Below are 121,896 nucleotides of genomic sequence, written 5' to 3' on the forward strand. Positions count from 1 at the left end.
ATTTATAAACATTAATGAGGTCACCCCTCAGTCTCCTCTTCTCCAAGCTAAAGAGACCCAGCTCCCTCAGCCTCTCCTCATAAGGGAGATGTTCCACTCCCTTAATCATCTTCGTGGCTCTGCGCTGGACTCTCTCTAGCAGTTCCCTGTCCTTCTTGAACTGAGGGGCCCAGAACTGGACACAATACTCCAGATGCGGCCTCACCAGGGCAGAGTAGAGGGGGAGGAGAACCTCTCTCGACCTGCTGACCACACCCCTTCTAATACACCCCAGGATGCCATTGGCCTTCTTGGCCACAAGGGCACACTGCTGGCTCATGGTCATCCTGCTGTCCACTAGGACCCCCAGGTCCCTTTCCCCTACGCTGCTCTCCAACAGGTCTGTCCCCAACTTGTACTGGCACATGGGGTTGTTCTTGCCCAGATGCAGGACTCTACACTTGCCCTTGTTATATTTCATTAAATTTCTCCCCGCCCAACTCTCCAGCCTGTCCAGGTCCCTCTGAATGGCTGCGCAGCCTTCCGGTGTGTCAGCCGCTCCTCCCAGTTTTGTGTCATCAGCGAACTTGCTGACAGCGCACTCTAATCCCTCATCCAAGTCATTAATGAATATATTGACTAGAACTGGTCCCAGTACCGACCCTTGCGGGACTCCACTAGACACAGACCTCCAACTGGACTCAGTCCCATTGACCACCACTCTCTGGCTTCTTTCCTTCAGCCAGTTCACAATCCACCTCACTACCCGATCATCCAGACCACACTTCCCCACTTTAGCTGCGAGGATGCTGTGGGAGACCGTGTCATACGCTTTACTGAAATCGAGATAGACCACATCCACAGCTTTACCATCATCTATCCACCGGGTAACATCCTCATAAAAGGCTATCAAGTTGGTTGAGCATGACTTCCCCTTGGTGAAGCCATGCTGAGTGCCCCTAATGATCCCCCTATCCTTGATGTGCCTAGAGACAGCACCAAGAACAAGTTGTTCCATCACCTTTCCGGGGATGGAGGTGAGGCTGACCGGTCTATAGTTACCCGGGTCCTCCTTCTTGCCCTTTTTGAAGACTGGAGTGACATTCGCTTTCCTCCAGTCCTCAGGCACCTCTCCCGTTGCCCACGACTTAGCAAAGATGATGGAGAGTGGCCTAGCAATGACTTCCGCCAGCTCCCTCAGCACCCGCGGATGCATCCCATCAGGGCCCATGGATTTATGGACGTCCAGGTTGCTTAATTGGTCCCTGACCCAGCCCTCATTTACCAAGACAGATTCCTCCTCTATCCTGACTTCTTCTGAGGCCTCAGGGGTCCGGGGCTCCTCAGGACAGCCTCCAGCAGTATAGACCGAGGCAAAGAAGGCATTCAGTAACTCCGCCTTCTTTTTATGCTCTGTCTCCAGGGCCCCCACCTCATTCATCAGTGGGCCTACATTGCCTCTAGTGTTGGCTTTACCTGCAATGTATTTGAAGAAGCCCTTTCTGTTGTCCTTGACCTCTCTTGCAAGGTTTAATTCCAAAGAGGCCTTAGCTTTCCTAGTTGCCTCCCTACATCCTCTGACAACAGACTTATATTCCTCCCAAGTGGCCAGCCCCTCCTTCCACGATCTGTACACCCTCTTCTTCCACTTGAGTTTGCCCAGCAGTTCCCTGTTTAACCATGCAGGTCTCCTGGTACCCTTCCTTGACTTCCTACCTGCTGGGATGCTCTGATCTTGAGCTCGGAAGAAGCAGTCCTTGAATGCTAACCAACTATCTTGGGCCCCCTTACCTTCTAGTACCCTGTCCCATGGGATTTCCCCTAGCAATTGCTTGAAAAGGCCAAAGTTGGCCCTCCTGAAGTTCAGGGTTGTGATTCTGCTAGCTATTCTGTTCCTGCCACATGAGAACTCTACCATCTCATGGTCACTACAACCAAGGCTGCCCTCAACCTTCACCTCTTCAACTAGACCCTCCTTGTTAGTGAGGATAAGATCCAGCAGCGCTCCTCTCCTAGTTGGCTCATCCACCATTTGCATCAGAAAGTTATCATCAACGCACTGGAGGAACCTCCTGGACTGGGGATGGCTGGCTGAGTAGGCCTCCCAGCAAATATCAGGGTAGCTGAAATCCCCCACGACAACCAGGCCCTGTAATTGCGAGACTGCTCTCAGCTGCCTGTAGAAGGCCTCATCACCCTCCTCATCCTGATCCGGTGGCCTGTAATAGACACCCACAACAGTATCACCCCTGCCAGCCTGCCCCTTCATTCGCACCCACAAACTCTCAACTCGCTCCTGATCCGCCCCTGGACAGAACTCAATACATTCTAGCTGCTCACTCACATAAAGAGCAACTCCACCACCTCTCCTAAGCGGCCTGTCTTTCCTGAACAGGACATAGCCATCCATGACCACATTCCAGTCATGCGAGGCGTCCCACCAAGTCTCTGTAATTGCCACTAGATCATAGCCCCCCGACCGAACACGGATTTCTAACTCCTCCTGTTTATTCCCCATGCTGCGTGCATTGGTGTACAGGCATTTCAGGGAGCGAGCTGGGCACACCGATTTCACCCCAGGGGGATGGGAGGCCTCCTGGTCTACCTCAACACTAGAGCGTTGCCCCAGTGGTGCAAGCCCAGCTACTACCCCATCCCCTTTCGAATCTAGTTTAAAGCTCTCCGAATGAGCCCTGCTAATTCCTGTCCCAGAACCCTTTTGCCCCTAACTGGAGTTAGGGGCATCATGGAGCCAATTCTTCTCTCTGACTGCTGTGATGGGATAAACATCAAAGTAGGTCAAGAAGGGGAAGGAGAAACCTCCCCCATCTGCCCACATCTAATTCTACAAGTAGAAGTGGTCATACGTGGTGCTCAGAGACAGTGGAGGTATCTATGTGCCATGGGCAAAACCCCAAAGGGAGCCTGCAGCAAAGCCAAGGAATGAGCCAGCTTCCTGAAACTCCATCTCTGTTCGCAAACCACATCTGTGCCAACCATACAGCATCGCTGGTTGACCACCGGGCCAGCTGCTCCTCTCCTCACGTAGAACGAAAATCTGCCTGGGCTTGGACACAGGCATTCAGTGTTCACGGGAACACTCTGAAATATCAGAGCGCAAAAAAATGTCTTTTCCCACAGTCACCAGGTTATAGAGCAGCATGCTTAAATGGGGATCTGCATCCAGCTCTAGGGGACAGCTAAAGAGACTGAAGGAGATGCACTGGAAACTAAACTGATGTGATCTGGGTAACATTGCTGATACCTGCCTGGAGATACGGCATGCAGATGGGAAGGCATTGATTAAACATTAGGATCTGTGAAACTTGTGACCGTGAAATATGGGCGACACAAAACACACAGTTCACTTTGAATCCCACCAAACATGGGCAGCTGATTTCTCCAAGAAAAGAACCCAGAAAACTAAATCTCATAGAGCTTTCTGGCTTTACTTTTACTGCAGGTCAAAAATATACCTCTTAGACTGGGCACAAACGTAATCAAACAAGGCCCAGGGTTGGATATCGCCAACCTCACAGGGAGTTCAGCCTCCCAGGGCACACTTCAGATAATTCACCTTTCACTCTCTGGCTACCGGCTAATAAATGGCAAAGGAGCAGTTAGTCAATTTGCTGAAAGGTGCAATTAAAAGTGATAGGGACATTCTGCCTGCTGAAAGCGATGTATTCTTTACTGCTTGTTTGTGGAGGAGGGAAAAGAAAAGGAAAGGAAAAGATTTCTCCCTCCACTGTGGACCACCCATGAAACACTTTGTCTCCTAATTCTGACACCAGACAGAAAAGAGATACTTGCTGCTTACAGCGATGCCTCAAGCTCTCATGGGCATTTCTCCCTGTACAGTAAGGCTTTGGGAAGCTAATTGCATTAATGCATCCTCAGAGTACAAACAAGTGTTGCAACACCTGCATTGTCTAAAGCTGAATTTCATTAAGAAGCTGCATTTTTGGAGGATCAGAACACGTGGTTTGTGCAGAGGTGATGTTTAAGGGACTGGGGCTGCACAAAAGCACTACATTGGAAAGGTTAATAACTTGTGCCATGAAACCCTGAAAATTATTGACTACCAGAGCTAAGCCCTGGACAGTGCTGAGCTCTCTGCAGGAATTCGGCATAGGAGTGATTTTCAGAGTGGCCATGGAGTCAGTTTGTGCGTTAAGCTTTCAGCCCATGCTTCAGCCTTTGCCCGGACCCAATGACACTGCTTGGCACTCTACAGTGTGCAGCTCCTTAGATAAGGCATCTGAGCTTGCAGAACTGAAGCCAGCAGGATCTTTGCCACCATCTTCACAGAAAGGGTTATTAGGCATTGGAATGGGCTACCCAGGGAGGTGTTTAAGAAAAGACTGGATGTGGCACTTAGTGCCATGGTCTAGTTGACACAGTGGTGTTAGGTCAAAGGTTGGACTCGATGATCCCAGAGGTCTCTTCCAACCTAGTTGATTCTGTGATCTGCATTCAAAAGCCAGGTCAGAGTGAATAAGGTAGCTTTTAGTGAGTAAATATTACAGTTGCAAAGAACATGACAGCAACAACATTAAGGCTGGAAAGCCTCCCGGCACTGAGGATTTTCTAGGAACAGGGAACAGCTTACGGGCTACAAGGGCTGAAGTGGAAGATCTGCTTACTTGCATGAGTAAGGGCTACTAGCAGTAGGAAGATTGCAAGATTAAGCTCTTAAGGAATGAAGTTCTAACGGGTCTGATGGTGAAGTGGCTCTGCAGTTGCTTACATAGTTGAGGCTATGGCCCATGACATAACACACTCAGCCATGCAAGCTTCATGTGCACATGTCCATCTCATAATACCAGCCACTTGCTAAGTGCACACAATCACTGCCATCAGAGACACGAGAGTTACCTCCTTGTAAAAAAGCATGTTAAAATCCTGAGAATATACACTGCCTTGTGCCAACACTCATTCGTACACTGAATGGGAGGAGGGTGCTACATTTTGGGTGAGAAACCCTTACTTCAGCAAGAGCCCTCTCCACCACTTGTCCATGTTTGTTAGCGTACTAAAGGGTCAGAGCAGCTGGGAGACGTTTGAAAACCTCTATTAAATGCAGAAAGATGATTCCCACAGTGGAGACAGCACAAGGTGGCAGAGCATCCACCTTCCAGGGACATGTTCTGGTGCTGAGAGGGTCCAGAATAGAGACCTTAATGAGGCAAACCACTCAACATAGCTGGGTGATACCTAAGATGGCTTAGAGAGCTCATTCAAGTACAAGTGGGGGCTTTCCTCCTCATGCTACTGGTCCAGGGTTGAGAACATTCAGAAAGTATTTAAAATCAGCATTGCTACAAATGCACTGTGAGCTTTGGCGAGGTCCAGCTATGAGTACTTTTGAGTACTGTGGCCGTATTTCATGCAGTGCTTCAAATTAATAATTAATACTTAATTGTATTAGGTGGTATTATGATTATGATGATGATGATTATTATTATTACTAGCCTCATTACTCACATCCAGCCTGATCATACTCTCATGGTCTGTACATAAAGTGCTGCAGAGTTTCATTCCGGCTCACTACAGCTTTTAGCCCAATCAAACCTTTTGCTGAAACTTGCCAGCTGCCAGCGATCGCAGACAGAAGTGCTTTTTTACCACCACACCTTCCCTCCTGGGTGCAACAAGCTGCCTATCTGGAATGCAGTGCTTCCATGGGATGCATCTTGCACTGGACACATAGGCTAGAAACCCATCACAAGGGAAACAATTTAATTACTAGTATCAAACAAAACATTTAGTTCAAATGCTTTATAGCACAGAAAAGCAGTGGCAGGCTCTAAACATCTTCCCCAGAAAGCAGATTTGCCTTGTAATGATTTTGGAATAAAATTTTCCAAGGGGAAATGAGAGATGAGCGGCAGAAATGTCTGACATCCATTTCCTTCCTTCTGTTGTGGGCTATTTTCAGACATGATTGAGAACGTCTTTCCTACTCACTTCCTCTGAAGACCACTTATTTTCTAGCCAATATGCAGTTCCTTCCTCCTTTATCACTATTAGCAAGTGTACAGACCCTGAAGAGCAGCTACTTTCTGTGCATACAAAGATGACAGTGTGTTTGCACAACTATTTTTCACTGGAGCAGCCTTCCCAAAGCAGCCTGAGAAAAAGGGGACAGTCCCAGACAATCTGCTGGGGCAGAGCAGGCTCCAGCATGGTCAGCTCTTCCCAGAAGATGCTCCAGCAGCAATTTCCACATGTGCTAACAATGGTAAAACACTGCTCTTACATAGCATTCTTCTCACCAGCAGATCTCAAAGCACTTTACAATGGCAGCACCACTATCTCCTTTTCACAGGCAGAAACAATCAATCCCCTGGTCATTTAAGAGGTCATCACACAACCAAGAATGGAAGAAAAGGCACTTGAGTTCCCCAGCTATGGCTCCAGCCCCTAGGCCACACTACTCCTTCTCCCCAACAAGAACTAGGGACGGTGGTAAAGCTACTTTTATACTGTTTGCTGATGGAAAGTCAAGCCTATATCATAGCAACCTTGATATTCACATTTAGGATGCCTCTGATGAGGCATTCGAAGAGCCTCCTAGAGCACAAGTCTTATGAGGAGCAGCTGAGGGAACTGGAGCTGTTTAGTGGAGAAAAGGACGCTGAGGGGAGACCTTATCGTTCTCTACAGCTACCTGGAAGGAGGTTGTAGCGAGGTGGGGGTCAGTCTCTTCTCCCAAGTAACAAGTGATAGGACGAGAGGAAATGGCCTTGAGTTGTGCCAGGGCAGGTTTAGATTGGATATTAGGAAAAATTTCTTCATAGAAAGAGCTGGCAAGCATTGGAACAGGCTGCCCAGGGAAGTGGTGGAGACACCATCCCTGGAGACATTTAAAAGGTGTGTAGATGAGGTGCTTAGGGACATGGTTTAGTGGTGGGCTTGGCAGTGCTGGATTACCTGTTGGACTTGATGATCTTAAAGGTCCTTTCCAATCAAAATGATTCTATGAGTCTATGATTCTATGAGTTAAGTCCTTCTTTGACAGGTCTTCTCCTTCACCTTATGGAGCCCAACCTACAAAGGCAGGGCTTGTGAAACACAGGAGGCAGTGGGTATGTGGCTGCAGGATGGCTTGAGGAAAACACCGTGGCAGCACAACTTGTTGAGCCAACCTTCCCTCAGATCAGACAGGATGCTGTGACTTCTTGGAGCTGAGAGCCTGGTGCCAGGGTGCCTCAAAGCCACCTGCTTGCCTACGCATGGGCAAGGGCTAAAGGCAGCACACGCCGTTGGCCTGCCTGGTTCAGAGCTGGTGTCTGAGGAGGAGATGAAGACCGAGTCAGGCTGCAGATTGCAAGAGCTGGAGCAGTCAGGGTGAACTTCTCTTGACCTTTCCCTGATCTGTCAGTGTTTGAGCACAAAACCTCAGGCTTTCATACACCACATGTTTTCATTCATTTTTACAGATACATTCACGCTGTGATTATTCCAGGTTTTGCTGTTTCCATCCCCTGGGGAAAGGCGAGCCAGGCACGGACAAGACATCTTCTGCCAGCAGTTACGTGCTGCTCTTTGTCACCACCTCCAGCATTACACCACGAGGGAACTGCTCCTCTCAGCCTTGCTGTGCTCTTTTCATCAGCTGTGAGGTTGTTTTTTCCTGACAAAAGGAACTGGAGCCCTCTTGTGTTGAGCTTTGATGCTTGCAACAATCTCTTTAGAAATCCCTTTAGATTAAGCCACCCCAGCTTCATCGGGATGCTGCGGACGAGCTGCTATTAATAGGAACCCATCTGCACTGCTTGTCTTTGCTTCAGTAGCAACATTACATGCAATGATGCTCCAAAATAGATCTCAGCTTCAAAAGTCACAGACTTAATTATAAAAAGATAAATAAAAAAAATCTTATGATATTAAAGCCAGCCTACTCTAATCTCAGCTACTAAAAAGGGTGGGTTTTTAATCACTGGAGTTTAATAATAGGGTACAATATATGCCAACTACATAGGAAGCATATATTAGAAAGAGCAGTGATGACTATAGGATTTGCAATTTCACTTGAATTTCAAAGCTGTGTGGAATAAATCCATCTCTATTCACACCTGCTACAGAGCTGTGCAAAAGGACTGATTTCCACCGAGGGAAAACTCGGAGTGAGTCTCCCCAAACCTGAGATCTTTCAGTATGTGGCTATGGTAGAACAGCACACATGCTTTGGAAGAAGCAGCACCTTAACTGCTGAGAATTCCTAGAATTATCTCAAACTCATGTAAATTTGGTGTTTTTTTTTCATTAATTTTATTTATAAATTACACTTTTCTGCCTCTTTCAGTGATAACAGCTTGACAGTGAAAGCTGATGTTGAAAAGGCTTTAAATACAAGTACTAGTGTTTTATTTTGAGAAACTAAAATATTTTTTATGCAACTACAATCATTGAACTTTTTCAAAGTAGGGGAAAATTAGGATTATATTTGCCTTAAGTTTACATGTGGGGAGAGATTTTTATTTGTTGTAATCCCTTTCTGATGGAAGTTGCTATAAAACAAACTATTCAAAAACTTTTAAAATTTTCTATTGCAGATTCATTTAAGACATCCTAAAAAAATTCTTACCCATGCCCTTAAGTCCTATATACAAACTTCAGAAGGTCTCTAGCCAGGGATCTATATCATGCCTATTAAGGCCATTTTATTAGAGGTTATTAGTATTATTATTTGCGGCAAATTGCAGTGGTATTTTACAGACTGGTGAGCTGACAAGCTCCTTGCCCTGGAACGCTCACTCTCTAGCTCAGAGACACATGATCTATGGAATAAGATCACATAGTACCTGGCCTTATAGAGACACACTCCCTACCAAAGTCAGCCTTAAAAGGTCCCACAAAGGAAGCAGTTTCTAAAGAGGGTTTTGAAGGTGGCAAGAAGAGAGGTCACGTTATTAGTATGAGTCGAGCTCCCTCTGTCACCAGTGCAACACCTGGAAGACTGAGACCCAAGACTTGCCCAGACAACGTACTCACTAGCAAAGAAGTAGATGCAAATGTAGTGCCTTTCACTGCTTTCACTGCATGTTGCCATCTCCCCTGTCTCTAAGTCCAACCCAAGACCATGTGTTTCCTGTGTGAAAGAGAGAACCTAAGCTCTGGACCAAGATTCTCTGAGCGACTAGAGCTTTCCAGGCTCCCAGCTTGTAAGACAATACAGGGACATGCGGAGACACCCTCTCAAAATTCAGGTCTTTTAAAGATGCTTCCAGTTGTTCTCTTGGGAAAAAAAAAAGTCATTAATAAAAATGCCCAAAAGCATTAATAACTAAAAAAAATCTGTCTACATTCGGTTGGTAATGTAGGTATATTAAGCACAGGTGAAGGTCAGGTTTGATCTTTCTCCATTTTGCTTCCTGGTTCTCACCATATGTCAAAGATCACAATTATAATCTGACGCAGGAACGTCTTCAGCAGGTGATGCATTTCCTCTGCTTGCGGTTAAATACAACACCTACAGACAAAACTGTATTTTATGTTTCAAGCCTGCAGGAACAACAACTGGAAGAGATAACTTACAGGTATTTCAGCTTTTACTGCCTGGATTGCAGAGTGCGCCAGAGACTGAATAGCAGCGTGCAGTTGCAGACTTTCACCCCAGCACAGCTGAAATGGAAATAATTGATGCCGATAGTACCCTTCACTGCGAGAGAGTTCCCAATACCTCATGCAAACAGCAGCTGTGTGTCTGATAGACGCAGCCGTCTAACGAAGCGAAGGAGGAAGACTCTGACAGAAGACATTACGGTAATGTACTGTAATGGGACTTGCTGATTTGAATAAAGTAGCATGTTAAACACTCCACAGTCTCTTTGCTGTGTGCCACGGCCCTATTTACAACTCTATATTCAAGATATTTGCACTCAGTACAATTTGAGACAAGCCAACACGCCCAGATTACAGTATTTTTCCATTTATTTTAGTTTTAAAAATTTAAAAAGGATACACAGAAACTTCGTCCCTGGTGGAAACCTGACAGCTATGAACAAGCTTTGCAGCAGCATTCCCATTGTTTACCTCTTGGATGCATCCTTTGAAATGCAACGTTTGTCCCAAGCCCAAGGTCAGCACAAAGTCACTTGTCACTTGTAGTAACACTACCAGGCTCAGAAAATAGCTAACACTTGTCTTTGTAGTCATTAGAGCAATAAATATGCTTTATTACCCATTCATAATGAAAAAAAAGAAAACATTAATAAATTTACCTATTAATAGCTGTGGAGCACTGTAACCCTTGTTGTATGCTTGGTGTTGCACCTCAGCCCAGGCCCTGGCTGAGCACATGTGTTCCTCCCATCTGAGTCAAGCACATACTGTAATAAAAACAGGTGATGGATGCGATGATAATGTGTACCATTAAATGATTACAGTCTGCTACTCCCTCGACCTCTGCAGCACTTGGTTCTTCAACCATCTTTTGCAATCCATTCTCTCCTTCTACATCCAGATTAAAGCATCCATTGTTCCTTCTGCTGCTGCCCACCTTCCCCCAGAACATTTCCCTCCGCCACCTTGACCTTCTCAAACATGGCTGGCTTCATCATCTGTATGGAGTCACTCGTGGGCCAGGTTCTACCGGGATGGGCTGGGTGCCGTAGATGACTGCCCTGGGGGAAGATGATGGGGCTACTCCTGCTCAGCTCCCTGAGCTGCTGGTCTTGGCCAAGGGAAGAATGAGACCCTAAGGGCCTGATCCTCTTCCCATCCCCTCCGTCCATGAAGATCACAGCTTGCATTTATGAAAGGAGTCATGGTTTCTTTAAGCTACAAATTGCATTTGTAGTTTTAATTGAATCTTATGTTTAACTGGAAATGCAAACCTTTGTTTTCTTCAAAGTTCCTTGACATCATTTGCCTTAAAATTAAGGAAAATTAAAAAGAAAAATTCTCACAGAAATGGAAATGTTTAATTTTGTTAATGGCAAAATTGCTTTTTATGAACAGCTTAATTAAATCTATGCAATTCACAACTTTCTGAAATAGCTGAGCCACTGATTATTTGTTTATTTATTTGATATTCATCTTGGCTGAGAGATTTTGCAGCTAAATCTTTCTCCCCGTTTTACCCAGGGACTCTGCTGAGCTCTGGAGCTCAGAGCTGTGTGTCCTATGTGTTGTTCTTAAAGCATCTCTTGTATTGTCTCCCTGCTCCTCAGACACTGGTTTGCCTATGAAGGTGGCATCTGCTCCTTAGTCATTTGACTTTGTTTTGCCTGGTACTCTCCATTTAACACATCAGGAGCTCAAGAGTGCCGCTGCTGGTAGAGAGTTTCTGCATACATATTCAACATCTTTCCTATAGGTCCAGAGATTTCCTAAAATCCTCCAGTGGAGGTGTGGATTTGGTTGGTCCACAAGAATTTGATGGCTGAGGGTTGTCTCTGGTGCCTGTAAATTGGGAACTCTCAGCTTAAGATCATGCTGAAGAACATGGTGCTGAAACCTACTGACCACAGCAAACTAAGAGGAGCTTTGTGTGCAATTTTTCTGCCCCTTTTGAGGGGTGAAGATAATGACAAGCTGAAGCCATCCATCATAGCGTACCACGCCATGTGATATGAAGCTGAAGAGGAGGGCCATGCAGCCAAGAGTTGGGCAGGAACATCAGGACCACACAGGAACCTGTGGTGTAGTAGTCCCCAGCTGCTCATTGCTTTTCCACTGCACAAGGAGCCTTCTGCAATGTGCATAGTGGAATAGGATGGCCAGCAGCATCTGGCATGGGGGCTGGGGGCAGCCTTGAAGTCGGAGCAAGCTGTGACATTGCGCTGCAATGTCATGAGCTGCTACTGCTTGTAGGGCTGTGGAGAATACATGAGAATTGACAGTGAGGTCAGGGAGATAATATGAAGGAGCTAAAGTGGCTGGAAACCTGGAGAGAAAATGACAAGTTCTTTTGCACTTTTTGAAGCTGAACCTTATTTACTTCTGGGGACAGATGATCTGAATAACTGATATAAACTGGTGGGTAAGTTAGAAATTCTGGGAAACTAAGAAAAACGTGGGTAATGAGTAGCAGAGGAAAAAGAGGCAAGGATAATTTTGGATCTAAAATCAATCCTACTAGAATTTTTCATTTTATTTAAGGAAATACGCAGAAGATAACTCGTTGGTTAAAAAAACCAACCACAATACAACCAAATGTATTCATGCGTGACTAGACCTGAAGTGTAATTCTCTCAATGACACAATGGTCACCCCGGGTTTTTTTAGCGTAGATGGGGGAGGAGGGAGACAGAAGCCAGCTCCCCTGACAAGGCCAATCTTTCATCTTGCATAAATCCAACATAATTCCCTTCTTGCCACAGGAACCATGCTGCAGACACTGGATTCCTGGTTTGTAGCACTCTGTGAGCAGGAGGAACAGAGCAGGAAGCGCTTGGTGCAGGTTAGGTTCAACGGAGAGACAATTTGCCGAGTGTCCCAAGTTTTAAGTGCATCATGTTTTAAGTTCTGCAAACGCAGGAATGCAAACTGGCCGACAAATTTTTGTGAACTGGACCACGAGTCATGATTAATTTATCAAGCTGTTCTAAATACATCAACTAAAATAATGGAAATATAAACCAAAGTTATGTAATTCCTCCTTGCCTGTGCTTGGGCCCTGCCTGTGATGCTGGAAATATAAACTGAACTGGAGCGTATAAAAAGATTTCCAAGAAAAAGCCTTTGTTTAATGTTTCCTATGCATCAGATATTCCACTTGCCTCCCAGACGCATATATTCCAAATCATGCTTTTGCTGTCCACAGAAAATTCCTCCATCTATTTATACTTTCAAATCTATGATCTTATACATTAATAAATAGTAATGAAGTCCCGAAGTAAATACCAATGTTACGGTTTCACTGGAGATCTTGCTGACATTTATAAATATCTGCAGCTTTCATGGTTCAGGACACTGGCAGAGCTCACAGATTCTGTTAAACTTTATCACGTAATTGTACATATGGTCTCTCTTTTAAAAGTATAATGCATGGGGTTTATGGAATATTTCTGTTAGGCAGCACTGCATGTGTTTTTTTGCTTTATCAAAAGCCATGTTTCTGTGGGGTTGTATCTTAGCTGACCTACCAAACCCACCATTTTTCATCTCAGCTGACACCAAACAGCACACATAGTCTGGACTGTCCCAAGCTATGGAAATACTGCTATCTTGTGATTACTCACTACTCTGAATTAGTCATCCATTTATATGGCTGTCCCTTTATACGCTAGGAGATAATCCAACAAGACTAATAGCCATTTCACTTCTCGTTATGCCTTTGTCTATCAACAGGATTACAGGACTTGGTTCCCCATGGTGGAAAATTTAGCTCAGGGACCCAAGCAATACTTTCCAATTGAATGCTGTTGTTGTCCTGCTCCAAAACGTAAGAGAGAGGAATTCCACAATACAGCCTGGAACTGAGCCAGGCACGGGACAAATCTGGGCCAGGGATTTTGCTGGGATAAGGGCAAGTTGAAGAGCTGAAGAGCATCAGCAGCAATTGGTTTGGGTCCGGCTTCTCCCAGAGACATTTAAGTGACCAAGAGCAAAGGACTTGGGCTGGAAATTCATTTCAGATTCAGGGGTGGTATAGTGATCTCTGAGCCAGTTTCTTGCTGAAATCTCCTGATTATGCAATACTGCCTAACTCTGTGCAAAAAGACAAATGCCGAAACATACATTCCTTCAATAGACAGAGTCCTAAGTATCCAGTTTATCCATTTATACCAAAAGATGGGGAAGTAGGGGGGAATTCTCCACTCCAGAGAACTCTATCAAAGTATGGCTTTGCTCCTTGTACAACAGGGGAGATCCCCGCTGTCTTTGGTCTCCCAAAGGTCCTCCCATCCAAGCAGGAACCAAATAGCTGCAGACCCTGTTCTCTGCTAGAACTGTTAGGAAATAGTAACTCCCAGGAAAAATAATGGTTAAAGCTTCCTTTCTACATGGTTAAACTTTCACACTCCAAGGGATTCCCACTCTCAGTCGTCCCCCACCTAACATTAGATTTGATGTAGGCCACGGGACAGTCAGAGCAAGAGGAATTGTTCAGACAAAACTTCCTTGGTTTGTGTGCAGAAGATGTCTTGAAGATATAGATGCTCCCAGTAACTCTGCCCGGCCCAGCTGGCATGATGAAAGGAACTTCTGTCCCTTGCTAAATGGATTCTGCCAGCGCTTCTGAAGCCCTCACACGACTTGCATTTAAAGGAAGTTAAAAAGTATTATGTGTTATCTCTTTGCGTAACATTTTATAGATGAACCTCTGGAAACAGCCACCTTAATCCCCTGTCCAGTCTGTGATTGCCTTTGCTACTGCTGAGGGTGAGACCTTGAAGAGAACGGCCAAGGCAACCAGGATCGACTACTCTTGAGGCAGATACTAGATCTCAGAAACAGGTGGGATTTTGCTTGCAGGCTACAGGATGGAAGCTCTGAGCACACAGTGTAAAATCAGCTTTTTAAGAGAATGCATGAAGGACCTTTAGACTCTCTTCTCTCCAGATTTCCAGAGATGTATTTATACTGGCCTAAAATAAATGTAACATAGAGGAAGGGAGAAAGGCTTGCTGCATATGCCACAATACAGATCAAGTCAAGCGAAAAAGCCAGTGTTGGTGGCACATGAAAAATTAGCTCCCTGAAGCAAAGTAGGCAATGACTTATTTACGCTGTCTGGAAAAAATGCTTGTTCTATACACTTGCTCTTCTCCTACCTATAGCGCTCCCCAAGTAAGGCTAACTAGCCTGGTGATTTTGCATATCAGATCTTTTTATTAGACACAATAGTGTCTGCAGATGTAACACCTGTGAGTTAAAGCACTTGGCAGTGAATCATGGGTTAAGACATGTAACTCCATCCCCAATTATCCTCATTCTGATAAAGGGAGGAAAAGCAGTGATGAAATAATTGTGTACCTAAAGAAAGGTTGTAAGGTCATGTTCTGGTCCATATTTAGCAGTGCTAAATTGCAAAACAGCACAATGACGTCTGCTTACATTCAACAGAAAACTGCAGAAAAGTGTTTGCCCTAATGTCCAACCTCAGGGTCCTGAGAGGGGCTGTACAGAAGAAGATGAAGAGCTAAGTTCTTGTGTCTGTACCAATACCATGAGCTGGCCCAGCAGCGAGTTGAGACGGAGATTAAAACAACAACACTGCTTTCAGCATACACAGTGAGTCTGGTAGGATGCCTGCCACTGCCTCTGCTTTGCCTTCTCCACGGCTGAAGACTTTGTCCAACATGCAGACGTGTGTGTGACCCCACCAAACGCTTCATGGCACCACGGTGCACAAAGATCCCACTCAAGACCCAAGGGCTGTGCAGAGGCAGGCGCAGTCCTTGCTGTGAAGACCAACAGCTTGGTTTGAGACCAGCAGAAAAGCAGCGTAGGGTAACAGGAGCGGGAGGGAAGGGTGAGTGCAGTTGGATGTGCGATTTCTGTGCCCCATGAAGGGAAAGCTTTACGTGAACTCACCAAATTAGTGCACTGTTTGCCTTATTGGTTGGAACATCTCACTGCTAACCCAATCATTTCTTGAGCTATTTTCTTGCTAACATGTACAATTACTCCCAGTTCAGATAAGCCCAAAGGTAACAAAATAACAGTCTTTCCACATTTGTTTTTGATTCTCCAAAGACGAGGTCTTTTAAAGGTCATATCTTGACAGGATTCATTTTTTACCCCTCTGTTATGCTAAAATAGATCAGTATTATTGACCTCGACAACAATGCCTGAAAGGTTTAGTGACAATCTATTCTGTATCAATGAGCACATAAAACTGCTTTTATGGGCTGGGGTGCTCTCCGTGCGTGTGATAGCAGGCAGATCGGCTTTTCTTGACAACGCATCGAGTAAAAAGATTTAATGTATCCGTCTCAATGTGAATTGGATCGTACCCTCCTGACATGAGATCCCCAGCCGCAGGGAGAGCCGTGCTCAGTGCTGTGTTGCTGCATTAGTCACTCGTAATGGGTACACGAAGAAACAGAGCATGACAAGAGCTAAATAACATTGTGAGGGTGGAAATGTCCAGGTTTCACCAGCCTCTCTGCTTTCACAGACTTTTTAAGCATGAAAAGCAATAAAATGCTTTTAAAGGTGGGCTTATTTTGCTTTTGAAACCACTTGTTTTTGAAGCATGCTTTCCAAAGGTAGACGTTGCACAATGAATAAGGCAACCACGGGTTCTGTTAAGGATCAGACAAGAACTCTACGTTAGCTCTTTCAAGTGGCTTCAGATTTGCGCTGGTAAAGCAGCTCATCCGCTAACGTTTAACTGCTCTCCTCTTGCTGACTCCGGTTTCAAAGGGGCCAGTCCTCAGCCTGTGTATGCTCTTACACCTGCTCTGGGGCAATACGTCTCTCAATTGAATTTTTCTTTTCCTCCGAATTCTTTTCTTCACTGATGCCCACTCCAAAATAATCAACAAAAAGAGAGTTGAAACTGTATTTGGTGAAACTTGGGCCCAAATGAAGGCAATGCAAATGTGCCAGTGGTGTCAGTGGGGGCAGGATTTCACTTGTTCAGTTAGAAACAGGTTTTGCCAGAATCCTGACTCTTTCCCCTTGAGTTACGGTGATTACTGGGGGAGAGGGGAAGGGGGGAGGGAGAGGCAAGCACTATAAGAGATAAATAGATGAATAAAAAAATCACACAGCAGGAAAATGTACAATGACCATTGTTGTTCTGGTGTTTTATACTAGAATTTGAAAAGCAAGGCACATGAAGAAAAGAAGACAAGATGGAAATTAAGAGCTTTGTTTCAGCATTTGCATTTCTCTGGTTTAAGGGGTTATAAATAATCCTTGCTAATGGGCTGAGTTACCTCCCATCATTAGTGTTATCTCCACAATGCCTGTTCTATCATGTTGTTCATTTCAGGGTCAAAAAATTAATCTGGAAAAGGAGTAACACACAGCAGATTTCCCCGAACCCAAGCAGGGAGACTTGTTAACCAGCCCTTTCACTACTCCACCACCGGGAAGTCAACCAAAGCCTTGTGTATTTGGCCTCAGGGTGTTCTCCCATGTAGTACCTTGTCTAGAAGTGGCATGGAAGCATCATGGCAACCCTTGGTGATCTCTTCTGGAGATGAAGGATTGCAAGGCAGGTTGGGGTTGTCCATGGACCAACAGCTTGTGTATCAGTCTGAAGGCAACTGGTATAATTGAAAACAACATCTGGAGAGAAAAGGTGTAGCTCACTGCAGCACAACTCCCAGGACTGGAGAAACACTGAGTACAGGTACATCATTCTTCCCACCTGTGTGGGGATGAGGGATGGAACTGAGATGAATGTTTGCCTGTGTGCACACACGTTACCGAGTACCAGGGTTTATGCAGACCCTTAAAAATCTCACCCTCCTTTCCTTCTCAAAAGAAAGAGTACGGCATTACTCTCCCAAGAAAGGATGTTCTGTATTTCATATTTCACCCATATGAGCTTGTTTGATTCCTGCAGTGGCAGAAGGCACAGAGCATTGCCAAAAAAGAGCTTTGATCATGGTAAGCTCAGCTGCATTACACACCCCTGCTTCTCAAGGACCACAACCATCGCTTACGACATCAGTTGAGCGCAGCGCAGTTACTGCAGGTCTAAGAAATCCAGCTCAGATGGCTGGTAAAGCAAAGTCACTGGCGGTCAGATTCCTGCTTCAATCATTTAAAGGGGAGTTTGTAGAACAAAGGGGTCTTGGAAAAAATGAAGACCCAGGTTATTTGAAATACAATCTTGGTTGGAATAAGCCACCATGGGGTTCTTTTCCTAAGGCAGCCCCTACCTCCAGGTGTTGCTCTGGGAATGAGAACAAAAGGGGGAGGTAGTGGACGATGAACAAAACCCCCCAAAAGTCAAGGAAAGAATGAAGAGGAAAAGAGAAAAGATTAATCGTTCCATCACCAGCAGACTCCTGAGCAGGGCATTTGTTCTTCCCGCATGAAAAGTCCTTCCTTTGCCATCCAAAACAATCACCTGGCCTTTAGCTTCCCTTCATCCCTTTCCCCCCGTTTCAAGCATGTAATTATTTACACCAGGTGCATTGCTTCAACCCATCACTTACGACGACCCCATTCACAAGTAAAGGATTGTAATTTGCCAGCCCGCACTGAAGTTTCTTTGTACAGTTCTCCTGCCCTGGGTGTAACGTTACATTGACGAGCAGGACGGCACAATGGAAAGGGAAATAGAATTTACCCAGTGAACAAAGGGCATTAGTGCTCCCTGCCTCTAACCCCAGGTAACCATACAGAGCTGACTGCAGGGTCTCCGGTGACAGAAGGTTTGGGCCATATAAAACCTGTGAGCGTGGCAGCGGTGCCGGCAGCCGGCCACACCTGTGGCAGCCCACGGCTGCGTGCAACCTCGCTGCTTTGTGCTGTTGCTTCGGCTAAACGCTGCCGGTGCTATTTGAAGTTTAAATTAATGAACGATTTTAGCTGACGGGGTCCTCGGTGCTGCTGGAGGGCGTTCAGCTGAAGCAGAGTTCACCCCCTCCCTTCCCAGCTGCTAACAGGAGATTGTCCCATTGCTGCTGGGCCACACTGCGTGGTCCGGCCTCTTGCTGATGGCTGCCCTCAGGGTCAGGTGCGCTAATGGAAATGCTGTGAAAACTCGGGTCTCGTGGCACCCGTGACGCTGCCTCTTTGTTGCACTGAAGCTCCTGGAATTTGCCTGTTGCACCCACGCGGGGCAGGACCCGTCCCTTTGTGTGCGGCCATAACTCGCCCCGGCCAGGCCTGATCCATGACAGATGCCCTTGGGCACTGCGGTAAAACAAACGAACAGTGACAACGGTAATGAGGGGAAAGTGAGGAGCGGGGTTATTTCGGTTTGCTGCTCCTGGCCTTTGATTTGGGTTGATGTAGCAAGTCCAGGCACAGATGAAGCGGGGGATGAAGCGCATGAGTGCTCCCCCCCTTAGCCCTGGCTCTGTAGCACACGTGCCACCGCATGAGAGGCTGCTTGCAAGCACAATCCCTTTTCACCTCTCTAAATCAAAGGTGTCTCCTGTCTTTCCCTCCCAGAAAAATCCCAAGGTCACAGGCGACACAGAGATGCAAATAAAACTACTGAGACTGATGCCAGGCAAACACTGTCTCTCCCCTGACTTCTCATTGCTTCTCTTCCCTGAAAAGCGTGTGCAATAAGCTAAATGAGTCCTGGATGAGGAGGGGGAGAAATTCCTGCTTGTTCAACTTCAGCCTACACCCCTCCAGCCTCTGTTGTCTCATCCAGACTTACAGAGTGGAGGCAGTGGGAGCCCTGGTTGCTTCTTCACAGAAGCAATTCTGGTTCCCAACGAATATGTGGCGCACTCTGGCCATGCTTTCTTGTGATCCTGCCCCAAATTTTCCCTTTTAAAAATGGTAGTCCACTGCTCCTAGTCTGACCTCCAACTAGGAGGCCAGAGGCCACAGAGAGGTGCACCAGGGAAGGGTCACCACACCAGGACTCACATCTGAAAAAGTGGTGTGCCCCAGGGGGTCGATCCAAGGACTTTTACTGTTTAACCTCTTCATTACTGACCTGGGTGACGGAAAAGAGTGCACCCTCGGCAAGTTTGCAAGTGGTATAAAATTTGGAGGAGTGGTTGATACACCAGAGGGTTGTGCTGCCGTTCAGAGGGAACCTCGACAGGATGGAGAAGCAGGCCCACAGCAATCTCATGAAGTTCAACAAAGGTAAATGCAAAGCCTTGCACAGGGGAGAAATAACCCTGTGCACCAGCACAGGCTGGGGGCCAACCGGCTGGAAAGCAGCTTTGCACAGAAGTACCCATGGGACCTGTTGGACACCCAGTTGACTGTGGGCCAGGAATGTGCCCACATGGCACAGAAGGCCAAGAGCCTCCTGGGCTGCCTTAGGCAGAGCATTGCTAGCAGGTCAAGGGAAGTGCCACCCATGAAAGCCCCGTTAGAGTATGGGGGAATCTCTCCTGGACAGGTAGGCTCGCTGGGAGCTTTGAGGGGTGGTGGCCCTGCCTCAGCAGAGGGCTCTCGGCTCTGCTGCCATACACACTGTACAGACGCTTGGAGATTTCCAGTCCCACCACAAAACCTCAGCCCTGCTGACATCTGCCGTGGGAACTCCCCACTGCACAGCCATGCAACCAGAGGTTACAGGCAGTGCTGCCTGAGAGATCCCGAGCAGGGAAAGGAAAGGTCGGGTGAGCTCCTGCCATATAAAAATTCATTTTTAATAATTTTTCCATTTCTTTCACTTTCTAATCCATTGCCAAACGCACAAAGGAAATGCAGGGGAGGGCAGCAGTACAGAACATCCCTAAAGCAGTAGATTACACCAGACTTGGAGAACAGCATGCTGCCGGCTGCACCAGCAAGCAGCTTTGCTGAACTTAGCACAACCTCCTGCTAAAGCCCCTTCTGCAGCCTGACCTGCCCCTGCCAGAGCACTGCTCCTTCTCACACAAGCGTGCCTGTTGCTTGCTGCGAAATACGCTACGGAGGCACCTTTCTGCTCTTCCTGCAGATGCCTCTGACTCATGCTGATCTACCAAAGATTAGGGAATCCAGCTTTTGAAGTGCTCTGAAACATGTGCTTTAAAAGAAAATAAATTAATTGAAGCAACATTGGTCTGAGCCCTATCAAGGCAGAAATCAGACAGAGGCAGGAGGAATGTCCTTGAGCCTTTTTTCCATGGCTTCCTCTGACCCGCAGGCTGGAGGAGGAAGTGGGCAGATGTTTCAAATGGAGACATTACATCACTGTGTTTTTATATCCTCCATCTGTATGAACTGTAAGACATAAGCGGGGCCAAGCATAATTACTCCTAAAGAAATTAAGGTATGAGCAAGGCACGTGCACAGCCCCAAGGTGTAGCTTGCAATATGGGAGAAGTTTGACTTCTCCGTGGGGCAAATGAAGACCTGTCCCTCCTTTCTACCACCTTCACCTTCTCCCTATAAACCTGCAGTTACCTGCAGAGCTCCCAGGACACCTGCCCATGCCCAGGACCATCTGTGCACTCACTGAGACTGGTGTTAAGTGAGTTAACCAGGAGCACTGGGAAATAATTTTCTTGAAGGACACTTCTAGGGTATTTGAACAGTCTCAGCTTTGCTATTTGATGCAGTCAATATTTCTCCCATAGACAAGTTATTTTAAATTGGAAAGGAATAGCATCAAAAACTAATAAAACCTGCCTATCTCCAAACCGGACGTGATCCCAAGCACTGCAGGAAACAGGCCTACCAGTGGGATGAGGATCCTATTCGATATGCAAGCCCTCACCAGGGTTTTGCTTGCCTGTTTCTCCATGGTTTCCCCAGGTCACCCCACAACTACCCTTAGAGGTTTTCCTCAGCTGCTAAAGAGCACAGAAATTGGTAAGAGGCTGCACTGCAGCATTCTTGGGAGTTTTCAGGTTCACTTGGGTCCCAGACATGACAACAGCATGGCTGCTTGTCCTACCTCACCACCTCCCACTGCCTGACTCTCCCAGAAGCCGCAGCACTGTTCTACAGCAGAAGAGCAGAATTAGAGACATCCTCCCCTTGGAAAGGCTTTGACGTCCCCAGGTGAAGGCTTTTTGCTCAGCGTTGCAGACTGCACATGAAGGTCTACCGTATTGCAACTTCCTGGTTTTTGGAGCACACTGCAAATGCAAGTTTTTTATCAGAGACTACAGATTTAGCCCGTTGATAAACAGGTAACCACCAGGTGACCACCACTGGTTTTCTATTAATTTTCTGTTAATTCTATTTGATTTTCTATTAACTTTTTATGAATTCTCTTTGATTTTCCATCAACTTTCTATTAATTTTTCTAGTCTGATTTTCTATTCCATTTCCTCTGCTATTTTTTCATCATTCCGCATTATAATCAGTTGAGATGAATAGACAGTTCTGGCCTCTTCCCATTCATTACATGGGATTGTTTTGTTTTTCATTAACTTGTTTCTCGCTTTGCTGCTTTTTGTTCTGGAAAGCATACGCTGTCTGCAAAGAGAAAGAGAAGGCAAGTGCAGCGTTTTGACCCTCAAATTTTTGTCTAAATTTCTACTGCTGAGATGTCTGGACCTTGTCTTCGTACCAGCCGCATTTTCTACTGCTCAGTTCTGCAGCAGCCAGACTTAATGGCAACAGCCCAGATCCAGCATTCACCACTAACCAGGAGAAAAAGGCCACCCTATTCTAGGACGTCTCCCTGAGAACAGGCAGACGATTATTTGAAGCACAGGAGGAAAGAGGGTGAGAAAACTTCAGTAGTGACAGCCTATTTTACAAACATTTCCAAGTCTCATTTATAAAAAGATTACTGCAGGAAAATTCAGTGTTCACAGCTGGCTGGAAAAATCCCTCAAATATACTTTCCTTTGACTCTCCCTTCTGCAACAGTTGGGACTCGGTCTGAAATTCAAATTAACTTTCATACCCAGCCTACAATTCCATTTCGTGCCCCAAAGCAAAATTTCCTGCATAATTGTGTGTATTTAGGTCAGTTCTCCATTGTTCGCTTCTGCAAAGAAAACAGCTGATTTGCTAGTGGAGAAAATTCCTAATACAGTTTTCAAAAGCACTTTTGCAATTAGAGATTGTGCTCCTAAATGAGGCTGGAACATAGGCATGTATTTGCTTGAGTAATGTCTTGAGACTTTTTATGTCTGTTTTTGACAGCAGGGTGACTCCATTTAAACACAGACCATATTCGACTTTTTTATAGGAATAAGCTGGTTTGCCAAACAATATTTTAAAAAGTAGTTCTCCTATTTTCATACTTCTATCAAATATTAACAAGTATGCAATATGTGCAAATATTAATCTAATTAACATTTAATCTAGAAAAATAACACTTATCTTTTCCTGTTCTAAGGTTCTTTTCACTGCAAATTTTCCCTATCCTTAATTTGTGTGCATTTCTTTCATTTCTAAATTTCTGCTGTGAGAAGTACTCTGTTAGTATCTTGTGTTTATGTTTGACTGTAAAGCACCAACCACATGCATGGACAGAGCCACATAAACATTTTAACTCACGCAGGTATCAAATTAAAACAAAATATTCTGAGCTGCGTGTAATGAATAAGAAAGCTCTCCTGAATGCTCAGTTAATCAGCTTAGACCAGGGATCTACGCAAAGCGATGCCTTTATCTCTGTGTCTTGCAAAGAAGTAAGGAGCATGACTCAAAACGTATATTTTCTGTACATCTTAGGAGACCTATGGTCTGGTCTTGTGGCTTCATAAACATTTCTGTGCATGTGCTGCCAGAACAGGTCCAAACACTTTGAACGCATGATGCAAAGGCCCCATCAGGGCTGTAATTCAGGGCAATGACACCAAAGGTTGGGTGGTGGAAAGCCGAAAGCTGATGCTACATGTAGATCTCCAGGCACTAATTAAAAAATCAAATCAAATCTCTACCACCCCATCCCCCCAGACGCTTGCGAGGGACAACAAAGCGTGGCAGACCTACCTCAGGATGCTGGGAGAGAGGGGAAAAAAGAATCAGGTCAAAGCACACAATGCACAAATCCTTGGGACGCCGTAGGGCACAGTATGCAACGACCTCAGACTGTTTTGAAAATCGATTACAGAAGGCCTTCAGCTGAGCGGAGTCAATGACCCTATCTATGCATGGCAAAAGGAAAACAGCTACATCGGCTCTGGGCTAATATGTATGCGGGTTCCTGGCCCAAGATCTTCACGGTGGCTCGCAAAAGGGGACCTATGGAAACAGCCCCTCACAGCTATTCTTCTTCAGACCAGCAGAGGAAAACATTGGCTTTCTTTTAGTAAAGATTTCATTTCCATGAGATCAAAATAGATGAACCCCAGTTTTCCTCCTCCCCTTCAAAAAAACATCACCAGCTGTGCTAGGGGTCATGATGTAATAGACAAAGAACGTGTGTAATTCAGGAACTACAACTGCCTAATGAAATATATGTCAAAAGAGACAGCTGGCCTGAAGGCTTGGGCTGCCCAGTGTCTTTGTCTTAAGGTTTTCTCTAGCTAGAAGTACAGGAGAATTAAGAGTGGTGAAATGGGGTGAGTTTTATCTGGTGTATCCAGTTGCCAGTGTCTCCGTTTTTGCGCTTAAGCTTGCACCCTTCAGGATTTGTAACGACTGCCATAGAACCATTGAATGGTTTGGGTTGGAAGGGACCTTAAAGATCATCTAGTTCCAACCCAGTTAAAGCTGTTCTGCTTAGGCAGCATAAGCCATAACCATTGCATGAGAACGAAGGGTTTTGCTCCCGGCGAGCAGAGCATTCAAACACAGGAGAGAACCATTGGGTGTGATCTGGGTAGCAAAGAGGCAACATTAAGACCCATGATGCTCCAGCAGACATAGAAAAATGAATCTAACTGTGTTACTGCTTGGGAGAGACTCTGATTCCAATAGCTGTTTCCATCATCCTCATTAGAGCAGGAGAACTAGTAAAGTTCTTGGTTCAGTGACATGCATCCAGTCTGCACTCTCCATCAGTGCTTAAAGCACAAAAGGTATTTATGCTAACCATATAAAAACATTTTTAAACTGATAAAGATGAAGGAATTGGGAATGATGTTGGAGACCACTACTTCTGAAAAACTTGTCAATTGGAGCACAGGGATGACATTGCTTAAAGGCATACACTCTTCAAACACGGAGAACATGATACACCAGCACCAGTTCATGAGACCAAACACATTTACCAGGCAACGGTGCAAAAACCTTTTGAAATCAAGCAATACTGAAATAAAAAATTAAAAAAGGGTCAAAAGTAGTTCTGTTAATTTTCTTTGCCTTAGCTAATGTAGACCATACAATTGTGTCTTCCTTTGTTTCTCTTTCTTCTTTCAGAAAAACCCATAGCAACGGTAGAGGAAATGAATTGCGGGTTCAGTGCCACAGAAACATATGAACGAGCTTACTTTTAAGCACGCGAGAAGCTCACTGCCTTCAGCTGGGACTGAATGTTCAGCACACGCTGCAGGGCTCTCCCAACGCGGGACCTACCGAGTGGGAATGGACAAAATGTTTACGCACCGTCAGAGAAGCTGAGATAAGGTATTCACACTACAGCATGAATTAGCTGCCTGTAGAGATGGCAGAAAGAGTTTAGCTTTTTAGCAGTGCACTTAAGAGCCTCAAACCCTCTTAGACCAGGTTTTGAAAAAAGCAAGCACGCGCTATTCCTAATACGAGAAAATGTAGAAAATGCACACAGGAGACGCAAGAGGGAATATAACAACACCTAGAGGATTTGTAGACTTTTACAGAATACTTTGGCAGCTTCAGGCCAAAAAGAGATGGTTATGAAGAAAAAATCAAAGGGATTGGGTGTATGTGAGAGGTGGCAGAAGGAACGCGCTTCACTGCGTGCACAGCAAGAAACAACCCCAGAACAAGACCCAACTGATTTGTGTACATAGGGAACATAAAAATCAGGCTGAAGGCTACAGTCTACCTAGAAACAGGGTGATAAGGTGAGTACAGCCCCTTATCAAATTTTAATGCAAAAGCTTTGTATTAGCTATTAGATAATAAAAGCTGGGCTGCGGCCTGCAGCAGCTTTCTTGTAGCACTGAACTCATGCCCATGCCAAGGTTTCCAGATGCAGCTAACTTGAGACCCTCACCCTCAGCCTAACATCTGAAACTGGGACAAGATTCAGTCCTGTTAGGCTGGCCACCTATTAATGTTTCCTGAGAGAACAATAAAGTTTTGATATTGAAAGTCCTGTACGTTTTAAGAGTGTAAAAGCATTAAGCTAATATACTTCCATAACTAAATATTTGCACTATTTCAATTCATTCTGTACATTTCATTGCTATTATTTTCAGTAAAAGTCTTCTAAAATCAGCCTTCTGTTGTTTTTTTTTGGTTTTGTTTTGGTTTCTTTTTTTCCCCTGAAACTGATTCCTGATATCCTGCCCAGTTCATTACTGGGAGACAACAACCACCAACTGGACAGAGACCTCGCTTACTTTCCTATTCCAACTGTATGTAGTCTTCCAAGATCACTGAAGGTGAGCATTAAAATGCCCCAAATAAACAAAACGTTGTTACAACAGAAAAAAATAAATTCTGAAGTGCATACTTAAGGATACTTGCAATATGAAGTAAAACCTTAGGATTAAGCTTGATTTAATCGTGTCACTTCATATTCTTCAGGTAACAGACTCCCACTGTCTCCATGATAGGGGTGAGCACAACAAAACCAATAAATTACTCTTCTAAAGGGATACTTCTGAAAGGCTTCTGGCTTTGGGAAAAAGTAATTTGGGTAAGTAAGAAATGCAGAAAAATAAAAGCACAGCTATAAAAGACCTGGAGGCCAGCCATGTCCAAATATCCTATTCTTGCTGTCTAGATCTTACATCACAGGTTATTTTATAAACAAGACCCAAAAAGATTTTGTTTCCTTAAGTGCCTTTTTTTTTTTGCATGCTTGTAACATACCTTGAATTATTTTGTTGAAGTATATTATACATAGCTGGTTTATCCTGCACCTTTTTATAGTTTACGGGACAGGATTCAAGTTTCAGAGGAAGGTGACTGCTCTCACCAAGTTGTACCTGGTATCCACGAGCCAGCAGCAAACTCTCTTGGACTATTTCAGTGTAAAGGGGAAGAGCCACGATGCAGCTTTGGCAAGATGACACTTCCTAAAGAGAATCAGCAGGACACTGAACAGTGTCACAGACACTTCTACTAAGGAGTAAAGACAAGAAAACACATATAGCTAATTGTATTTACTTCATATCCGCTCTACTGTACAAATAAACTCACTGGTTTAAATGTCTATTCAGCAAACTTTTAATTCAAGACAAGTCTAAGCAGTAGGTCACAGCAAGCAAGCCTTCAGTCCTGTTTAATAGGATTAAAAACCTGGCTAGCAAATATTTTCTTGAAGTAGAGGATGAACACCAAAAAAAATTGCTAACTCGGAAAAGAAATCTTTCTCACAGCTCATAAGTAGGATCCTTGAAAGGCTGCAGATAATTTTAAGCTCTCCCACTTCCAGTAAAAACATTGGAAAGTTTGCACTAAAATCACTAAGTACAAGTTAACTTAATCAATATACGAATTCTCGTTATATTGATGAACTTCCAGTCCTGTAAGCTGACAAATGAGAGCCATACACGAAGTTCACACAACTCCCAGAGCCTCTCTTGTGTATGCGTATTTGCCGGGATAATTGTCTTCGTTATTTCTATCAGTAACTGTAAACAATTCTTCCTGCTACTCTGCCAAATCCACCTTCCTTCCTTCAGAACATCACATTAGAATAAACTCTTATATTCTTAAAAATTGCTGAAATCTAAAATTGAAATCAGTTAAATGATTTAAGTGGGCTTCAGAGTTCTACCTCTTTTAAATTAGCCCATGTAAATGCTGTCTGATTAAATTCAGCCACAATGAACACCTTAAGTTAGCTTAACTTTTCTATCTAAACAGCTCCGATGACATGCAAATTCATTATTGCATGTCAAGATTTAAAAAAACATTTAAATTAGCCAACAATGCTATTCAGAGATATATTATTTGACTTTGAGGAAAAAATACACTAAAATGTAAATTTCCAGTTAGACAGGATAAAACATTCCTTTTATAAACTTTGAGCTAGAAAACAAAGGGATACACTTTGTCTCCCATGTTTGCTCCATTCATGTGAACCAAGGCTAATAGTCAATCATATCGTAGCAATTCAGTTTTTTAACCCACAGAAAATACTCCCTCATTTCTCTAGACAACTCAGTAGTTCTGATTTTTAATCCTTAAAGGGATGGGGCTGAATGCTTAGAAAAGACAAGTTTGCTGCAGGTCACAGGTGACAGCAGAATACCCTCCTGCCCCCTCCCCTGGTCTAATTTGTACAGTCCATACCAGCTCTCTGTATATAAAAATTTCCAGGGAAGATAAATGTGAACTGATAACACATTGGTTCATTTTCCCTCCAAATCATACAGGCTAAAACCAGTGTAAAGATTTATTTTAGCCTTGAGCATCCTTAAATTCTTAGAAATAATATTGCAAAAGTCTATCCTGTATTTTACAACACTGAATCAGGGCAGAAGATACAAACATATTTTGCTCCTGTGTCACTTGGTTTTCCAAAAGTCAGGCATCCTGATCAATGCCCAGCTCTCTTGAAAACCCCAGACCAGGTGGTATCTGGGGAACACTGTGGCTGGAGCCAAGCGCACGCTGCTTTGTCTTGGAATTTCAACATGTAAGGGGAAAAGCAGTGAAAAGGCGGGGGGGTTTATTACTGCAACTAAAAATGATCAAAATAAGCACTCAACATTCCATTTTAATATAACTAGCTTGAATCAGAAACCTGAAGGAGGCCTGGTAAGCTTGTAAATTACTGACAATAAAACAGATGTGAAAGCGGTTTATAGCATACCACTCAAATACACACACGTGATGTAATTGCCTGTTTTATTTAGTGGAATCACTTTTGTAGATTAGAAATATTTCCAATTCCCATTTACTCCAATGCAAGCCTCCACCGTCGACAGGCATAACGCAGTTTGTTCAACTGATTCCAAACAAACAAAAAAAAACCCCCAAAAAAGTACAATCTCAAAAGTTAAGTTAGAAACTAAGTTCACACATTTTCTTTGGGACCAGGAATCTGTACATAGTACAAAATATACATTTATTGAACTTTCTGTAAACACACAGTTTGAATTGTGTAAAACTGTAAGTAGTGGGTGAACTACGTGGAGAATAATTTATTATATATTGTTATACATTCTACTTAAGGAAAATAGTTACGCTCTCGTATATTACTCTTAAATTTATAAATTCCATAATGAAGCTGTGTAATCTGCAAACATGCTTTCCAAGCTTAAACCTCTCCATTCGTAACACACATTTATACAGGTCATCAATGAAAAAAGTTACACTTTCCACAAAATAGATATAAAGAGGTCATGAATTTTCTAAGAAGACAGGCACAGCATGTCACTACAAACGAGACTCTTATGATACGACGTGGAGTCAATTCTGTGAGAAGACAGGTGAAAACTCTCTAATTCAGCATGTTTGTACGTGGTCTTAGTAACAAGACAGATGCTAGAAACCAAAAATCTGCTTTGAAAGATTTATAAAGCAGACGGTTCTGGAAATCAAACCTCACACTTTTCAAATACCCAGTACTCCCTGGCTAGGAGAAGCCAGGCTTTTGTCTCGTATTAACCCTGCATTGCTGGTAATTTAGTTTTCCGGGTAGTGAACTACCCAGCATGACTTGCCATGAATATTTGCATAATTCAGCACTTACTCCAAAAACTAGATTCCTGGCACCAAAGAGTTAGGTCTGGTTAATAAATACAACTTAACTCTTGGTACTCAAGGTCATTGCGAATCACACCATCAGCAACAACACGTACGCTAGGAAATCCCAACTTGCAGCATCAGACAGTTGCACGGCATTAACTGCAGAGCGCGTGGCAACAGGTACCGCAGCATCTCACATACTGGGGACTCTGTTGTCTAACGCCTAGTTTCCAATCTGAGAGAGTGGAAATATCAAACTGCAGCAGATTTGCCAGTCTAGCATTAAACACTCGGCAAGAATAAAAAGTTCCCCGAAAAACACCGACAAAGAGACTTTCAGAAGGTCCATCACTGGACATGGAAATAATGCTGCGTAAATACAGCACATTTATTCCTGGATTTTTATGGTGTCATTGTTTTTCCATTCTGGGTAACTCATTTTGGGTTTCATTCTTTATTCTTTACAGCTAAAAGCACTACATCAAAGACCGAACCTCTTAAACTGTGCCCTTCTGATGTTTTAAAAGATGCTGACTTACATGTTCAAAGAATCATGAATTTGTTATCTCCAATTAATCCAACATTTTGCTTCCCTTTGGCTTTGAAAAGCTTTTTTAAAACCAAAACTCAATACCGATTACATTTCTTTTACATTCCAAGAAAAGTGGGACAGTTAAGGCTCCAATAATACATGTGCAAACCTCACATATTGTGAGTGAAGCTCCATCAACGTTAGCAGGATATAAAGTACGGTACATGCATGATTTCCCCAAGACTATCTTAATTTAATTTTCCCCTGTAGTTTGAACAAAAATATTGTGCTTCAGCTTGAAAATCCCAACAATGAAAATGAGATCAGCTACTCAAGACTGCCATTGCTCAGTCTGGGTTGAATTCAGTAACGCAAGTGAAATTAAACTCTGAAGATCTTAGTCTGTAGGCATTGATAGAAGTAGAGGTTTGTAATATTTTATGACCTGCCAGTCTCAGTTTTCTCAATTTTCTTCTCAAAGATATTTCTCAAAAGAAACAACAATGGCACCTCCTTCAACTCTGGAGGCTTACTCACAATATGGATTGAGCGCTGCCATCTTTAGGTGTAAAAAAACCACGCTCTCATCAGCTCTTCAGAGCCATACAGTTAATGGAAGCAAAAAAGAATTTCGGTTTTGGCTCAATGTTATTGAGCGAGCTGAGAAGTACAAATGTAGTGCTCTTAAAGGAACACGTTACTGTCTGACACAGCACTCACCCTTGCAAATAAATGGCTGGTTACACAGTAGTAAGGACCATTGGCTTTATTTTTCTTTTTTTTTTTTTTTTTTAGGAAAAAAAAAAGAAAAAGAAAATAGTAGATGTCTAGTGATATTTTAAAAAGCATTTGGGCAGGAATCACTACAGGTGTAAAAATCTGGCTAGGCATAAAACAACATAATAATCTAGAAATCTGACCCGTCATCTCACCTCTAGTGAAGTTCTGACACCTTCAGAATAGAGCTATTTCATTCATTCTATAAAAGGCATTTTTAAAGTTAAGCCCACTTTCCCAAACTTTGCAGCTGCAAAGGTTAGGGGTTTTGTTGTTGTTGTCGCTGTTGCATTTAAAGCAAGCCTCCCCCAACCCCTTTCCTAAGACACCGTTATCACTCCTGTTCTCTTAGCTTGAAAGCAGAGACTTTAGAAGAGTGTCTATATGAGAGGGGAAAAAAAAAAATCTGGTTTACTGCTACTCAAAAGAAACATGAAATAAAAACAAGGAATATGCGTAGATCCTAGGTCACTATAGGCCAACAACTCTAATACAATCAGGAGATTATAGCTCCAGATATTTTTTTTCACATAATAAGTAAATAGTATAAATATTTGTAAATTTTTATAGAATCACAGAATGGTTTGGGTTGGAAGGGACCTTAAAGATCATCTAGTTCCAACCCCCCTGCCACAGGCAGGGACACCTTTCCTCTAGACCAGGTTGCTCAAAGCGTCATCCAACCTGGCCTTGAACACTGCCAGGGAGGGGGCAGCCACAACTTCTCAGAATCACAGAATCAATGAGGTTGGGAGACCTCTGGGATCATCGAGTCCAACCATTGCCCTGACACCACCATGTCACCTAGACCATGGCACTAAGTGCCATGTCCAGTCTTTTCTTAAACACATCCAGAGATGGTGACTCTACCACCTCCCTGGGTGTTCTGGGAACAAGTTTTCAGTGGGAGATAATGTAAACTCAACTTTTAGCAGGCCGTATCTTCTTTTTTTTTTTCACTTGAAAGCATCTAGTGGTCCATGAGAATGAAGAGCTGGAAGTCTTCCTACAGCTTCTTGAACTTCTGTGAACAAATGCCACGGCCCAGGTGACTGCTACCTCACTTACAAAGCAGCGTTATTAAGGAAAATAAGGCTACAGCATGCCTGGGTCTGCAGAGACCCGCAGACTGTGCAAGCACTCCAGAGACAGCTCAGAAAGAGCTCACCAAAAGATCGGATTCTCTGATCAGTATTTCACAGACAGGTCAGTCAAAAGTACTTTGCCCCAGATTGTTCCTTTTAAATTTTGCTCCATTTTTACACCTTATAGCAGGAATCACATTCATTTTATGTACTACAACATCCTAGAAATTCACGTGTGGAGCCTCTTTTTACCACCTGAAGAGTTAAAAAATCTATCCAGTCAAGTAGAGACTTTACACCTGGTACTGGTATAGAGAGGCTCAGGTTATGATCATCTCAAACACATGGAGCTGTAGGAGCTATACTAGTTATCTAGGAGACATTATTTTCACACCTCATGAAGCTCGGCACAGAGTAACAGTTCCATTTTCTACAGAAAACTGTCAGGTACAGCTCTATAGCTCTCCACAGTTCTGCTGTTTCTGAACCTATGCAAGGTACATCAGGTTTGCATTAAAATACTGTATTTGCCAAACGATGAGGAAAAGGGTAACAATTTAGGAAAGGTTAGCCCGTTACAGACACAGCCAAGTTTAAATATTAAGAAATTTAAATATACCAAGTCATTTGCACATGAAAGCAATCCAAGAAGGTGCAGGTACAGATGAAGGTGAACATCTCAGCATGATGAAATCCTGATGTACACTGAAATAAGGTAAATCGTTAACAACCGTATCTTTAACCTAATTGTGGCAGCCACGCTGTCTATCCCACAGGACACACCTACATCCATCTAGAGAAAGTGAACAGAAAATAAGTTTGTCAGCATGGAACTAATACACAAGACGACACTAAAACCAGTCTCACGATTCTAGTTTTAACAAAACAAATGTTTACCAAAGCAAAATGTTTGTCTTAAGTGTAGAGCAGAGAAAGATCTGCAAAGGCTTCGATACTCCCTACACAAAGCAATCATTTATCTGCATTTAGGGCGTGGGTTCCCAAACTGTGGCAGAAGGGGTGGTGCAACCATTCCTGTGCTCTCAGTCCCATCTCCCCGCTCTGCATCTTGCCCTATTACCAGCATCCCATAGCTGCATTATCCATTTACCCAGCCGAAAAGTAAGATTATTTTTCTCCTACCTGCACAGCCACATAAACATGACTGCTGGCACAAGGGCAGTAGGGGCAAACTTAAAGCAATAGTTCAGTCTTGCTGTAAGTTGATCATGAAACCATAACCTTAGTAATTTATGAACTAAAAAGTGAAAAGCAATAGGAAGTCTATGCTACCCCACTGTAACAAATTAAGATGTGAGTCTTATCAGGCAATTAATTGCAGTGAACAGTTCCCTAATTTTTTTTTTAAATCACCTTTTTAAGTTTCCAATTCTTGAACTGAGCAAAACAGCTCAGGTTTTTACCCGTATAGTTGACAGTACCAGCTTTGCAATAAACAATGTAATGGCTGCTGAAGTCAGTTTATGTAAATACGTTATAATGATTAGCTTTGGCACCTGCATGAATGATCAAGGGAAGTGCTACCATTACTCATCTGCTGCTTCATATTCATCAAGCACCTTGCTAGTATGACACAACCTAGGATTACCGCAACTCAGCGTAGTTTAACGACAAGCAGATGAAATTTCTCTCTCCGATTCTGACTTCTCCTGGTAGATTAACATGAGTGATGGCCACGCATCAAGGTCTTTGTGGTGCTGCTTCCTGGCGAGGTAAGAGCAAGCCAGCTAAAAGGTGCTGCCTTCCTAACTTGCATGGGACCCGCAGATTTCTGCCCCACCACGTGTATACCAGGGACTCCATTGATACAACAGATTTACAAAGCCTTGCAAAATCTAGGACCCTACTTAATGTAATTGCATTTAGTTAATCCAACACTGGTTTTAAAACACATTTTAGAAGCCTCTGTCTTGAACATATTTCAATGCTGAATTAGTGAGAATTATTTGAACGAGTTGCCTATAAAGCAGAACAGGTATTCTCCCAGAATGATCAGCGAAACGTTTAATCTGACTATAACAAAACTCACAGGAACTGAAGCCAGTGAAGCTGTCAAATGTAGAAGGAAAACAAAGTTGCACGTCACACGAAGCAAAGTAGCTTTACAAATGTAATTGCCTTTTAAAAACAAGCAAATTGGGACCATCCTATTTGAACATGTATTTAAAAATACATCTTTTAACATCACACAATTTTCATTTTTGTCACACAGGAATCTTTTTCCAAGAGGGAAATAAATAGCACACAATACTTCAAAAAAAAATTGCTGCCTTGCCCCTGAGGTGCTAATGTTTTTAGCATTTAAAAAAAAGTTTCTGGTGCAAGAAGGAGATGCACAAAGGTGCAAAAGTGCCTTTTTCTTTTCAGAGCAGTGAAAAGTACAGCTTGCCTCTTTTCTAGGATGCTTTATATACTTAATTCGTATATTTTGTAATCAAAATCTGTATCTAAAATGGCAGTGTTTAGGCATACACAATAGATTCAGTGATCTGATCTCATCAAAACGCTGAACACAGGCGGGAGAGAAAGGCCTGAAACGGGCTTTCTTCCCCTACCCTCAAACCTAGTTACATCGCCTGTAGCAACAGCAGAATTATTTTTTCTAACCTTGAGGAGACCTCCTAAGGAGAGGCTTCAAATATATAATTTGTCACTGAGACAGTTTAAGTGATTACTGTTTGAAGTATGGCTTTTCACACCACAGTTTTGCTTCTGATTTTTAAAGTTTAAAACTCAAAGGTTCCACAGTCCAGTTCAAGGTTTTGCAGTTTCCAAAACTAAACTTTAGCCTCTGTGAAAAAGGACAGAACTTTACCTGCCTCTTCCTAAATTAAGTTTAGCTTTTTGCACTAATACGCCACGTATTATTAAGTATGCTTGTTAATTAGATGCCTGTGAAGATATAACTTAACATTATTATAGTTTTGCACTCTACAACAAAATTAGACATTTTAAGCATTTATTCATAGGTAGTTAAGGAACTGGTTCTTTAAGCAAAAATTGCTATAAATTTATAAATACAAATAGTGCTTATGTTTTCTTCATTCATGCTTGAACAGATTACAAACTGAATACAATGAAGTTACGTTTAAGCACCCCACATAGACAAGAGGGATAAAAGAAAAGTTTGCTGGTATATACTATACTTAGTTCCAAGACACTATAAGTTACTTTTTCACTGTTCAGTGTTCCCTAACTCTGCATTAGTTTTAAGGCTATATATACAAATATGTATATTTCAAAGTTAGGGAAAGACAAATATAGCAAAATGCATTGTACTACATTTCCCTATGAAAAAAGTAATTATACAGCAAGTTTTTGATTCTGCTTAACTGCAGTAAATGTTACAATCTACTTGTTTTACTGATTTTCCTTTTGGGGAATCTGCCTACTAAATGAGTTAAACTACATATTAAATACAATATTCTCAACCAAAAAGACAATACAAGGTGCACAAAACAGCAGTTTTGCAAACACGACTGACTTGAAAACTTAATTTTTGTATGCTCAATGGAAGAAAGCTAAGCTTAAATCAAATTAGTTTATTATCTTATAAAATTTTAAATTAGAATTTTAAACAACGAACAGTTAAATATTGTCAACATGCTATATCTCAAATCACAATTACTGTTTAACCACTAGTCTCTCATTCTAAGTGGGTCAATTAAAAACACACACCATAAAATGTTAAAGATTGTCAGGCTTTGACAAATGTATTTTTATCAAACAGTAGGCAAATTCAAACCAATGCACATCTTCAGTGGGGAGAAAAATAAAAAACCACAAAAAGCCTGAAAAAACCCACACTCGTAAAAAATAGGGTAACAGATTAATCCCACATCATCCTCTAGCATATGGCTATGTCTTGGGCAATAATCAAAATCCTTCCCATTTTAAAAATGGGCTACCAATTAATAAAAATATTCTTCCACAAGTAAAATATCATTTACAATGGCACTGACATTTTAAAAGGCAGGAAAAAGGAATTACACATTTATGGATAAACTTCTTGTTTGTTAAATCAAGCTTTATTGATAAAATGGAATTCAAAGTATTTTACTTGGAACAGCAGCAGACCCAGCCAATCAGGATTGTAAAAATGCTGCAGACTCCTACTGTATGTAGAAAGCTGCCTGTTCGTGCTCAGTGATTAGTAGTTTCAGGTAAGGGTTAATGAAAAAAGAGGTGCAAAGAATCAAGGCATTCTAATCCCAAGGTTCGTACGCGTATGAACATTATACTATTAATAGGGCATGATTTAACTCCCACTGATGTCAAAATCAGAACTCCCTTTAACTCAATGTGAGAGCAGGAGTGCGTCCAAGAAAACGAGATACATTTGTTGAAGAATGTGCACTACTCTTAGTTATTTTTCCATTGCCAAGTAAATTCACACACTGTAATTTCTGGTAAGTTGCCCACAAGTTCAGCTTTCATATAAAACAAAAAGTTATCTTTACAGTTTTGTGCACCTCTTGAGCACCTAGCTGGCTAGGCTGCTGCTCCTTGCAATCCAAAACCACAACACGAATTTAAAGGGATATATATTGTTGTATCACACAAGCCAAACATTTCTTCTAACCTTTATAGTGATTTAAAGCAGTTCATAATTAAATATGAGCATTTTGTACAAAGACAATTGCACTTTACAAAAACAAAATCATACAACATAAATTGCTGGAGTCTGATTTACAACATGAATTATGGTTTGAAATCACGTTTACAGAAGTCTGTTTTACAAAAAAAGATCAGTTCCTGGGCTAGATGTCATACTGCTGTAGTCGCTCTCACCAACACATCATATTCCCTTCTTTAATTAAGGTTGAGGATGGATGTTAAGAAGGGTCACTGAGGTTGGGCTGCACTTTCATTCAAAGGATGAAACGTGAACTCCACAGCTAGATGAGCAGTTTTACCATATATCATCAGTTGAGGCAGAATCCTTAAAGAAAAAAGAAGGAACCCTTTAAAGTCTGGGGTGCCCATAGTTACAGCAGTTTCTGGATAATCCAGACTGAAAAGGGTAAAGACTTAGATCATTTTAGGAGTGTTTTCTCTCCCCTTTCAGAAACAGCATTTAGAAGTATCTAAAACCCACATATGGTTAATTAATGAAGCATTAGTACCAACACATTTCAAAATTTGACTGTTTTACAATAGCCTTATCAATCCTCAAAGTAATATCCTAGGAACATTATTCAAAAGCATTCTCAGAGTAGTTAGAAGTAATACAAAACGGATACACTTGCTACACAGGTGCGGTAAAAGAGCAGGATGTGCCTCATGCCATTTGTTATTATCAATACCATCTTCTGTGTTCTCAGCCCTCCCTCATTGCATAGGAAAACACACTCATCAACTGACACCTTGTTATAACTCAGATCAATTTTAACACTTATAATTTAAGGTTAGAGAAGTGCAGTTTGGGCAACTGCAGGAAACCCTAATTCTGGATGGTAATAAAATTGCAGGAAAAAAAATGTATATAAGAAAAAAATTGGAAGCAGAGACATGCTGTGCTCTAAATCATAACTGTATAGCCACAGTACATGGGATTACAACCATGTGTCCAATAGCCAAGTATCCCTTAAATTTGGTCCATTTAGGCCCACAGGCAACAGTGGCTTTTGTGTAACCACCACACCGCTGAAAAATGTTTAACTGATTCCTGGTATCAGTTAAAAAAAATCCTAGTACAAATTAAGTATTTAATTCTAGTAAATGTTTTTTAAACCATTTGCCTTTGTGTCATGTCTGTTTCCTTTTCCCTTGTTTAGACTGTTCTATATTCAGCTTTCTCCAACTGCCTCATTAGTTGGGTATGTAGGTTAACACCACGACCAAGAAGTGGGACCCCAGCTCGGTAGTTAAAGCAAGAGCTAAGTCAGGAGCACAAGCATCAGAGCAAACTGCTTCCGTACAGCAATCTTTAGTTGTTTCAGCATTACCTGATACCTTCCCCTAAGTAATCAAAGGCCACGACGGGCTTTCACAACAGTGTATGCTGGTGCTTCCACAGCTACACTCCCCTAGCATTACTAAGACTGCAGGAGGTAGAAATATTACTCCTCTTTAGATGCACTGCCTTACTGATTCCTTTGAGAGAAAAGAGGCTAATTAAGCCTCTAGCAATGCCACACATAACAATTTCTTAGCACTAAAGTTCTGCACCCTTCATTCAAACTAGCACACAGAATTCATTACAAACCATAAAGAACAGTTGGCACGGAGGTGTAGTAAAAAAAAAAAAAAATCCACATCACTAAAATTACCCTTTGCAAAAGTACCACCTCCAGTTTTTTCTTCAGCCAGAAGTAGCAAAGGAGAGCAATTATATGAAAGACCAAAATGGCTTGTGTTTGTCTCAAGTGCAAGGACGAAGAATAAAAGCAGTAGTGAGTAAAAACGCAGGAGCTGCATGCCAACTATTCAGTATGCCAACTTCTGTATCCAAGTTGCCAACATTATCACAACAAGAAGTTTGTGTACTGTACATCTGTAGAACAGTAACATACTATAGAACGTATTTTGAAGGTAAAGCATCCTCTTTCAGCCACTATTTAGGAATTTTTATGCTAAGGATATAATGACAACTGCCAAATAAACTAGCACCCAGTCGCAAAGTCAATGCACCATTCTTTATGTCTGGATGCATTTCACTTATGCCACATCTAAGCGTGTGAGTAGTTATTGCTGATAGGTAAAGGATCAATTTAACTACTTGATGAAGTACAGCACTTTCAGTAGCAGAACGGTGTTTCCAAATATCTAACTGCAACTGGGATCACTGTTCATATTTTAGAGTTCTGGGGTTTTTTTTCCCCCCACTGACAGTGGATTCATGTCACTCTGATCACTGACATACAAGAACCTAACTGTATGCTTGCTGGAAGACACCCTAGGCTTAAGAATAAAAGTGCTTACACTGTCCCTTTGGAAAATTAATATATCCTTAAAGCTGATAGTTACAAATCTGTTTAAACTACAAATATAGCCTTTTTCTTCTTGATATTTGGGGAAAAATGTCTCACATAATAGGGGAAAAAAAATACACGACTCTGCACCATTTGGCAGGAAAGCATTTAGAAAAGCAGGCAGGATTCAAATAATGAAAGTCCAGAGGACAAACAAATCAACCATACCAGAGTTTTGAGACTATGATCAGCAAAAGGCAGCAGCAAACAATTACAAAACATAATCCAAAGAGCACAACACTGCTGTTGTGTCTTTGGGGGAAGGGGTCTTTTAACAAGAACTAGCAATATGTTTCTTTACAAAACAGCTAAAATAATTGGGGTGGGGGGAAAGACAACGTAAGAGAAAGGGTACTTACAGTATCATCATTCCTGTAAGGGTTCAGTCTGTTATAAACAGCTTCAATCACACTCCGTCTAGAGCAAAAAAAAAAACCCACGAGATTTTAAGGTTGTGTCTTTTTTTTTTTTTAAAAGTCAAATTCCGCAAGTACAATTTTAATTTAAAACACAAACTTTAAAAGGTTTTAAATTCACAGAAGCAAGTTTACTGCAAGTTAGCACTTAGCGCTAAGTGTCATTAAACACGGCTACCGTATCCTTTAAAACCTTCAGGTTCAAGAAGAACAAGGCTGAATACCACCCAAAGTTCAGGAGGAGAAGAGAACAATCTGACATTCAGATGAGGCTGTGATGCAGTTTGGTGATATGTCCCTTGACTTTGAAAAAGGGTGTCAGAAAACTTGATGGACATTGAATGCCCTGGTCATTTGTGTGTCTGATGAACACTGTAGTAGTACTTCATGTATTATGGCACTTTCATAGGGGAACAGTGTTTATTTTCTGGATGCACAAAAATTGCATTCAGAAGTACACTGTTGTTTGTGTTACATTCTGAATTGTACTTTCCATGTGCAAACCTGGAAAAATTATTTCTGAAGCAATACTCTTTTACAATAAAATGTCCGATACTTTCCTGAAACTTTTCCCCAAAAAAATTGAAACTGCAAATAGCAGCTCGACTTGTCGTATCTTCAGACTGAAAAGAATGTTGTCTGGTAAAAAATATTAAAAAAATAATTCAAGCATCTCGACAATTTCTTCCTTTAAAAAAAATTTGCTTAGCATACTTAAGATAGCTTGGAATTAACTTTCATCTCTGGGATTCTTGGCTTTTCTCATATTAATAGAAATATGGATAGGAAATATATTGATAAAATATTAATAGAAAAATTGCAAACGACATGTAAATGAGCAACATGATTTTTTTTTTAAAAACACAAGGCGGTAAAGTTTTCTTGAAAACTGATACTCAAAAATACCATGTGAGGCTGAAGGAAGAGGAAGCCTTTGCATACAAGGAAGGAAAGAGGGGAGTAAAAGACAGGAATTATAGATTGGACTTTAAAAGCAACTTTCTTCCAGATCCCCTTCTGCAGAACCAAGTATGACGAAGTAGCAGACTACAACTGTGATACAAAACAAACTTTAAAGAAAAACCTTTTAACTGCTCATGAATGCATGCAGAGCAATCATAAAGGAGTGCATTAGAAGAAAAAAGCAGATGATAGGCTTTATAATCATCCTATAAGACTGAAAAGTCAGAATTACCATGCAGCAGTATAAATATCACAGTGAATCTAGTGAATGATTACAAGGCATGGAAAAAGAGGCTGTATTTAAAGCAGTAAAAAGCAGCACTTACACACAAAGTACACTGCACATATGAACTGGGAAGTTTCCCTTATCTTTCAAGAAATAGGTATCTCTGATTCTAAATAAAGGCAGGTTTTTGAAAAGCATTATTTTCCTTCCAAACTGGCAGTAGTGCTTTGAGTTATACTAACATCCAATTAAATCCATACTTCTATCAATCCCTAGCATCACTAAGACACAAAATCCACAGAAGTCAGTCACTTCAGCACTTCCTCACAACCATGACGCTACTGCTAGCCAAAGGAGATTGAGAAAAATCACTTTGTGTGCCATATTTAATGAGTAACTGACTCACTGATACTGAAGACCACAGCAACACGTCCTAAATAGATGCTGCTTCTACATATAAAATTGCCATCTCTTCTTTTCCTGTTCAAACAGTTCATATAAGGACAATTTTGTCTTGTAGAAGTCATCTTTACAGTTCAGTTATCATTTATTCAATTACATACCTAGAGTCTTCATGTTTTGGTGTAACAATACAAAAATCTTACTCTGAAGGGTTAAAAATATAGCCTGGACCGTATGTGTCCAATCCATTTTGACACAGCACAGGTTCATGCACAATCTTTTGAACCAAAAAGCACTTGGTATGATGTGCAAAGGAGCAAAGCGCATTGCTTCCTTAAAGACTGAACATCAATTTGAGAAGCCACAGAGCATCAACACTGAACTCTTCAAGGACAAAGCCAGCCCATATCAAGCTGTAAATTTAACTTCCCACTTTTCTTTTTTTGATAGACTTCTACCTAGTTTTCACATTTGTCACAAGCAGATACACAAAAGCAAACTTTTAAGCAATTACAACATTGCTTTAGCTACAGACAAGAAAAGAAAGCTGCCAAGCAAAACATCATATGCATATCCCTTCTTGTCCAAGTGTAGAACTACATATCCAAGTAACTACTAAAGTCAGTGCGTTATTTTTGCATCTGCAAATGTAACTTCCCACCCAGAAAACCCAGTTAATTACAAAAAACAGACACACTCAGGCCACCCTTAAAAAACCCTTGGTTCTTCCCAAAACTACAGTTTGGCATTTAATTTTAGTACTGATTCATATTTAACTCTGTTCTTACGCTTATCATTTTCATGCAGAACAGCTGAGTAATAGAAATTGGAAAACAGATGATCATCATCTTTTGTCTGGTAACTTCCCCCCCCCCTCCTTTTAAGAGTGGCCTTACAGTTAAGCTTTGATTTAAATCAAAAACCACATTTACACCAATGTGAACTCACTTGCTTGCCAATTCACCCCCCGGCGGGAGGTTTGGGATGTTCTCAGTTGCTAACGTACGCATCACGTGGACTAAGTCTGGGGCTCCTTCACCCTGCTTCTTTATGATCTCTGGGAATCAGAAGTACTTTTTTTGTAAGTGCAGTCCAAATTTAACTTAAAAAGATTGAAACACTCAGTTTTATAAAAAGGCATCTTAACTTCAGTTAATATAAAAAAAAAAAAGATGACAGACCATATTCAACATGGTAATTGTTAACTTTGGTTCCATAAGAAAAAGAACCTGTAACAGATTTGACAAAGATACACTGCTAACTGTTAACATGCACACTGGTTTTGGAAATACACAGCTACCTAATGAAAATGGGGAAAAATTCTTTAATGGCTTTCCTGCTATACACTAGATGTGACAGAAGATGTAATATCTTCCCAACAAAGTGCCCTGGGCATGAGGCAGATATTAACATCAGCTTTATCACTGCAACAGAAGATAAAAGATTATGGCCATCATAGAAAGCATAGTACTTTCAAGAAACAAAAGGTTAGACATATTAAAAATAACTCACATGGCTGAATGTATGTTAGCCAATACTTGTACCTCACTGCATTACAGCAACATACAAATTTTAAGAACTATTACATACAAATAAAGACCCAGGGACATCACATCTAAGAGACAGTTCCATCCTTAACTCGCTTAGGGGATATGTGAATATTGGGCAGTTATTTAAAGCTGATTCACTCCAGCTTCTGGGTGAAGAGAATCTGTACTGTAGCCAGTCATGTTTGCTAAGAAATTCATTCTTAGGCCTTTTATTTTTTTTTCAAGTCGTAAGCACACAATTTTGTTTGAACTCAAGATTTCAGACCACACCACCCCTGAAGAGTCACTCTTTAAACAGGGATTTTTATGAAATTTAAAGAACAAGCACATTTTTAAAAATGCATCTCATCGGTTTCTCTGTAAACATGAGCTCTTAGAAATTAAAAGAGAGATGAATTATCTCTTGGCGCTGTTGATCTTCCAGTGAATACTGCAGCACACATACAATAATGTGTACATACGTGCATATATATATATACACACATGCACGTATATACATGCACACTAGTTTTCATGTAATAAAGCATTTACACAGCTTGAAGAGCAGTTGGAATTCATCAGTACCACTTTTGAAATATACTCTAGCATTCAGTTTTTGCCCTAAAACATAATTCCAGAAGAGCACACTGAGTTTCCATTTTATAATTTAATTAGTGAGATAAGGCACATCAAAAGCTTTTAAAACCAACATGTATCCAGTCCTTTTTAGTTAAAAAATTAAAAACAACAATTGTGAATTATTTTTTGTGCATGTAATAGTTTTTCAGGGCTGTGTGTGTTTACAAGAAGCACCAGCTCTATTTTGCAGGCAGGCTGTGTAAATTATTTGCAAGGTACAGTGGAAACACTGTCTAGCCCTCAACCAGTGTCAAACTCTGGTATACAAAGCTTTAAGCTGTTTACTTCAAAACCTACATTTTAAATACATAACACCACACACCACAGACACCTCAAAAACTTGCCATTTCCTCAAAATCTATAGCCAAAATTCATTTTACCATCTAGTATTTAATAAATAATCTAACACTCTTAAATCTGAATAAGAAGCAAAGATCTCAGATTTGGTTTGCCAAGTTCTTTTATTGTGCAATTTTGAACATCTAATATATTCTACATTGTGCTAGTGCTAAAGTTCTGCTGTACAAAAATAAGGAATTTATAGTTTACCTATACTACACAGTTTCACAAACTGTAACTGCAGTACATTTAACATACAGTCTCCACTAAATGAATACATTTATACTTTGATAAAACTATAGATACAGACTGAATGAACACTGAAGACACAACAAATGGAGTCGGTCTGCTAGCTGTGTTTAATTTATTGGAATTATCTTCTTTCAATACATCTTACAACCCTCCCCCCAATCTTTAATTTACTTTTAAACCTTCTACACATTTTCATGGCATCAAGTACTGGAAAAATGTACTTACAACCCTAAAACAAAGGATTCAAAACATATCTGCTTTTTCATATTCTGAATGGGAATTCCACACGAAGTTTAAGAAAAAGCCAGAGCTTTGATTTTGTGAAAATATGTGAAGGAACATATAACAGCTAACTTAAAATTATTTACCTCTATATAGGTATAAATATTGCAAGGATTATCTATTACGGAATGATTTTATGTAAAAAACTGAGAACAGAAAAAAAAAAGCCTAGACACGTTTCTTTTTAGAGTCAACACATCAATAACATATTAGTGCAAATAATAGGAACACATTTTGGAATGACTGATTACTTCTATCATGAAGGAGTAACATTGATTTATTGCAAGTAATGGCACAAAGATGCTTCTCCACACTTGCTGCTTCTTCCATTATTATTTATTGTAGCTACGAACCTGGACCACAAATGCATAAAAATTAATAAAAAGAGAGTCCTAGGTGGTACTGTAAGTAGAAAACTTTCTACACTTTTTAAAATCTGCATCGCCTCTCCTTATTCAAGATGACCATCAGTACTAAGCCCTCTTCAGTCTTAAAATTTGCACTACTTCTTAGCAGTATAAAGATATATTCTGGGCTAAGGGAATAAAAGTACAACCAGAAAAAAATGCACATTAGTAAGCATCAAATCTCATTACTTGTTGCACTACACTGAGTACTGAAGTGCATAAAAATACATAATATGCATTTTCACCAAGGTTCCATTTTAATGAATTTAAACTTTAAATTGATATTACAGATTAGTAAGATCTTTCTAAAAGTACTCTTTACATTTTCTAGTTCCTTCAGCTGAAGATTAGGCTTTAAAAATTAAGCACTGCCATTCTTAAAGTATTCTAGGATAATAGCAAGATTATTCACTGTAGTGTTGAAAGTTTCAGGTGCTGTAGCAGTCCTACCTTACTGCATCACCCATTTACAACAAGAAACGATTTAGCTGCACAAGATTTATTAAGTTAAATGTAACAAAGTTAATCGACTCCTGTTCTTCAAGTTCTACTTTAGTTCAGCCTCTCAACTTCCCTCATGAGTAAGACCTGAAAGGTCAAATTCTGCACACAGCTGATACAAATCACTGCTGGGTTGAATAGTGTTTAGTACATATTCATTAATTTAAATAGTATCTTTGTGCAACAATAGACAAAAGATTGAGGACAACTCTAAAAAAGAAGCAAAGACCCTTGAGGGGAAGTACACTGTATTTCCTCAAGTTGTTCAGACATCATCCCATTAAATTAGTATTAAAGTGCTTTATAACTACACACAGAATCCTTCTGCCTCTACGTAAGTATAACACTTCGCTCATTCCTGAAATTCTGTATTTGTATAAATGCAAAGTACCAGCAGCCAAATTAATTTTATGTACCATAATCACACGCAGTTCCAGTGTTTAGGTTCTTCATTTACAAAATGAAGTGTCTGTACAAAAATGTCAGCTTTCCCCATTGTAATATTCCTGGGGTACAACGAGGCCAGCTGAAGATGCAGCCTTAACTTGAACATATTTTCGTATTCTAGGTCATGAGCTTGTCTGAACTCAGACAAAATATCTAAGATACAAAGGTAATACTTGCCCAAATAGGAGAGTTAGCATGCTGTAAATTAATGTGTGAATTTACAGCATACTTGTTTTTCATCAATTCTGTGAGTAGGCATACATAGTAAGCTCTTCAAATGCCTCGTACAAAACCGCTCACTGCTTTGAAATGGAGAAAGCCATCTGACACTTAACTCATGCAGCGTTACCATGCACTTGGATATTGCTGCTACACTGTCAAAAAGATTCACGCTATTGCTTACTGTGCACCACCTTCTCCTATTAGGCAAGTGTTAAGATTAAAACACAGAAATGTCTGTCTGGACCTTTGTTCAGGGGCAGAACAGATGTAGTTTGCCACGCCCTTGCAAACGAGGCCTTAGAAAAAGGTGATACTTTCTGAAGGAGCACCTACACAGGCAGTAAGTGCTTTAAAATTGCACATTAGTTTGTCTGAACCCAGAATTCCCATGTAGGCAAGTCCTCTGTGAAATTTCTGAAGCTGTGCTGTGTTACCTCCATGCAAGTTAAGGAGGAAAAAAAGTGCACAATATATTCCTCTAACTTACTAATCACTGATACCATACTTGTGAAGAACTCTGCATATCGTGCCCTGTGTGCTATTAAGGATTCTTGGAGTATATACACGTAACTAGACTTGTAACATATAGGTCTAGAGGAGTCCACTTCAAAAATAGACTTCACCTATGCAAATAATGCATACAGCTTGTCTTATGTTTCAGAAACAAACTCCAAGCTGTGTTCGTTTTTAAATACCAAAAGGCACTATAAATCCAGTTTTAACGAGAAATCTTTTAAATCAAATTGCTTTCAAATATCATTTTTAGTTAGGTGACCCAAAATGTCTAAGACTTGCAGTTTCAGTTTGAAGTTTAAGAACTCCCAAAATACAAATTTAAAGCAAAATTTTGAAGTACTTATCAGAGTAAGATGAGCTCCCAACTTTTTTTCATCATGAATGCTTAAAGATTAGCTTTGACAAATTTCTGACATACTTTCAAATAAGTAAATATGTTAGCAGGTGCCTTAAAGATGACAGTAATCAAGTTGTAACCCTACCATAATTGATAATAAGATATTATGGCTAACTAATTTGTATATAACTATATGGAAAAATGACACTCAAATTTCCATTTTCACAGACACTTTGCAAAACATTCTGATTATTTCATTCAATTCCATATAACAGGAACCAGGATTTACTGGTCGGAAGTTAGCGCTGTCAATGGACTCATGAAGAACACTGAGCACAAGTGAATTCTTTCTCTGCCATCCTGAATAATTTTCAGGGCTACAGCGTACTGCACTTTCATAGCAGAATTTTTTCAGGACATACAACAGGACTACATGAGTGTCTTTTTCAGAAATGTACACTAGATGGCCAATGGCACTTGAAGGTCTATAAAAAAGCCTCTATGTGTTAAGAGTTTAGTTGTTGGAAGGGGAAGGGGGCCAGGGGGTCTGTTTAGAAACAAAGTTACTTATTTTTTTTTAAATGATCCACCTTCTACTCTGCTTTCCAGGTACTTGTCCAACTCTGCCTCTCTTTTCACTGCCTCTGGCGATACCTTTGGTGCATTCGGAAAACAGATCAATATCACACTCATGTTGTCTCGACTTCCCTGGTGGAAAAGAAAAAATTATTTGAGAATGTATACACACCAGGCTAAATACACAACAAAGCATTTTACACACAAAAATTCACAAATCATATGGTATTAGAATACAACTTTTACTACTATGGATTAATATTACCATTAGCCTTAATTTCTCCCCACCCCCTTACAGAATTCCAGAAGTCTGCCCGTTCATTCAGTACAATTTTTAAGTCACTTTGTTCTTTCCTCTTTCATGGTCTGAAGACTACATGGAGCCAATTACAGACAGCCCATTGTCTTTTAAAAACTGACATTACTAACGAGCGATGTGTAATTACAAAGCTGTGTTCCATCTTGTTTTAAGTACTATCCAGTCATTTTGGGAAAACAGCTAATATGAGATTGACAAACAAAACCATTACTGCTTAAAAGCACTAAGTAGGGAGGTGCTGAATTCAGACAGCCCTTCCACCTAACATCACAGCTGTTAGGGTTTCCAACACCCCCCGCCTTTTGTTTTAAAACAAGAAAAGTTACAAGTGAGAGAATCTGTTAAAAGACCAGCTGGAAGGGGCCCAGGCCTTTACAAAAGCATTCTTTGAAATGGAAACATTTAAAACTCCAACTAAATAGAACCCTAATACTTGAATACATTAAAATACAAACACATTCTGCTTATGAAAAGTAACCGTTTCATTTACTTTCAATACCCCTGTGCTCTGGTCTACAAACATGCATCCATATGCTTAACTTTTAACACCAATTAAACCCACTGTAGTCAGCAAGATTAAGAATAAGCCAGTGTTTAAACCAAGAGTATATGGGCATATGGGGAGGTGCTGACAGTTGGCTACTGCAAAGCTTACAGCATCCACAAGCCACTGTTCCTTCCCTGGTATTTGTTTTCAGGATTACCAGACAAAAACTGTAAACAAAAATACACACATTATCAACCTGCTGAGTGTCGGAAAGCAATTACATTTTTCCAAAATGGAAACAGTGACCTTGTTAGCCACGTGGCAAGAGCGGAGATGCTGTCTCGTCTCTTTAGTATCAAAAACATTGGCTTTTTTACATTTTGACTTCTAGCTTGACTTTGGAAAATTAAATGTCAAGCTACAAAACTCAATACTTCAAACCTCTTCTGTAACTGCACCATCCTGCAACTTATTAATACAAAGTAGGAGTTACTGTAGACAAAATTACACACATTTGTTAAACAAAACAGTCCCACCTTCTTCTGCTTGAGCTAGTTTGAGCTGTATCATACAACACTGAATAAGAAATACAGTAATTAAACCTGAATAAAAACTAACTTAGGAAGTCAGATCTTCATATAGTCAAGAGTAAATTTTAAACTGCAAAATATGAAGGCAAGGTTCATTCATTCTGCATTTATCTTGATGTAATTACGACAGTAATGTTACTACTATATGCCAAAGAAAGGAGGGGAAGACTAGGAAGGGAAAGAATATTCTCCAGATTAAGTCTTAAGAGTTAAGGTTTTGTGAAGTATGTTGTGAAACAGAAAAGGGCAGTTATTGTCCTTCACTTGCCCATAAATTCCCATCAGCTTCTGGTTTCCCAGTGATCACAACATACCTGTACATGATTTTAAACTCTCTGTTAATCAAAACCACCCAGAAAGCCATACTGTTTCTGTTGTGTGTTCATTCCCCCTCTATCACATTTTTGTGGTAACCACGGTAATTACTGTCAAAGTCATGTTAACATAAACCGTTGGATACTTATAGACTGGAATCAAAACTTATTCTTAACTTGTTCATAAACTTCTAATAGTGAAAACAGATTAAACTTCTTCTCTCAAGTCTGGCTACCTTGTACAAGCAGGTGTCCACTATCTCATTGCAAACTTTCTCAAGGTCATCAGTGACTTCAAGTCTGGATCTTACAAAGTCACACAGCTCTTCATTTCCCATAACATCCCAGATACCGTCGCAAGCCAGTATGATGAACTGATCATCTTCTTCTGATCTCTCAATTTCATAAACTTCAGGCTCAGGTGAGACTAGCTGTTCTGTAGGACCTTTCCCATGGACACATTTGTAATCAAAGTCCCCAAGTGCCCTTGAAACAGCAAGAGAGCCATTCACACGCTGAATCATTACAGAGCCACCTGCATTCTGTATACGCTCTTTCTCCAGTGGATTACTTGGTTTGTGATCCTGTGTGAAGAAGTGAACCTTCCTGTTTCTACACAGTAAACCTCTCGAGTCTCCACAGTTGATGAAGTATGTGTGCTGGGGAGAAATCATGACACCCACAGCTGTTGACCCACTTCTGTCTGCGCCATGTTTCTTCTCAGAGATGACTCTCATGTGTTCATCAATTTGCAGAAAACCTGTTCTGATGCCGCTCTTTACACTTTCCACAGATGGGGGCCCATCTGGCCCTTTAAAATCCTGGTTGCTCGTGATGTGATCTAATAAATGCTCACAGCAGTACTTGGCAACCTGTGATCCAGCGTGCCCATCATATACAGCAAAAAACGACCATCCATCAAGTCCATTTGGCAAACCAATCACAGCCGTATGTGCATCCTCCATTTCCACTCGCCAGCCTTGCATACTACTCAGACCGTAACGAAGCCCATTCCCTTGCCCCTGGGCATTATGCTTCTCCATCTTTGGCTTGTCTAAAAATGCTCCCATGATGACTTTCCTTCAGTTCTAAAAAGAAAAAAAGGATGATTAAGATATTTCTTAAGCATCTCTTGTTTAAACATCCTACTGGAAACTATTAAATAACAGCCCAAATAATGTTAAGATACAAAAATACACAGACATAAAGCTGACTTTTCTGTCTCGCTCTCAAGTCAAGTTTGCATTGCTTTCAGCTATTTAAACAAGGACACTGCTACTAGCTGAACTGCACTTTTCAGATTTTTGTATGTATTTACAGCTGTTTTACTTAAAGAATTTATATTCCACTATCATTCATGGTTCTGACAAAAGCCTCTAGTATAAGTATGCACAAAATTAGCTTGAAAGAGGACTTGTTAACTGGCACACACCTGAATAGCTATGTTCCCTGTGATTACTGAGCAAATGAAAGAGTTTCCAGGGCAGTGGCATGCCCTAGATCCCTACCTGCCAGCCACAAAGTCCTGCTCACGCTCTGCTTTTCCGATGGTGATGGGGAAATGAAAGCAAACTGATTAGGTTTGCTTTTGGAGGAAGAAGTTTGGGGTTTTTTGTTTTGGTTTGGTTCTTTAAACAGATAAAGTGATCTGAACGATCAAGATGATGCCAGAGTCTGCATAAAGGAAGAGGCAACACTGGGTAACTAGGAGCAGGACTCAGAAGGAACAGAGCAGCTGTCCCGTTAGGCAGCAGTAAGTCATTAGTTTGGCTCAGCCATCTTGTGAAAGCTCATCCTTAGATTTTCAGTTACATTACACAGCAAGCTTCTCAGATGTCTGTGCCGCAGATTTACTTAAAACCTTAATGTATTCATGCTTCACTGAAAGACAACTGCCCCTGACATGTCTAAAGAAATCTGTTTGGAAATAAAATCACAAGTATTGTGAATTCATGCTTCCTTAGTCAAGCCAGACCAATATACTGCACACCCTATCCTCCTCCACCTCCCATCATTGGGATGGGATGCAGCAAACGTTCATGCCTAAGAGAATACAAATTATATTTGCAGGCAGCGTAAACTGACTGGTTTATCTTCATGGCTTTCACACCCTAACCATCCAACCCACCCTTCTAATCCACATCAGTTTATTTGTGCATTCATTATTAAAAAATCATACAAAATAGGTCACACATTTTACATACTTGCAAATTCTGCCCTGGGAAGCACCAAAGAGTGTGCAAATCACTGTTATACAATACAAGGTAATGGAACAAGACTACGAGCTGTTCTGTTTGAAGGCAGTGGACAAAAATTAACTGTGAGAAGAGATTCTGAAACAGATTTTATCTGAGGCCCCAAATAAGCAGCTGCACTAGCAGAGAAGTTAGTACACTAGGGGTTTTAGAAGGTTTTAACTTGTATGTGGAAAACATATGATTAGTTTTCTAGGTTATAACATCACTTTTTGACAAACACGCTTTTATTGCGAAATACAGCTCCAGCAATAAGTGACACTATAGATCCAACAAAGCTTTTCACATTGTCTCTTCCAGCCACTATCAACCTTTCTAAAACATCTGTATACGTTAGAATAAACAGTCAAGAAATGTTTATATTTGATCTCACCACAACAGTGATTCAAATGTGAGGCACAGGGACTGGATACACACTCTTCGGCTCACATGCTTTGTTAACAAAAACAAAAGTCGCTGCAGGGAGAGAGATGTCAGCAGCAGTACACCTCTGCTTCCTCTCACTGCTCTTAAGTTCTGTCTCTTCTCAAGTGAACACAAAATATTGATACCCACGCAAACTGTAACTAGACAACAAAATATAGCATACACTGGTCTTGTATCCTAAGCACATGCATGAGTTTCCCATTACTGCAGTTGCTAGGAAAAAAATACAACTTAGACTTTTTTATCTTCACATGCAACTCTAGTGAAGTCAGAGTGATCAAAATAATTAGAGAATGCTGCCATAAATCAAATAAGGAATTATTTTGCTCAGTAAGAGACTTTTTATTAATTCCATTAAAGCAGCAGAGCTTAAACTAATGCCTAACACTTTCTTATTGTTGAAGAGATCATGAAATAGCATGCAGATACTCAATTATTCCACCTTAATTTAGAGCTCAAAAAGCAGAAACTGCCCTGACAAATACCACATTTTTGCGAAGTATTTTACATTATTACTGTGTTTAAAACAAGAGAAAAGTCTTAAGAACAGGATACAGTTAAACTGACCACAAGCACTGGCAAATTTGGACTAAAGGCAGTTTTCCTTCTAATCTCTCACATTTCTAAGTACACAATATTCAGAGTTGTGCTCTGTAAGCTGTTCTTCCCTCTCAGTAGTTTGTCATGTAAACCACAATTAAAAATACATACAGACAGGTCGTATGCAGTTCTAGCAACTCATACAGAACTGCTAGCACACTTCAAAAATTAACAAATCCACTCTCCATTTAAAATCAAGTTGCCTTATCCCTCCCCAGAATGTAAACTGAAAGCTGTTGCTATTCTAAATTAAGCGTTGTAGGTGAGATGTTGACACATGATTCTTCAAGGGTGCGAGCTACCCACCGTAGACGCGAATACAACCAGACAGAAGGATAACCACAATGTGGTCACATAACTTCTACTTAGGAAATTATTCACATCCCATAGCGTAAAGCAGTCACCTTCCCAAAACTGCAATAACAGACTGCAGTTGCCTGCCTTGCAACACTCTCGCTAATCATACTTCCACCAGAATGCCAGTCTAAATCTGTAGAAGACTAGGTCAGGTTTTTAAAATCCTCACTGTACCTGAAGGGAAAGCACAGTTTGCTTGTGGATAGGACAAATATGCCAAGCCTTGAGTTTTTCCAGAATTTCAATTCTTGTTCAGAAAAATTTGAGTTTACTATGACCAATCTGTGAATTCCTATGAATCAGAGGCTACCTGCTACTTCTCCCTCCACACCCTTAAGTGTGGCTAAAACCTGAAGTATTTAAAGAGTTTTAGTAATTAAAAAAAATAATCTTAGTTTTAAAAGAAGGGAGGGGAGGGGGGACAACACACACATACAAAAAGGCTGACATAAGAAAGCTGTGCCTCCTTCCTCCTAAAAATACCTTTTCGACTTGTTTTTGAGTCCATATCTACGGAAACATCTTTCACACATGAGTGTCTAAACCACTAGTATGTTTTTCATTCTTTCATGAGGTGGTTTGTGCACTATACTGATTAAGTTGGAATGTCACCTTTAGTTAAGCATGTAACTCTGTATGCAAATCAGATTAACCTATAGCAGTGCAAGCGCCCAAGTTACAGCATGACTTCGTTATGTAATAACACTAAAGAGAGAAGTCAGACCCAGAACCGGCTGCATGCAGGATGTGCAATAAAGCAACACACTCCAAACATGGTTTAATTTAGCCCTCTCTTATATTTCTTTAGTCATCTTCCTAAACAGGAGTCCTCATCTTATGACACTTATTATCCAAATGATTTTACTACCCTTGCCCTTCTCAACCCAGCCAAACATTCTGCAATCATCTTAGAAAACTGCAATCTCATAGCGGGAGACAGAACCAGTCCTCTACTCTGGAAGCCTCAACTTTCAGGATGCTTGAACCATGCACATCTGTACTAAAGGAGACAGTCATTCTTCCTACTCCTATTAAAGCCAAAGTAAAAGTAAATGCACTTTAATAATGAAGTTTAGTGGCAAATGTACGCCACCCACTGTGGTTTTTTCTCAAAGAAGGCCAATTCTGAACAGTACTATAGCAGCGGTACCCTGTAAAAAGATCAGAGGTGCAACATTTTCCTCTGAAATGGTACCTCTAAAACATCATCTGGCACTGCAACTGCCACAATTAGTCAAGCAAACTTCAATTTTAACCTAAAATGATTCTTGGTTCACCATCTCCATATCTGTGACTTCCATTAGTTTCTCCTAAAAGAGAAGAGCTTTCTGCAGTCAAAGTTCCCGGGTTTTGGCTCTGGAGAACAGAGAGGCTTCTGAACAAAACTAAAAGTGAAAATGGACCCCTATGCATAAAAATGAACATGCAGGAGACGCATCTATGAGTGCATCTAAACCGTGACTTCTGAAATTCTGATTTTGTGGAGGTCAAACTGAAGGACAGCCTCTACAGCAAGTGTACGAAAAACTCAAGTTTCAGTTTGCAGACAGAAAAGCAAGTACAGGGCCTAGAAAAATCAATGCAAGTAACAAGATCTTGGATAAAACACAAGAGTGCCAAAATTCAAAGGACTGCAGCATTAGAAACAAAACTGAAATAATGAATGGAGCATGCCAGAGAGTCAGTAGCTAAACTCCTTTAAAATAGATGCAACTGGAGAACAGAGCAGCAAAGAAAAGGAGGGTAATTAGTATACCGGACCATGGACAACCAGGGACAACCACAGATACATCACTGGAATGCATGAAATCTCCTTGCCCCTTCATTTGTCCCTCAAATTGTGCTATCCAGACAGCACAACTGTATCGCCTTCTGATACACATGAAAATAAATTTTACTGTTCTGCTACTCGCTTATTCATTTGCATGAATGTTCAAATGAAGACAAGCCTTAAATTTTCACAGAAGACAGTTAATGTAACTCCATAAAACCCTGTAAAAAGACAATTATTTTTCCAAGGAATTCAGGCAAGGATTTGATCATCTTGTCCAAGAAAACCAACCACCGCCATCTGAAACTTGTACTTTAATAACATGTAATTTAATAATCCTTTTTAAACAATGTTTGCGTTGTATTTCTTCCCCTAGGATAAGCTGCTTATACGAACCACACCGAAGCCATAGGCACTTGCTCAAACTAAGCTAAGAAACTCCAATTTCCTGGAACAATTCTCCAAGTGACATTACGCCCTGTGTGTTGTAATGAGCACCATAAAGTAAGATTACAACCTTTACTTGAACTACACGACACAGAGCAAGTCACCAAACTATACAGACTGCTACTGAATAGAAAAAGGGCATTTGATCACTTCAACTCCAATCTGATCCATGGTACTTCTCCCCCTGCCTTGAGCAGGCTGGATGCAGTAGCCAGTCAGCACATAATTGTGCAAATGTGGAAACATTTTCAGAAGTTAGTGCCTGCTGGATGAAAAACTGACAGTACATACTGGATGCCCCAAGTCAACTAATGTTAACAAACAACGTGTCAGAGATCATCCCAGGGATCGGAAGAATGACTAAAATAAAACAGAACACGCAGATGAGGAGACATAATTACACCACAGTCATGGGCTGAATGAAGTCATGAAAAAGGCTCTTGCCAATGAAACTATTTAAAAGCTATTGGAGGCTATATGATTGAGTTCTGGCACTCACAGTTCAACAACCTCAATAAAGCACTGAAAATTACAGTTGATGTTTCTGAATGCGTACTTTCAGACACAGGGATACACGGCCAACTAGGAGACATGAACTGTCTATGAAAAAGTAGTAAAAAAAAAAAAACAGAAATAGGGCTATTTTAATAAACAAGGACTAACACACAATTTCCCCACCAGAATACTTGCTTCTTGGAGATGCAACTGTAGTCTGCATTATATTTCAGTATGACAACTGCAAATAGAAGAACATAAGAAGAAACTATCCATATGAGTAAGAAAGTGTGTAGTAACATTAACCATTTTTTTGTTTTAGGACAGATGTAGAAGCTATGGCATGTGCCAGACAAAGGGAACAGAAAAAGGCAGACAGATGGAAACATTAGTTTAAAGAAAATAAAGAGAAATAGCAAAGCTCAGAAACAGGCCTTCAGACAGGCAAGAACATCTATAGATGGATGCAAGTGAGAGAGAGGGCAAAAAAACCCCAAAGGTAAGCAAGTTAATGACTCTGTGTGTACAAGAGAAAGTAGGAATTGTTTCAACCTCTCCCCACTTACCCTCCCTTTCTTCCTGTAATTAATATGCAACAGTGATTACAATTACAACTTCATACCACAGCAGAAGACACTAAATCACTGCACCTCCGACATAGCCACCTAGGAGCGCTGACCTCTTGACTGCTGGTCCACAGGTACCACCATTTCACTGAGGTAGGTTGTTTTGTGAGGGGTTTTTTTGGTTGTTTTTTTTTTTTTTTAAACATAACTTCTGCTTAAAATCCTTCCTCCTTGCTAGGAGCTGACAGCCTTTCTGACTGCCTCCCCATACTAAGCAGCAAAATATTTTATCCCACTTGTTTTCCTATGTCAATTTATTTTTCATGAGTGTGTACAGCAGGGTGGGTAGTATTTAGAAGAGGATTGCTAAAGCCTCCTAAAGTCTTCTGGAACACAGAAGGCAACCATTTCTAAGTCAACACCCTCCCTCCAACAGCACGTTTCAGCTTTTTCTTAAAACCTCTTTTTCTGCTCCTACCTTCCTTTCCTGCAGACAACTAAACCTGTTCCAAGGTTAAACTAGGAGCTGCTATTCTTGATATGAGTGTATGTTGGCTGAGGTTCAAACTCCCTCCAAAGGAGATGTATGTAATCTGATTTTTGAAAAAGAAACACCTAGAAATTGTTCCTGCAGCAATTTGACAGACAGTGATGTAGTTTCAAAATTTCTTTATGGAGTTGTTTTCATTTTGCTCTATGGTCTGCTACTGAACAAAATAACCTCTTTCCAGAATCACTACGACCACTGCTGGGAATAGAAAAATCACAACACTGATTTTGAGAGGAGATACAACTTACATCCACAAGTACCAGTCACTCATTGGGATCCTAACATGACTGGCACCCTCAGAACACAATTAAGAGAGAACTTCTTGGCCCAGACAGAATTCTTGCTTCTTTTTAAATATTTGTACTACAAATTAGAGGTGGGGAAGCATAAGGAAAAAAAGCACTAGGCAGCAGTGTTATAAGTACGAGCAGGCCAATCACTATGAAAAACTGCGTAGACAACCAAAATGGCATTAACAAGTACTATGAAAATCAATGAGGTAGCTCTGCATAAATTCATATTCTGCTCTCTGAACAGTATGAGAACGAAAAAGCCAAGGTCCTTGCTTGAAAGCATTAATAAGCAGAAAACATGCCCATGCTGGTGTTTAGTTCAGCACCTTTCTGGTTATACTTCATTTTCCAAAGATTTCTTATTTAAAAGTGTTGGAAGATAAACAAAAGACACCCATTTTAGACACAGAGATTAGACAACTGCTTTGTTAATAGCACACAAACTCCTGCAGACTCCGGCCAAAATTCAAAGTCCCATTGAAGTAAGCACTGTAAAAAGGAACTGGAAGATCCAAGGAAGCTGCAGTCTATGTAGACAGAAGTCAGGAGAAAGGCAGGCCTTGCTTCATTTTATATATCAATGAGGTGCGGTAAGATTCACATTTTTTGAAAGAGCAAGGCAAACGAGTGAAAATAAGAATTCCAACCAAACTGCTCATGTCAGAAGAGTATATACAGTGCTATGCAGCTACTCCAACGGAACTATGCCCAGCAATACAGTTTCACTAGAAAGAAAATACGGGCAAAAAGGAAACAGAAAAAGACGACACCAAAGAACGGAGTTATAGTAAGTCATAAAAGTTGAATTACAGTTTTTTTCCAGTATTTGTAACACCAAGAGTGCTCTGTCACTGTCATCTACCTTCGTAACAGGGTATTACCCCACTCCTAGACATCATGGGCCTAATCAACAATTTTTGAGTACAAGCCACTTACAGTCCAAGGATTGAACAGATCTGAACATATCAAATGCTTCAAGTAATAGCCCAAAACTCCCTGTTCTTTAAACTTCATTTTTTTGATGTCTCATTTACAGCTTGAAGTCTCAGCATCTTTGTTCACTGCTAGTATTATCAACCAAACAATATCTACAATTCAAAAAAACAACGAGGTTGAAGATTCATAGAGGAATGTTTTCTTTAGTGGAAGAACCACACTATTCCACTGCTATTTCTGTGCCAGAAAGAAAAAAAACAAATAAACAAAAAGGATTTGCTTTTTTATCAAGTTTAGCTGAACCTATTCAGAAAAATCAAACAGAAGTGGAGCCCTAGCCTGTACTACCACTACCCAAAAGAGGAAAGTGAAGTTCTTGGGTAAAAAGCCTCTAGACCAGAATGACTTCTTTAAAATGACCAGGACTGTTCAGGCTGTTCGAAAGCCACTGGAGTGAAGTCAAGCTACTGCCAATTTGTCTTTGTAAGTGTTTTAGCTGAAGTGTTAAAATAAACTAGGAAAAAGATGTTACATGGAAAAAGGTCTCAATGGGATTATTTGCTGAGACTCCACAAACAAAAGGAGGCTTGAATAACAATAATTTAAAAAATAACAGAACACCAAATGCATTAATCGAACCATTCCTGAAATATGGCAAAAAAATTACACTCACACTCTCTCTCTCTCATCTGTGGTGATGAAGTTCAGGAAACTGCCACTTTTTTACAGTTAACATAATTCTGTATTGTCGCCTGTGGTAACGTGTATGAATTCTTATAAAATCCCAACATCCTTCTGTTATACTGTTTAACTGATACCCTCAGCACAAACATTTTAAAATCTAAGTTAATACAGTCCTACATACCTTAAAGAAAACTGAACATCACACTATCCCCTCTTTTAGTCTTTGTGTCTCCAGTTGCTTACCAAGGCCACTGCTCTTTTTAAAAAATATTTAAACTTCAGATCTTCCCAACTTCAATAATAAGCATCATACATCTATTTATTATTTTTCATATAAGTAATTTTTTTATCAATATGGAAGAATAAAACCTAAGTGAAAATAAAGTTTATACAGATAGCACTTGGGAGTAAAACAAAAATAAACTATTTAGGGAAAATGCAATCAGTTTGTATGTGCCCAATGATTACAAGATGATTCTTGCATGAAGGTCCCAAAATTTCCTGTTTAGCCAAGTACTCAATATTATGAAATAATTCAAAGAAAGATACATAAGCAATTTCCCAGATCCTTCAAGCAGCATACAGGAGACTTAAAACCTGACGGCTACACATGGGAATAAAATGGGAATAAAATAGGAAATGTTCTGAAGTGTACAGCTATAACCTGGCTTTGCCTGCAAGGAAATGACATCAAGACTATGCCAGAAGCACATTAGGACCTGGAAGTCAAATCCTCAAAGCTTAGGAAAAGCTGGAGTCTGTTCATTTGTACACACACAGAGCTTTTATTTACAAAGTTATTTGCCCTCGCATCCCCAGCATTCCTATGTCATTAAAAGAACAAGGACAGAAGATGACTGCTGGAATAAATCAGATTTTCCCCCCAAGACTACATAGAAATAGAAAAAAAAAAGAAACCAAAGGAAAAAACCTATTGTTTTAACTTTTTATGAAGACAACTTTCAGGACAGAGGGCTTTCCTCTGAGGGTCACACCGATTACCAAGTTCATTTCTATCACTATCAGTGCAGAGCTGACAGATTTGCCTATGATCAACAAGGCAGTAAGATGCTCTCCTGAGTCCTAACTTGAGTTCACTGCAGCTCTAAATATTCTGGTCATCGAATGAGGACATTGTTGAATTCACCTGTTCTTTAAAATACAGGCAGTGCTAATGCCAGCTTACAGGGCCTCATTCTGCAGCCTCAGAATGGTTCTTTACAGAGAAAGGCAGTACTAGATTTTTAAGAAAAGCCTGTCCAAACACTTAGTAAATTGGCTGGGGGAACCAGAAAATTATTTACTGATAGAAACTGATTGTTTCTTCATTAAATGCTCCTACAATTTAATACTAACCACCTACCTGCCCACATTTTTCTGCATTCTGCATCCCTTTCCAAAGACTGGGTTTTACTTAACTTAGCAGATAGCTGGAGAATTCCTTAAACTCATTCCAAACACAAAGAGCTTAGGCACAGTTTACACAGTTCTCATGGCTACTGCATTTTAGGGTATTCCATAAGTAAAAAATAAAACGGAATTTTATGCACAAATAGCTATGATATATGGTCAAGAAGAACAGAGACAACCATTCAAATTCCAGATCAAAAGTACAGTTGGCAGTTAAAATGAATTGTATGCATAGATACATAAAATCCTTCAGGTTCCAGATGAGACCCAAACATGAAAGCACATTTCATCCTCTAGGTCACAATCCAGCAAGGCATTTAAGCATGAGAGCAACATCATACATCTGAGTAGTCCCACATAAGTCAGTTGCACGTGGCGTATCAGTGTAAGCACATTTAAGTGCTTTGCTTTATTTAAACTGCAGCTATCAGAATACAAGTCATGTTACGCTTGAGTTTCTTGGGCTTGTAAACTATTATCTTAGAAGACTTTAGAGACCTTTTTAGCTCTTGAAATATTCTTGCCTGAACTGAGAACTAAGATGTTGGCAATAAAAAGGCTAATGTACTTTTTCCTCTGTGTAAACTCCTAGCATTTCTCTGCATTTCAATATTGAAACCTGATTAGCCAGTTTTGGTCTTTCCTTTGTATCACTCTTAGATGCTCTCTTGCTAGTAAACTGCTATAAAGTTTACACGCTGAACAGTAGAAGTGTACCTCACTGGAACTATCTGTAGATGAAGGAAGTTTTTATTCTGTTGTTTTAGTCACATACAAACACCTTTTTAGAAGAGCTGTTAAAAAAATCTGACACAATCTAAATTCACATGTTTATAAACACACTCTGTTTTGTAGACTTCAGTAGCAAGCTGAAATATCAATTTTACCAGTATGTGAAAACAAAAAATTTAAAATGAACACCAAGTAAAACAAAGGCTTGTTCAGTTCAAACACAAACAAATAATAATAATAAAAGACAGAGACTTGACAGACATCTGTAGCTTAGTATGTGGTTGAACACAGAGCAGAGTTTAGCAGAGAGAAATACAGACAAGGAGACCTTACAGCAGACAGACATATAGACAAGCAGACCTTACAGCATTGGTTTAACACCAGTAACACTCAGCTGGATACCACCTCTATCCGTGAACAAAAGTCAGTCCACTCACTCCCATGGTATCACGCTTTATTCTCCTGCCCCAATTACAATTTCCTTAGTCTAAACACTCTTCCTAGTCTAAAGATTTAAATGATTTACTCTAGCAATATCAAATCTTAATAAATCCTAAATTGTTCCTTCACAGACAGATAGCAACAGGAGCAACGTAAAGAAGATACAAAGAGATAATGCCATCTCCACTGTGATCCACACCACACCATGGCTCAAATACATGAATCCTTCTTAAACAATACTTTTATGCACTGGCTAATGGAATGTACGTAAAATACCATAAAAATCACATTTTATGTACATTCCCTGGATCTTCTAAATATCCTAAGGACACCGGCATTTTTTCAGGGATTACATATTGTTTACATGGACTTTATACTTTGCAATTTGCCATTTTTTCAATGAAGACCACTGTAGTTGAGCACATTTAAGTTTTACAGAAGTTTATTTCTTATCCTAGTATTTTTAACTGAAATTTGGATCATGTGACTAAAACTACAGTCATCAGTAAGAATTCAGCAACAAAGTATTCTCCAAAAAGAGCTTAATTTTCAAAAGAACAAATGAGACTACAAGTTGCATCATTTAAAAACAGTTACAGATGATACACCAATGTTTCAAAAAAATATAAAAGTGAGGTACAATTTATGCGAAAAGAGAGGCAGAAATTACAAAGGGCCACATGCAATGGTAAGAGGAAACATTGTTTGGCTCAGGTGTAGCTATGCTAAGCCCCTAGTGTTTCGACTTCAAACACTGTTACTATTCAAGTCTTTAAAATGAGTTGCAGGTCTGCAGAGACAAAATGAATACAATTATTTTACAGTACTTCCCATTCCAAAACTTGCTTATTTAATAGCACAACCTGCATCATTCAATCACTTAATTGCAATGCAGTGCTGCTTAGCCAATTACGTAAAAAAGTATTTTTACTTCAGAATAGACTTGAACACGTAAAAATTAAGGCAATAGTAATGTCAATATTTTAGTAAGAAATAAGTTATTGTTAAATGACTTATATTTAGGTCATCCTGTGAAAGCAGCTGCTTTATATTCCCCAGTTCCACTAAAAAGGAAAAGTGCAATAAGATCTCTTATTGACAGCTGCATTCAAAAACATACCAGTTACATAAGTTTGCAAATTATACTGTGCCAGAGTTAAATATCTAAGCATTTTACCGACAGTTCTTAAAACGCTATCTCAGCAAGAATGACTCAACTTCACTGCATAAGCTGCGCTCCAGATAAGAAGCAACTAGCTTGATTTTACAGAAAAAAACTTTTTTGTATTCTGCTTTAATTCAAATTGCACTAAGTGCGTTCTGCTTGTTTAGACCTGCAAGCTTCACCAGTCATTTGGCATCTCCATCTCTCCTCCTCGGTTTCAACAAAAGCATCTCGAGCTTACCTATGGACAGCTAAGTGAGTACTTGGAAAACAGGAGTAGTTTTCTACTGTACCTCAAGGGGAGAGATTTACCAGACAACCATCAACCAAAGGACTAAACCTATAAACCAGAGCTAGGCCTTGTCTGTATACGAGAAAAACATGGCTATACCAGAAGACCATAAGAATACAGACCAGCTCTCTCCAGTACAAACTACATTTATCACAGGGTTTTATCAGATATCTATGTCTGTGAGGAAAACACTAATAACTACCATGATGCATTATCAAGTCTTTTACTCTTAGCCTAGCCTCATATACAAAAGGCAGACCCAGGACAGCCTGGAAGAGAAAACTTCAGGAGCAGCTGTCCCTAATCCAGGGAAAAATGCTGGTACACCTATCAAAACTGCCTTCCTTCAACACCTTTCCTTTGAGTGCTATTTTGACTGGATAGGTAAAATGTGAAACTTCCCTGACTCATGTTTTTTCCCCCCATCCCCTACCTCTAACGTTATTCATAGAAAAACTATGAATAGTAACAGAAGGGAAGCTATCAGAGAAGAAATGCGGGTAGAACTCGCACAATTCTTGGTCATTTGGCAATTCACACAGGGACCTGAGTAACAGCACCCGTCTTGCTTTGATTTCACTAGTGCCTCACAAATCCTGCTTCAGCCACCTGAGCACTGAAACAGTACATGTACAGGCTCAGGGAAGTAATTTCCTAGAATCACAAGAGTAAGAACTTCTACTTTATAAAATGATTTTACTTATGCTGATGTTAAACATCACAATCTAAGGAAAACATATTACCTACCTTCAAACCTACTCCTCTCAGGATCTACAACTGCCTTCTGCTTAAAAAAATAAAAATAAAAAATGCCTTTGTATGACATACAGGACCTTAAACCTTAAGGTTACCACACAGGCCATCTGAATGACCAGGACTTTCTCATTTGACAAAAGGTACAACTCAAAAAAAAATACTTCCTCACAAGTACTACGGTAAACTTAAAATGTTAGTTTTGCAACAACAAAATTTTGCCATACACATGGCAACACTGAAATATTTTACTTGTACTAAATAAATACAAACACATATCAAACAAATGTCTACAAAATCTATTATTCTGAAACTATTAACCTGCAGCCAGTCTTAAAGGTGCACCACAATACAAGCTAACATAATAAAAAGGTTAGACGTATGCTCAGAACCTCTGGCATTTAACATGCAAGCCCAATTATCCAGTACATCACGGACAGCTTTTTAATCGAGGAGAGCGTTTTCTTCTATCTGCTTTTAACACGCACACTATGACAGATCACAGACCATCAGCGTAACCTTTGCTCACCACATTGTTTTCAAAGGCAGCGAAATCTCTCTCAAACTTTAAACCCCTGAAAGGCGTTGGCAAGGGAAAACCGCCCGCTGCATAATAATGTCACTATTTGGGGAGTGCTTGATGCTCCGACCCTCGCTAGGGTGGGGTGCTTTATAAATAGATGCGTTTATTTTTTTTCCCAGTGCCGTGCCCCAAGCGTTTGGGTGGCGATGGGAGAGGAGGCTGTTTATAGCCATTATTAAATGAACTCTGAATCGGCCAAGAAGGGGGGGGGGGGGGGAGGAAAGCTGCTGCTACCTGAGCCAGGCCCCAAACGCTCTGCTCACCCTCCTCCCTCCCTTTCTTTCCCCATGCCCAGCCCCAAGGGGCTGCGTGCCACCCCCAACCCTTCTGCGAAGCTGCCCGCAATGCAGGGGCTGCGCAGCGGAGACCCGCGGCCAGGCCACCCTCAGCCCCCGGCGGGGTGGAGGGGGGCTCCCGGCAGCAGCAGCAGCATCCCAAGCAGGCTCGCACCCGCGCCGCCCCCCTTCCCATTTCCCTCCCTCTCGCCGCCCCGACCCGGCACCAGCTGCTGCCACCGGGGATGGCGCCTCGCTCCTCACCCGGGCTCCAGGAGGGACGACCGCCCCCCCCGCCCGCCCTCCCCTCTCCCGCGGAGCCGAGAGGGAGAGCAGCCCCCGCGCAGGCCGCCCCCGCTCGGGGCACAGGCCCCGGGGCCCAGGCGGCGGCGGACGCGGCCCTCCAGCGCCCCGGCGTAGCCCGGCCCCGCCGCCACCCCCTCACCCCGCCTCAGCCCGGCCCGCCGGAGGCCCCGCACTGCGCAGAACCACTTACCCTCCCGGCCGCGGCCGACGGTGCCGGTTGTGGCGGGCAAGGCCGCGCTCCCGAAGGTGCGTGGGGGCAGGGAGGCCGGGGGCAGGCGGGGACGTCCGCGGTGGGGCCGGCGGCGGGCGGGCCGGCCGGGGGAGAAGGGGAAGGAGGGGGAGAAGGAGGAGGAGGGGGGCACCCGGCTGGCGGCCTCGCCTCAGCTCATTCACAGGCGGCGGCTGCGGAGGGCGGCTCTGTGCCCAGGGGGAGCCCAGCGCTCATCTCGCCTCCGCTCCCCTCCTCGCTCGCCGCCGCCGGCCGCCGCTGCCCCCTCCTCCCCGGCCCCCTCCCGCCCGCCCGAGCTCCGCGCCCACTCGCGCAGCGCCGCGGAGCGTCGTCCGTCCGTCCGTCCGCCCCCCGCCTCTCACGCAGACACACACACACACACGCACTGCGCCGCCGCTGCCACCGCCTCCCCTCTGCGCAGGCGCGCCGGGCGCCGCCGCGCGCCTGCCTGCGGCCGCTCCCCTCCCCCGCCGTGGCCACCGCGCGCGCGCGCGCCGCAGGGGGAGGGGAGGGGAGGCGGGAGCGCGCGCGCGCGCGCCCCCTGGCCCTTTCCCTCCGCGCCGGGGGGCGCGTGCGCGCTTCCCCCCCCCCCCCCGTTAAAACAAAACAAAAACCACCACTAAAACGCCACAAACGCCGCTTTTCAGGGCAAAAACACGCCTCTGGCGCAGCGGGCGGGATACCCGGATGCTGGGGCTGGGAGAGCTGCAAAGGGCGGGGGGGGGGGGAAACCGGAGCGAGGCCGTTCGAGGTATTACATCATCCTCCGTCCCGGGGCTGGGCCGCACTGAGCATGCGCGGAGCGCGTGGGCGAGGCACGCGCTCGGGCGGGGTGGGGGGGGCGGTGAAGACGTCATCGGCACCGCCCCTTGCGCTGAGAGGAGAAGGCGGGGCGAGCGCGCGCTGGGCCTGTGGCGCGTCCCGGCCCCGGTGCCCGGCCCCGGTGCCCGGCCCCGGTGCCCGCCCCCGCCCCGGCGGCAGCTCCTCGCGCTCGCTGCTCGCCTGAGGCCGAGGGAGCGGGGCCGAGGTGGAGGCCCCGGCGGGATCAGGCCCTTGCGTGCCTCGTCTCCCTGAGGAGGCGACCGGCGCGGGGAGCTGCGCCTCTTGCTCCTTGGCGGGGCCAGGCTGAGGAAAAGCCGCCCTGCTCGTGTCCCGTCCCCGAAGCCGCGGGCCGGCGCCCGGCCGCAGGGACACGCAGGGATATCCTCTTACCCGGCTGAACCAGAGCCCTGCAGGCTTCCCTGCTGAAAGCGCAACTGCTGGCAAAATCAGCAGCGGATTATCAGTAATGAACGCGTAATGGGTTTAATAATCCCATGATTTTCAGCTACGCTTTGATGAAGGCTGGCCTGTTGACAAACGGGACGGGAGTGTGTTCAGGGAGCGACTCCCCCTGCCTGTCTGCAAGGAGCAAATTTAGAGGACGAGCTGTTGCACAAACCTCTATTCTGTCTAATAGACAGAGGTGAATGGGTTGGGGATGCTCAAGGAGGCTGTGGTGGGAGTGGGGCCTGCCTGGGAGAGGGGTGACTGGGGAGGGGGAACGCTCCCTGCGGCTAAATCCAGGGTTAAATCACGGGGCTGGGGATTTTTGAAGGTGGAGTGGATGCGAGGAGGAACGTTTTTAAGGGGAGGATTAGGGATGCATAGTAGTTTTGAGGCTGTGAAGAAGGAATTGACTACAGAGGGAGTGATACTGTAGAGTGCTGGGGAAGGGTGAAGTGGGTACTTAGCTAGAGAATCAGGAAGGTTGCCTGCTTTAGATAGTTTCCATCTTTAACAGCAATCAGAGCAAACAGCCATATGTTAAGGTTTCCCTAAACTGAATGTTTGGAAAGCCCTCAAACTGCTGGTTATGTTCCCCTAGCCAGTGTAGATAACAATCACTGCAGCTTCAACCCGAGCGTGCCCACGACTGAAGGCTGGTAATTGAGGGCTCTTGCACACATAAGACTTACAAAAACAGCAAAGCCCTACCTGGAGATAGCTAAAAAAGCTGTAACAAATGCAACAAAACCTCATCGTTGTAGGGCTTTCCTGTAATAGATAAATTGACAGTGCTTCAGTGTGATTACAGAATCTCCAGTTGCCATTGCTGACTGACTGGTACGTTTGGAGCCGATCTCACCATGTTCATCCTACTCGTGTTCGTTAGTGTGATAATGAACAGGGGTGCTCAGTGTTGTGTTAGCTATTTCAGGCCTTTGAATTGTAGTTAAATGCCGCAAGATTCATTAGTGGAAACAAACCTTTAGGGAGATTTAAATGCAAATTATTCTAAAATATGTTGTGAGGGAGCAGAATATATGCAGCGTATTCCACAATGAAAGGGAGATTCTGCAAGGTCATGGAGTAATTCCCATAATCTTCATCAATGCAATTTTGAATTTCCTCTTGGTACCCAAAGATAATTAGTTACAATTTTGATGCAGTTCAGATTTTAAAAACTGCATTTCTTCCCCCCCCCAACTTCTACAATATACAGACAAGGGAGAGATTATGCAGAATTGTTCCTGAAGGCATATGCCATGCTGCTTTAACCTCTGCACTTAAGCATAAATTTAATTTTCACCCTCCTTTTCCACTTTAATAAATCTCTGCCAACATTTTGAATTATATACAGTTGTGGATTTAATTTAGATTCTACTTGGTGTTACCTACTGCCCAGCATTAGCTGGGTTTTTGTGTGTGTGTCTTTTTTTTTTAAATAAAAGTGAAGGAAAACATGGCCCAGCTTTTTTTGTGATGCCCTAGTTTTAAACTGCAGGAATGTAATGACAGCAGAGAGTTTGCTGCTGTCATTTTCTATTTATATGTTTTTCTTGGGAAATTGGATGGAGTCAAATTACCACAGTATTTTCTTAAAGTGTAACTTTTATTTAGTTTGCTAGTTTTTCCTGGCCTGTTGTACTGACAATGGTAATAAATATTTACAAGAAATTCAAATATCACATTTAATTAGGATAAAACAGCTGTGTGTAACCTATCACCGGACTATGCCTGTTTGTAGCTGATGAGACTACATCTCCCAGCATACAACTCTTTATTTTCCCTGCAGCTGTAGATCAAGATGGGATACAGCTCATTGGGACCTGTAGTCACTAGAGCCATTAGCACCACGGTCAAGGAGGCCATAACAAGAACCATTGCGAAAAACTCCTTCAACACTGTGTGATAAACCATGCCTGAATTATTAAGAACAATCATATTTCACTGTTTGGAACAAGAATTTTATATTAGCATAGTAAAGCATATTTAAAATGATGTGCTGTTCCCAGCATAATTTTAGAGAATATTATTTTTAGAAGATTTTTTTCTGCTTCCTGTTACAGCTTTAAAAAAGTCTTTAGATGGATGGTATTTGCCAACAGAATTTAAAAAAAAAATCTCTATATCTAAATAAACAGATATTTGCCACCTATGCACACTTGGTTATTGCAGGCAGGAGAATGATTTTGTCCAATATATTCACTGAAACTGTCAATTTAGAAAATTCCACGCTTTGCCCAATGAAGCTGTTCCCAATTACATCATTTCTCATAAAAAGAGAATACAGGACTGCAGTTGCTACTGGGATCACATGGCAATTTAACTGCATTTTGGAATCCGTTTCCACCATAATGGCCATATTCTGTAGGAGTCTGCTGTAATCTCTGCGTGTTGGTATTGCCCAAAATGCTTCTTTTAACTCTTTCAGTTTTAATACCAGTTGGTTAAACTTCTTTTATTATAAGGAATATCATGAGGTATTGGAATTTTGTCTGTATATTCTTTAAAGAGGGGACAAATATTAACTGTTGTGTTACATGATTTAGATTTCTTGATCCCCAAGTGGAAAAGCTGTCCTTCCTTCAGTGTCTCACATGGAGTTTATTCAAAAGGTCAGGAAAAGCAGAGCCTTTTGGTTTCAGCTTCCGTTCCTTATCAGCCCTCTTATTGTCTACCATGAACATTTGATGTAGATGGGAAATAATGTATTTGAAGTTACTCTGCAGCCTAAAAAGCTGATAGGCTGTGGGGTTTTGTTTGGAATAGGATTTATATCACCTAATAACGCTCATCTAAATATTAGATGTATAATCAAGCTGTTGACCAGTCTGTCTTGGTTCAGTGAGAGAGACAGGCACCTTCAGATGATCATTACTCCCATGCTCACGTTGGTGTCTAAAGCAGGTTGGGTGAGTTGCCGTCTGAAGGGGACTTTTTCTCTCCTGTAGTTTCTGTGACTACAGAAGAAGCTGAGATGACCACCTAGACTAGACCCTGAATTTTTAGGTGGCTAAAATTAATTACCTGTGGTGCTTAGAGATTATCTAATAGAAATCTTCATATTAATGATTTGTGTGGCCTGTAATAGTGTGATCATGAACTTGCCGGAGCTTTATACTTGGCTTGTGAAGTACTGATGCCCTGCCCCATCTCCTCCAAGGGGCTGTACCTATTTTTGGAATCTAAAAGCCAGCTGGATGACTATGCTGCAGGCTTTACATCATCTTGGTACTACTATCCCTGCAACACCCTGGTGTGATGACATCTGTAGGTATCTGCTCAGGCAGCTGTGCCATTGGGAACGCCACAAAATGCCAGTACTGTAGCTGTGATTAATAATCACATGATGTTTAAGTCATCAAAAGCGCACACCTAGGGTGTATCCTGTATCCAGTCTGAATTTATCTGAAAGATGTCACAAAGACTTTTGAAGAACACTGTATGCCAACGTCTCACATTCTTGAAATGCAGCAGTTCTGACACAGTTCACTTTCTGCTGGAGTCTTGAAAGTGCTACGCAAACTGCCACACTTTGGCCCCTCTGAGACGAGATTTATGGTCTCCTGATAGCTTTTTAAAACAACACGCAAACAGTTAGGACATGTTAAAAAACAAATGCTAGTACTTTTCAATCTACAAAATTAGGTACAAAATCATTAGGGCATCACAATACGGTTTTCTTATTCGAGCTGTAAGAGACAGAAAGCAATGCTCAGTCATGAGAGTTATTTTTCCGGTGAGAATTTGCTGATGGAAGTAACCTGCAATTCAGGAAAATCAGCAAAAGCAAAGTACAGTAAAGACCAAAATATCAATAGAGGGGAAAATCCTTTTAAGCTGAAAATTAATATAAAGCTTTATTCTAGAATGTTGTTATTTTTATCCTGCTATATTTCTCCTACGTTTTTGTATGGGAAATATGGGAAAAGCATGGCACCTCCCGATTTCTTCAAAAGTCCAAAGTAAGATGACAAAAATTCAGGCAGCTCAGGAAGATAAATGCCGTTTGTCAAGGTTTTCAGAGCTCATCTGCAAATCACCTGCATTTCACATGGTTCCTTCTGTCTGTAGCAAAATGTCATTGATGAGCTGGTGGGAGGAAAATTTGCTTTTCATGTGAAATGGGGAAATTAAAAAAGAATGTCAATATAGTCTGCAAGCACTTTAAGGAAAATGAAAAGTGAGGAAAAAAAAGAACGATTTATTGTTCTTATTTTTTTTTCTCCCTTTAGAATCTCATCTGCCTCAGTGGTTGAAATGGAAGAGACATCGTGATGTCTGAAGAAGCGCTGGCATGGCACGCCAGGGTATGCCCATTCATTTTGTCCCCTGTGCTACCTACCATGTTCATGATGGTACGATGTAAATGGTCTCATTGGAACCATCTGCATTACTCTTCTACTTAGAAACCATGAATCAGCTTAAACAACATTAGGAGAAAACGTAAGTTGATTTTAAGTATTCTAAAGGCTGGGTCGCATTCACACACGGCAGGACTCCAGCCCAGGTACCTTTCTATGGTTCTTTCCAACCTGAGGGGGATACACTTTATTGACCTTTCATCTGTCAGTGGTGAATGCTTACCACGTCTTTGTGTTCAATTGCTGGCAGTTTCATTTTCTCGACAAGATCTTCTTTTGCTATAAGACACGCTGTGAAGTAGAGAACAACCAGAACATTTTAACAGCTAGGCTTTAGCCTATTCCATTCATTAGATGGTTCTTCTGTTATAAAAATGTGAGGGTATATGTAAGTTGCTGTTTTCATTTGCTATTAGTAGTCCGTGCATGAAGGCCTGGATCCTCACTGCAGTCAGTGACAAAGCTTCCATTGACCTCAGTGTTGCAGGATCAAACCCTTAGTCATTAGCATGTTGTAAAAATGGCTGTTATCCCAGCCACTTTTAATGGGCTTGCCTACAATTGTCAGTTGTTTAACCTAAAAATTAGCTTAGCAATCACTGCTAAAATTACATGTCAGACTGTTGAGGCATAAGAATACTTCATACTGAGTCATCAAGAGTCTTATGATGCTCTTAGAGTTTTATAATTATTAACATTCTAGCAAGAGATTCTGAAATTTGATAAAGACTGGAATTTCCAGATGTGAAGGAGATTAGTTCTGATGAGAGGATAAGATTTATATTCTGTAAACTCCGTTTTTTTGTGTTACTAGTCCTTTTCTTCTTTAAATAGCCGCACCTAGTCGCTTTCTTTGTACAACCAAACAAAACCTACTTTTTGCTATGTTTATTCATATAAATGTGTTCAATCTTTTAACAAGCCTGTTAGCTGGGGCACAGCTGAGGACATAATTTTTTTGTGAGTCGATTAAATAGTTAAATTACACTAAAAGCAACATGTCAGAATCAAATAGCCAAGGTGTGGAGATATTTGAAATCTGAACATTGCTTAGGATTTTGCAAAATAGATTTTACATCGTACTAAGGATTCTGGAGAGCCCAGGATTTAAAGGATAATCCTGTTCTGGTGCTGGATTTTGCCACTTACCCCTTTTTTAGTTGACTGAAGTTTAAATTTAGTTTCATTACATAGGTGCTGATGTGGTATGACTGTAAGAAGTAAAGGCATTGTTTCATGTTTGCTGGCATAAAGGACACGATAAAAATGGATATGAGATCACAAGCTATATGTGATGGTTTTCTTAGGAAAGCAAAACAAGTAGTAATTTTGATTTTTAGCATTTTTGTGAGAACCCTCGCCCCTGCCCCCCCCAATGGTTTTGTGTTTCTTTGGGGATGGTGCAGAATAAAATGTTAGCAAAGCAGTGAGGGCCATTATGAAAATAAACTGCTTGTGGTGCATTTCAAGCTCAGAGTTTCAGGAGGAGGAACCTATCAGGGAAGGAAGATCTCATATTGCAGGTCACATTAGCATAAGATCTTTTGTGGAACATTTAAGTGCAAGTAGTGTGGTGCAGCTTAATATCAGAGTATTACTCAAAACATGGATGCTACTTGGAGATAATCCAAGTCTCCACCCTAAACAGAAACGTATCCTTCCTTCTCAGGAAGTTTCAGTTAATCCAATGGATTAGGAGTCCAACTACTCCTTGAGAGATTTGGGAATGTGATTTCTTTTAAGGATTTGAAATATGTTTCTTTTCTTGCTTGTTTTCATTCATTGTAGTATATCGCTCGTATTTATTAAGAGAAATCTATGTTTCCATTATATTTGTGTGTGTAAAGGCATACATTATGTTTTTACAACGACACTTTTTTGCATTTTTTAACCTTTATAGGAACAATCAAAATAATCAGCTAGTACTTGACATTTATCATATCATATTCTAATTACTCCCTTGTGTTGTTTTACTCTGTTTTACGTTCAAAATAAATAATACAATCCCTTGTAAGAGACAAGATAAGGAAGAGGATAAAAGCCTGTTTTACAAAGATGAGAAAAACGATGAGGTGAAAAAGGGAAAGCATTGGCGATGTTAATTCACAGCAGCCTGCTGCAAATGGGATTGGAATCATTAGCTCACTCTACGGAGGTCACAAGATTGCCGTTCTATGACATAAATGTCAATTAATATAGACAGTGTCTCAACACGAAAGTAGCAGTTGACCTGAGCTGAACCCAAGTTAGATGAGAGGCTCATTACCAATAACAGTTAGCAAATGGGAATTTTCCTGCAAGTGCTAACTGAAAAGCAGTGTTACATACCATCAGAGCACTGAGCAAACACTTCATTCTGCTGCTAACGCTCTGGGTAGAACTTGTGAATACTTGGAAACAGCGGTTGTGGAATGCTTCATTCTCATCTCACTGCGAAAGCAACCTGCTGAGAAACCCACAGAAAAGTCCACCACCACCCTGATGCAATTTTTAATGCTGTTTACAAAAATGAAGTTTAGGATCTTTTCTGAACACGAATCCTAAAAGCGTTGAAGTTGATCCAATGCCTTTCAAGATAAAATCAAGATTCCCGCTCACTTCAGCGAGTCTGGATTGGGTTTAAATTTCTTATTTGTTCAGGGAAGCATTAGTACTGTCAAAGGACTGTCAAAATTACTTTCATCAGTTTAAGCTGGATTAATGATACAGTAGTCATTTATCATAAAATCATAGAATAATTTTGGTTTGAAGGGACTTCTAGAGGTCATCTAGTTCAACCCCTGGCTCAAAGCAGGTCCAACAAGATGGGGTTGCTCAGGTCTTTGTCCAACTGAGTTTTGAATATCTTTGAGGATGGAAATTCCACCTCTCTGAGCACCTGTTTCTGTGTTTCCAATCAGAATTTCCTGTGTTGTGATTTGTGTTTGTTGTCTCTTGTCTTATCACTATGTACTTCTGCAAAGAGTCTGCAGTTGAAGACAGCAATAAAATCTCCCCTTATCCTTCTCTTCTTCCAGCAGAACAAAGATGGTTCTCTAAGTCTCTCTTCATCTTGGTGGCCCTCCACTGCACTTTCTCCAGAAGAATTTACCTACCCAGGAAAGGTAACAGGAGGCTGCTTACATAGCTTTGTTTTAAACACTTGTGGCTAGTATCTTGCCTGTTGCTGTATCATATAAAATGCTTTTTAACATCATTAAAAAACTCAGCCATGCAAAATAAAATGTTACTCTCTTTTGCGACTCTCCTGAACCTCTCTGGGTTTACACCTGTGCTACCACACACAGAAAGCTCATGGATCCTCAACAAAGCACCCGGTTGCTTGCACTGAGGCTTAATGTCAAGTCAAAGTTGACTTCAGAAAGTGGAATAGGTGAAATGCTCCTCAGATCACGTACGTATCTTGGATTCGTGTTCCTGCAGATTTCAAACATAACTTCTTGCAGCATACCATCCGATACACTTCGGAAGAGGAACAGGGCCAGCTTCCTGACAGACCCACATCTGCCTGATACTGGGCAGTGCAGGAAACTTCTTTAGATGTCGGTAGTAGTTAGAGCAGTCTTAGAGCTACTTTTTCTTGGTTTTGGTTACCAGAAAGGGGACTGTTGGGGTACCAGCTGCACCAAACTTACCCTCTTCCAACACCAGCATGCTCTATCCTTCAGCTGATTAAGAAAGCACTGTGCTTTAATTTACTTCTCTGGCATCCAGGGATTTTCCCAGATGAATAATTAGATCAGCTCTCTGCTTATTGTGTTGCTGGGATGGAAGCTAATATTTAGCCACTGCAGCTCCTTGCCTCTTTACCTCCTTAAAATATGTACCAGCTATGCAGGACTACTGCCTATGACTTCTGTTAACCAAGATGCACAGAAAAAAAGTCCCCAGTAGCGTGTGCTTCTAGAGCTCCTTATTTAATATCTTCATTAAAATACCAATCACAGGGTTGTGCTAAGAGCCAGGTCAGACTGTGATCAGCTTTTTAGGCCATGTTCACTTTTGGACTTTTTGCCTGAGAAATTCCACAGGTTCATATGCTTGATTATGCAATTATTTTGTTAAATTCATTAAAAAACTTCCCCCATGCTCAGTTTACAGCCCCAAAGCTGATCTTCCTCATCGTTTATGTTCTGATAATAAAAGATTTAGAAACAGAAATCTGGATTTTTCTCTTAAAAACGATGGTTGGTAATGAAAATTCTGTGCTATTTTGTGTTTTGCTGTGGGCAGACCAGCAGAGGGTGCCTGAGAGAGGGAAGAGAGTGAGCCCCGTCCCAGATTTGTGCTGGAATTGTTAATAACGAGTGTAAAAAAAGAAGTAAACTTTAATTTAGTGCTGTATTAAAACCAAAGAGGCATACATTAATGAAAATGAAGGGAAACTAACTGTCTAGGAAAACTGTACTATTAAGAGGCTGTCAAAAAAGTAGTACTAATAATTAAGAAAAAATACAATAATTTGGGGATTAGGAAAGGAATTCTAGTTACCTGATTCTGTCATTGGCTAACAGCTACTAAAGGACTGGTTCCCTCAAGTATCTTTTCATGGGTTTTGGAGACATTCCCTCCATAAACTACTCCATAAGCTACCTCTGTGTAAGGAGACGGAGGAAGAGAAAATCTTTCAGTGCAGGATTCAGAGCAGGTTCCTAATTTATGTTCCCTGGCCACCCTCACAATGGAGTTTGTTTCTGCTGACAATAGCAGGTGCACAGGGAGATGAAGCTCTGCAGAATCAGCCTTTTGGACACCACCTTCTTCTCCTCCTCTTGTCCCTCACTTAATGTCAAATGTTGCAAGAGAGAAAGTTTTCCCTAGTTCCCTGCATGAGTAATCTTTTCAGTACTAGTGCAGTGAGCGAGCCTATGCAGAAGGAAACCTTTCTAGATTCATCACAACAGATTTAAATTGAATAAATATTGTTTTATATAGCTATATATGTATTTGGAAAATTCCAAATGTGGAAAAGGGGGCACAAATCTTTCCATTGACTTTGGTGGCCTTGTAACCCAGCCCAGGATGATAGATGCAGAACAGGGATCTAAGAATCAGCACATAAATATCAATGATAATGTCTGCCTCTTCTTCACCATCAGAAGAGGTTTGTTCCATATCAAGAAAGCAAGAAAGACTTTTTTAAAGAAAAACATGAAAGTCTTGCTTTCCCTCACTTATCCAGATGTTATATATTCATGACATGGTATGTTCAGATATGTTCTAGCCTTATCTATAGCTATTCCTCTGAGGAAAAGTCCTTCATATATTTGTATCTAGGCCTCTTCTAATATTTAGTTTGAATAATCATGAAGAAATACATTGAAGTAATGTCACACAAACCAAATGGCATTATCATCAAATGGAGTTTTGTTCCAATAGCTTAATGTGTTCTGTATTTCTGTTATTTATATAAACACAGGTGATTTGGTCATACCCCTTAATGTAAACTAAAGAAAGTATGTTATGAAAAGGAAATGGATTAGGCCTAGGGGTTCCATCACTGTTCCATCATACTAAACAAATCTTACCTTCATCTCTTGCAGAAAAGGTTGGAGTTTTTCTGGATTTCTCATTTTATTATTTTTGAGTAAAAGTGCTTTTAATGTCAATAAACAGGAAGAGAAGTCAGAAGTAGTGTGGTCTAGAGGAATGAGCAGAGGTCAGGGAGGCAGCCCTGAATCAAATTCACCCTTATGTGAAGGACACATCTGGAACACTTAAGTCACATTCAAATATCCAGTTAGGTCAGTGAGGGAGACTTGATGTGCAGGAGCTCTTTGCCTGGAGGCAAACATTGTCCTTTAAAAAGTAATATGCCCCTTTTAAACAGATACAGTTAATGCAGGTGTCAGTAAAAGCACGCTGAGCACTTTGCAAACAAAAAGCGAAACCAAGCAGTTTATAGTCTAATTGAAAAGTCATGGATGTGAAATTTGGAAGAAGGGCAGGGCCCAGTGTAGCTGCAGGTGGCTGGGATCACTGCAGAGTTTTACAGCTTCAAACACAACTGTCACACCGGGTAGAGGGTAGAAAATGGCTCTTGCTTCTTATATTGTGGAAATCTGTCCCAGGTGGTGCCACAAAAAGTCGCTGACCAACAACCAGGAGTCATCCACTTCTGTGTCTGAAGATGCTTCCTATATTTGTCCTGGCTGGCTGGATGAGAATTGTCTTGCCACTTGTCAGCTGTTTTTCTAGGTATTTTTTTTTTCTGAGGGAGGAAACAGTGAAGTGTAGGGCAGGGAGAGGAGGAAACAATGATTAACTCACAGTTACACCACTTTAACTTAGGGTTTGCTTAACTAAACAGTTGCAAAGACTTGTGTAACTCTGTTTGTTATGTCTTTGCTAGTAAGTAAAACAATATGTGGACTTTCTAGTCCTGAGACCAACTGGCCTGACCTGGCTTGTGTCTGTAGCTGATGCCCCTCAGACATACCCCACATTCCTTGGGACAGTATTTGTGGGCAAGGCTATACCATGAACTACAATAACAGTTTAAAAGTATGGATCATCATATGCCAGTATATGACTCCACGCCTTGGCCCTGTTTGACTTACTGATACAGATGTAGCTTACTCTGGCAAGAAAGTGATTTTTTAAGGAAGACAGTACCAACAGTTTTATTTACTGTTTTAAAAATGGATAGAAGACGCAGTAGTTCAACTTGCCCTAATTAGAACTAGACTCCCAGGTTTTAAACTGATGGGAGCTCACACACAAAACCTTAACTAAACAGACTGAAATGAAATGGATGCCAGGAGTAAGTAAAATTAAGGAGAGATCTGCAGGAAAAAAAAATGGAAGTTATTTCCTTCATGTCTGTCTTTAAGTGGCCTGAGTAAGAAGGCAAGCAGAAGGGGCTGTCCGTGAAAAAACATGAAGACTGAACAATATGCTAAAAGCTGAAATGAGAGGAGATTATGGTAGCTAGGAATGCAGAGGCTTAAGTGCACAAAAACTCAGAGACTTGAACTCGAGAAGGTAATTCTGATGCAGAAAGCAGGCAGCTTCTGCTCTTTGTAAGCAACTGGAAAAATTTCACCGACATAGTGGCAGCAGGATTGTACCTCAAATCAGCATCAGATCAAAATGATTTAAAAGGCTCGAATGGATGTCCCTTACCTAGGGCAAATTTTTAACTTTTCCATGAATTTTATTGCAAAAGAGAGAACATTTTCTTAAATAATAATTTGCGATAAAACTAGATATAAAATAAAAACTATGGAAAGAATGTATATATCCACTGTCTGATAAAATTTATGTAAGAACTATTTTTGTCACTCCATTACATTCACAAGGGACTGTCTTTGCCTGGATGTGTGTGTGTTTGTCTCCTCTTCTAGCAACACTAAACCATATGGCATAGGTAACATTCTGAAGCAGATACCTTGGAGTCAAAACAGGCCTTGCTTCACTTGCATTCATTATATGATGGATTCTCTTTAAAATGTTGTTTTCCTAAACAAAACAAAGAGCTTTTCTCCTTAGAAGCTGTCCTGTTTTGCTCACAGTGGAAGAGGAAATACAGGAAAGGGGAATATAGTGCTGCTCTACTTACTGCTATTGACTTTAACGTTATTGTACCCGCATAAATAATTTAGTGAAGTAAGAGCATTTTTCAAATCTATGTTTTATACAGACACTGAAACAATCTTAGATAATTGCACTGGAGCTTTATTTACTCTAACACAGATCAAAGAAATTTCATGACAGTACTATGGAAAATATTCACACCCATGCTCTTGCAGTATTATTACCAGGGCTGCCACCAAGTCATCTGAGGCCCCCTTGTGAACATTCAAAGAGGAAGCACTTCACCCATAAATCTGTGAAAATGTACTCCTTTTATAGAATCATAGAATCACAGAATGGCTTGGGTTGGAAGGAACATTTAAAGGTCATCTAGTCCAACCCCCCTGCCATGGGCAGGGACATCTTTCACTAGACCAGGTTGCTCAAAGTCCCATCCAACCTGACCTTCAACACTTCCAATGATGGGGCATCCACAACTTCTTTAGGCAACCCGTTCCAGTGTCTCACCATCCTCATTGTAAATAATTTCTTCCTTATACCCAAACTAAATCTACCCACTTTCAGTTTAAAACCGTTGCCTCTTGTCCTGTAACTGCAGGACCTGGTAAAAAGTCTTTCTCCATCTTTCTTATAAGCCCCCTTTATATATTAAAAGGCCACAATAAGGTCTCCCCAGCGCCTTCTCTTCTCCAGGCTGAACAACCCCAGCTCTCTGTCTTCATAGGAGAGGTGCTCCAGCCCTTTGACCATCTTCGTGGCCCTCCTCTGGACTCGCTCCAACAAGTCCATGTCTTTCCTGTGCTGGGGACCCCAGAGCTGGATGCAGTGCTGCAGGTGGGGTCTCACCAGAGCGGAGCAGAAGGGGAGAATGTGGCCTGCAAGTGCACATTGCCTGCTCATGTCCGATTTTTCACCCACCAGTATCCCCAAGTCTTTCTCCGCAGGACAGCTCTCAATCCATTATCCCCCCGTTCCATTGTGCCATTGCACTTTTTTGTAACTCTTAAGAATAAGGCACATTATCATGTTATGCGCCAAGTTTAACTGATCAGTTATCTGCTGCCACAGAGTCAAAATGGGGAACCTCAGCAAGGTTCACAGCAGGGTGTGGAGCAAGACTGTGACCTCTCACATTGGTAACTATTTCTCATTTTGTTTACAGAGCCTTGTACTTCAGCTTTACATTGGCTCTTGCACTTCACAACTGCAGTTAAGTACTTTGTATAGGTATCAGAATATGTTTACTGAATGCCAAAGTGCTGTCTGCATCAATCACGGCACAAAGTGCAACAGAACTGTCATTCCTTCTGTTGATGTTCAGGTTGACTTTGGTTGACTTTTAAAAACTTTCAGCATTAATGGCCTCTTCAGAAAGTGAAAATTAGCTTCTTATGTGGAAACTAAGTTCAGGCATTAGAAGGAGAAATATTTTTGGTTTTCCTTGGGAATTTAGATGTTGGTCAAATCCAAGGGCTTCGTTATGATGTGATCCTTTAAGAGATTGTTTCACTTTGCTTTGGTACTTTGTCAAACAGCTCTTCTCTAAGTAGTTGCTGGCTCTGAAGCAACAAAAACAGCGTATGTTACTGTCAACACTCAAAGTTGTACTTCCAGAAGGAAAGTCAGAGCACTGCTGGCCATCAAGGTGAGACTGGAAGCTGGCAGCCCTGAACTCACATCATTTTGCCAGTTGCTTTGGGGTTGAGAAGAAATCTCACAGTCTGGCATGATTCGGATGGTTTACAGCAGCCATATGTAAAAGCTGCAGGCTGTGGTAGCTTTACTGCTTTTTAGCTGGTGGGGATCTCAAAATCTTTTTAATAGACTTGGGTGTGTATAATTAAGATAATTTCTAAGTATATTTATCTATCATTAAGATAATACTAATGAGATGACTGTATTTACTTTTTATAAGTTGGAAAATGTCAAGAAGGGACATTACCTTGTAAAGGACCTTGTAAATTTTTCCAATGCCCTCCTTCCCATGCTCAGTCTCACACCGAGCATGCCTTCATGCATGGAGCAGGCACTTCATGCCTGTCTTTGTAATCTTGGGGACAGGCAGTAAAATCCCCACTGATGGCGACTGTGCAAGTGAACAAATACGCAAGAACTGCGTAACTGAAGTTTTTGGGTTTTTTTTTTAAACAGGAGAAATCTATTTTACTCAATTTTGTTGTAAAAGAAGGGCTGAAGCACAGAGTTACAGGATAAAGTCTCACCGCTCACCAGTCAAGGATGGTGGGACCTCGGGAGCTTCTCCTATGCATCCTTCCTGCACTCAGCCTGAGCTGCTGTGTACCTGTCTCTTTGGGGATAGCCAGGAAAAACCCCACTGCGCAGGTGCAGTGTACGTCCTCTTCCAGCTTTATACTATCTGTTCTGGTGTGTCGTGGTGCAAAGCTCTGTGATCGTGTGTGCACCACCTGCGCTTAGCACAAGGAGGAAATAAGACCTAGAAAATTTTTTACAGGGCTTATAAAGATCTGGCAGGGATGGACGGCTGAATATTGCAATGAGAAAATTTGTTCATCATGCCCTGATTTTCCACTGGGAAGTAAGGAAAAAAGTTTAAATTACTTGCTGTTTATTTATATTACTTGTGTTTTGTGTGGCATTAAGGTTCAATTACACTACGCATTGCACTAACACAAAATAGTTCTCAACTCAGGAGAAAACAGGAGAAACAGGGAAATACAAAGAATATCTGTAACCATGATGTATAACTGTGACCAGTCATAGTTCCTGTGATGGTCTTCCTTCATAACCTTCAAAGGCCTGTTTCTGTTCTGAAACACAACCACCATTTAATTAGTTTAGACACAGTTGAGGATTGGTGCTATTTACAGAAACAAAGTATGCTGACAGTGTATTTTTATTTTTCTGTTACATTTCCCTTGCCATATGGATTAGGTTCTGACTGGTTTGCTGAAAAATCAGTCAGAACCTAAAGGTTTAAAGGTGAACCATGGCTGTGCTTTGCCTTGGAAAGCTGTAATGCAAATTTTGTGGCAATTCAGGTGTTGATTCATGAATCTTTTGGTCATTGGTGGAGCTGGGACAGACTGGGCAGCTGTGTGTGGTAAACACGGCCATCCTGTGCTAAGTCTCCTGATAGATGAGGGGCCTTAGCCCGTCAGATTTTGGGAACAGGGTCTGTGTGCCTCTCTGAACAGCTATGCGGCCTGTCCTATATGAGCTCTGCATGCATTTGTGTCAAGTGTCTGGCAAGGAATTATTACAGGTTCCTTTTGTATCTGTACCTCCTGATGTGAAAGACTTTGAAACATCAAGGTTGTAAGAACAGAGTTTTGCACCTCTGCACATATGCACTAGCGAATCTATGGTGAAGAGCCGTAGAGGAGAGTGATGTCCAGAAACGCTGCAGTCCCTGGGTTTTTAGTACTTGTGGGTATCCAACACCACTGATTTCAGAGACCAGGGTTTAAACCCAAGGTCTGAAATGTTGGCCAGAGCAGGCGTATGGGAGAACTGGGTTTGCCTTGGCAGCTGGCGCAGCGGGAGGCATGGCCAAGGGTAGCTTTACTGCAGAAATCTGGGTGGGGAAGGCCTCCATGCTGCAAAACGAGCTGCTGCCTCCTGCAAAGGGGATGCAGTGTGTCCTGTGACAAGCGCTGGGGGTGACTGCAGCTCGAGTTTTGGATCTTTGAACACCAAAGCCAACCCGCCCTGGACACCCGCCCAACGCCCGAGGACCTGCAGCGCCCAGCGCTGTTTATGCGCAGCAGGCCGAGCAGCCCCCCGCTCCCCTCGGGGGCACGTCGGGGAAGGGAAACAATACGAGGGCCCCGCTCCCAGACACCGACCTTCAGCCCCTGCCACATGCACGGCCTCTCCCCTACAAACCCAGCGCTTATCGCCGCAGCCTTGACTGCGCGGCCCCGGGGCCGCCCCACCCGCCAGCCCCGGGACCGCGTTACCCACCGCGGGGCTCCCGCCGGGGCCGCCTCATGGCCGGGAGCGCGGGGCAGGCCGCGGCGGGGGGAGCGGCGCGGTGCGGAGCTGCCCGCCCCTGCCCGGCGGGGAAAGGGGGTGGAAGGGGAGGCGGGGAGGAGGCCGGCTCTGCGCTTCCGTGGGGCAGGCGCTGGCTGCAGGCAGCGGGGGCGGCTCCAGTGCCGCGGCCCTGATAAAGGGGCGGCGGGAGCCGCGGGCAGCGGCGGCCATGGCGTGGGGCTGCGCGCTGTGCCTGGCGCTGGTGGGCGGCGCCCTCCTGGCGCTGCTGGTGCAGCTGTTCCGGTGGCTGCGGGCCGACGGGGACCTCACGGTGCTGTGGGCCGAGTGGCAGGGGAAGAAGCCAGGTAAAGCCGCCTGGCAGCAGCCGCCGGGAAGGTGGCGGGGGTGGGGGTCCGGGGCGCGGTGTTGGCGGGGGCGGGTTTGGGGCGCTGCCTGAGGGGAAGGGTCATGGCGGCGTGTGGGGAGGAGAGGGGTCCCCAGGGACGGGGCTGAAGTCGCCTGAGCGCGGTGGAGCCAGCCCTTGGCAGCTGCCATGCAGGCTTGTCTGAAGATGAATAAAAATAACCCTAAATGCATATTTTTTCCTGCCCTTAACCAGCAAGGCGTTTGGTGCCCCTCTCCCACCAATAAAGTAGCTGTCTAAGAGCAAGTTTGCAGTGACAGCGAGCTCCAGCAGCGCTGTGGCGAGCGCAGGCCCGTTTGGCCCAAACCCAGCTGTTTTGCGCCGTTTCTGGGCAGCGGTGCGGTTCTGGCACTGCCATGGGGGGTGCTGAGGGTGCCTGGGGAGCGCGGGTCAGGGGGATCGGTGTTTGGGGCGTGTGGCCGGGATGAGTTGCTTCGGAGTCTGTTTAGCGCCTGTGTCAGTTTGTTCTCACATCTTCAAGCAGATCTTAACGTTGCAGTAGTGCTGGAAGTGTTTACAACATGGTAAACGTGAATATTAATGTTGGGATTAAATGGGTTTCCTCTTCAGAGAATTGTGCCCTGGAAGGCGTAAAGGGACAGCACCACGCGGTTGCTGCCTGTGCCTTTACACCCTTTCTCTGTAGGGTGCTGCTTTTGACACCTGTGGGTACAAAAGTTCAATAAAATGCCTTCAGATGGGGATTTTAAACTCTTGCTTGTGTTGATCTTTCCAATCTGACTGTAATTGTACCTACTTCTGGACACAGATCTTTAAAAATCATAGTTTTTATTTGCTTAATAGAGACTTTTGATGAGAAAAGCCACACATTTCTGAATATCCCCCCTCAGTTTAGCCGGCAGTGGCGATTTGGGGCTGCTGTGAGCTGTGCTGGGTGCAGGTGGTTGAGGTGAAAGCGGGAAGCTGGTGCCATCAGCGACCACCCAACAGCCTCTTCTTGCATCTAACCTGTCGGGGGAGGAAGCTGATCTGAAAGAAGATGGGACAAGGGATACTATAAGCTGTCCCATGTGGGAGACTGAACTGGATGTTGGGTTGAGATAGGGAGATAGGACTGCGTGCCTGGGGGAAACAGTGGAGTAACGGTTTGGGCTTGAGACCATGATTCGGTAAGGGATGGTGGCATGCGTGAAGGTCGATATTAGAAAGGGCTTGAGAGAGAAGTAGGACAAATTGTTGAGACGTCTCTGTCTTCTGTTTTCAGTAGAAGCTTACTGCAAAAGTGCTAGTCCGTGTAATGGAGAACAGAAAAGCATGCAAAAGTCATAAAGCTTTAAGAAATACTACATTTAAATCTGTGTGAGCAATCATCTGTAACTCTTTAGATATGCGGCCCAAAGTTTTATAGTAACTCCATCAGGTAGTTCCTTTACTATAAGAAAACTACAAAAAAGCTTCACGTGTGGACTTCGCAAAGATCACGGAAAGACTCAGGGCAGAGAAACAAGATAAATCTTGACTAATACAAACAGAATTGAAGCTCTGTCCTGAGGGATCTATGTGCACTGCACATCAAGATGTAGGAGCTCTCAGGCAGACATACTGTTATTTGGATGTAGCCTTCAGTCTTATTGGAAGCCTGGAAACCTTTAACTAGTCTCACAAAGTTCCCATATAAAGAGCAACGTAGTTACTTTCTGATGTGGTTGTTTCAATATGTAAGGTAAGAAGAATCAGGCAGAATTTTGTCATCATAATCTCCTTTGCTCTGCAAAGAGGTGAGCCCCGTCTCCCAGCCTCAGTACTTGTGATTAAAATACGTAGCTGAAACGGTAGCATTCAAGTGGCATTTTGCTGATAGTTGAGCCATATACCTGTGGGATGATGGTGCCACAGTGCTGATCCTAACTGTCCAGGTGGGAAAACAGAAGGGGCAAACACTAGAAAAGATGTTTCTTTAAATACGTTCCCCCTTTTCTCTTCCTCCTCCCCATATTGCGCACAGAATGTAGTGTGCCTAGGTAAGTAATGTGTGGATCCATGGAAAAAACCCTTGATTTTTATTTAAAGCTGTTATTAGAGCTGTCACTCTTGCAGTCATTATATTGTGTTATTGCTTCTACAACATTATTATGGATGTTGGAAGTGTTTGGAGATAAAAATACTTACCAGAAAGCAGACCGATCTCGTATATTTCTCTTGTGCTGTAAACTATAATTACGAAGGAAGGCCTTAGTATAGGTAAGACCGGTTCCACTTCAATGATTCAATTCTATAGGGAGAATTCTCTTCTGGATTTTGTCATTGGCAGGTGCTGGATTGTTTCCCATCTTCTAAATATTTATGGAATTGGGAGATAAGGGTTACTGGGTGCTGGATGACTTTCCTTAGGTGTTGTGTTTCATTAGCTGAACAGCAGGCACTCTAAATGGTGTGCTTTTCACAGGTAGCGTAATAGTGTCAAGCTAGGGAGGATCCTTTTACATCTGAAAGCCTACGTATCTGAAAGCCTACTCTTTAAGCTGGGAATAATGGTATAATTCTTTAGGGCTATGGGGAGGATGTTTTACTTTAAACTTCCCCACCCCAAATTTTTTTCATGAATGAAATGACATGCAACCTTATGCTATAAGAGCTATAAAATGTTGGAAAAAACCCTAAATAGTGCTCCAAAAACACTTTGTGGCTTACTTGCAGTACTACTCTGTTGAACCTCTCATTTGTTATGCCTTGTAACACAGTAGTTAATGGTTAGTAATAGCATAATCTGCTTTTACTTTTTAATTTGTCGTGGTTAATTTTTAAACTTATTTCCTGTAACAACAGGACATTTATTCTAGAGCAAGCTGGTGGTTTGATACTTGTTCTACAACATCATTTGAGCTAGGTTTTCCGTTCTGTTAACTCCCAGTAGCTCAGTGTGTGGTAACTGTCAGCACTGGGGAATTGGTAGAAAACTTTCCTTATCTCAGTTAATTATTCTGTCCACAGAACAAGATCCTGAATAACTGCAGTGAAGCTGCCCAAGACAGGTTGGGAACAGGGAAACTGAGTGGTGGGAGGAAGCGGATTTGTTTTCAGTAGCGAGAGGAGTGTGGTAAGCAGGGTTGAAAGTACGTCCATGTGTTCTTTTGTTCATGTAGTGTTTGTCTACACAGGTTTTCTGTCAAAAAAAAATGTAACAGGAGAGATGAGCCCCCATGTTTCTTGTGGTTAATTCAATGAATTGATAACATATTGGAATAAAATTACAGGAAAGGAGTGAAGAAGCTTTACAGACAGCAGCCATTTGGTATAATTGTTAATACAGTGGTTATTCCTACAACTTCAGCAGCACCTCTTTCCACCTCCCAAGTTCATAACTTTAGAATATATCTCTGCTTTGGAAAGTGACTGTTGTTGCTGTTTTTAAAAGCAAACCAAAAAACCCAAACAGCCCAAAAGCATCAAAGCTTGGGTTTAGGAGGGTTTTTTCTTTGGCTAAAATACAATCAGCTTAAAAAAAGACAAATAATACTTACTGCCAGTCCCACAAACTCAAGCTGAGCTCTGATAGTCTTTAGTGCTCTCTGCTCTTGTTAGAAGGGTGGGAGGTTTTGGTGCTGATCTCTTCATGGGATTTATGGCATTAAGACTCGGAAGTAGAAATTTGAAACACAGTGTGGTGTAGAGAGAACCAGGAACTGATTACTGAGGTAAGCAGGAAGTAAAAGCAGTGCCAGCCACTGGCTGCAGTGAAAAAGAAGTACTTTGGCTAAATTAAACGAGTGGGTGAGTTTCAGTGAGCTGAAAAAATGCTATTCTGTCCCTTTTCGGAATAGAACTAGCTTTAAGTCTGAGGAACTGCATTTGGCTCTGCTGTTTGAATTATACCATGACATCTTTCTTGGTTGGCTAGACGTTGTTGGACTACTCTTCTGTACAATCTTGAGAAATAGAAGGAAGAGCCCCTGTCAGCAGTGCTCTGAGGACTTGAGTCAGGTTTTCCCTAAGACTAATATTCACTAAGACTAATATTGAAGAACACATACAAGTGTTAGGCAATGATACATTCTGGAAGGTGCTCTGATATTAGTGATAATTCATCCTTAAATCATGTTCTAGAATTAAATGGGTGATTTTGGATGTATGTCTGGAAAGCTAAGCCTTTTCCCAGCACACAGGTGTATCATGGAGTGGGGGTGATTGCAAACAAGGGGGAACAGGCACATAAGCAGAGGAGTAAAAGGAGTAAGATACTATTATTTTTACTACAGGTTAAAAAAGCATGCCTGGGCAGGAACTATGAGTACACGGGAAATTCACACATGAGCTTACACCTTGGGAACTCTGTGTACAGTACTGGGGCCAATGCAGGAAATAACCTGCATCAGAAACAAAGCAGAGTGGATGAACACCCATTTGGTTTGTTATGATTAGCTGTCTTTGTTCAGAGAATATTCTTCTGTTGACAATTACTTGGGAACATTTTTGAGGTAGAACATTATTGGGAAAAGTTTGCTTAGACTTTTGTTTGAATTTGCAATACAGTAACTGGTTCCTGTCATTTCCAAGAATTCTCTTCTCCGTTTTCCTCTGAAGCTCTTTTTGATGATGTGAGTGGAAGTGCTATGTGTGGATGGCTTGCAGAAATGCAATCAAATTTCTTCCATCAAGTAGATAATCAGTGTTTATTCAGATTAGCCTTGGAACAAAGTTCAAGGGGCAACAGAACAGCTATGAACGATTTCACAACTGCATGTGACCAAAAAATAAAGAAGTCGGGATTTTGTAATAGCCAAAAAAATTGAGTATATTTCTTACAAAATAGTGTCAGATTATACCCCTGCAGTGACTTACTTAAATGCTTACCCTAGCATTGGCAACGTGTGAACTACTGTCTTGATTCTTTTGATAGAAGATGAACTGCGTGGCAAGGTTGTCTGGGTGACAGGAGCTTCAAGTGGAATTGGAGAAGAATTGGCTTACCAGCTATCAAAGATAGGAGCCTTGCTTGCCATCTCAGCAAGAAGAGAGGATGAGCTGGAAAGAGTGAAAAAGAAATGCCTTCGTAAGTACAACTTGCTACTTCATGCGAGCAGTTCCTCTCTTGCTGTGATGGAGTTGCCACAGAAATACCCACATATCACAGGAATAAATTTTACGATGAAAGTAAACTTTATACATGGCTTCACTGAAGCTGGTGTTTTCTTTTTGTGAGTGAGAAGCCTTTGTATACACTTGCATTATGAGTTCCTTCATAAGCCAATGTTACCTAAAAATCTCATTATCAGTTGCAAGTGATCTTGTAAGGTACTAGATTAAGAAAAGGAATAAATACTGTGGGGAATGGAGGAAACAATCTGAGGGGTATCATCCTATTAAGAACCAAACCATGTGGCTGCATGCTACTAAAAAGTCTTCCTTCAGGTTTGTGCATGTCACAGGCAAACTGACAACTGACTTTCCTCTTTGGAAAAGGAATGAATAGAAATGTTCAGAAAAAGTTGTTCTGACCAAGTGCAAGAAAGAAGATCTCCTGCAGATCAAGAGGAACAAATGTGAAGCGGAATGTTTAACTCTTCCAGTTAACTTTCATACACCTGCTGAGTCAGTAGTCTGGCTTCATTCCTCCTGTTTCTCTTTTTCCCTCCTGTTTTCTGTCTCCACAGCAAGCAGGATAGACAGTTAATTCATGTTGATAAATAGAAGTTTTGAACATGATTAACATTATGTCTTTTTCCGACTATATATCCTCTGTAGCTCAGTATGCAGTATTTTATACTGATTATATTATGACACTGGCAGCTCATTCCTGAAAATGTTTACAGAATGTCCACAGTTTACTTGGACTGTGTGCTGGTGAATAGTGAAACATTTGTCTTGGGTTAGCACCTAAACATTCCTGGAAATGTAAAAGTTGCAGCAGGCTACTATGAAAATCTGTCAAGGAGCTTCAAAAATGCACAACTCCTTATTTCTATTTTCTGATGCTTCAAAAAAACAGTCACTTAAATAGATATCTTCAAAAGGAAGCAAGGGACATAAGATAACAGTGTGGTTAAGTAGTAATCATGGCAAAATTCCAATGCTCTATGACACAGTGTTTAGCGGTCAGTAAAAGTATGCAGCTCCATTTGCGTCTTTGGCTGTTTGTTGTCATTGCAAAACTGATAACGTAGGTAGGCTGGCAGGAGCCATGATCCTGATACCCATTTTCAGGCAACGCTTGTATGAGAGTGCGATGTGCTAAGGAATATTCAGAAAGATTATTTCAATTGATGTGAACCAAGAGTACAGATTTACGTAAGATAATTTCAGCCTCTGCCAACTTGAAGTAACCCTGTGAATGTCTTAGCTGTGGTATATATGAGCTTTAAAGTCTTGTGTAGCCATGTGGTTTTCAAATATATGCTACTGAACTTTATTTAACTATAGGTCAGATTAGTAGGAATATAGGAAACTCTTTAGGAATGTAGTTACTCCATATTTTCTATAGCCAGCCTTTAAGTAGTGGAAGAGTAATTGGGCCCCCTTCCCCTCTTACCGTTCTTTTCTCAAGGCTGTATAAGCCCAGCTTTCTACTCCTTTCCTTGATTATTGTGTGCTAGACCCCCTAACTGCTTTAGTAGCTCTGTGCTATGCTCTCTCCAGTTTATCAGTATTTGACTTGAACTATGGGGGGTGTCCAAAATTGGACACAGTAATCTAGATGCAGTTTTTAAGTGCAGGCACTTAAAAGTCACTTCCCTCTGTCTGCTCTTGCCAGAGCAGCCCACTAGCATTTGTAATTGCCAGAGCTCATTGCTGACTTACGTTCAACTTGCTGTTGTCCTTCCATCAGGACCTCAGGTCTTGTTTGGAGAGCTGATACCTAGCCATTTGGTTGTTGGCCAGCAGTACTGCCTGGCATTATTCTACCCCAGGTGTGAAATTTTGCATTTGATGTCATTGAGCTTCATGAGGTTTGTCAGACGGTTTTTACAGCTTGTTAAGATGCCTCTGAATGGCAGTCTTCCCCTCCATCATAGCAACTGTTCCTTTAAAATTGATGTTAACTGAAAATTTGCTGAAAACCTGTGTTTGTCCCATCATCTGAGTCATTAATGAAGATATTAAGATGTTGATTGTGGAGAGATATCACTTATAACTGGCCACCAGTCTGACTTTGAATTGTTGGTTGCTATTCTTCAGGCCTGGTGATCCAGCCTGTTTTTCACTTGCATTGTAATCAACTCATTTAGACTCCTCATGTTTCCCCAATATAGCTTCAAGGATGCTGTGGAAGACAACGTAGAAAGCCACATAGTTAAGGTAAACAACATCCCCTTGTCCACAGAGCCAGTCATATCACAAAAAGCAGTTAAGTTGGTCAGGCAGTGTATGTCCATGCTAAATCCATACTGGCTTTTCGCAGTCACCTTCTTGTCCTTCATGTACTTGGAAATTGCATTCAGGAGCAATTGCCACATAATTTTCCCAAGGACTGAGGTTAGGCTGTGTGACATTTTGGTTTTCTCCAGTCACTGTGGAGCTATTCCACTTACCAAGTACCTTCCAAAGGTGAGTGACATTAGTCAGCTCTTGTAAATCTTGGATGTATGTATTGCCCTGCTTACACGGGCAGTTTGTCCCTAACTTGGTCTTCCTCTGATGTTGGTAGTATTTCTTTCCCCCAGAGTCTAGCCTCAGGACTGTGGGAGATCTGAGAGGAGATGTTGCCAGTGAAGACTAAGGCAAAGAAGGCAATGAGTACCTCATGCTTTTCTGTGTCCTTCGTCACTTCATCACCATCCCTATTCAGCAGTGAGCTCACTCTGTCTGTGATCTTCCTTTTGTTGGTGCTGTATCTATGAAGCTTGTTGCCTTTCACATTCCTCACCAGTTTCAGCTCTGAGTGTTGATCTTCCTGATTCCACCCCTGCATGCTTGGGCAGTCAGTCCACTTGCTTCCTGGGAGTCTTGTCCCTCCTTCCACCTGCATGTTTTCTTTTTGCAATTGAGTTCAAGAGCATTCTGTAAGGTGTGAGTAGTGTGGGATGGATTAAGATTGAGCTGCAACATGTTATATCAACTTGAATTTGGCTGAATTACATGGCATAATTGGAGCTAATATGCTTTAACATGCCAGCTGTAGATGCTATACACAGCAGCAACTTAACTAGATAATCTTCATATTAATGTCAGAAGCGAGTGCATTTATCTTGTTCAAAATTCAGAGACCCCACCCTCTGATACACGTTTATGCATTCTACACCGCTTAAAAGCTGAAGGAGAGAGAGAAGGAAAGTACCATAAAAGTTATGGTAATACCTGTTGAGTCCTGCGTATGCCAACTCAACACTTCTCTGCAGGAGAGAGAGAAAACAACTTGTATAACTTACATGGTTCCTGCAGGTGGCTTCTGTATTTCCCCCAGCTGCTCTCTGCAACATGGGTTGAATTTCACCAGTAATTTTGGAGGTTGTTTTCTTTCAAAAGCCCTAAAAAGGAAGCAAAAAAAGTTAGATGGAGGTTGTGTTTCTTGGTTTGACAATGCTCCAATATGATTGAAATATAGATAGGCCAAATGAATGACAGACAATCTATAAATTATAGAAAAACAAGGGGAAGAGTGGATGGTAGAAGTGGTTTAGAAAAAGGGTAACAGGAATGTTTGAAGTGTTGTAAAAGCTGTTTGAGGAATGACTAGACAAGGATTCCTCACCCTAGAAACGAAGTAAGGAGGCTGATAGAGATGTATGGTCTGAGTGCTTTGGGGGGTGGAAATCAGACTGAACTACTGATTGCACTGAAACAAGAACTAGGCCTCTGGTTTGATATTTCCTGAAGTCAAAAGCTGCTTACATCATATAAAAGAGCACCTCCTTCCTTACCAGCAGTCTATGTTTCTTCGTCTGCTTTTTTCTTTCCCCCCCATGTAGCTTTCTTGGCTGGGTTGACCATGTGGTCTTGTTAATCCATGGCAGAAACACTCCACATCCTGGTAGGCTTCAACTCTGCAAATCTGCTTGAGGGAGCATGAGGTAGAGTGTGTCTCTGAGAGGGCAGTTTGAACTACATGGATTTTACTGCTGTCTTTCTGGAAGAAGTGGAGGGGAAAATGCATGTGGAGGGGTTGGAGTGAGCAATAAATGGAAATACTAGTAGCTTTAAACTAGGCAGATAGGTTTATTATAACCAGTAGCCTAAATACTAGTGACTTTTGAACAGAGGCAACTTACAGATTTAAGTAACCTCCTTATTTGTACATCACTGTAAAGACAAAGTTCAACCTTACCTGTGTATGCAAGAAGTGGTAATTAAAAAATCAGGGCCTTAGGCCCTCTGAAGAGGGCAACTGCTTAAAGGGGAGCAGGTACACTTAGTTGTGGCTACGAATCAATTTAGAAACAAAAATAGCACTATCAAACTAGTATAAATAAAGTTTAAAAATCATGTTATATGTAGTTAAAAAAAATGGAAAGATTAACATTGAAGATTTTATTTCTGTGAATCATCTGCTTCAAAACCCCAGGGCAGCAAATCACTGCTCAAGAAATACTTTCTATGGAAAAGGTCAGTTGTTCTGAAGAGACAGTGGTAGAAACACTCAATGTGAAGGCTTGAACTTGTTGACAGCTGACTTTTATTTCAGGAGATGGATATATTAAAAGCTGTCAGTTAAAAAAAGACCTTCTCCTTCTGCCTCCTCCAATAATTCTCCAATAATCTAGCTTCTCTAGACTTTGACTCATAGCTACTCATGTATATATGTTGTATTTTGGGTCTAAATTGTACTAGTCTTATTGTCAGGAATAAACATGCTTGACCAGTTAACATACAAGCAGAGTGTCAAGGCTGCCAATATGCTGTGCTCTTGAATGGCTCAGTGAAAAATTTCTGTATCGAATAATCCTGTTGCATGTTACTCACAACTATTGCAATTTATTTGGAGAATTGAATTGTCTATATTGTGCTACACAAGCTTGGTTAATAAAGTCAAGCTTTTCACAAGCAAAAACATAATGATGAGAAAGGAAACACTTGGTAGAATCAGATTAAAAATGGATTCTATGTGGAGATCAAAATGAAAACAAAGCAAGCATTTTATTTCCAACTTAATGTTACAGTTTCTTGGTGCCTTTTTAGTGAAAATGTGGTGTTTAAAAGCACATTACATTTCCCACAGTTGTCGTGTTAGCAATCTTACTGGTTCCCATTCACTTTATGGTTGTTTTTAGAGATTAGCAGCTTGAGTGAAAAAGAGATCCTTGTTCTGCGTCTTGACTTGACTGATAGAAGCTCTCATGAAGCTGCAACCAACAGTGTTCTTAAGCATTTTGGCAAGGTAAGGTGTGCTTCTGGGGTTAAACTTCTTTTTCTTCTCTGTCTCCTATACCTGCATTTATGGTCGTATTTCACTTTTATTCTATTGTATGGTAAATTCACCAGTGTCTACATCTTTCTCAAGTTTCAGTATTAAACTTGCCAAAAGTACCTGAATTTTCATCCCTTTTGTTGCTTGCTTCTGGGTTTCAGCAGGCTTTACAGAGATGCAGCAATGAACAAATAATCACTGATCATTACCAAGAACTAAAAACTCACTTGATTGATGTCACTGAATTTCTGGACCAACTGTAATAATCCTCAGCTGTATATTTAGGGCTTCAAGTTGTGTATGAAAGTCAGAACCTTTATTTTGTAGTTTCAGTAATGCATGTAATTTGGGTTCAGAGCCATATGGGATAAAACTGGACACCAGGCACAATTGTTTTCCTTGTTTTCTAGATTGCTAGTCCAGGGTACGTAGCTAAAACAATAGCAGTCAGATCTAACTAATGTTAAGTGCCATCTGCAAAGCTTCAAGCTAGGCCTTTAGTCCACATTTGATATTTTGGTTTCACAGTGAAATTATTGGTACTAGAGTTGTTTCTTCCATTCTGTACTCTAGTTGGTTTCTGGTTTTGCATAAAACATGTTTTCAGAGGTCACCTTGCAGGACCTGAGCGTTGCTATTTGCTACAGTGCAGTAGGGTTAAAAAAACGTGTGGAAAACAACTTTCCAGCTGCCAGTGTTCCTGTACTAGGACCTAACCTTGTTTGGCATCAAACACTGTCTTCCTGTTTTGTTGTCTCAGCTCAAAATTAGACAGCCCTCAACTCAAAGGAGAAGTCTAGTGTGGGAGAGCAACTGCTGGAACTTCTTCAGCAGCTGATACATCTTACTTGCATATGGCAGAGATGACACTAGAGGGAAGAGAATAATCACTTAAGAACTGCCTGAGGAAGCGCAAGTGTTAAAGGAAATGTGTTATATTAATATATCATTATTGTATCTTTCCTGAGATTGATGTTTTGGTCAACAATGGTGGACGTTCCCAACGCTCTCTGTTCGTGGATACGAACCTGGATGTCTACAGTGCCATAATGGAACTCAACTACCTGGGTACAATCTCTTTAACAAAACATGTCCTGAACCACATGATCCAAAGAAAAAGAGGAAAGATTGTTACCGTGAGCAGTGTGATGGGTATCATGGGAGCTCCTCTTGCGTCTGGGTACTGTGCCAGCAAGCATGCCCTGCAGGTAAGTTACATTTCTGAGATTAAGTCTTGATGTGTAATAGACCAGCATCAGTTAGTGCTGTAGCAGAGGACTTTATTCTGTGCAGAAAACACAAGTCTCCCCTGAAGTTTCACACAGCATATGTAACTTTCTCAGGTTTTGAAAGTCCTTTAAAATTCATTTACTCTGAAATGCAAAAAATGGCAGGTCCCAGTGTAAGTTTATTTTCCTGACTAAAATTCAAAATGCCATCTTGGTTGAGTCTAACCACTGTGTAGTTAAATTCCAGTGTGAAACACAAGACCTGAGCCTCTGGCCTTCACATGAAGGAATACTTAAATCAGAGGATTATTCTGTTGCATATAGAAGCCCTAATGTTCTCATCCTAATTCAGTTAGGGAGGAAAAGCCACTGGTGAGAGTTTTAAGACTACAGGAAGTAGTTTAGGACAGTAAAGCGAGAACAGTGAGTGGTAAAGCAGACTGCTTGGAGAAATGAGAATTCCTGATCTAGCTGGGAGCATCTGAACGAATCTTCTCAAGAGTTCTGAATCTTGCTGTGGGGTGAAGAACTGGCAGCTCATCATGTCTTAGGAAATTATCTTCTGTGTAACACTGAATTTTCAATATTGCTTGGAAAGAGTTTTTGAAAGTAGTCTCACTTGTGTAGCAAAACATAAAAGAAGAGGTCAGAAAAGTATCTGGGGAAAAAGACTGGCTGTATCATTGAGGAATTGTTTGTTTAACTAATAAATTTGTTTAGACGTATTTGTCTTTCACCACTGTTTGACTTCCTGCTAACATACGTTTTGATCTTAGTAAAATAAACTTCATCTGTGCTCAGTGATGGTTTGAAAAACAGGCACCTTCTTACTCCCTGCTGGATTTAAGCACATAAATGGGGTAAATACCTTTGCTTGAGCTATGGGATCAATATCTTTTTGACAATTTGACTAACAGCAACAAACATGTAACAAGTGGCTGACACTGCAAAGCCACTAGACACTTGAAAGGATGAAGATGTAGAAGACAGTGACAGGTCTCTGCTAATAAAAAGTTTTCAGTTAGCGACAGGGAGAGATCTGCTGCTCTTCATTTGAGTGGCAGCGATGAAATTGCCCATCAGAGGCCAGCTTTTGGTTTAAGTCTAGTAGATTTAAATTAGAAGAATGCAGTGAGCAGAAGCATGAATTCCGTCTATGCTCCTTTGTTTATTAAGCGTTCTTTCAGTTGACTTATCTTGGGGTGTGGTGTAGTTGGTCTAAGCATGGCTAATTAGTTGCAGAGCACAAGGAATTCACGTGGTGCTTTAAAAATGCTCAGAACTCTGAATTTCATGTTAAGATCGACAACATGGACAAAGCTTTAAAGAGATAGTTTACTAAAATTTCTAGATTAATTAAAATAAGCTAACTGAATTGCTTGTGTCTTTGTTAGCTTCTACCTCTACTCAATAACCAGGCCAGACTCCAAACCTCGTTTCTTGTTTCTTTCACAGTAATTCTGTAAATACTAATTGCAGGTGTAAAAACATGTGATTAGCAATACAGATTTTGAAAAGACTTGGTCTGAGAGTCTCTTACCAGTCTGGAGTTATGGCTAAATGTGGGCATGAAACCCCCAGAAACTAGAAAAACTTTTTTTAAATATCAAACTTCACCAGTACAGTTCAGGTAAAGGAAGTCTCTGAGATGGCAGTCCTCTTCAGATAGCCCAGTAGCCCATCTCTGGGGCTACAATGACCAAGAAGAAATGGCTAGAGAGAGGGCAGGGGAGAAATAAGATGAAGCATAAAGTGATGCTTTTCCTGTTGTGTTTTCCCAGCATGTATCAACCTGTATTCTAAGATCTTCTTGAAATGAAGATGCATTTTGGCCACCATCTATTAAATATATGTGCCTATCTGACATGAATTCATCTATTACGGTTTCTGTTTTGTGTTTTTTTTTTTTTAACTTGTGCCTTAACTCTACCACAGCTGACACAGTTAATGCTGCAATCTTAATTATGTCTTTTTCAAAAAAGTCCCTCCTTCTATTCTGTTTATTTCTTTTTTTATAGATTTCTTTTAAATCGCAGTTGGAGGAGGAAGGAAGGAAGGAATTATTTTAAAAATTAAAATTTGTTCTTGAAACAATCGCACTTTGATTTATGCCAACTGGAATTCTTCATAACAACGCTCTACTGATGAAATTACCTTTTATTTCAGTTCTGGGAGTGCTGTAAGAGCGTGAGTCAAGTCCATGGGAGTCTGCATCTGACTGATGCAGTTTCTCTCCTAGTGTGATGATGCTCATGGAGATCATGTGCCATTCATCTAGTTGTAATTCATATAATTGGTGGCATGTGGAGTGGATCGGAAATGGTGGCCTTCAAAATGTTCCTTAATCAGGAACTTGTCTCATAAACACATGGACTGCGCTGAGCAGCAACCGCTGTTCTCTTTGTTCAGTGTCAGGTCATTAGGGGAATTTCTAAATGTTTCTGTCATAGAAGTCAGTTCAGCCTTGCCTTCTCCAGCATCTCCTAGGATTTGGTCACTAAGCCAGAAAGGCCCAGAGATGGCTTCAAGCAGTTCCTGTTCCACTGACCCTGTGTCTGCATGTCAGAGCTGGCTTCAGTCTGGGCTTGGGGCAGATGCTCAGGTTCTTCCCCTGGCACTTGAGTTCCTTTACTGCTCCCAAATCTGGGTCTGCCCTGCCTGAATTTAAAGGAGAGTACTTGATTTTCTTACTTAGGAATTTTAAGCTTCTCTTCTGGGAGGAAGTGGAGGAATTTCTTACCACCTACCTTTGGATATCTAAGATATGTGCTGGAATCAGAACTGCTATATACTGTAGACAGAGCTTCCAGAGGGGACAGAGTATGTGAGATTCTGGTCCTCAAGAGGCTCTGTTCTGTGCATATCAGCCAGGATTTCAGCTGAGCAAATGTCCTGGCCACCCTGTGTTCCTGGTGAAGACTAACCTCTCCCATGGTGGTAAAAACTTGGAACTGCAGCACAGGGGAAGGAGGGGCCACACAAACCCCTTGAAGTGGAGGGGGATTGCAGAATGGCCACAGAGCAGAAACAGGAGCTTGCTGTGATCTCTGGCTACGTGCATTTCGTGGTCACAGCTGGTGCAACCCATTAATGAAATAGCACTGACTTTGACAGTGCTACTCAAACAGCGCTCTAAAAAAAGCCTAGCAGCCCTGTGCTCGGCTGCTGGGTAGACAGGATCTCCAAAGAGAACATAAGCTCACTGGACCGATGCTCAGCTTTTGGTGTCTTGCACCTTGCTCAGGTCAGCCAGGCTCCCTTTGTAATACTGGGAGAGAAGCAGCAATCTGAGTGGAGAGTGCCAGAGCCAGTGCCCTCCGCAGGAAGGTGTCTGGAGTTGCCTACAGAGCTGGCTACTGCTGTGTGGCTACTCAGGACTGCGGGCAGGTGCCCATTTTTAGGTAGAACTTGGATCCTAGAAGCCTCCCAGCATTTGAGCAGGTGTAGGTTCTTTGTCACAAGAGACCGAGCAATTTTTCTGGCTTCCTTTCTATCACAGCATTCCCAGACACACACCCTTCCACCTCCTTGACTCCTGCAAGTCCATCTTGAGTTTGTGCCCTTCAGGCAAAATGGGAGTCAGTTCTGTTCCTCACCATCCCAAACCACCAGGGAGTGATAAGGGAGCGTGGGCTGGGAGAGCTCGCGCTTAGTCCTGCTCATGCAGTTCAGTGTTGATGGAATAACTCACGATTACCCAAAGGAGGGAAGACAGCTGTGTAGGCTACTGTTCAGATGGTGTTTCTAGGAGAGCCTGGGCTTCCCGTCATTGCTGTGGTGAATAGGATACAAAGCACTTGTGTACACGGAGCAGTGCTGTGTCTTCCCCTGGCCCAAGTGGCCATGCTCATGACATGCTGCCTCCTTCTCCCCTTTGGGGTCTAGTGTATTTTTACTGGTTACTTTTTCCTCAGCTGAACTGAGGGCACAACTTTTGTGACAGGGCTGCACAACTTGGGGGTTGAGGGGCTTTTCTGAGAGAAGCAGGCTCAGGACCCCTTGGGGAAAGGAGGGGGATGTGGGAAGTGCAGGTCTGGGTTGTGGCATTAGCCTAGAGTGGTGGATAAAGCACAGCTGTATTGGTGCCACATCTGGGGGTGTGCATCGGGGGCGGAGGAGGCTCCTCCCCGGGCAGGAGGTAATCTAGGGGAGGGTCTGGGGTTTTTATCCAAACCAGCTGGGTGGTTGGCAGATCTGAGCTGCTTCCTGATGTGTCCAGAAGCAGACTTCTGGGCATACAAGTGTCTTTATGTTAGAACTTACTCCTCTAGAAGTTACACATCTCCAGGCTTTGATACCACGCTGTGAAGATCTGTTGCTAGATATAGGGCGTGCAGGTACTTATAACTTGAAATACATGGTCAGCGTTTTTACAGAACGTAACTGCAAAGCCTGTGTGCAATTTATAAGGTGGAGTTAGTCACCAGCCATTGGGAAATTGGAGCCTGTGTCCTTGGTCATAGGTGTGCACCGGTGTGCAACCCATTGCCTAGCATTAGTGAATTGTCCCAGTTGACTATTTCTGTGTCATCACAGGAGCATATCTGGCTGATTTTAGCCCCGTGTTGCAATATAGTTCAGAGCTCTGGGTCAGCCAGCCCTCTTCCCAAGCTGGATGGGAGTACAAATTATAAATTTTTACTACAGTGGGAGAAGTTTATCAGCCTGTGCTCACTCTCTGTCTCTGTTGTGACACAAAAGGATGTGTTAGAATAAATACAGGGAACTGTTATTAACCAGGTCAAAGATAAGACATGATGTGGTGTTTGCTAAATTATAGCTCTGTCCTGCTTGATCAGCAGCTTTGGTAGGAAGCACCTTCCCGAGTTGTTCATGTTCCCTAGAATAGTTGCTGTCTAAATGTGAATTGCCACAGAGGTTAAGATGACTTGTACCCTGTTAGCTGAAAGAAAATACATACATACAGCTTTTGTAATTATAGTTTAGATACACTGGTAACATATTCCTGAGCTGAACTAAGATTTATATCTATGTGGATGCAAATTTCAAGCTCTGCAGTGAATTCAGTGGTGCTGAATTACCCCCTAAAATATCAGGGTGCACCTTTGACTTAATAAGCTGCAAAGTTTTCCTCCTTCTCTTGCATAAAACCAGTGCCACTTACTCAACAGAAACAATTTAAAATCTTTAATGTCACCACAAAGAGCAGTTCACCTGCAAAAGATAATTTCCAGGGTATTGCAGTTCTTACAGTTGGTGGCACTTCCACCACCAGAACAGCGAGGCTGGGTGCTTGTAGCCCAGGCTAACTCCAGTGGGAGCTAAAGATGTGCAGTGTCTCCAGTCATGAGCCCTCACGACGCTCTGTCAGTGGGACTTGTCCTCAGTCCAGGGACAGCAGAATCTGGCTGTGGTTTAGAGAAGTTATTGTGATATATAAATCACTGAAGAATCCATCCTTGACTTCTCAAATACAATGATGTCTGTAACTGCAGGTAAAATTTTAAATTAGCCATGGAACACAAAAAGTCAAACAAAGCAGTAGGAATTGCTTTTAGTGGAATGCTGCTGTCTTTGCCATATAGAATTAGAATGAAAATATGTAGTCAGTTAAGCCTTGTGATGTGGAAATATGGCAAAGGAAGATTATATGAGAGTCTTTTCTTCTAGGGTTTTTTTAATTCTCTTCGGACTGAGCTGACTGACTACCCTGAGATAAGTATTATCAACATATGCCCAGGACCTGTACAGTCTAAGATTATACAAAATGTCTTTACGGAGAATCTTGCAAAGGTAAGGACTTGGTTCTGTTGTGATAAATCTAACTTTGCTGCAGGCCCGGTGATCCTTTCGTGGTTTTCTTTTCTTTTTTTCCTCCTAGCAAACACTAACCTCATCTTCTTCCCAAGAAATGCTTTGATTGATGCAGAACCATGTATAATCTTGTAGTTCTTCGTGGCATCAAGTCCATATCAAATGAAAATAAAGTTTGAGAATTGTTCTGCCCTCTCTGCCTCCATCATGTACAATCCAAGTCGAGCAAAATTTACTGTACAGCCACCCTGCTGCCGTTTTGGGGGAAAGGCCAGGATTTTCTGGATGGAATTCTGTGTGCGGAATACTATCCTTTCTGCACAGGTAGCTTTTTGTTTGCCCTAGTCACGATGTCCCATGTTCAGTTGACGCCGTTGTTGGCAAAGCCCCTGGAGTCAGCTGACGGGAGGCTGCATTCTTTTCCTGTTAGTGATTGTTCAAGGAGAAAAAGCAAAACCTTCCAACCGCACAATTGCCTTTAATAAAGGCTGTCTAACAAAGTAGCTTGCAAAAATTGCTACTATGAGACATCCAAATGTAATCCGTCCTAAATTCAATCGATTTAAAGCTCAGGATAACCCACCAGTGTGTGGGGGGGAATAATCTCCTATTGTTGAATCAAGGTCTGAAAGGATTTTTGGCTTGCAAAACTTCTCTGAAAGAAAAGATGTGCTTTTTGAGCAATCTGGAAAGCTTGCAAAACAAACTGCTCAGATTTCAGCATGGTAAAAGACTGAGGAGGAAGACTGAATCTAGACTAGAATTGCTTTTGCTCTGGAAAATAGAAGAACAGATTGATAGAGCAGTCTGTTACTGCTGGAGTGAAAAGCATATAACTTCACAGGGCTGTGGCTTACGTTCGTTAAGAGATATGACGGGACAAGATTTGAAGTAAGACATCCCTGTCACTGAAGAAGCCAGTTGCTTTTCTCTTGTTTGAGACGGTTGCCCGCAGAGCAGAGCTGGCAGGAATATTCAGTTAATGGGGAATGTGGCCTCATCTACTAACTTGGTTACTGAGTAACTTGTAGCATATAATGGGGTGGGCAGCTGGGAATGGGAAAGTTCCCATTTCTCAGAGCCCTCAGCAGCAGAACAGATAACCTGATAGATCTGTTTTAGAATAAAGTAGAAGCCATGCTGAAGCAGGACAGAGTTTGGAGATCCATTGTTTTAACCTTCTTTGATCTATCAATTGAGGTATTAATTAAAAGGGTGCTTTATTTAAGCATGTGTGCTAAAGCCAAGGTGGTTGGTGTTCCCACACTGAAGAGTAAAGGATGAGCATAGTGAAGGCTGGGCTCCACACCCCGTCTCTGCTGTACTGGCTGGGTTACTCTACTTGTGCACAGTGAGGAAACTGGGAGGAGTGTGTCTGTTGCACATAGCCTGGCCCTTTCTCTCCCACTAACAGAGGTCTAGTTCTGATCCCCCCTCTCTTTCTGTCCCCTCCAGTCCCTAGAGAACAGCGGTGATCAGTCCCACAAGATGCCAACTGACCGCTGCGTCCGGCTCACCCTGGTGAGCACGGCCAACGACCTGAAGGAAGCTTGGATCAGCGACCACCCCTACCTGGCTGTTTGCTACCTCTGGCAGTACGCACCCACGTGGGCCTGGTGGCTGATGAACAGAATGGGCAAGAGGAGAATACAGAACTTTAAGAGCGGAGTGGTAAGATTATTCCTCTCTTGCTTTTTTTCCCCTGCTGACAGACTCTTTAGCCTGTTGGGATGGCATTTGGGATCCCTTTCCTATTTCCCTAGCAGCTGATGCCAGGCCAGGCTCCATAGCTGCACGCCTGGTGGTCTAGAATTACTGCAGCCTGGTCACATCACAGAACAGTGAAGTCAGGACATCGTGTAGCGCCAAAGGTCTTGCTCTGATCTTCATCACACGGGCTGCAAGTTCAGATCTCGCCATGAACGCAGAGCTGAGCTATAAGTCAGTAGCATAAGTTATTTAATGCAACTTGAAATTAAGACTGTTGAAAACATCTGCCTTGGTTGTAGTTTTTAGTCATCTGAGCACCTCCCAGAAGTACATTAGGCAATACTGCTGTCACTCCCATTTACACCCCTGAAGACAGGTGTGTAGCACAGTGTTCTGGTCTTGTAATACTGCTTGGGAGATGGGATTTTTCTTACTGTGTTTTTGTTGAACTTGGTACAAAAAAAAACCCCATGTCACAGTACTCCAAAAGCAGGAAATGCAAAAATAAGGGTGGCACGTGCAGCATAAAGCTTCCTACTTCCACAACCTGTTTCAAGCAAAATAACACTGTGGGGAAAGGACTTAAATCAAGGGGGGAAATACTGATTTAATGTACTCTCACTCCAGGATGCCGATGCCTCTTACTCCAGAAAGAACAAGTAAGAACAAACATGTACAAAATCCTGCTTACGCTAAGGCTGAGGAACATCTTTCATATTGCGTGACTGCAAACAAAAGCTTTTTTTTATCTGTTGCCCCTTTGTCAACATGTAACTTGACAAATCTATCAAGCTGTATACAGACTTGACTAAATAAAAATCTCTTTCTAAACATACCTGTTTCATGTCAAACTCCCACAGGCTGAATTTTTTATGCTTACCAGAATTGAGACAGAAGAGGCCAGGCAGTATTTGTTTTTCTGCTGCTATGCCATTGGCAAATACTTGGTGAGCAGGCTAAAAATTACATACCCCCAGGATCCTGTTTCTGTCACTTCCATTCCTAATGGACCTTGAGCACAATAACCCCACAAGAAGAAGCTTGTGGTATAAAAGGGAAGGATGTCTAGTCTGTGTGAAGTGTTCCTTTGGGAAAGGAGATTATATTTCATCTCTGCCATCAGCCCCAAGGCTGCTGTACACATGGTCTGAGAACAAAATGTGTATCATCATCATGTGTATTTAGGGTTCAATCTCTGACCTTCTGGCACGACATTTAGAAGTACTTAATCTTTAGGTCTCTCAGCACTGCAGCAGAGCCCACAGTCCTCAGTCTGCTGGTTGTGTTGTAAAGGCTGAGGACTGGGCAGTGCATAGAGAAGCACGGAGGAAGGGAGAGCGATGGTGTAATTGTAGCCCCTGTCGTAGGCCAGACTTGGCCTTGCTCTGAACTTGGCACATGTTAAATCTATACAGCATCAGGGAGAGAGGAGCAGGGGAACGTTCCTGTAGCAGAACAGCCGCTAGCTGCAAGAAGGGGCATGGTATGAACGAGAAATCCATTTCACAGCAGATGGCTTACAAGGCACCAGGGCTAGTGTCAGAGCTGAACTAGGGCAGAGATGGCATTATAGGCAAGTTAAGCATGAAACAGAAGCCAAGTTCCCAGCTCGGTCAGAAACAGGCCAATCTCAAGGGTATGGGTGGTGCACTGGGCAGCAATGGCCCTGGGGAACTGAGGGCTGTACTTTTACTACCCCATTGACATCCAATTCAACCATTAGCGAGAAGTCCCTCTGTAGTGGTAACTCATCTGTACCTACAAGCTTGGTGACCTTCTTGCTGTTGACAAAGGCCTCAGCAATATTTGGACGTACCTCAGGTCACGCACTATCCAGTTAAAAAAATCTTACTTATATCATTGAGTGGTAATAAAAGAATAGCAGCCCATTAATAAATTATTGAAACTTTCCAACTGTAGCAAAGAATAAGCCAAGAGTGATGTTTGTAAGGTGACATTTCACAAAGATGGAAACTACTATCTAGAAAAAAAAAAAAGACTGATCAAATGACAACAAGTGTCTCGTCCCACGCGGTTCTGGAAGAACGGAAGGTTCATTTCACTTGCTAACAGAGCAGTTCCTATAGCACATTTCACAAAGCACAGTTAGAGAAGCAGCAGTAAGCCTGCGTGACAAAACACAGCTACTCTTAATACAACACACACGCAGATGATGTTCACAGGATGCTTTGGCTTCCATCCTCTAATCCACAGCAGGTTTGGTATATCGCACATAGCAGAAAGCTTGCGCTCCCATTTATATACCGTTTTCTCTGCTTTTTCCTTTCCCAAAAAAAAGTGCAAGGCTTTGTGCTCAAAGAGGAGCTCGCTTCTCCTGCTTGAGCTAAGGACAGTTGCTGCTAGACATGGAAACACCCACCTTCGTGGACTGTGCTGTTGTCCCCACCAGCACCAGAAAGAACAAGATGGAAGGAGCGACAGCAGAGATGAGAGGGACCAGGTGGTGAGGAAGTTGCCTCTTTCAGAGAGGAAGCTGATGTTCAAGGAAAATGAAGGGAGTAGACTCTGTCCAAAAAGGACAAAGCATTTGCCATTTGAAAACTTCACTTCCCTAACACTCTGTTCCATTGAACTGATTCCTGTTGCTTTACGGTACGTGAATGGGACAGAGGCAGTCTGCAGGACTCAAAGTATTTTTCTAACAAGTGCTCATTGCTTACTAGAGGATTTTTATCCCCCTTTCCTTGGGCCTTTACAAAAAAAACCATTAAAACTGATCTTGTTAAATAAAGGTTGTTCTCCAAAGCCACAATGATGGTGTCTTACACTTACCTTTGTGTGATGACCGTCACAATCTGCAGACAAGACCAGGCTTGAAGGTGCTCTAAATTCCTGATGATAAATCAAAGAAATGCTCCAAAACAGGCCACAGTACAAGAGCACGCAAGCAAAACACCACACTTCATGGGGGCCCTCAGCTGCACAAATTTGTGGTGCAGAACAAGAGGCTGGAAGGAGCGGTTCTGCCAAAAAAAGAATCTAAAGACGGTTACAGAATATCGTAAGGTGAATCGTGGTCACACTGTTGCAAAACGTGGGGGAATGTGCAAACTGGCTCCACATATTAACGAATAAGGGGCTGCAGGACGTGCTGCCTGCGGGAGCAGGGGCAGGATGTCACAGCGCGTTAGAGCCCAACTCCACGTCCCTGTGCACGAACAGGAATTGTGCACATCGCTGATGCTGTTCCTCCATCTGGTACCGGGGAGGATCTCTGCCGGAACAGCAGGGCCGGTTACCAGCAGCACTCTTCAGGAAGGCTGGGTACCGGATGGAGAGAACCAGGTGAAAGCGAGAGAGAAGGATCACAGCTCTCCATTTTTTTTCCTCAACTAGTTTATTCGGTTTACAGAAGACAAAGAATGAGGGCAGAAATTACAGCCATCTTCAAATAAAAGACTGCTGCTGCTATGAAAAAAAAAGAGAATTAAATTTTGGGTGACCATACAGAAGGCAAGTAGTAAGAGGCTTAGAATGAGGCAGGGAGGTTTAATTAGATTTAGGGAAAAAAACCCAAGCTTCCAAGTGCTGCAAGAGCAGCAAAGAACTGGAGCAAACTGCTTGACGAGTATTGAAAGTTTTAAATCAGATTAAACATTTGCCAGTAGTTCCCTTTGAGAGGGAGCCGCAATAGGTGCTCTCTAAAGGCCCCTTCCAGATGAGTTTCTGTGACTGTCTCTTTCCGGATACAGTTCATGGCCAAGCAAGGGGACTGCAGGTTATCAGCACTTTGTTATTTACGCTCCTGCACACCAACCACCCACCTTCTAAAAGCTGCTGCCATGAATGTTCTGTGTGAATTTCATCCTGTACCTTCGAGTGTTACACCATGGAGTTTGACAGGTGTTGCCTGACCACTGCTGAATTCCACTATAAGGTTTGCATATTTTTAAAAAATCATTTATGGTCACTGATCAAAAGAAACGGCAAATAGCCAAGTACACAGTACACGGTCCTGTGACCAATTTTATCTGACACAAAATGTTCTTAAAGGTGAGGAGTAAAAAGTAATAAACATGCCCCGAATTATACAATGCTGAGTGTTCTAAACCAGTACTAATTCGGTCACGGAGCAGATCTGGTTTAAATTGATTCTACAGGTTAAAGACAGACAATTACCTACACCCTGCTCAGCATACGCCAGCAGTGACGACACTGCAACTACAGAGAAAACACATTTATGTGCTAATGACCGGTGGTAACGAACAGGATAAACGAGCAACTGGAGAGGTGACCCAGACTTGTTTTCAAGGAGACCTGTAATGTTACAAACCAATTGCCAAATTCTGTTTTAACCTCTGGTAAGGTTAAAAAAATTAAACTATTTCTGGCACAGACAGCTGGTTTTCTGCACCCCTCCATCATCATCAAGCTCTCACTGTATTTGTGGAAGACTGATCATTGATGTGGACGCAGGCTGCAAACAAGAACATATATATATAAAAAATATATGGATATCGGAAGAAGGAGATAAAATGAACCCATTTGGACTTAAATTCCTTCTCTCCCCTAATAACACGTTTACTTCTTTCATCAGTAGGTCACACGGGTTATTACTGTGTCAGAATGCACACTGTTTTATATAAATTCTCTTTGTCCCCAAAACAAGCACTTTAGTAAAAATCCTCCCTTCCAACTTCGTTAAAGCACAGCTGATAACTTATACAATGAAGGAAGATCGGTGAAAGTCATATAACAAATGCTAAAACTGAACTCAGTCCAATATAAAATGGCCAGAGTAAAAAAAAAAATAATCATATAAATAGTCATATGTACACTTTGGTTACCAACTCTGCGGTTGACGGTACTATGGTGAGCTGTAACCTGACTGTCAGTGCAAGTCACCTGTCCAAGAAAAAATAAAATAAAAATGAGAATGCACCAAAAATAGTTAAGGATCAGAATTATGCTGCTCTTCTCTAAACCGGAGAAGAAAATTTCAGCATCTCTTGGCTCGTCAGCCACACAGGCAATGGTGTCTCACATGTTCCAGCAGTAATAAAACAGTTCCAAACTGCTGAAGGTTCTGGCTAGCACCATGTCTGTGCAAATTATGTATGCTGGCTTGGCACTGCCATCCAACACCATTTTGAGAGTAAAATCTTATTTATAGTGTATAAATGTAGCATGAGCATTTGATTCCCAACAGGCAGATGGAAAATACAAAATAACAATATTAAAAAAAAAAAGTGCTACAGACATTCTAGAACAGAGGCAGATGCAGAAGTTCAGATGAATAAATGGGGTAGCCAAGAGGCGGGTCCGCAGCTTGCACAGTAAGGTTTCGCAGAAGAACGGGGTGTGCCTGGATGCTGTAGCGTTCTTCATCGTCATTTGTAGCATACAGCAGCTCCCAGGACAGATTTGCCCACTGACCTCGGACAGCTTCGTCATTAAGTTTTCCCACTTGTACTAACAATTCCTGAAGAGTGAGGACTCGCCCGGTGTAAATTCCCTTTAAGAACAAACAGGTCAAAATGTTCAGTACTTTCTTAGGAAGAAATTCTTTCCTGTGAGGGTGATGAGACACTGGCCCAGGTTGCTCAGAGAAGCTGTGGCTGCCCCCTCCATGGCAGTGTCCAAGACCAGGTTGGATGGGGCTCTGAGCAACCTGGTCTGGTGGAAGGTGTCCCTGCCCATGGCAGGGGGGTTGGAACTAGATGATCTTTAAGGTCCCTTCCAACCCAAACCATTCTGCGATTCTATGATTCTCTGAGAACATACACAAGCATTTTGGTTACAAAGCACTACATGAAGCCTTGGGGCTACATACTACGAGTGTTGTCCCCTTAAAAACGGCAAAGCATATAAACTAGTCTCCTTGGTTCAATTCTTCCATCTAGGAAGAGAGCCAGGAAATATTGCTGCATCTGAAGAACAATGTGCTGTGATTTTCAACAGCAGCAATGTCAGCTCCTGTCTCGTACAACTTTGAACTTTGGAACATAATTGAAAAGACAAAAAATAAAAGCAGTGGAAAAGAAAACCACCTTGCTTACTAGTAATTTTTCTTCTTACCATGTTTGGGTCATGCCCCAGTGAAAAAAGGTATGGCTTTTCCTGAAGAACTGCTTGCTGCCACTCGGGATCTGATACCAGTCCAATGTACCAATCATTTTCATATTCCTCCAGACAGTTAACCAGCTCTTGGAAATTCTCAACCGGACCCAGGCTTGCTTTGTCAACCATAAGTTTAAAAGTGTATCTGAAAGGCACAAAAAGCCGTACAGTCAGCAGCGTGGTGAAAGGCAGGAGGAAGAAAGCCTCTTCAGGCTGGAAAAGGCAGAGTGGCGCCATCAAATGTTACCAAGCAGTAGCAACTTCATTAAGCTATTGCTTGTCAGCTGAGGCACTGGAAGTTAGGATGGGCAGGCTTTTAGCTCCCCCAGATGTAAAACACATGAGCTTAAACATCCTTCATTCACCTCAAACACTGTTACCGCTGCCTGATTGGAAAGTGCCAAACATCTGACTCCATCACAGTTCTCTTAAGATTATGGGGACAATGAAAATGGGTCATTTTTCCCCACTTAACACAGCGGTTTTCCAGTGCTGGAGGCAGCTGCTGTGGGGAAGGGAAGAAAGAAGGAACCTCCATATCAGTCTTCACTGCCTGGGGTTACAGGCAATACAGGCAAGTAGAAAGAAGCTACAAAGATCTTTAAAGTATATGGTTTTAAAATTAACTGCTCTTAGTGAAGTGACATTTACTTTCAAAGCACAGGACTCTCTATATAATTTTTATAATCTGAGGGAATATTTTTCTTTTACCTGAATGCTTTTAATGCAAGCTGGAATAGCTCTGGTTTGCTGGTTAGCCAGTCCAAACCAGCAGACCATGGAATACCACCAGTGTACGCTCTGAACACATGGCTGGGGGCAGGCACGGTGTTATCCAGTCCAAACAGACCGAAACAACATGACAATACTCCATGAACGTATAAGTCTTTCAAGGCTTTATCTTTCATAAGGTTTTCAAGTAAATCGGAAGGCTTTTCTTTCAAATGAAAAAAGTCCAGCTGACTCAAAATGAAGCGGTACCATTCTTCTGGAAACCTCTGCCGCATTTCATTGATTTTGGAAGAAGGCATCGGGGCTGTTCTCCATTCTTCAGGGATACTCAATAGCTCTGAGTAAGAGCAACTAAATTCAAACTGAGGTAAGACTTCTTGCTGTTTCCCTTTGTCTACAGCAGGAAGCCCAAGCACAACAGCCCTGTATAATTTATCTTCTGGTGACATTTCTTGTGGGACATCTTGGCTCTGTGTTTCTACAGATCCTGGAATAGACAGATGGACTTTTGGTGTAGTTCCCAACTGCCCAGGTTCTTTTCTGTCTTTCATTCTGCCACTGGGTTCAAGATCAAAAATGTCACTATCATCAGTCCAGTCCTCAATCGTATCAACACTAAAGCTATCTTCTTCCCTCAGAGGCCTGGATCTTTCTGCTGCCCCGCTATGATGATTTTCTGGAAATGATCCTTTTTTGTTCTTGTCAGCATTGCCGGGGCTTTCCCATGTTTTTGATTTTTTATAACAATACTGGACTAGCATCCATACAAGCACTTTAATGAAATCATCTTTCAGATGCTTTAAATTCTCATGAGAGTCAATTATTCCAGATAACACATTTTGGGCATCGGAATACAGCCGCACAGGTAGAACAGTACACGGAGTCAAAATGTGTCCAAAATGGTGATTAGGAGAGAGAATCTTTGTGTGCTCCTCATGTTCGAAAGCCATTCCAAAAATTTCATCAACTCTGTGAGCTTCAGCAGCATGACAGGATGTTTCCTGCAATTCTAGCCCCTAAAGCACAAATGAAAACAATTTGGTTTGACTCTTCACCAGTACATACCCTTAAATGCTAGCAAGCTGTTTTCTTGCAACAAAATTTTTCTGAGCAAATAAAGATGTGTTCCATTGTCAATATTTCCACAACTGAACCTACAAATCTTACTAGAAATAATAGCAATAGCAACTAGAGATAATAGTAATAGCAAAGCACTCACTACAATATTAGACACAGATCAAGGTCTTAAAAAAAATAAATCTCTGCCTCACACAGATCTTCTTATTAGCCAGCTTATTAAAGATGTTGTTATCACAAACTAGAGGATAAAAAGTTTCACATCTGCCAAGCGTGTCAATTGCAAGACTAGTTAATATAGCAATAACACTCATCTTGAAATATTGACTGTAACATCAGGTAAATTAGTTACATTGTTGAAATGTTATACAGCAAAACGTTTGCATTATTTCAAACCACTAATCTGTCAGTCCTCAGCACATGGTTACCTTAATGTTAACACCACAGTAAGTGAAGCCTTTTTCTAGCACCAATATCCACATCAGTCTGTCCTGAAAACGGCACAAGTAATGTGATCCAGGTAGAGAGAGACCTGGATAAGACAAGAAACCAAAACAAAAACAATGGTATTACTGTGGCATTAGAGTGATGAAAACCTTTTCTACGTGCCAACTGAGGAATTCAACTGCAAACACAAAATATTTCTGCATCAACGCCAAAATCAGTTAAAACTGGCTAACTAGTACCCTAGAATCTTAAAGAACTAGCTGCAAAGCTAGATCTTGAAATTGTAGTGCTGTCTGGGAAAAAGCTGTGGAAAACTGGGAAACCCTCACAGATCTGCAGGACTACAATATTCCTACCAGCCAGGGTTAAGCAATCCCACCCTCAATTCCCTTTGTAGACACGACTTTTGTGATTAAAGATCATCTTTGGCTGCATTTCCAAACGCACAGTTCCCACTGATGTCACCTGGAGATCTCAAATTCTTACGACTGCCGAATACATTAAAGAATACATCTAGCACGTGAGTATCTTAATGGCCCTATTTGCTGTGGAGTACAAAGTTTATTTTTTATGGGAGAAATAAAAATCTAACTCAATAGGATTCGTTACCTACACTACCAGTTCCTAAACTGACTTGTCTGTATTCCAGAATTATTAGATAATGTCCCTTAGGATGCAAAATCCAGAGTGTAAATGATTCTGATCAAGTGTTACAATATCACATCCATTTTATAGATACATAAACAGAGGCAGAGAGATAAAGATCTACATTTTCAAGCACACCTGCTCATCTTTAAAAACTTGTGGATCAGTATCATACACATTGAACACTAACAGCAGATATAGTAGAAATCTTTTGTAGTCTTTCTGAAGTACCTCTGTGTGCGCGTGGGGGGAAATAAATCTGATCCCACTGTCTTAAGTTTGACGTCACCAAAAATACAGCCACACAAAATAAACTGGAATTTGAAAATCGAGTCCTGAACAACTTCAGATCACACCATAAAGTAATTAGTGCTCAAAAATCACGCAGTCTGGCTCTCACTGTAAAAATTAGATTACGCTTATGTCCAAAAAAAGGTATTTTTTCTCTCTTCTACCTATTTCAGTTAAAAGTGCAATGCCAAACTCCCCAGCAACTGGTGGTTATACTGTATTTCTTTTAAGTTACAGCCTACTGTCAACTTCTCCAATGCAACGCTGCTGTTCTTACGCATGACATTTGCTGCCAGTTTATGACCTGCTTCTGCTCTCATTCACGTCCAAGCGATCACTCACTTGCACAGAGAATTTTAGTTTTAGAATGTTGTAAGATGAAATCAGTGAAACCAACCATTAAGCTGTAGTTAAAATTTAAGTAACCTTTTCTATCCCGCTGAGCTAATGAAGTGCATTTTCTTGCTAACATTTTGCAAAGATTTTAATTCTTTTCTTGCTAGCTGTTAAAGCTACTAAAACTCCCTTACACAGAAAAAAGTATGGTTTTAAATTAAAATAGAGACACACAAAGTGGTACCTCTTCATTTTGAACTCATCTGAGAACACCATATTTTTTCTTGCTTGAAGACATTAATTCACAGATTTTCCCATTAAAGAGGAGACTTTTCCCCCCCCTCAAGACTAGTGGTTTAAATTATTTAATCTGAGGCATACATGCCACCAAAGTCATAATGGCAATGGGGAAATATAAATATAAAAAAAATGTGTAGATATAAAATAGATATAACAGGTATATAACAAATAGATACATATAATATAATATAAATATATCAATAAAACATACATAGGCTGATGCGGTAGACTAACTGAAGTGTCTCTCTTCTTTAGGGGGAAAAAAGCTTCCTAGTTTTATTTTTTTTAATACCTCTCTCTACACCAGTACTAAAACTGCAGCAAATGCTTCCTAGTAAAGCACGTGCATATATTCTTCAGAAAAGTGTGATTAAGGTTAACTCCCACTGTCTTTAAAATGAGTCCATTTTTTCTACTCATAAGCCATTTTCTAAGAGGCTTATGTAGATATTTGCCTCTTGTCTAAGGGCAACGATCTTTTGATTATTAACAAAGACTGTTTCTCAATAAAATGAGCTGCAATTTTAACAGTTATTCTGTCTCCAGCTGGGAAAGAGATTCAGTATTTCTTTACCTCTGTTTATATAACTCTGTGAAATACCCATCATGATGTCTTTCACAGGTTTTAAGACCGCAAGTCCTGTTACACCCCTACCCTAACCCCCTGCACAAGACATGACATTAAGTCTTATCAACTGTTTCTGTTCTCAACTGTTTACTGCTAGTTAGGCTACATCATGTACTTTACAAACATCCAGTCCATATTCACCATACCTAATTAACACAGCCAAATTAGCAAAGTCACCTTCTGGATCCTGAGTAATGGGACTGATGCAGAGAAAGACACAAAGATACACAACCACAAAGAGCAGTTCGACACACCTCCTTCTCTCCACTGCCAAGAGAACTCCTCAATGTACTGCCCCCAATTAGGTGAGATGAATGCACACCATCCTTTTTCGTTCAGTATAAAAAGATTAGGATTGATACTGTTTCATCACCATTTAGTTTCTCCTTATTTTAAAGATAACAAACTAGAATTATTTTCTTACAAGAATGTAAGAAGCAGAGCTGTATGAGAAGGATAAAAGTAATCACGTTTTCTTTAATTGAACAATCTCTGAATACCAGATTTAACCTACGCTGTGAAACGTGGTTTAAATCAGACGCTATGATTCTCCTGTTCTCCAGCAAAATCACGTTTCCCAAAACATTTACCTACATTCCTTCACAGTGTTGCTAGCACACCTACCCAGGCTACCGGCTGCTAGCGCAGACTGCAGAGCAACAGCCAGACTGGGAACCATCTGCTGGTAGTACACGGTATCGGAGCAAACACACGCTGCAGCACCCACGGGTCCTGGCCAGCTTCGGATAGGCCTAGGAAACCCGATCAAAAATACTGGTAGAGTGAAGAGCGGCAGCAAGGGAGAAGAAAGGAGCGCGGAGATGGCGACGAAGGTCAGCAGGATCGGGAAGAAAACGACGTTGAGTGTGATTAAGGTGGCGGTAGATTTACGACGTTGTTTTTTCTCTGTCCACGATGTCAAAAGAATAGCTATGGCAAACTGCAACTTTGAGACAAACTGAAGCAGTCGATCCCGTAGGATACCAACCTGCAAGACACATACAACAAGCACGTTTATTTGTATCCTGTATCGTATCATATTCAGCACTGCCAAAGCTGCCTTATCTACAATAATTTTAAGAAAATGAAGTGTGATTATCATTGACTGGTATTAGAGCGTATATCTTAGTACATGGTTTTTTAGCTTCTATTTGCTAGGTCGTGGACTCTGTAGTTCTCTAATAGGGGAAGGCAAGGAAACAAGGACTTTAAGTGACAATTATCTGCTTAAATTTACATCAGGACAATTACCAGCAAGAGTCTGATTCCTGTATCGAGGCTCCTGTTCCACCAGAGGTCAGGATTAAACACCAACATCTGTGCTATTGACACAACTACTATGTCCAGTAGGGCATTTTCTGTATTCTGCCAGACCTAAAATAGAGATATGTTAGACATACATTTAAAAATGTATTTCTTTATCTCTGGTTTCATGACCTGGAATATTTCTTCCAAGTCACCTTAATACTTAAATCACGTAGAAGATGATTTCTTAGGCTAACATATTCAAAATTCAAATTACCATCCTAAATATTCTTGTGAATCCAACGCAAACAGACACAGAATGAAGATTTTGTAGCGAACGGTCTAGCGACAGGAATGCTATCATAGCAAACGGAGACACTGTAATTGAAATAAAAGAATCATTGATTTCTTTTCAAAAACATAATTGAAGTCTACAGAGGTAAGCAGTCTTATTGCAGAATGGAAATTTTAGCGTAACTCTTCCCTTCATTATTACAAAATCCTCTTTGTGTTACACTTCCAGGATATCAAGCAGCATATTTGCACTAATGGCCCAAGACAGCAAACATTTATGTCGATGCTTAGTTGTAACTTGCTATTACTTTTTTTTTGTTTGTTTCTTTCCCCAAGAGAATGGGAATACTCATATAAGTAAAAATAAACATGGGAATAGCACTCATCAATCCACTTCCCCAAACTGATGCTTTTTTGTGAAATTAAATAATTTAGATCAAATTTTGGTTCCCCTAAAGCAGATACATTTGTCCCTAACTTACCAGAAAGGAGACTGTTCCCTTTACTAGCAAGTTGTAAGAACCAAGTATTTAGTCACCCTGAAGACTCTCAATTCACTTTTGGTTCTGAGTACCTTTTAAAAAAATCTACAAGAGCCATTTTTTCAAAAGTGAGTACTGATGTTACAGCTAAAATCCTTTAAAAGGCCTTGCTTTCTGAGCTGGACTTTTAAAAAGCTCTACTTTTTAGGTTTACCCCTAAAAAAACAAATAAATAAAATCACTAATCACTTTCAAATGTTCCGAACCAGTAGTTTTGACCTCAATGCACAATTTAGCAAAACATCAACAAATATTTCCAGCTACTTGGTTTTTCTTAGTTCATTCATAGAATCTTGCACATACAGTAATTCTAGCGTTGCTTCAATCTTCCTACAAGCATCATCTAACAAACAACAGACAGTGCGTATTCCTACCTAGTGTTAGTAAAATCCTCCTGACAACACCAACTTTCATTAGCCTTCTTTGCTTCTCCATGAACACAGTCACAGTCCTGACATCCTTTGGATAAAAGGGGTTTCGGAAGACTCCAAACAAGTACACTCTCTGAATCTCTCTAAGAATCCACATAATTATAAGTAATATGATCAGGATGTAACTCGCTATAGCCTGAGGACTGGCTCTGGAAAATGATGAAAAGCCTGCAAATTGATGCAGCAGGCTAGCTTCTATGAGAGCAAATGTCAACACAGTCAAATAAAAAATAAATTCCCTCCACCCAAATTGTATTCTAAAACCTTTGTGCATATTTTTAGATTTGCTGGAGGCTAAATGGCTGATCATGGTGTGTTTGAAGGCAAAACCAATCTCGCTTAGGTTAAGACTCAGTATGAACCCAAATCCAGTCATGAAGAGGATCACACCAAGAGTGCTGGGAATGAAATACGATGCTATTGCTGTTCCAGCAGAAATGAGAAACATTACTAATAACCTGTGAAGGAGAAAATAAAAAAGATTTGCTTGAAAAGAAAAAGGTTATAAAGAATACTGATATATTTTACAATTATACAAACAACATTTACTTTGTGTTACTTGACATGGGTGAACCTCCCAGTCCAAACTCCAACAGTTGTTCCATTCCCCATAGAAAAAGTGCGTCAAGTGGGGGCAGAATTCCCATTGCCCATAAGAATGGCAGAAAAAGAAAAATGATGTGCAAAATCTGGTTTGTCTGTTCTAGAAGGGGTGTGTTGACAGCAAACCTAGATAAAAGAAGAAATGCAATTGACTTCTGTGAAGGAAAAACATAACAGATGCGTGGGAAGACTTTTTGTTTAACTACTACAGCAAATCCAGAGATATAAACATTACCTATTCAATCCACAAAACCTCAACTAGTATCTTTTAAAAGGAAAAATAAGGACATACATTTATGCTTGGGGCAGTAATACTCTAATTAGAACATCAGAACACAGGCTACATTTTCATTCAAAAGATTTGAAGCCTTCGGATTACGCAGATGACTCAAGTGATTTAAGTATCCTAATTGTTTTGATTGTTGTGACGATACACTCAAGAAATATTTGTGCAAAAAGGTCCACAAGCTCTAAGATCTCAACCAGTTAACAAAAAAATGCTAAGTATTTTTTCCAGAATTAGAAAAGCGAAACTTTATGCAAGTCCAAGACACAAGATGTAAGCGTTAACACTGAAAGAACCAGCATGTTGCCTGTACACCAAGAGAGAAACTCTCTTGATGAATACAAAATGTTATTTTCTACATAAAAGTATTAAAATATTCCTGTAAAAATGCAAAGATCAGTATTAGAAATCTGCATAAATTCTAAGCCATACATAGCTTACTGGCTAGCTAATTAACTTAAAGGTGGACTGCTGAGCTACTTCGTTTCTCTCTACTTCTTACTAAATAAATACGTAAGCTTCAAAGGAATTTTGTGAGGAATTTAAAGAATATCTGAATTTCCTCCTCAGAAAATTAGAAGAATTTGGAATCCAAGACCACATGTATAATTCTCATATCATAATAGAAGAGGCAACTAGGGTAAATTATTATAACAAAAAAAAAAAATTATCATTAACAAAGACATTCTCAAGTGCAAAACTAGTAAAATCAAACATGCCTTTTTTTTTTTTTTTACGCATTTGAAGTACCCCAACCATAAAATATGTACATGTGACAAAACGATATAAATGTCACCCGACAGGGAGAGAGAATGCATAAAGTAAATCTAAAAGCATCTTGCTTTAAGAGACTCTACAAATACTTTAGCTAAGACACTCATCTCAAAAGTGGAAATATAAAAGTCTCCTATTTGTAGACTGACATAGTTCTTTTGTGTTACAAAGGCATTTAAAAATCCAAGTTCAAAATCCACGTAACAAAGATATAGCAACGTTCACATTTGCTTATCCGTTCATTAAAACCAAACTCACAGTCCTTTTTTGCCTGTAATTTAAAACCCTCTGCAATCACTTTGCAGAGATTAAATTAGAAAATATGCCAGGATGAAGTCTGGATACAAATCCATTGCTCCTGAAGTCTGCAGTGTTTAGATCTATGATTCCTGGTCAGGAACATGTTTTCAAAAAACATATCCTTTAGAAGGATGTTGATGCAAATGCTCTTGTACAAAAATACTGGAACTGACATGATAGAAGATAATTTTAGCTGTCCCTTACTTAGAAACTGCTCTAACTGCTCTTCCTAATTTACGTGGAATGCTATAAAAATTTAAGAACAACCTTTTATGCACAGTGTAGAGCCTCAATTTTTACCATACACTCTGCTAGCTTCTTTCTTTGGAGTTCCTACAGTTGATTAAAATCTCAGAATAGATTTTCCTCAGAAGAATAATTTCATCTTTCTCATTAAGAATACATAACATAACCATTACTTTAATTAGCTAAATGCTGTATTATGTTTACCTGTGTGCAAGATCCACTGCAATAAAGACAACAATGTAGAAAGGTCTCATCAGAGCAGTGATTTCATAAGTATCCAGTGCTTGGAAAGTAGCTGTTTCGGTAGCTGTATTTATGATTAACGAATACTCTCCTATACATATAGTCACCCATCCAAATACAAAGATCATAACAGTTCCTCCAATGTTGCTATACAGCAAGGTTATTCTGTTTGGCAGCAAATACCAAGTTCCCAACCCACACAATACCCCTGCCAGAAGGGAATGAAATACAGTGTTGATTATATACTTCTTGCCAGGAATAATAAATTTTACTGTCTCTGAACCTACACAGCTGGAAAATTCAAACTCATCTTCATCTGTTAGGGTATTCTGACTTTGCATTCTTTCTACTGTCACTGTTTTCTGTTTTGCATATAGATTTGTCATCTGAAGAATAAGTGCAGTAACAAACATCAGTCCTCCTGAAAGTGCTGCAGTGTAGTAGTCTTTCATAACGCCTAACTGGTACAAAACTGTTCCTACACCTCCCAAAACCCATGGCGTCAAGAAAAGAATAATCTGATTCACATATATGTAAGGAGGGGCACAATAGCCTAATTTAAACCTGGGACCTCCCAGCACAGTCTGTGGAAAACGTTTCAAGAAGAACTCCTGTTTGTAATCATTCAGCAGAGGTACATCTGGACCCATTCTTATTACTCAGGAATGCTCGATGAATATCATTTTTCCTGTAAAAGAACAGAAAGAAAAAGAAGAAAACATTACTGAATCTGGAACTCAGAACTTAACCAGGGAATTCTTTTGTCCTATTTTCATTTACCAAGTTACAGTGGAATTCTGACACGATAGTGTTAGTAGACATCATCCTAAAGCACCCACAGAATCCGCTAGAATACAACTACTAAGAAAACACCAAAAATGGAAAAAAAAAATCTATTTTAAAATAAATAATATGTTCACAATCTGAAGCTTTAGGCAACAAATAAAACATATAATCTGTTCTATGATTCTTGGGAATGATAAAACCAACTCATCTCCACACCAGAACACCTTCTTAACGGAATTCCTTTCCATACAGTCTGATTCCAATCACATCTTGCCACAGACCTCTAATTCCAATTAATCCTGCTAAGGATCTCCATATACAAACAGAAGAGTCAGTGATTTCAGTGAATAGCCACGTAAGTGCAAGATATAGTCACACCGAGGTCCCTGTAAAAAATCAAAGCCTTATGAAATAAACTAACTGTAAAAAAAATAGTAGAAGCATTAAAAGTTGTTTTCCACATCAGCATTTTCACTGTCCTCTCTACACAGCCTAGTTGCAGAACAGGATCTCACTGTACTACACAAAGCACTACACAAGACATAAAATAAATGGTTCACTTTCTGCTTCCTAAAACTTATAAAATAAAAAAAATATAAATACTTGTGAGTTGTAGCAGAATCGGCATATATTCTTCTGTATGTCAATGGAGAAAGCTGAAAAAAGGAAAAAAAATACCTGTAAACATTTGCAATGAATCACCAAATAGAAATCAGACATGAATACTCATGCAGAGAGGATCAGGCAATGTAGAAATAGTGAATGTAAGATGATATTCAAGTAAATTTTACGCTACTAGTCACGAAAGCAAGAATCCATGAATGACAGGTAGAAAATACTCAAGCTAAGAAATAGGGTTAAAAAAAAGCACTAAAGTGCAGCGTGAAACCACTTCATTAATAATAATTCTAAAAAAGATATGCTGGTGTGCACTAGGTGAAGAATACCTATTAGCCATCATTGCTGATATATTAAAAATTAAACATTCGGCTGCCGCAGAGTTTCCAAACTACTGTGATCCCTTCTTTAAACAATACCGAATGCTTCTAGGCACTTCTGAGAACAATTTACTCCTTACATTTAAACAGATATCAATCACTTGACTGTAGGTAGATACTGGTCATGGGACTAAGTCACAAACAGTGCAAATGAGAGAGATTAAAGGCCATTCATATGCACTATCACGGCTGGAAATTTGCGTTCAGGGTCCACTAAGTCAATACACTCCACAGTGAAAAGCAGGACCCCACAGGCTCTGCAACTACTCTCCATGTAGGCTGTGGAATTACTTTTTTTTCTTAAGTAAAAATTCCAAATTGGTATTCCAAATAGGAATCTTTACACATGGAATAATGAACACGGAATATTGAAAACACAGAGGGTTTTTTGGTCGTACTATTTCAAGTCATTGGAAGTTTCTTAAGGGAAGGAGAAGGCAGCAGTCAGTCTTAATGGAAAAGACACATGTTGACAATGGAGAGGGGAATTCATTGCAGTCAGCTCAGGAATTTGAAAATGTAACAGGGACACACCCAGCTAAAACCAAATGTCAAATAAATTAAAAAAAAAAATATCACAATTCAGCCAATCTTGTTTAGAAAAAGAAACATTGTTTAGAGGGCTACATGGGCATGAAACTAAGTTGCTGTGGGAGTTAAAGGCAGTGCAAGATTTATATGCCTGTAAGTGATACAAGCTGAGTTTTAAAAGAAATGTAGAACTAAAAGGTGCATAGTTTTCCTTGAAAAACTTTTGGGCAGCTGTGTTTTTCTGCTCTAAGAAGGGCTATTTTTGCTTCAAGTTCTAGTCTGCATTCGTTTACAATGTTAACAAAACATTCCTCTGACAGTTTTCAGTGTAAACAATAGACATCTTTGTGTGAGACACAAAAATCTAGGCACATAAACAATATAGTTCTACTTGGCTATACTCCAAAACGAGCCATAAAAAGATGGGAATTTATTTATAAAGGAAAATCCCAAGACTGAAGCTCATGAACTATGGAAGCAATACCCTCGACTATCCTCCTTGACTTCCAAATAGTCAGGTAGCACATTAGGACTTCAAAGAGGCACTCATGCGTGTCTCCTTATTTCTGTGCAAAGCCCTAGCAACAAGACTCCACACATTAGTGAGTGTTTACAGGACCTGGCTTCAATATACATTCCTAACATACAGGCCTGGCCTGACTCTGACAACTCGCCTGGTTACCCAAACAATCCACACCACAACAGTTTCTCATCACCAGTGGGGATCCATGCGACTCAGACACTATCATAACAAGGATGGTATAAGGACTTTAACACCATAAAGTCATTTAACAAGTGCCCCCCGAAACAGCCTATGTCCTTATTACAAAAGAAAACAAATTCAGGCAGAAATTCACAGGAGGGCATGAATTTTTGTCTAAATGAACATCATCCTTCACGTCCACTGATGGTGGATCAGCTCAGTGAGGTTTGGTTTTATTTCAAGCAGATTACAGGAGAACACGTGTACAGCTCTCAGCTACCTAAGCTGCTGAAACACTTAAGGCTTAAAAATACTTACCTCAGTGGTCTTCGAGGTCTTTTCACGCGAGACTAAGTAACGGTTATAAACCACCTGCTAGCACAGGAGGAATGCCAGCGTGGGAGGCACAGGGGGGCTGCGGACAGCCCCTGTCCGGACAAATCCATACACACCCCGTGCCCAGACACCTGCACCTCTACTCACTCCATGGTTAAAGACTCAGCTGTGCTGCAGGCTGGCTTCCAACCCAGGGGCCAGTCAGAGCAGGCTGGGGGCCCTCTTCTCTGTGGCACCGATGCCATCGCCCAGTGAGACCGGGGACGAAGCGTTTTAGGCCGACTCGCTCCAGTTAGGGGAAAAGCATCCCGGGACCCCTTTGGGAAGGGCTGCAGACCATCTCCTCCCCGGGACACCGCTGCACCTGACCCACACAGGCTCCCACCAGAGCCACCACACTTGCTACCCAGCCACCTCTTCCCTTGCCATCTTCTGCAGGAACAGAAATAATCAACCAAGCGACCAAAAATAAAACCTCTGCTGTTTTTTAACTCCGGAGGGGAAGGGAAGCCGGGGAGTCACCGCACCCGCCGAGGCAGGGCCGGTGGGCAAAGCCAGGGGAGGGCAACACCGGCCAGGCAGAGCCAGACGGGACGGGCTGCCTCCCCGGAACGGCCCCCGGCTGTCCCCGCACCGCCGCCTCTGCCTGCTCCAGCGAGGGGCCCCGTGGGGCCCCGGCCGGGGCAGGTGGGTGCCTGCACCCCTGCGGCGAACGGCCGGGTCCAGCGAGAGGCGGCCGCTGTAAAGAGCTTCTGCGAGGCAGGCACCTACCTCCGGCCCGGACTCGGAGCAGGTCAGGGGCGGGGGGAGAAGGGGAACGGGGCTGAGCCTGCGGCGGGACGAGGAAGGAGGATGGCGGGGCGCTCTCCCCCCGCCCCAAGGCTGTCCTGAGGGAGTGTGAACGGCGCAGGCCGCGGCCGAGCGCTCCTCCCCGCCGGCGGGGCCCCTCCGCTGCTGCTGCTGCTGCTGAGGACGGCGGGGAGGAGGAGGGGGGAGGCGGTGGCTCAGGGCGGCGGTGAGGCCCGGCCTCGCCGCGGCAGCCCCCTCCCCGCCTACTCTTCCGTCCCCTCGGCCACCGCCGCCATTTTGCCCGTCTGAGGCAGCCGGTGGCGGTTGGGCGCCGCGAGGGTCCGCGCGGCCTGCGGGAAATGGCCCCGGGCCGCGGGCTGGTGGCGGGGGGGCTTCTCCGGGCGTCTTCTTGGCGGGGTCGGCACTTCGAAGGCGAGGGGCTGATCGCTTTCCCGCTGCCGTGCTTCCCTCAGCAGCGCGGGTTTTCACAGCTCTGCTTCCCACACATAACCATCGTCCTTCTGCCGTAAAATCAGGCGTGAGGCATCTCCCTGGCTGTGGGCTGCCAGCAGCTTCCCGAAGCGGAGAGGAAAAGAGAAGGGTGAAGAAAACCCCAGGAGCTGTGGCAGGGCAGGGGCTACCTGCGGCCGCCCTCGCCAGCCGTGAGCAGGGCCTGGTGCCTCCCGGGGCTCCTCTGCCCGCATCCGTCCGTGTCCCCCCTTCCAGCAGCGCAGCTGTTCGAGGCCGGTCCCTCTGCAGCTGATGAAGCCGTCACCCAGGCGGTTTTGGTTTCCTCGAGTTTCTGTCCCTCTGAGAGCTGGTGTGGAAACGTCAGAGGCTGGTTTTTCATCACTTTTTTTTTTTTTTTTGTCATTTTCGTAATCTTCCCACATTAACAAAAGTGCAAAACCACCCAAATGAGTCCGTTTCTTTAATTATTACATTAACATTCAATACACAACATTCTGGTATTATATTAAAACATTTAGCACAAATGCTCAACCCACAGCATTCTGGCATGTTACAAAAATACTCTTAAAAGTTTATGTAATCTTGAACATTAACGGTCTTTATGTATAACTAATTCAAGATGAGGACACTGGTTCTAGCCTCAGGTAGAGGAAAATGCATTCTCAGGTTTCTTCTAGGTTAAATAAACTTGAGCGTTCACTGGCAAATTGAAATGTAAATCCAAATACTGCAGTGCTACTTACCACTGCAAATTACACCCTTTAAACACTGAGAATATTTAATAGAATGAGCATGCGTAATATAATTTATATCTAATAATACTAAAATGTTTAACTCAACTGTATTCATCAGAACACCACGGCACGCATGTCTACCTTAATATCTATGTTACAACAATCACCATATAAATACTTACAAACAGTTATATCCGTTTTAATCTGAATCCCTAATTTAACACATAGACATAGGCTTAGAATTTTAGATAGACTAAAGGATTCACTGTAATCGATTCTTATCAGAAGCTTCATAACCTTTTTGTAGGTCCGTTAATCTTTGTTCTTTAGAGATAATAAAGCGGCAGTTAGATTGTGGTATCCAGTGTAAAACCTTGGCAACGCTACCAAAGAAAAATGCTCATTTACCTTTACTGAATGTCTTTTAAATGAAGTTCAGTGGTACAAATCATTAACTAGAGCCCAGCCTCCTGGAAGACAAATACAAGTATCTTAAAAAAAATAATTTTTTTTTCAGGATCCTTGACTTCAGATTTATTTC

At 41.7% G+C, this 121,896-nt stretch overlaps 3 protein-coding genes across 6 annotated transcripts; 1 reads left to right on the forward strand and 2 right to left on the reverse strand.

The window, feature by feature from the left end:
- Nucleotides 1–28,369: 28,369 nt before the first annotated feature.
- On the reverse strand, nt 28,370–64,304 carry PPM1A (protein phosphatase, Mg2+/Mn2+ dependent 1A). Its single transcript, XM_068397345.1, has 6 exons — nt 63,910–64,304; nt 48,619–49,470; nt 46,687–46,804; nt 41,574–41,682; nt 38,978–39,035; nt 28,370–36,586 (listed from the first exon to the last, which is right to left on the reverse strand). Exons 2-6 carry the CDS (start codon nt 49,450–49,452, stop codon nt 36,557–36,559), a joined length of 1,149 nt encoding a protein of 382 aa, XP_068253446.1. The 5' UTR covers nt 49,453–49,470; nt 63,910–64,304; the 3' UTR covers nt 28,370–36,556.
- A 707-nt stretch (nt 64,305–65,011) lies between these two features.
- DHRS7 (dehydrogenase/reductase 7) lies at nt 65,012–101,339 on the forward strand. 4 transcript variants are annotated; one of them, XM_068398616.1, is made up of 9 exons: nt 65,012–65,413; nt 69,450–69,524; nt 72,596–72,682; nt 86,351–86,503; nt 91,656–91,762; nt 92,761–93,000; nt 98,653–98,775; nt 100,252–100,467; nt 101,134–101,339. In XM_068398616.1, the coding sequence occupies exons 2-9, from the start codon at nt 69,512–69,514 to the stop codon at nt 101,167–101,169; spliced, it is 975 nt and encodes a 324-aa protein (XP_068254717.1). In that variant the 5' UTR covers nt 65,012–65,413; nt 69,450–69,511; the 3' UTR covers nt 101,170–101,339. The 4 variants fall into 4 exon arrangements, with proteins under 4 accessions (XP_068254717.1, XP_068254718.1, XP_068254716.1 ...); XM_068398617.1 differs by having other exon boundaries at nt 72,599–72,682; XM_068398615.1 differs by lacking the exons at nt 65,012–65,413; nt 69,450–69,524; nt 72,596–72,682 and adding an exon at nt 81,217–81,433.
- A 2,533-nt stretch (nt 101,340–103,872) lies between these two features.
- PCNX4 (pecanex 4) lies at nt 103,873–120,855 on the reverse strand. The gene is made up of 12 exons (XM_068399750.1): nt 120,133–120,855; nt 117,397–117,449; nt 115,969–116,695; nt 114,105–114,284; nt 113,499–114,013; nt 112,566–112,666; nt 112,295–112,417; nt 111,668–112,031; nt 108,825–108,928; nt 107,299–108,335; nt 106,546–106,732; nt 103,873–105,982 (listed from the first exon to the last, which is right to left on the reverse strand). The coding sequence occupies exons 3-12, from the start codon at nt 116,655–116,657 to the stop codon at nt 105,731–105,733; spliced, it is 3,552 nt and encodes a 1,183-aa protein (XP_068255851.1). The 5' UTR covers nt 116,658–116,695; nt 117,397–117,449; nt 120,133–120,855; the 3' UTR covers nt 103,873–105,730.
- Nucleotides 120,856–121,896: the final 1,041 nt, after the last annotated feature.

This window comes from Nyctibius grandis, chromosome 4, assembly GCF_013368605.1.
Source record: "Nyctibius grandis isolate bNycGra1 chromosome 4, bNycGra1.pri, whole genome shotgun sequence".
Classification (NCBI taxonomy): domain Eukaryota; kingdom Metazoa; phylum Chordata; class Aves; order Nyctibiiformes; family Nyctibiidae; genus Nyctibius; species Nyctibius grandis.

Excerpts from the sequence above, each read along its gene's own strand:
- PPM1A (XM_068397345.1), bottom strand. The coding sequence starts at position 49,452 with ATGGGAGCATTTTTAGACAAGCCAAAGATGGAGAAGCATAATGCCCAG. Across the intron at positions 46,805-48,618 it reads TGGACACCTGCTTGTACAAG|GGAAGTCGAGACAACATGAG; the intron begins GTAGCCAGACTT and ends CTTTTCCACCAG. Across the intron at positions 36,587-38,977 it reads CTTACAGGAATGATGATACT|GATTCTGCCTCAACTGATGA; the intron begins GTAAGTACCCTT and ends TTTTTCTTTAAG.
- DHRS7 (XM_068398615.1), top strand. The coding sequence starts at position 81,298 with ATGGCGTGGGGCTGCGCGCTGTGCCTGGCGCTGGTGGGCGGCGCCCTC. Across the intron at positions 91,763-92,760 it reads TTCTTAAGCATTTTGGCAAG|ATTGATGTTTTGGTCAACAA; the intron begins GTAAGGTGTGCT and ends ATCTTTCCTGAG. Across the intron at positions 93,001-98,652 it reads CCAGCAAGCATGCCCTGCAG|GGTTTTTTTAATTCTCTTCG; the intron begins GTAAGTTACATT and ends CTTTTCTTCTAG.
- PCNX4 (XM_068399750.1), bottom strand. The coding sequence starts at position 116,657 with ATGGGTCCAGATGTACCTCTGCTGAATGATTACAAACAGGAGTTCTTC. Across the intron at positions 112,032-112,294 it reads CAGGAATCAGACTCTTGCTG|GTTGGTATCCTACGGGATCG; the intron begins GTAATTGTCCTG and ends TGTGTCTTGCAG. Across the intron at positions 108,336-108,824 it reads ACTGTGGTGTTAACATTAAG|GGGCTAGAATTGCAGGAAAC; the intron begins GTAACCATGTGC and ends TTTGTGCTTTAG.